This window comes from Pezoporus occidentalis, unplaced genomic scaffold, assembly GCF_034315485.1.
Source record: "Pezoporus occidentalis ecotype Australia unplaced genomic scaffold, CSIRO_AGI_Poc_V1 ctg4, whole genome shotgun sequence".
NCBI classification, from domain to species: domain Eukaryota; kingdom Metazoa; phylum Chordata; class Aves; order Psittaciformes; family Psittacidae; genus Pezoporus; species Pezoporus occidentalis.
The window spans coordinates 22,335,739-22,479,917 of record NW_026915724.1 but is presented as its reverse complement, the minus strand read 5'-3'; the positions used below and the strand labels follow the sequence as shown (position 1 = coordinate 22,479,917).

Genomic DNA, 144,179 nt, shown 5'->3' with positions numbered 1-144,179 from the left:
CAATTTTTACACCAGAAAAGGTTTTTAGTGAACAAGTACTGCATATAAATTACTTCCCAACTTGTGAGTGGTAGTACCTAGCTTCAGTGTTTTTCATGGAAGAACACAGCATTGTTACAAATCACCAGATACAATAGAGATCGTTTTACTAAGAAACAAACAAAAAAAGGTATTGAGTTTAATAGCACGGTAGTACCTTCAATGCAGAACAATGAATATTTCCCATCTCTGCAAGCTTATGGTGTAGATGAGAGCAGAGGCAAGTAAAAACCAAGAATACCTTAAAGTGGGAAAAGGAAACAGTTAAATTCACTGAATTTAGAATGAGAAATTATATTTAGATTAAGGCATCTAATGAAAAGCTAATTGGATTATGGGGAATAATTGGATTTAAGATGACATATAAACCTGTCATATATACCAGCCTGGAAATGGGAATTTTTCGTTGTGCTGAGCTTAAAAATAAGCATTAAAAAACTAAGAGGAGACATTTTAAGAGGTTTTTACTTTTAAACTGAGCATGAGGCATTAGCAGATTAGTTTCATATTCAAGAAGGATTTCAATTATTGGTTCCCTTCCCTTAAGTTCACTTAAATATTCAAGTATTTGCATGAAGGGTAATGTTTTTATTCAGTACACTGCAATGGGGCTGGTGACATGTGTATCTACTTAGGCCAAGATGACATTTTGTATTGTTACAGGATGAGAAAAACTAAACAGGCACCCCTTAGATCTTTGTCCCTTACTGCGAGAGAAAAATCCCATAAGAGCCATCAAAGCACAATGCGGACTTAAAATAGCAAATTAGTAATCAAAACTGTCCAACACATTCATCTTCAAAATGATTGCTGAATGTATGCCCTGCCTCTCCCTCAGAGGCAAAGGACTGGGGGGGTTGATGACGATGGAGGGTTTAAGAACATGAATTGAATGCAAATCTGTCAAGGAAGCGAGCGAGGAAGGGTAGGCTCCTCAGTCACAGAGGCGAGCTCTTCTTTCTCTATATAAGTGCTTATAGGAGACCATTTCTGAGGAAATCCTACTTATAGAATTAGGATCATGAAAAGAAACATTTGTGGTATGAATAACAAAAGGCAGTTTTGCTATTTCAAATACAGGATTGCTTAAATGAGTCTTCACCTGCCAAATGTCAAACACATAGGAAACACCATTTCACTTGTCAGCCACGTTTTGCAATGCAGTCTCTAATCAGCACGAGATTTTTCAAGAACATTTATGACTCAGCTGCTCCCACTGTGACACTGGAAATATATTAAAGTCCTGATTTCTTACATATTGACAGTTCAGTTCCTATCAGAGAGAGGGGATTTCAAACATCTTCACAATTGCATCAGGAAATAAGCAGATATCTAAGCATCACAACAGCAGACTTGAAATAAATAATCTTGGTCCACCTTCTTCTTGACTGATAGCAAATATTCCTCTGTTTAAGCAGTGCTGCCACAGTATCACTTTTATACAAAAAAAAAAGACAATCATGCACCCCATTGAAGAGCAAACTGAGCAGGAAAATGCATCTCCAATCACAGCTGAAGAGTGTATTTCCTAGACTAAATTTCTCATGACCCAGGTTTATAACAAAACAACCAATAACGCAGAAGAAATTCAGTGGAGTGGGAGGCAGAAGGGGTTTCAAAACACAGTGAGATTTCCATTTTACCTAGACCCTTCCAGATGATGCCACTCTAGGATGTGGCAGCTGTGTGTAACATGCAGGGCATAGTACTGCTGCCTGACATAGAATCATAGAATAGTTAGGGTTGGAAAGGACCTTAAGATCATCTAGTTCCAACCCCCCTGCCATGGGGAGGGACACCTTACGCTAAATCATATCACCCAAGGCCTCGTCCAACCTGGCCTTGAACACTGCCAGGGATGGAGCATTCATGCGAAACCATGGCAGACTGCAAGGGAAGGATAACACCGCGGGTCCCATAGTGGCCTGTCTGAGAAATAGCTGCAGAGGAGAATGGCAACATGAAACATGTTCAAAGCAAAGGATAGAGATCCACTTCAAGCACCACTGAGCCTTGTTCCAAGGTAATGTAAGAGCTGCAGACTAATAGATTCTATCCTCTTGCGAAGCATAATGAGCAAAGTACACTCGAAGTGTAAGGAAATGCAGAAAATGGAACCTGACCCTTTGGCAGAGCTAAAATGGCTTTTTAGTTCTTTCTGGTTTTTGGACTGTGGGAGAGCTAAACACATGGCAGTGACAGGCAGAGCACTGCTAAGTCACAAGGAGCTTTGAGCTAATGGCCAGGAACACATGCTTACTGTGTGGAGGTCATTCAGTGATTCTCACAAGCAAGATCAGAGTGAAAGGCAAGGGTGCAGTAGTATATTTCAAAAGAATAAGGGAAAAGCAACATGATCTTTTTCCTTAAAAACAGTGCTGCAGTAACAAGCAACCCGCACAATTCTATGGACAGATAAGCACCCTTTTCACAGACCTGCCAGACTCTGCCTTCTCTACATCTCCAAGCCTGTGTCTAAAGCCCAAGCCAGCTTTAGGCTTCTTTGCATCGCATCTCAAAATCACATTGTGCTTCCTTCAGAAAAAAATATTAAACCTCACAACAACAACCCACCCACCCTGTGACCCATCACATCTTCCCTAAGGCCTCAGAGTTACTTTCCATCTTACTAAAACCTAGTGGTGTGCACAAATTCACTCCACCCTTTAGCTCGAGGGTTCCTTCTCTAATCACAAACATCTGGTTAGAAGGCATTTCAGCTGCTACTTTGTTAACAGGTTTGGTAAAGCTGTAAGTACTATTAAAAACATCCGTACCAGCTTACATGCATTTCTTTTTAAAGCCTTTAACTCAAGGCCTTTAGCATAACTTTGCTGTTTGTTTTACATGCTTTTGTCTAGAGACCACTCTTCTTGCTCTCCCGCAACCCTCATCTCCACTCTGCTCCTACCTGCTTCCCTAACTCCCAGCTCAGAACATCACCAATCCTTTCCCACTAGTACCCACTTTTTAGGACTTCACAATAAAGCTAATCCACCCTCAACCACTTCCAACTTGCAGGTAACTCACTTAATTAACAGTGGGTTTAACACGTCTCCAGCCCCTTGAGACAGAGAACAGAGAGCATCCCCACCTAAACCCACCCGAGAGCTTGCCAAATATACCATAAGGCAGTGTGTTATGCTAAATGCATGTCAGACCTTTCTCCCATTGTGGAGCCCACCAGCCCAAGTGTCTGGACTCCCACCTGACTGTTTTAGGTAGTTCCCAGCATGTCCTTTCAGACGTGCCAGCTCTTGTTTCAGCCTTAGGAAATAAAACTGCTGACTTCAGTAGAAGAGGGCTTGTGGTCTTTTTTACTAGAGAAAAAAGGGTCTTAGGAAGTCTTAGTAAATGTATCACTATAAAGACAGGGTGAAAGGGGATCAAAGGATTTACTGAATGAATGTGTCATGAGATGTTAAGAAGAGAGCACAACAGGAAGCAAATAACTCACAGAGATACTGGCAGTGCCTGCAATGTCCCTCAGCACAGAAATAACCCAGAAAGAGTGAAAAAAAACAACTATATAAGGCTAGAAGAGAAATACCATGTACCAGTGCATGGGTGGGAAACAGGAAGATGGAAGGGACCGTTCTTCTACTAGTCAGCTTTGTGAAATTGTTCCACCGCAGCCTGGCAACTCGCTGTTGGATCTGGCTGATTGCTACAGCCAAGGTTCCCCCAGAGTTTACTGTGAGGCTGCTGTAAACAAATGCTTTTCCTCTAAAACCCATTTAAACAAGCCATTCGCTAACACACTCTCCAACAGTTGTACACTGTCAAATGGCATGTGAGCTCCAACAAGTTACTCATACTCAGAAGCAAGCAGCGGTTGTTTTGCCTATCCCCTCTCAACTTCATTTTGTGAACCAAAATCAGTTATGCATACCCCAGGGCAAATCAGAGTTGACTCAAGCCCAGAGACTTTTGTTCACACACAGGACAATAACAATTCTCACAACAGGGGGGAAACAGCTACAGCCACTGGAAATCTAACACAGCAAGAGCAACACTTTTTAAGCTACTAAAAGCTGATCTTTCTGCCATGTAGTAATAATACTACATTTCTGCAGCTCTTCTACAGTATTTATTGATTCTGTTAATAAGTGTAGATTTGGAGCCACAGCATCATCAGGCATAAGCAATAAAAGCAATTATGCCTGATGACTTAAAATAAAGAAGACAAATATAGTCTAATTTTCTGAACACAAATCTAATTGGAATAGTATAAAATTATATTGGAGAGAGAAATTTCATCTGGATCTCAAGATCAAAGCTAGAGTCTGCTTTTTCCTTCTGCAGTATCTCTACATCTAGAGAAGAAACAAAATATTTTCCTGTGTGTTGATACTAAATGTTGAGCTAATTGGAAGTCCCTGAATAAAAGGCAAGTGTTAGAGGATTCTCCTGTCAATTCTCTTGTTTAACACATCAGTCAGCAATCAAAGTATTGCCAGTCCTCAAACCCTACTTGAGGTCTCAGGGGAGCTTTTACAAATACTGTATGTCATGTGTGGATCAGTCAGAAGATGCCACACAACTGTTATGTACACTTCAACATTGAAATGCATTATGCATTTCATATTTGGCTCATATCATGCTTTTCAAGATTATACTTTTTCTCTGAACTCCAACTTTTAAGCTGAGTATATAATTTAAATTTACTATATAATTATATATTAAATTTATAATAATATATAATAATAAATTTAAAGCTGTGTATAATTGCTGTGTAATTAACCAAACCAGCTGCGATCCACCAATAGGTATTTCAGTGCAGTAATAGAGGGCTATGTTGAAAACTGGTTATGATGTATAAGGCAGCAGAGCCACAATAACTGAGAAAACAGTCCCAAAAGAGACCTCAGGAGATAACTGGATTTACCTTCTGTCCTTGAGACCCTCTTGGTGTTACTCCTTACTGATGTTTGACTGAGCTATTCTTGCTCAGACTTCATTCTAATGCTCCCCAGCCACTTCACTAGTCTAGTTCTTCACCATCCCTTCTGTTAGAAAGTTTTTCTAATATCTAGCCTGCACCTTTATTGCTGCAGTTTTAAACCCCTTGTAGGTCAGCCCTATTCACCAGAGACCTGGAGAAAAAGTTACTCCTTTCTCTTTTGTGCTAGTCACTTGAACACTTGCAAACTGTAATCTTATTTCCTCTCAATCTGCATTTCTGTAAACCCAGTAACCCCGGTGTTTGAACTTTTTTTGTAGCTCCTATATCATAGTCTTTTATTTTTTATTATTCAGTTATTGTTTTCCCTTTTTTCTGAACCCCTGTCATTTTTGCACAGGGAAAATGCCCAAAACCAGACACAGTACTCCAGATGAGTCGTAACCATTCTGCAACAGAGCAGGAATTTTCTTCACGCATCTTGCAGGTAAAAACTAGTTTACAAATCAGAGCACAAAGTCCACCTCTAAAAAAAAACAAACAAAAAAAACAAACAAACAAAAACCAAACAAACAACAAAGCAATCATGACTTTCTGTTCAAATTGTGACACAAAACAACCCTTGGATATTTTTCTGCAAGAGCTGCTACGTAACCAGTTCTTTCCCTGTTTGTGTAGTTCTTGCTTAACTATACTAATCCAGATTTTTAATAGCAACTACTACTACACCACTAAATTCAAGGCTAGTGAACTCAATCCCATTTTCTCAGATCATTTCTCTAAGTCCATTCTCCAAGCATTCCCTTGGTTAACCCAATTGCTCCTTTATGTTCCTACCTCTAATCAGAGAACAGTTCTACAGGCTTATTCATTCAAAAGCAATGGCAGAGATCTCTGTCACAAATCACAGCTATTATGGAGTTTTTTACTACAATAAGGAAAAATTTAAGGCAAACACAAATGAAGAAAAATGAATGAGAAGGAAGAAAAACTTATGGATAGCTGGCCTTTTTCACAGACCCACACTCCTGCCAAATGTCTGATATAATGAAATGTGGTATGCTAGGTAAGCAAAGAAAATACTAAATGACCAAGAATAAGTGCCATAGGCACAGACATCAGGGTTGGAATCTATCCCTCTCTAGAAAGCATAAGAAGAGAAAAATTCCATCTCCAGATTAGAACCAAGAAAAAGGGTTTTTTTGTAAATGTCTTGGATATTCTAACCATGAAGTAATAAAAATCAGACAATTTAAGCCCATAATCTGTTGTCAGCATGACCACTCAAGCATGGAGGAATAAACTGGCAGCTGATAAAGACAAAGACATTCATGATTTTGTTTAGTCCTGAGACAACTGTTCCACTGCATAGCTGTGCATTGAGGAACAGCAGAATTAAATTTTCCAGATGAATGTTCTGTACAGTGTCAAACAAAGACAGAGGAACCTGAGTTCTGAAGCCATAAGAGGTTTTTAATCATAGCCCAGCTACCATCTGGAAAACTCTGGTACTATCAGTCGTGGCAGAAAACCTTGAGGCATTTACTGCATAAAAGCCTGCAATCCCATGACACTGAATGGGGCATTTTTCAAACATGGTCACTTGACAGGAGTGGATAGGGAATGCCCAAAGCTAAAAATAAATATCAGGGCCCATCAGCAGTTTTAAACTAGTTTTTCATGGTTAGAAAAACTAGCAAATCATTATCTCATCTTTTGATCCCTCATTGTCCAATACAGATGCAAGGTCCACTTGAAACTCTTGCCATCATTGCGAATTTCCAGACATCTTTACCTATGGTACCAGTGTTTATACTCTGGCCCCTCCTTAAGCGTCAACGTTAACATTTCTTCCTCTTCCATCTGTCTAAACTTTTGAGATGTAAAAGCTTTCTAATTATTACTGACTTTTCAAGTTTGGTTGAAACTGGTCAATGGGTTCAAAAGACGGTGTGAATATTAAGGGAATACACAAGAGGACATACTGGTAACAATTACTCAGGTCTGATGAGTGCTTTCTGACTTGTGGCAAAGTAAACTTCATTGATATCAGCAAGAAGTTTGCTGAAGGATGTCATCTCCTAGGCTTCACAATAATTAATATAAAAATTCATATATAGGCTCCACAATAATCTTCCTACTCAGTCTTTCTTTTCTTCATCATATGAGGTTTGCACAGATTTAGATAGTTTTTGGGCCTTAATTTAATATATGTATATGACTGCATACTTATTATTATAGGCATATTTGAAGATGTGAGCCTCTCTAAGTCCTCTCCTGGTTTTCTGGAATGGGGCATTATTCTGCTCTGTGATTTTGTGATTATTTTGCTTTTTTGTTCTATTTGCCATCTAATTCAAAATGAAACACACTAAGTCTACTTTTTTGGAAGATACTGGACAGAAAACCTTGTCTGTGAGAAAAGAGGAAAAATTATTTAGACCATTAAAGGCTTTGAACTGCAAAACCTCTTCCACAGTTTTAGTACACACTTTGATGGAATGAAAGAAATAAGAGACGTGAAAGAAAGTGGAAAATTTGGGGTATAAACTAAAATGGGTTTACCAAAGGTTGAACTTTTCAGAATAATAGATTTTCATACAAGAGAAACAAACCATTTTTTGTATATCTGGACTTCATTACAGTTCTTTCTACAGTGTCATATGGGAAAAGACTATGCTTTAGAAAATGGGAACTGAATTCAACAATTGTAAGAGGGTAAAAAACTAACTAGAAGGAAGGACGTGCTGACAGTAAAACAATTGGTGGAGGGGGGAGGTTGTCTTGGACTCCTTCTAGAAACTATATAATTTTATTCATGCCTCTGGCTTAAAAAACAATGTCAGAAGGATGGAGTTATTAATCAAGAGGACAGCCAGAGTGTCAAAGAATGGGGTACCTAAAAATTGTCACTTGTGCACCACCTGCGATACGCATATTTCATCAGATAATGTGTATTGTGACTGTAACAGTACGTACACTGGATAGCTACCACTACTCGTGAAGCTGCTGGAGTTTTCTGGTGGCAGGGGACAGAGGGAAGGCAATTCCTACTTACTCTGTCTGGACATTGAGAAGAACCAGATGACCCTGAGGCATGGTGCTCTGGAAATCAGTCAGCATTCAGCAGTGCCAAGAATAAGGTCAGACAGTTAGAAATCCCTAAGATATTTTTGTCATAGGCTGGGATTTCATTAGTTTGATGAGGAGCAGAAAAATGAATGAGTCAGTAACAGGAGGAGGATGAACCACACCTATGATGTCACTGAGAAAGAAAAACATGGTCCTGATATATATGGAGGCAAAATTACCTCCCTATCCAGCAAGAATACAGATTTCATTATACAACACTTTTATGAAACCACTTCTGTAACATCATACAGTCCCAGGCATACATGAAAAGGTATGCTAGAACAGGTGTTGATTTTTAGGCTGTATGAAGCTAAACCAATTTGATTTATACACACTATAAAAAGGACATTGAAAGAAGATGTAAATACTATCTGCAAAAAACAGCACTGACCATCAGATGCAGATACTGATAAAAGTTACTTAAGCTGCAAGACAAGATCAGCATAAGAGCGAAAGGTATAAAATAATCATGAATACATCTAAGCTGTAGATTAAACGTATTTTTCTAAAAATATGCAGAACCAATATACTGACCCTAACCCCAAGCCTGTAACAACTCATTGCAAGATACACTCAGCAGCTCAGAAACTTCATTCTAGTCCAGTACTTTCATATTTCTCCTAATAAATAGGTATCCTAGCCTTCTACACACTGAGAAAAAGATAACTAACCCCAGCATGTTACAAAGCTGGCAAATTAGATCAAGTAAGCCGTCAAACTGAGGCCTACCTCAGGCCAAATTAATATGGACAGAATTGATTTTTTCTTATGCGGTACAGTATATGTTAGGGAGACTTGTAATTTATAAAGCTGGCTTTCTGCATTTCATGCCAAGATTTTTTCTTAAGACTTGCAGGCTCAACTGTGCAATCATTAATCTTCCAAAGTGACTAACTTCAGTCAGAATTACATGCATACTGGGTCAGCCACCTGAATTCATTGAAAGAAATCCGCAAGACATTGATTCAACATGCTTGAGACTCTCTCTGTGAAGCCCCAGTGCGAAGCAGTGCTAAGAGGAATTTTCCACTTTTTAATTTCAGTTTGAACACATAAATTTAAAATGCATTTCTATAATGTCTACATGGCAGTAAATTACAATTTGCAAAAAGAAAAATCCTGAAGCAATCAAATTCCACAGCACTTTTGACAAAGTCACATGAGTTCATGCTGTATTCTGAACTAAAATTTGTGTTAAAGGACAATTGTACCCAGAAGTTGAAATGTGGAAAAAGTTAAGAGTTTTGTAATAGGGGATTATTCCCGGAAACAATTATGCTACTTTGGTGTCCTACTCACTTAAAAAGCTTCACTCTTCTTTCAGCAGTCTCCATTTGTTTATTTATAGATCATTCATGTATTAATATTCTTTTTCACCAACCCAAAAGACATCTTCCCTATAGAGTCAGAGGGGTATACAATGCAAGAATAGGACAGACTAAAAATGGCAAAGTAAATATTTTCCAAGAATAAAAGTTCATTTGTGGCAAATGTTTTCCTATCCAACAAAGACCAAAAGGAATTACTAGTAAGCTCCTTAGGAGGCCCCACTCCTACAAATAAACACATGGGCTGAAAATGAACCCATATACATACAAGGGTTCATTTGAGAACTTGGAAAGTGCTGTCATGTTATGTGAATACACTGGCATCCGGGAAGAGATGACAATTAGTGGAGGGCAACATACCTTATTGCTTTTGCAGTGTTTATGGAGCACATGGCACCATACCTCATTGTTTATACAGCATTTTTGACAGCAGTGTCTGCAGCAGGGAAAACAGCTACTCCCACAGAAGCAAGGACTGTAAAAGCTTGTGTGGGAAGTTCAGATACAGAGGAACCAGCTATTGCAGCCTTTCAATACTTACAGAGGCTCATAAGAAAGGTGGAGAAGGACTTTTTATCAGGGCCTGTAATGACAGGAAAAGAGGTAACAGTTTTAAACTAGAAGAAGTAGTTTTCTATTAGATACAAGGAAGAAGTTCTTCCCTATGAGAGTGCTGAGGTGCTGGCACAGGTTGCCCAGAGAAGCCGTGGCTGTCCCATCCCTGGCAGCATTCAAGACCAGGTTGGATGGGGCTTTGTGCAACCTGGTCTAGTGAAACATGTTTATGCCCACAGCAGGGAGGGTGGACAAGATGATTTCTAAAGGTGTCTTCCAACCCCAACCATTCTGTGTTTCTACTTAAACATTCAGGTTTCAAAACTAAGAAGTCGTGTGCACTTCCACAGATTATATCAGAAAGTTTAATTTTGACTACTAAAAAGGATGCTTTAAAAAATGACTCTACAAGCCTACAAAGGTTAATCCAGAAAGTGACTCTTACCCTGAGTAGTTTTCAAGTCTTTGTTTTCTACAGTTAGAGGGATTTTTTCCCAATTTTTCTACATTTAAATGAAAAAAAAAAAAAACCACCCAAAACCCCCCAACCGAAACAGCAGAATCCTACCGGTTTAACTGCTATGTAGTTCTGTAGATCTTTCCTACTGAATAAAGAGTTCCATGTTTGCCATGTAAAGAAATACCATCCTTATCATAGTGGAACACCCCATCAACAAACTTGAAGATCTTGTAGTGTCTACAAAGAGTTAATACAACCTATTAACCCTGTATATTAGGCAAGCAGGTGAGAACATTTCTGTGGAAAGAATTGCTTTCTGAGGTCTCTGCCAAGAAGCCCTGAGAAAAAACAAGCTGAAGTTTACCTTTACTTTTTCCCATGGGTGTTTTGGTTGTAAAGTCACACACACTGCTTGCAGGAGCAGCATATTTGGATGAGATTCAGATAAATCACCCCCATTCGAAACAAGGAGCAAAATCTAACCGTCTTAGAGACAGTCACAGAGATCTAATCCAAGTCACCCAGACCTATATTCAAACCTGTATTTCAGACACCATTCAGTTTGAAAGGGGTATTGAAAGATACATCTTGCCAACTGAGACTTAAACAAAGGATCCAGGGTCAAAACAGTCACACATTTAACCTTCCTTGAGCCTCTGACCCATTGTATGATTTTGAGCCCAACTTTTAAATTTCTTACACCTAGGTCAGCTCAGCTGGAAAACTAGGTAGGAAAAAGGCTTCACTGAAAACCAGATGCTCCATCTAAGCCAAATTCCACTGAAAAATAAGGGAACATACGCTTCCTTTAAAGCAATCACTGCAGTCAATAAAATGTGCTGTGTGGGAATGCAAATATAGTCTCTCACAGAATATAAATCATAGATTATGATTTGTTAAAAAAAAAGAAACAACACAAACAGGACACATACAAAAATATTAGGTTCCACAGAATAAAGTCAGGACTTCAGTCTGGATTCTGCAAATGCACATACATACACATATAGTTTTACTCACATGAGGTATTTTGGAATCATTTGGATTAATTGTATGCATAAAGACTTGACGTATATTTCGATAGAATAGGAAAGCAAAATGTTTTACTTGTATTGCAAATTTAATATCAGATTTATTCCATCTTTCCTAGCTGACAGATTCACCAAACAATGAAGGACCAATAGCAGAAAGTAAATTGCATTGCATCAATCTGTAATGTTCAGAGCACAAGTCAGTATGTAGTACTAATGTTCCTATGCACCTCATCCTTTCTCCCTAGTTTAAAACACTCAGCTTACTTTTTTTTTTTTCTCCTGCTTATTTCATCTCCACATAGGCTTGTGTATCCTTGGCACAGAGACCATCTTCACACACGTCAAGGAAGTCTCTGAGGTATCAAATAAACAGTCTCCTCTTAGTGTAGTCTACGTATTACCCAGGTCCACAGAAAAACCAAAGTCAAATAAAATTATGTTCTAAGGGAGTCCGTAAGTCTGAGGAAATTCTATTTACTTTGGTCAAGCTTTTTGTTCCTTCCCAAAAAAAAATGATGATCAATCAAGGCAACATTACACTCATCTACATTATCATCATCACAGGGTATGGAAATAGTGAAACAAGAAACAGTAACCATTTTTAATTTTGTAGAGTTTTCTATTTTTTTAGGAAGTCTCTGCAGAAAACAACCCAGTGAACATTAGAAATTGCAAGTTTATTCTGCAAGACATATATCTCCCCTCAAGTTTTGCATTTCTCAGCTTATATTTCAGTGCTGGCCTCATTACCAATCTTTACTTCCATTAAACTCGAAAGACTTTTTACACGTTTCACAACAGGATGTATTCAAAAACAACACAGGACTCTAGTCTTCAGTGCTTTAGTTCTTAACTCCAGCAAGGCTGCCAAAGAACCAGTACAACAAAACCAGAAATACCATAGTATTGTTCACCTATACCCCATCTAATACATATGATGAGTAAAGTCTAAAAAGTGAAAAAATGTGATTTTACACACGCAGAAATACACCGGCTTCCTTTGCATAATAATGTGATTTCCCCAATGTCATACATAAAGCTTCTTGTTACCAGTGCTCAAAAGGAAAGCCACTAAATTTTAGTGCTGTGGGACTTCCTTTGCACAGCTGCACATGCAGACTGGTAAAAGTTACTCTAAATAATAGAATTAGGGGCATACAGAAATAAATGCAATATGCTAAGAAGAATCCACGCATCTTTTGTAGAAGGAAGTCACATCACTATGCTGATATAGCTCCTGGAAGGACTCAACAACCGTGGGCCACGGGAATTCCAGTGGGTCTGATTGTTTTGGATTTCCAAGCAGTCTTTCACCAAAGGCCTTTTCAAAAATTAATTATCTGAACTGGATAAATAAGGTAAGAAAAGACATACTCCCAAGGAGAACTAATTGATTCAAAGGCAGGAAGCACAAGGTAGGAATAAACTACCAGTTTCTAACAGGTTTTCCAGAGGCTCTGTCTATGCTGTTCGGCACATTCCCCAACATATTCTTGCCCCTGTAAAAGGGGATGAGACTACTGCAGTTTCAAAGATATTCAGAGCAAAGATGAGGCTGACAGTGAGAAGCTGCACATGTGTTTCATAAAACTGGCTGAGTGATAAAACAGTAAATGAAATTCAGTGTAAACAAATGCACATGGGCAAAACAAATCCTAATTTATTCTTTACTATTGCCACTTAGGGGCAAGACTTTAGGATCATACTTGACAATTCCACTCACCTGACTGTCCCATAGCAATCAAAAATATAAATCAAATGCCATGATTTGTTAGGTAAGGAGTAGATACAAAAGCAAAAAGTATTGTTATACAATTGCCTGAGTCTATGTGCATCTGCATTGTGAATAGTGAATGTAGTTTTCATTCCTCCATCACAAAATGGACATATCAAAGCTAGAAAAGGCCCATAAAATGGCAATAAGGATGACAAAAAGCATGAAGCAATGTCTGTACAAATAGTGACTTAAAAGACTAGGACTGTTCATCTTGGAAAAGAGGCAAATGATGACATTTCAAGAGGAAAGGAGGATATGAGCAAAGACTTCATTATATCCAGTAGCACAGGAAGTAAAGGCTTCATAAGAAGCTATCAGACAGTAGTTTCAAAGTAGAGAAAGGGAGGTTATCTTTTAAAGCATTATACACTTAAACTGGAGAGCCATTGTGAGACAGTATTATGGACGTAAAGTTCACATTGTTAGACATAATTAGACCAATTCATGTAAGAAAAAGCTTTCGTGATGTCAGATGTCAAGACACCCATTGCTGGCTCAAGAAACCCCTGAACTACATCTCATCGATCTTGAACAGTGCACCAGGGAAGTATCATTACAAGCTGTCCGGTGGGTAGCAGCTAGCACTGAAGTCAGACCATTGAGCTATGCGTGCAAGGGGAACAGCTCCTGCTCATGGTCTCCCATGGGTCTGCTTCAACAGCCAATCCAAAAATGTTGGATGGCAACATTCCGCAACACAGGCAAATATGGTGTCAGGGTATAGGGGAGGTTTGGAACCCTGTTATGTCACCAGGTAGAATCTGCAATGCCAACAACTTATTCGGTGGAAACTGCAGAAGTTCTTTTCTGCTTTGGTAAGGCACGGCTCTCCCACCTTTGATGATTTGTTTTATTGTTCTGTGCATCTCTCCATGGACTTTTTTCCATGGGAGAGTGCTGACAGGAGCAAAAACACATTCATTTTGCAGACACTTCCCAAGGGAAAACATGTCCTAAACAAAACCATTTTCATCAGCTTTCTGTGTGAAGGGGTGATAAGATGGCTCCCCAGAGGAGGCGTGCATGTGTCCCCTCAGTAGCTGTCTTCCCTCCTGCCGAGCACAACTTGTTGGAATTGCACACACAACTCCAAGGACTGTTTTTACTCCACCCACATGGTGCCAGGAGGTTTTTCAGACTTTCATCATGCTGTTTCCAGGGCAACCATTGATCTCAGACTTCAGACATTGCCAGAGATGCATATCCTATCGCTATTCTCTCTTCCTTATGGAAAAAGATATCTGTGAGCCAAATTTGCCATAAGGAGACTCCATACTACACACACTCATGGGGCTCTATTACCTAATTCCTGGGGTTCTTCTTGATTTCATAACTTATATTGCATGCATGCACCAGAGAGCTAGAAAACACTGCCAATCAACGTGCCTTGAGGTAATTGAGCCCTCGATTATTTAATTTCTTCCTCTCAAAAAAAAAACAGACAAATACAGGGTTAGGTCACATTCAGGGTATCTAGGCTTTTTGGGGAGGGTCCTTCCAGTGTAAGGAAATGTATATGGTTATTAAACCTCCTTCTGCCACTTCCCACATCATTACTATTCAGGAAAGATAAAGAGACTGCAAAGAACAGCAAGGGAAAACCTAAATTCATCGTATAAGCATTTGAAAGACAAAGAGAAGGGGACAATGTTTCCAGGGGCTCCAGAGGAGAATAAGGAAGCAAGCAGGACAAACAGATGCAATCATACCACGTGAAAAGACATCCACACTTGCTCAGCTGCCTCTTCGGACATGGAGCCTACAGCCCAAGCACAGTATTTCCAGGAAGAGCAAGCCTGTTGTGAATCAGCCCTTTGACCTACTGCGAGCATCCCAGTGGCTGTGCAGCCTCCAGCTCCTGCTCCCCATCAAGAATGGAGCAGGACTAGCCATCCTGGAAAGCAGGGGCAAAATCCAGCCCCAAATGGGGTTCTTTTATGAGGCCAGTAAACATGAATTCTCATGGCTCATTTAGCCCTAAAAGTCATCGTGCTGAAAAGTTCCCCAGAACCACACAGTTAAGCACACAAACTCAAGAAGTCCTGCTAATGAAAGAACCTTGCTGAATCTCATCCTAAGGGACTCTGGAGAGAAGAGACAAAAAGGCAGCCTTCTTTATGATTCCCTTTTGAACTAGCTGCATTATTTCTGGGCTGTACATTAAAACAGATGTCTCATTGATTTCCCTGTCACAAAGAAATCATTCTTTTCATGTCTTGTGATGGATGTTTCTTCAGACGAACAGCTTCAACTTCAAACAGGATCTTTACCTCATGGAATAACTTTTCCCAAACTGATTTAAAAATATCTATTAGCAAACCAAAACCAGCCTCATTGTGTTTCTTAAGCAAAGGGTAAAAAGAAATAATCTCTTTTCAAAACTATGAAAAATATCACTGTCATTTGGCATTTTTGTCCTGTACGGCACTGATCACAATGGGACATAACAAATGCCTAATTAAGGAGCATTTACTTCTTTTTTTTTAATCTCATTATCAGCCCTGAAAGAGTAAGCCCCAGACACATCTATGTTTCATTTCAATCACATCTCCTTCATTAACAAGGAAAAATTTAATGTACTTAAAACTTCACAAGCTACTTCTGTAGGGTTTGCTTCTTCTGTAATCCCTGGAAAAACCTTAAAGGAAAGGAAGGGAAAATATAGAAGGATCTAAATAATGTTTTCTACTGTGAAAGTAAAATGCCTTATGCTGAGCTAAAAGAAAACTGGGGAAATAACTCTATGATTTACTGAAATGCAAGAAGGGAAGTATTTATATACAGTTTGGGGTTTCAGTTTAGAGAGGCACACAATGCTAGAAAGACTACCTTGGTCATTGCCTCTTAATCCTTGGCAACACAAATCCCTTGGCCCACTTGAACTCACTATAAATGGGGAATAAACCTCTCCCATGAGCTACTTAGTTAAACAGAGTCTGGTGGGGGGCAAATGCTTGATTACAACTTTAACACAGCTCTTGATATAGCTGGGAGAATTTGTAGTGCCATTCCCTCCAGCAGATCTTTTTTCCCAAGGGATTACATCAATAGTAAAAAAAAGAGACCATCTTACAGTAAATATGTTATGAATAGCTACAAGTACCAGTCAACTTCACAGGTTGCTCCTATCTCACCAGGGCACACCTGAGCACCTGCTTCTTCAGAATATGGTTGCAGTAGCTGCTGGTTGCCTGCCAAACAGTACTTTAAAAGGTCTCATACAAGGGACCAAAATATACTCTCAAAATCAATTTGTTAAATCACCATCAAGCTTGTGAACACCCTTCACATTAAAAATATAATTTATGAGAAGATCCAGATTTATGAGTTTAGGTTAAGTGCAAATATAAGAATTCAAAATGCCAAAGCTTAGTCTGCACAAGGCTCTCTGGCATGGACTGCTCATCTTCATCACAGCTATATCTAATGATATGGCTGCTTCTATTTCTTAGATAATACAGTAGAAAATAAAATGAAGAGTGGTCTTGAAGACTGTAATTTCACATTAGGAACTCTGCGGTTTCTGTTCATCTGTGCTGTTCTGTGTGTGCACTGGTGACTGCTCTGTTTACATACCTGTGCGTACAAAGCTGCAAAATAAGGGCGGTACCAAACAAAATAAAAGCATAATTCAAAGGTCAGAGCTGCAGATTTCCCCATCCCAGAAATCTGAAATACTACAACATATCCAAGAATGCCTCCAGTGGGAAAGGGAAAAAAAAAAACACAAAAAACAACATAGGAAATAAGTAATAATCTCACAAGCATTTTTAAAAAATAGTCACATAGAAAAAGAGATGTTATATTCCATATTCCATGACCAATCCTTTGGCAGCAAGAGCAGCACATACCTTCTTCTGTTTTGCCGTTTCTTATCAAAAGGCCTCGTGGCTTTTGGTAGAGTAATATAGCCCTGTGCTTGCTTTTTATAAGCACAAGTATGGCACTCCAGTTCATATGTGGATGTAGCTACAGAATACTTACAGCCACACATCACAAAAACAGGGCCGCACATACATATGGTGGGTAACATATGCATACGTCCATGATGGCTTATGTGCAAAGGCATGAATGCAAACACCAGCAGATGTGGAGCTCCAGCAACATGGGCTGCGTTATCCCTCAATCCATCCCAGCAAACCAGCTATTTTAGGCACTGCAGGAGCACGGGTTACACTCAATACAAAAACAAACATGTGGGGTGACATCCTCTCCACATGAAAAGACGAGCCTGTAAGCTCCGTGGGTGTCAATTTAGCATAATCCCCACAGAAAGGTTTAGCTTACTTTAGAATACACAGACGTCGCGTTTAAGAAGGGCCCATTCATTTCAGGCCCAAAATACATAAACATGCCTTGAGTAATAAAGCAAAAAAAGGTACTTTTTGCTGATGTGTTGTGGTTTAGAATTTCTGAGGAGGTGAAGTATGGAGCTCAGTTGTTGTTTTCATTTTCTGTGGGGTTTTTATTGTTATTAAGTTTTAATTTAGTTTGGCTCAATCTTTATTTTGTAGGTATGTAAATACAAGAAATCCAGTGCCAATAGCTAGAGCAATAATTCTGGTCAAAATGAAACACAGAGCTTTAGGCTATAAATGTAAGAACAAAAATCAAAGGATTTTAATGAAATCTGACAGGGCAACTCATTAAATTCAAGACTATCCATGATATTTTATTAAACATCAGTTAAGTGCATCTTTAAACAAGACGAATGCAAGTCCAGGAAATGAAACAGTCATTGCCTAAACATTTAACATGCTAGAGACAAAGAAAACACACCACTGTTGAACCAAATCAGAGGAATTGCCCCAGCTAGTCCATGACCTTATCTTCAAGACCTGTCCATATTAGCATCTCCAGAGGCATTTATTTTCCTTCTAAAATAAACTCTAAAACTGCTCTTAAGATTGGATTACTGAAGTGAGCACAGTATTTCTGATGAGACCACATCACCATGAACATATCAGAGCTTTTAGTTGTTTGACATCCTATCTCTTAGGCATTTCACCCAGCAAGTTTGAGATCTTTTTCTTACATATATATATGCTGAATGCAAAGCTTTCATAATTAGCACACAAATACTGATTTTCAACAGCCATAGTGGGTCAGAGTCAAAGTCTCAGCCTGCAGTCCTTTTTTCCAACAGTGTTTAGGTGATTCAGTGGAAGACACACAAGACCTACAGCAAGTTACTGAGATGATCTTCCCTCCTCCCATGTTAGAGATCTGGCTTTAGTTTAAGAACTTTTTCTGTGGTGATGGTGTTAATTCTGAGTTCCAAATGTTTCTTCCAAAAGCACATTGTTTTATAGCTTTCCTTGAATTTTATGTGTCATTCACTTAAGTCAGTTAAGCCCCTCTCACATTTATTGAAATAATTTGGTGCTATTATATGTTGGTTTTTTTTTAATCTCTTTTTGTATATCATTAGCAAATAAGGTAACTTCTCTCTTAGGTTATGAATTCAGCTCCCTGTTTGTAAATATTTTGCTATAATATTATTGGGCTTTTGTGGAGTGGGTAGGGGTGTTGACTTTCCTATTTTCTCAAAACACTTTGTTTCTCACACCATGACTGTCTAAACCTTTTGTGGAGGTTTTTTACCAAGATGGACAATTAAATTAAAAGTACAAACTTACTTTCCTTATCTGTTATTTTATTATGATCCAATTTAAGATCATTAACAGACTGCAAAAGCTGTGCCAGATACATTCAAGTATATCATGATAGTCTTTCATTCCACTTTCAGTGTTCTTTTTAAGCATGAAGAATTACTCAACGCAGATGCTCCCGCTCTATAATTACTCATGTCACCTTTCACTCTTTTATAGATCCAACACAATAAATAAATTAAAGCAGGTAAATAAAAACAATGAAAATTTTAAGGTAGTGAGAACTTTAGATACTTGGCTACTGCCTTAAGCATATAATCTTCCTCACTTTGTCTAGACGTATGAATGTCACCAGCATTTTCATAAAGCCTCCCAAAGCTGGTAGACCTAAGACAAGGTTACTGGTGAGGCAAGTCAGAGCACAGATCAGCAGCCAGCTCTGTAAAACTAAAGGCAAGAAACACAGCCTCACTTTGGGGGGAAAAATTCCTTCTTCAAGTTCAAGGTCAAGTTTCTGACAGTCCCCCACTCCTATTGTGACCCAGCACCCTCCCTAGTGAAACAGAGGATTTCAGCATCACCCAGGAAAAGTAAAACTTCTGTTCATCTAGAGAGAATGGTGTGAATGGTCAGAGCATAAGTAATGAGAAACGTAACCCGGGGGACAGGAGAGGGAAATGGAGCAAAGGGAGCTTCTGAGCCTCAGGACTTTGTCAGAAGGCAGTGGCAAAGCAATCATGCGACAGTGCGAGTTTCTTCCAAAGGACACATCGTTCACAGACCGAGTCCAATGCCCATGAACTCTTTGATCTGAGCTGTGAAAATAAATTATCTACAGAGCTAGATGATATCTTCAGGAGTTGTAATAGTATTGTCTTTTAATTTCCTTTAGCTGTGTATAACAGTTGGGCAACATGTTAGTTCAGTCCTCATTTCTCAGAACAACAGAGGTGGAAGGGGAACAGCCTGTTTAGTTTTGACATGAAGGACTTCTCTTGGAAAAAGGCTTGCTGAGAGGTTTAGGGAGACCTTTTTGTTGTTGTTTTGCATTATCAGTTCAAACTTCAACATCTATCCAACAGCTCTATTGTCATCCCCTGGAAACTCTTAATCAAAGTTTAAATATTAATCAAAAAGGAAATAAAACTAAAATTACTGCTAAATTACAGTGAGTTATGTCTTGGCAACTCAACCCTTTTGACCCTGCTATCACTTTGATGAATCTAGCCTATTGTGTTTTGTATTAAAGTGTTGGCTTGCGTGACCTATAACCATGTTGGCTTGCGTGACCTATAACCACAGGCTGCCAAGTAGTATACAACTGGTTCGTAAATGCTTCTTCTACCAAAGCCTCTGAGTGTGTACAGACAATGTCATAAATTGATTTAAATCAAAGTACTGAATAAACCTAATGTTCAGACAACAAATCTCATTCATCAGAAAGAAGTCTGGGATTGACTTGAGCTTTGTACCACATGTACGTCATGAAGATCAGTAGCCTCAAATTCTCCTAGATCAACAGTGATGAAAAGCTGCAGAGGTAGTAGTTTTCCTTAAGAATTGCTTAGGACCTACAATTACCTGACTGTGATCAATTAATATTAACAATCCGTTATTTATACTAACAATCCACTCATCTCACTTGCCTTGGCAAGACAAGTAGCAGTTCAAAAAGTCTTCCTCCAACCTGTGTAAAGGATCAAAAATCCTTGCATCCAATAGCCTTTGAGTCAGGTTGTCGCACAGAAATCTGTATCAACATCTTCAGCTGCACCCACAAGCAAAGAGTTTGCACTGGAGAGCAACTGATATTCTGCAAGCCACTGGACCTGTATGCTGTAATCATGGCTTCATGTACAAAGGAGACCTCGGGTGCTGTGACTTAGGAAACATAGAACAACACCCAGCTCTGCTGTTGGACCTTACCCATGTCATGTCAATGCTCTGCCATTCTCATCGTTTCTGCTTTAGCTTGACATTTTGCACTACACCCACATCGGGTCATATAGGCAGTAAAACAAATAAAATTTGGTCAAGATCCAGATCTAGCAGTAGGCTGAAATTACCATCAGAAAAATGCTTTTCTAGTGATATCATTTCAGTGTCATCAAAGCTGCCTGAAACAAATACTTCATTGTTTTATTGCATAAACATCCTTCTAGGTCATGCCTGCATTGATGAACTTTGTCTATGCCATCAGACGATGAAAGATGGCAGAGGTAGCCAAAGTGCGTCAGCTCTGCAAACCCACTGTTTCCTGGTTCTGCAGCTAACCAAACTGTGTCCACACATCATTGCTGGGGAGCCGGCTCTTTCCCAGAAAGAAAATAGAAAACATACTGTGTCATTGTGGGGCAGCTCCAGCACACTAAGTAGAGTCATATACTATCACTTCATAAGCAAAACCTGCTGCTGAGGGGAAAGAAAGGTTATGTTTGGTTTTGAGGTTTTAAAAGCATTTTTTTTCTTTTTCTTTCTTTTTTTCCTCTTTTACTCTTAACCCAAAGGGATCCAAACCAGAAGTTCCTTCCTGTCTGAAAGAGTTAGGCATAGGACATTTGTGGCCTGATTCTCCTCTCTACTTAAGTCAGATATACCTCCAGTGAGCTGACAGAGCTACTTCAGAGTAAAACCAGCACAAAGGGAAAAAGAATCCACACCACACTAATGAAGTTATAATGGCAGCAGCCATCCAGAGCAGTGTCAGCATTTTCAAACCAAAATGATGTTGATCTTTCAGCTGGAACACACAAGATTTTGAAGCTCATTCAAGATCTCTGCACCAAAATACTCAATTCCTTTCCAGCATTGTTTTATTGCAGTTGATAATGAGTCTGTAGTCTGCTGAGGCCAAGAAAAATGGCAATGACTACCCTCTTTTCTCTGCTTGTTGGTTTTTAACCCAGATGAAAGAGAAGGCTAATTAAAATCAGCAAAAGCAATGGGCCAGGAAATTTCTGGATGCCACAAGGTGTGACATTCTCCAAAGCATCCTGACAGTTGGGGACATGAAGGGTTGTTGTGATATAGCCTATGGCCTGCAGACCACAGAAGTCATCCAGCAATTCCTGCAGTCAGACTACAACTCTTGGGTGACTTGGAAGGTTTAGATTAGAAGGCTTTGGACACTGGAAATTATTTTGAATATTTGAATATCTCAAGCAAGGAGAAAGACATACCGTTACGTCCCTCACATCTTTTCCTTTTTAAAGTTGGTTATCTTCATAGAATCTACAAAAAGAAGAGTCTCAGAGGATTCTGTCTTGGATAAACAAATCTCCTTTCTTTGAAGAAAGTCAAGTGCAACTCTCAAAAGTAAGAATTTGAGATCCAGCAAAAAAATCAGAGTTTCTGGTCCTTGTTAATCCAATACAGGTAAGACTCTGCCATGTGGCCTATGTATGTTTTCAGCATATAGTGTTCCTTGTCTGCTCAGTCTTTACTTTGGCCTTTGAACCTTACTTGTAATTCCCCACTTAGCTCTTGATCCTTCTTCACAGGCTTCTGATTTGACCTTTGCTAATTTTCTTCCTCATAATCCTGACCTTCTTGTCTTACATTGCATAAAACTTATCTCATCTGCTATCTCAGAATCTGCTCTGCAGTTTATGGTCCCTGATCCTGTGGTTAAGCCCCTGAGGACCTTCTTGACCAGACCTTCTGGCTAAGTGCAACCTATTTCCCAGATTCTAATTGACTGCAGAACCTTCGTCCGAGCTCCAGAACTGATTTGTCATTTGAGTCTTGTCAGGGGGGTTAATAACACAGTGTGTGTGTTTTACATCTCACAGCAAACATGTTGGCAAAATAGCTCCTCAGTCATCTGTGATGACCATCAATACCCAGCCTACATTAATTTCTAAGCAGCCTCATCTCTTCCACAAGAAAACTTTTTCTCCTTTTGGGGAGATTTTCTGGGCTGAAATTATTCTGAAATTGCTTGCATTTCTTCTTACATTCCTGTACTTAAGCATTTGAATCCAGTAGAGACCCTGAACTATCAATAGATATCCTGGACCCACCTTGCAGACTCCCAAGGCATGTTGTTTTTTTACATTTTCTATGTGTTGTTGTTTTGTTACAAAACAACATTTCCCACTCTGGCAATGAACAGCATCAACCCGAGGCAGTGTTAACCATTCAAATGTCCAAGACTCGTGTTACCCTTCCAGTTTCATCACACCTTTTGTGATACTCCCCTGTTACCTTATCTTACCTTTCCTTCCCACTTCCATCCTGATCTTCACAGTTCAAAAGCTATGCTGACCAAGAGAGGATTCTTATCGGGTTATTGGTCACATCTCATACAGCACATGGTCCCTGTCACACAGCTGAATATTTGGCAATATCAGAGCAGCTGGACATCAAACAGCCACGGCATTGCCCTTCCTAACGGCTGCCTTTCCTGAACTGAAGATCCCTATTCTCCATCTCAACTACTTCTTGAGCAAGAGAAGCCCAACCCCACTGATGAATGTAGCTCCCCTGTACACACCCTGGCTGGATCAGACGGTTCTGTAGGTGGGGAAGGCGGGATGCTTTCTATCCGCATGCCCAAGTTCTTTGAAAGTATGGGTGCTACAAACAGCTTCAATTAGACAGCACCATAAACTTAGGATGGGACTGGTAAAAAAGAATTGTCCTCTTCCATACCACCAAACTCAGAATCAGCTCAAAGTTACTCAAGCAAAATTAGTTTTAGGTGCTATTGGCAAAGTCCTGACTATTAAGTTTCCTGTACACAGAGTATTCAAAAACAGGTGTAATATTAGAAAACCCAGTAAGAACAAGCACATACTATGCAAAGATTCTTTGTAAGGCTATACAAAGATATGTCTTCTTAAAGTCACAGGCAACTTTTAATAAGTTTTAGAGCGTGTACTAGATCTTTCCTTCAATCACCTCCTAATACCTGTAAAGCCGCATGATCCAGAAAGTTGTTGGCCTCTCCAGTAAAAGAAGCAGGGCTGGGTGGATGGTTAGGAATCTAACAGCAAGAAATTATGCGTTTATCCTCCTTACCTGTAAAAGATACTCACAGGCTAACTTTTTTTTTCCTTTCTGGGAAAATAATCCAATTTGCGTGCACTGGCCCACTGATGATTCTTTGACTTTCTACCTCACTTATCTCCTGACAGAGTGCACAAGAAACTAAATAGGTGCAGGTTTAATATTTTATTACTCCTATAGCCTTATTCTGAGATGTTTATAAAGAAGGAAATCGACCTCTTCCTGGATACCAATGAACTGTCAACTTCCTCCAGCCAGCTTCTTTGTAACACATGAAAAGCCTTTCTCAGGCAGGATTATTAGCTTTGCTCCAGCTATAAAAGAGAAGTGAAAAGAAAGCAAAGGGGCTGGAGGAGAAGTGTGCCTCAAATTCTTCCTTTGAACTCATCCTCATACTCACCAGAAACAGGTAGGAACTCAGTATGTGACACGCATCTCAGGCTGCGTTCATGCTTCTTGAATTTGGAAAGGATTTGAGCAAGGAGAAGGCAGTGTGTCAGAGCTTCCACCAAAGCCAGCCGGCTTAGACAGGACCTTTTCCGCACACTGAAGTACACAGAATAAGCTGTGCATTGTTCTCAAAGATATAAACAAGAGGCTGTTTAACTTTCACGCAAGCCTTTACAACGCGATTTCAATTCTTTCCTTCACATATGTATCTGGAAATGCTCTTTGCTAAAATATAAATGCCCCGATTCTCTGTGTCCCAGCAGGAAACCTGGGATGTCCATTAATAACACTGGAGCTTGCCAACACCCTAAAACCCTTAGCACTGGGTAAAGCACCTGGTCTGATGGTTCCTAAGTTAATTTTTATGCTTTCTTTTTTTTTACTCAATAAACCTGCAGGCAACTGCATACTTTTCTCAACAAGTCTCTGGAGGAGAGTTCTGTCCTTTCTGCCTTAAGGGAGGGTTTGATTTCAATGGTTTTCCAAGCTGGGCTGGGATCACAAATCAGGTTTGAACTGCTGACCCACCTCTCTCAAATTCTGGGAGGCAAGCTAGAGAAATTCATGCCCAATATCAGATGTCTGAGCCAGGTGGGTATTTGTAATGCTGGTACATTCCCCCCTAGTGGGATTAGGACACCAAGCCACTCATGGCTTGGACAAAGAAATAGCTGTTGACCAAGAAGGATAAATACACACCTCCTGTGATGCAATTTCAAACCCTCATATATGAGAAAAAGACTGGGAAAAGCCCCCTCCTGTACAGTCAGTTGGTACAGTGGCAAAAACATAACAAAGATGTAGATAAAAGTCAGGTTTAGTGCAGAAGGTAGGAGCTGAAAACAGATCACATCCCGGGGGGGGGGGGGGGGCTCAGAAAGAGGCCTGAACTCTTTCAGGACAAAAGTAGCTGAAGCTTCAGAAGAAAGGAGAGAAATATATCACCCAGAGGCACAGTGCTGCACCCTTGCAAGGACCTAGGGGAAGAGCCCTTTGAGATTAGTTGAACTGGTGGGTGGTAGGGGGGAATTTTTAAGGTTTGATACTGGGATAAGAGAACAGGCAGTTGCCAAAGGAAGGAGGCTGGAACTCACCTCACTAACAGGGAAAAAAGGGCTAACAGGAGGAAAGGGAACCATGCACCCGTCACTAACAGCTCAAGAAAGCTGCCATGCTGCAAGGGTGGCAGTGCCAAAGGACTGCAAAGTGTGTGACAGGGCTGTGGACTGATGGTCTGAGACAAATTTAATGGCAGGATCGCATGTTAAGAAACAGGAGAATTTCACAGTCATGTAACTCTCTCACAGGTACAAGAATATTTCCTCTTATTCTCTGTCCAGTCCTCTGGCTTACATCATGCTTTCCCCTGGCATGAGCAGCCCAAAGGCTCATCAGTTCATGCTATCAGCCAAGATAATATTTTGTCTATAGTCCACCTTTGCCCTTCTGGCATCAAACCATTATTTTGATTCATTTTCAGTTTACAGAAGTTACTGATGTGGCCGCTAACCTTGCTTCCTGCCAAGGGGAAGAAAGAAGGAAAGATAAAAATACTAGGGAACTGCCAGAAACAGCCTTTCTGCAGCCAGCAGGAGCCAATAATCATTGAGAGGCATTTTGCCTCCACCTCTGGAGAAACACAGCACATGAAAAATGAACATTTTTTCCCTGGATTTTTTCTTTTTTTGTCTATTTTGAGTGGTCCTTCTCCAAATATTTAAAGGGATTAGTAAGCACTTTATGTTCCGGTTGGAATAATGCCAGGAAGGCTGAAGGAAGCTGAGAACACCCATGTCAGATACCCAAATTTCAGGGCAGTGCTGTTGACCCCGTATGTGCCCAGAATTAGTTTCCAGCCCTACAGAAGCAGGGACAGGAAAAGGTGAAGAGGTCTAGACACATCAACATAACCTCACTGGCACATTGACACAGCAGTTGGTTGCTACCTATATTCTTATATAACTTATATGCAAGGCTGTTTATACACACAAGAATAAAATCAATGCAAAAAGTAGAATACATCACCTTGGCGGTTTTTCACCGGCTGTGGCACTTTGATGCAGTTCTGCAGCCTACAGCTTTCCTTTAAACCACCTCATCCAGAAAAGCTTCTGCACGCTCCTTTTCCAAGCATCTCATTGCAAGCATGCTCCAAATATACAATCAAACATACTAGTCCCAACACTGCTCATGAAACTAGACTTAAAAACTTTTCTGACAATCCACCTGCAAGCAATCCTACTGAAAGGAAAAAAGGCAAAAAAAAGAAAACCCGAATACCAATGCACAGGTGGTTCAGTTCAAAAAAGGCATCTCCAAGATCATCAAGCTTGGGAAGCTGGGAAAACTTAAGTCAGGCTCAAGACAACTGCTACACATGCTCCCTTTTCAACTTCTCATCAGCTTCCTTGGTGCAGCTTGTTTCACCACCTGCTGTGAATTTAGGGCCTGATGCAGCAGTCTTTAACAAGCGTGATTGCTGCCCATTGGCATCAATACATTTTGAGCTGCTTGTTGCAGGCAGAGCTATTCTGGTTTAGCTCTCCAGCATGAAGCTGTGACTGCCTGAAAGGTTCAGTTCTGTCTTTGCCCCTACTCTCCTGCTGCCAGTGTTGTTTCAGTCTTGTACTTGTGTTTTCTGTGTCGATCTTGCCCTGACCTTTGACAGGCTCCACACAGTTAACTAAGTTTGGCTGCAAGTTGCTTTGTTTCTAGCTGGGTTTCATTTGCCTGTTCCCTTTCCCTGCCGGACAGAGCTCTTCAAGGGAGATGAATTCTGCCTTCAGCTGGGAGTCCAGGGAATTTTTTTATTGACCTAAATTGAACTCCAGATTTGCATTGACATCAGAATTTAATGCTAGGACTTTCAAGTCCTGCCAAATTCATGGAAATGGAGAGCAGCATGCTTAAAAATCTGCATCTACTCATCAAGGTATTTTAATTAAACATTATTTATAGTGCAATTGGGCATAGATACGTGCCTTTTGAGTGAATGTTAATATTTTAAATTATGCAATTAAGTGAATCATGAAAGTAAATTAGGTGCCTGTACTCAGGGAGTCAGCAAAAGTGGAGACTTTCTGTAAGAGGATTTCTCCTCTTGTACCTCTTTAAGAGTTGAAATTATATATGTTAACGCTAGAAGGTAGTTCTTGAATTAAAACATCACAGGGCCCTCAAAAGAGAATAAAGGGCTAGGTAAGAATGATTAATGTGCCTTTACACAAAGAATGATACTTTTTATATATCTTTGACCTTCTAAAGTCAAAGGGATTATAGGACTGTTTGAAGTTCAGGAGGAGCTGAGCAAGGAAACAAGAGGGCTTTTCATGGGGTGATGAGAAGCTGTGGCTGACATTTCAAGAGCAGAAAGCCTATTTTTATTAACTCCTTCTTCCTCAGGTAAAAAGTATTTTTGACAGAAGAAAACAAAACAAGCACACAAATGTGCAAAAAATAATCCAATTTCCACCGCGATCACGCAGACCCAAGCTTGAAATTCATCAGAAGTAGCTTGGTCATCCATGAGGAGGCAGAAAAGAAAGATTCATCAGAGGCAGGTCACTGAAGGCAGGACAGCATGGCATTATCAGCAGTTAAATCACTATTGCTCACTGCACTTTCTGAAATATATTAATTCTGAATATGTTCTGTCCAAATTCTGAAGCAGTCATAGTACGTTGTTGTCTTAGATCTTTCTGTTTAAACTTGCGAAAGGTATATCTTGTACATTTCTGCGCACAACTCAATGGGTAAATGAATATCAGGGCAGTGATCTGAGCATGTATGCAAATGACAGAAAACACACGCGTGAGCTAGAGAAAGGAGTACAGCATCAGGTCTCTAGGGTCGATTAGGTTATTTATTCTCACTGAGTATTTTACCTGTAGAAAAACCCTTTTTGCAAGAGGTCAGGGGAAGGATGGGTTACATTTAATTAATATTTTCGGCAGTGAGATCTTACAAGGATGAACAACAGGGAAAATGTTTCATTTAATATATTCAGTATTCTTTTCCATTCTTGTTTTAAAATGGTATTTTTTACTTTAAAATTGCCCAATTATTACATAAAAGACTTTTTAGAAGAGCTTAAAATCCCACAAAGGAAACTGAATATTTGACTTTGAGTCAAATGAATGGTTTTGATCAATCTTAAATTTGTTTTTGTACTATAATTACATGGATGTGGCTTTTAGCATGAATATTAATATTTTGTAAATAAATATAGTTGTATCAAACATAAAGTAAATTATCTACTTACTCAGCCATAGTGGTAAAGTGTAGAAAAGAGCATTTTCTTCTCTACCTGTTCTGAAATATACTGAAACTTTGTATTTTAACACCACAGGAAAGTCCTGATGTTGAGTCCTTGCAAAACTTAGGGTCACCAATATAAGAACAGTCTATTCCAGTGTCCTCAATTCACCTACCAAACTGAAAATTCAGTGGGGATCTTGTATGGAACACTTGGGTAAGAGCTTGCTTCTCCTTTTTCACTTTTGTCTAAATTTTCTGAGTTTTTATGGGCAAAATTAAACTTTCTCACTTTTCCAAAATTACTTTCAATCTTCTAGCTCTAGCACAAAGTTGGAATAAAAATATCTCATTTCTTGCTCTCTGCTTACCCTCAAGCTATGAATGCTAGTACTTCACTGTCATTAATGCAGCTTGCTCAACTTACATTAGACTTTCTGAACATAAACTGGGGTTGCCAATAAAAGTTTTCCATCTGCATATAGAAGAAGACATATACGGGTACTGTTTTCTACAAAAATACAGTAAGAGTTCTCAAGAACGAACTCTTGAAACTGAACTGGAAATAGCCTGCAACCTTAAGGAATGAGTAACTTACTTCCATGCAGAAGAATTGGCTTGGTATCAGCCTTTTTTCTTGTCCATATCAGGAAAACACAGGAAGTTTCCATGTTCATGAAGATGCCACCACAGAAATGTGCAGTTCTGGAAAATCTATTCAACCCTAAACCAGGCCTCTGTCAGCTCATCCTCTTCAGTGAAGTATTTTCAAGTAGCTGTTTCCTCTTCTTCTTTACTATTCTCTCCATAGATACCCAAACGCCGAAAGCAACTTCAAGACAGCTTATTCAGTCAAGGGCTTAGACTAAGTACAAAACTATACCTAAAGGATATGGTATCTGTCCTATAAGATCTACAATTCCCTTCACTGCATATAGACCACTCTTACACCTCTAGTTGTGTTGAGAGAAATGCCACTTATAGCCTTGATTTCTAGATCTTCCTGAAAGAAAAGGTGAATTTCACCTTAAAGGCTTCATTCAGCCCACTGTTTGCTCTGGACTCACACAGTAAATTCACACATGTTCAAGAACGTTTTTTGTTTGGTGGAATATCTGCCATGTAATACATGTAGCAAAGGGCAGACTGGTCAAACTCACCAAATTGTTTTGGCTTGAAAAAAGTTAAAAAAGCCAGACTCAAGAAAGCATTAGTTGTGGTATCCTTTTGACTAGTATTATATCAGTTGGAGAACACAAGTGGATGTGAGAAAACACTGATTTCCTTCCCCTGTCAGAGGAGATGTAACCAGTAGCCCACACCTCCCAGAAGTTCACCAATAATATCAACGCTTTTTGTATTCAGGGCAGGGTATCTCTCTCCATCTGCCCTGTTAACTAGTTTCAATAGTAATTAAAGAACTTAAGGTATTTCTAAACTGCAGATTTCCCACCTTTCAGTTGAGCATTCTACCCACTGGGGTAGGGAGAGACATTCACTTGCTCTACTTGTCTCAATTCCTAAACATCCCATAGAGGGTGAAAGAGTTTCAGCACAAGAGACTGAGGGAGCTGCACTAAAGCCTGAAGGTTTGGATGTTCACTGCAGAGACCTGACTTAAAATTCACTGATTTCTGATTCATGGGCTTGGTATCACAGGAAAAGTGAGCTTTACATGTCAGATGTGGTGAAAGGCTACACCATGCAAAGAAGGCATGTGTAAACTCAGCCTTCAACTTTACCACGGCTGTGCCTCAGAACAGGGATTGGAAGGAAAGTATTGCCTTCTGGTCTGCTTTTTCTTCAAATGGAAGCAGTTGGAACACTCCTCTGTGCTAGTTTCTGTGTTCCAATCGATATTTATACACAGTTGAAAAGTGACAAAACAGGAGTCCCTGGCAATAGGTTAAAAGTGTCTGACTCTTCATTTTCCAGTTTTGTGAATCTATCCCTTCACTTCCTTTGCTTTTCTTGCAAATGCTTGGAAAACTAAATGTTTCATTTTGGGTTGAACAGAATGTTTCCTTCAATATAAAATGTAATTTGGAGACTTTTCATTCTTCCTTGGGGAGAAAAAGAAAATGGAAAAGAAGTCTAGATTCACTTTAATCCAAACCAAAATCTTGATTTTTTTTTATTTTTTTTTTTACACAGTCCCCAGGGGAAAAAAAGATCAGTTCTTCACATGGACTTGATGTATTCAATCAACTGCAATTGCCACGTCTCGCTTGCTCAGCTGCTCTAAGAACTCCAGGTTAAAAAACAAATTGCTGCAACAGGAAAAACTGTGCCAAATACCTCTGAGTAGAAGACAATATGATTATTGTAAGACAGGTGAAAAAGGGAAAGGGGAAATGGGGGAGGAGAAAAGAAAATTGTCTGATGCTCTCTGCAGCAAGGTAAGTTCCATTGACAGCCACAGTTAATCTGACTTAGAGAAATGTGAAAAGCAAGCAGATAATGGAAAATTTGGATTTGCCGTGCTGCAGCATTAATAAAAGAATTTAAAAGAAAAAACACTCCAAACTCCTACACTTCTAGACTCCCCTGCACGCAAAACCAGGTGAGCCTACGCCAATTCCTTCCAGCATGTGTGTTGAGACTTGGCTGATGCCGCATTCCACAAATAATTTCTCTTCTCTGTGCCTGCAAGACATTTCTGTGTAGGTACCGGAACACAACGCAACACTTTCAATTAATATAATTATTCAAACCTGGTGAGATACTTCTGTTGTTTCTTGCTTAAGCAGTGGCACTTAAACTTTCAGAGATACAGAGAGGAACTTTGTTTATAGATCAAATGCAGTTCTAAGGAAATCCTGCATCTCATTTGCCTCTCCTGAAGATCACGAAACCCCCTCTATGGCCTCCTTTTAAAAGGATATTGTTAACATGTACAGATAAGGATCTTATTGCACATTCAGGAAAGTGTTCCTAATGAAACAGAAATTATATGGCTATAAATTCTGTGCAGTAAAAAGACTATCAATTAAATTATTATATTGCTTGCATAGAACAATGCACCATCTCACTTTCTGATGCTTTAATGTTAAATAAAACATCTCACAACCTTTTTTACATGTTTTACATTAGTTTCTCTATTAACATAGTTCCAAACAAAATATGAGATATTATTTTACTTCTTATTTAGATGGAGAAAATCTAGCTGCCTTCTGGATTCATGAGAACAGCACATATAAACAAATAGCCTTTTTTAAATTACAAATAGCTATTAAGTCTCATTTCTTATGCAGGATCATTCTCTCAGAGAAGCTGTTCTGGTGCTACAGGGCTTGTCTAAGATTTCTAAGCTCCTCTGGTTGGTGTGTGTACATGCGTTATAGCTTTGCTGAGGCAAGTTCTATTCTTTGACTCTAAATGTCTCCCCTGTGGCTCAACTCTTTCCTGTTGCTTTCATGAAAATGAGAAATAGTCCTTGATCACAAAGTTCCCAGGTTTTTCCTCACGTTGACAAAGGAGATTGTTGTTAGCGGGCTGGCAAGTGTTTTGAACTGTACCAAAGAAATGGGATTCCAGTGAATATTCTCATGGTCCAGGAAGGGGTTTTACAATCCTCTGTAGAAGCATTAATGACACAGCGATGGGAGCACGTAAGAGAGGCCAAGGGCAACTCTCCACTAAACACAGCTCTTAGAGCAAATTCTCAAATTTTTCCACTCATGACCTCACTTCCCAGTGCACTTCCAAGCTCATGACCCCACTTCTGATTGCAAGCCCTACTCCTGCAATCAAGTTCCCATCAAGCCACCTCTTAAGTATCGTGACCTCTTGTTTGTAAAGCAGTGTCCTAAGGGTCTCGTGATCCCACAACACAGCTGCTGCCAGCAAACAGTACAGATGTCAGGCTGCCTGCCTATATACTGTGCTTCACACCAGAGACAAAGGTATTTCCACCCGAGATTTTGTCTTGGAGAATAATGGTTATGACATTATGCATCCCTGTCCTGAAAGTATAGAAATAAGGTGTTTAAACCCCGAAAATACATGTAGGCCAAGATGCTCACAGTGTCTCCCCCGGCCAGCCTGCACTTCTGCCCACAATTGCTCAGTATCAAAGGGACATTTCCACTTACCACCCAGACCTCCACGCAGGATGCTGCAGTGGTTGCAGTGTGGCCACAAAGAGGATGTGAAACCATACCTTGCCATGACTCTTTTGCAATCACTTCACCCACAATTTGCAATGTTCCTTGTGTCACTGATAGAGGGAAGGGGAAACTAAACCACCCTGGTAAAATTCACTTCATTTTTAATCCTTTTTAATAAAACAGCTCCTCTGTTTCTTACTCTGTGGCCATTCATCTCTGGTTTTCCTCCATTTTACCACTGAAGTTGGAGAGTTTTCAATCTTATGATCTTTCTCAGAGGCAGTCTTTGAAAAAGAAGAACTACAGACTTGGGTCGTGATTTAGGACTCACAGATATCCTCCTCTTCTTGGTATCTCCTCTTCTGAGCTGCCTAAAATCCAGCTATGTTTCATTGTCAGACTTCAGATGCCACTGCAGGTTGGTAGACCCCCACAAGGATTCACGTTCAGTTCTGCATGGAACATGTGCAGGTCAGCACATCCACTAAAGCAACAGATGGAAAAATGCATCCTACAAGAAGTTTTTGTGTTGTAATAACAAATAATTCCCGACAGGGTGTTGGATCATCTGCCGTACATGAAAAGTGCTACCTCTGACTGCAATAAACATGTAGGGAATCTTGAATCTAACTGAAACTTTCAGATGCATGTTAGTATTGACACCACATGACTCCTTCTCTGTGACACTGCCTTTCTGAAGACAGGGGAGATCTTCACACCTATGCCCAAAACCACACAAATGTGGATAGATTTTATTTTTTTTTTTTCCCTTTAATGAACATGCCTGCCAGAATGCAAGCCAGGAAATATCAACTTCCATAGGCACTGCCACCGTGGGTGGTTTGAGGCTGGTGCACCCATCCCTCTGGGGAAACAGATGTTGCCACTGATTCACCTTGCAAGCATGTGAGTCGAAGTCTACATCTGTGACAATTTACAGTAAAGAATTGTGAGCAGCTGCAGAGGAAAAAGCACAGAGTGAAAAGTCAATCAAGATGTAAGGAAAGATACTGCATCAACCCTGAAAACTGACAAATGGAATCCTTTCAATTCAAGCTGCGGCAAATCTACCTGAGCAGAAGAAAGAGAGAGTCAGACAACAGTCCACTGAGTGCCCCATGCATGCTCCACGGTGACTGTTCTCTGATGCCTTACATACCTCCTTTCACATTAAAAAAGGCTGGAAGAGGTCTGTTTGATACTGTAGGACCCCTGACAACCTTCTGATCCAAGTGCTGCAGCCCTCTGCACCTTCTCTCCACCCCCTAGTTGACGCAGTGAATCACCGAGCCTCTGGCTGAAATGCTGAGCCTCAATGCTGTATTTATTCAAGTCTGCTGGTCACATTCCATTTCTACTATTTATTTTACCTGTTTGATATAATAATGGCACACCATCAAAACTAAGGGAGGTTGCTTTGAATGTGGGTATGCCAAAACCCACTTCACACCACAGGCAAGTCGCAGTTCAGACAACAGCAATGTGATCCAAATTTATGTATTGCTCGTTGTTTGTAAAAGGGGTTGGAATTCTCTAGGTGAAAAGTATTGCCTACATAAAGAAGTAAACTACCTCAGTGCCTAAGTAGGAGAGTGAAAACTGGGAGGAAAGAGCAGTCTGCAAATATTTGATCAACTTTCTAAGCAAATGTCTCCCAGCTGTTTTTTGCTCTTTTATGTTTGCTTTTTCTGGATATTTATGATATCTGGTTTTACTGGATCAAATGTTTGTAGAAGGCAGAAAAACACAAGGTTGCATATTGAGGAAAAACAAATTTTAAATGTGCTTTATCCCCTAACTTGACAAGAAGCAGCATTATATTACTACGTTGGTCAGTCACAAAATAGAAACAGTTTCATGAATCTTAAGTAAATTAAGCCTGTGATGTGAGAACTTTCTCAAACATACTGCTATTGGTAGACCAAAAGACAGTTATCTTCATAATCTTCAAACAAGTTACGACAATTAAGCTAATTTAGTCAAAGCCAGGGTTTTGCCCCATCAGACATTTTTCTAGCAGTTACTAAGACCATAGTTTTGCAAAAGGAAGCAACATCAAAATTATGTTCTTTATGAATGTTTTGTCTTTCAAACCTGTGTGGTTCATGGATTTCTTAAATTTAAAACAAGTGATTTGCCTACCTGAATAGTTTCTATTTCTTATCTGGTTAAGACTTTCCCTACTGCACATGCTATTTGTAGCAGCTTCATAGCTACATGCTGGGCAGAGATTTTTCATTTTTTTCTTGAAATCCTTGAAATCTTGAAATCAATAATAGACCGACTACAGTACACAGAACACTTATGCACATTTGCACTGCATTTCTCCATTTATTTTTGTAGCTCTTGCTGCATTTATAAATTACATTTAACCATAATGAACTTCACTTGCTAGGAGTAGTTCATTTATCTGGATTTCTTAAAGTTCACCAGATTTTCCCCAGTTTTTGTCTTCCTATCTACTTCTTTCACCTTGACTAACCTAAATTATTTCGGGGCCATCTGCTGACATACTGACTCCTGGCTCACCATCATTTACAAGTTATTACTATGTACACTAAACATTGGCCTTAATATGGAAACTTGTCAGACCCTGCTCCTAGGGTTTTGCAATAATGAAAACGGATCACTGATGGAAATTGATTCCTTCCTGCTTTTTCTGTAGTAACAATTCTTTGACTTTTAGCCAGTGTCTACTTAACTTTTTAATAGCTTTGGTCAAAGGTCTTTCAAAGTCTAAATAAATTCTATCAGCTCATTTTTTTATCCACTGACCACTTCGTTGATATACTGCACCTTGAATACCATGTATAGTTTTGCTCCTCCCACCCCAAAAAGGATATATTTGAACAGGGAAAAGTTCAGGGAAAGATCACAAGGGTGATCAAAGTTGTGGAACAGCTTCCCTACCAGGAATCACTAAACACAATAGGCTGGAAATGAAATGACCAAGCACAGGTACAACAGAGGTCCATAAACCAGACACGTGTGCCATGGGGAGACCAAGCTGGGCACAGTGGGAGTACTGTCTCCTCTGGCAGGAACCAGGGGCATAGCATGAAAAGAGAAGGTGGCAGGTGGAAAACAAGGCTAAAACAGAGCCTCTGCATGCAACATGTTGTTAAGCAATGGAGTACTTTGCCTCGAGTTGCTGTGGATACCAGGGCTTTCAAAAAGCAACCAATTTCATGAAACAAAGGTTTGCATGGTACTGCTGCATTTTACAGGTGCAACTTCCAGCTCCGGGGGGAGGTTGAGCCCCAGGTTGCTGGCTGGTAGGAGAGCATACCAGGCCAGTACCACTCACTAAGCACTAAGCCCTGTTCTTATTTTACCTAGGCATCCATGGCTCGCCAACATTAGAGAGAGGACCCCAGGTTAGATGGGTGCCTGGTCCAACCAGCACTGCCATTTCTACATTCCTATTTTCCATCTCTGATCATAAAAACTAGTTTTAGTGCCAAATTTTTGCTAGCATCTCAATCACCTCATATCCAAGTTACCTGCCAACCTTCTTGTGAGAACAACAGCTGGCTTTAGAAACTCATCTTCCAACATTTCTGTCCTTCACCTTTAACACAGAAGGTGACCCTTCTGGAGACAGGTCATCCGTGGCATCATCTGAGGAATGTCAGTCATTAATAAAGAACTTCACCTGTACTGGCGTCAAGGGGAACATGCCTGATGACAGACTTTGGTACTGACACTGCAGTGTATGGAAGGTGTATAAAAAATGGATAAATTAATCCACAGAATACCTGAATCCCCATGCTTTGGGGACTTCATCAGCATGACATGTCAGAGCAGAATGACCAAAGGACAGGTTGGGCCTGTAAGCTTAAAGCTAAGGAGAAGAATTTCAGATAAAACAAAAACAAAACCAGAAAATAATCCTGCTTTCCTGATGTCCTGCCTAAATGCTTGTATGGTATTTCAGAGCTATATTGCGTTATCATGTCCTCCATGGTGGAGGAAAGTAATTAATAAAAAAACACAACAACAAACTTTTTGTAGACAAAACTCCTGTTCCAGAGGAAATGAGTAAACATATTTGATTGTCAAGATGAACTATTACATTTTCAAGATTGTCTAACTGTAATTAAAAATTCAGGGCCTGTCCACTTTTTTGTCTTGTTTACTTACACTCAAACATTCCCCCATCTGTTCAAAAAAGATACTTTTAGATTTACTTATACCCACTGAAAGCGTAAACACCAATGCAGCAACAACAGAGCATCCAACAACAATATTGGTTGCTAAATTTGACAGGGTGGAGCTAAAAAATCCTGTAGGTTGTTTAATAAATGTTCAGTCTAAAAAAGGTCTTATTCTGGATTCATCCCAAACTTCAGCTTTTCAGAAGACTCTCAAAATAGGCCTTCCATGCCACTGAGACATCCTGCACTGAGAACTAGCTCTGCTTGGAAAAGAACAGGGCAATATGGACTGCTTGACATGAACTAAATATTCTGGATTTTATTTCTGGAACTGTCACCAAACCATTGTATAATTCAGTCATCAGGATTGCATGCATTTTTTCAATTAAAGAGGGTTTTCTTCTATCAAAAAATGTGATTTTTTTTAGGCATAGACTTTTGATCTTTGTGTTTTTTAAGGAATCCCAACTGATTTTTTATTATTATTTAAAAGCTTTGACATTTGCTACTTTAAAAGCACAAGAAAACTCTCAATCCTCTCTCTGTTATCTTTGTTTAAGTTTTTCTTTGCATTGGAAAGAAAAAGGTCATAAAAAGAGACAAAAAGAACAATCAATACTTTTATCTTTCTATACTCAATTCTGGAAAAATAATGAAAGACCAAAGATGTCAATCAAAAATTGTTTAAAATGCAGCTTAAATGATGCAATTTTTTTTTTTTCCCGTTTAAATAGTCAAAGTACTAAACAAATCTGGTTGTAAGTCTGGGAACATGGGGACTTACACAGTCCTGGACTCATTGTGCTCTGCATCCCTCAGAGTATACCCCTTGGGATACCACCTGATCCTTGGTCAGTCCTTCCTAATGCTGCTGGCGATGGCATAGACATGATCTCCTCATGCTACAGAGTGACTGGGCTGAGCTGTAGTCATTTTGGGGGCAGATGAGTTCCCTGCTCAGGGTCACCAGGTGACCAGAGAGCGGCTCGTGCTGGCCAAAAGCTGCTTTCCCAGACAGGAATAAACATCCAAAGGCAGAAAATCCAGCTCAGTTTTTTCAGTGCCTGCCTGTTACAGACCCTATCTCTGGGAAGGTTGAACTGAACTTCCCATTTTCCACCATGAGGGCAGGTTGGTCCTGGCCCCAGGGATGCCAGTGGCCATATAATGGGGAACAGACAGCTCCTGGAAGGATTTCCCAGGAGGATAGCTTGGGAGAACTGCCTGTCCTCCATGCTCTCACCATCGCATGGTGTGCTGGTCTCCCATAGCCCAAAACCCTAGTAAAGGCAAATCCATTCTTCCGTGAGAACGCAGCTGATGCTGGCCTCTGTAAATGCTCCATGTGAGTGTGCTGCATGCCTGAGTACATAGAACCATAGAATTAGCTAGGCTGGAAAAGACCTTTAAGATCATCAAGTCCAAGAAATGTCAAAACTGATTATGCTAGAAACTGATGAAATTATGCACAATCTTAGGAGCTTCCAGAAAAGAAATAGGAATGTTTACAAACATATAATATTTCATCAGAAATAAACTACGCAGATATGGGATCTTGCTTCATTCTGTATAAAAGTACATATATTACACTGTTGATCCAATGCACTTAAGAAAGACAGGAAATAGACCTTAGTCAAAATTTAGCTGCGTGACCTACGGAGTACATGCATGAAAATATATAGTATGCCTCATCTTTTCCTATATGTCTGTGACAATGCCTACCTACTCCTTAAGGTTATTACGAGAACATTTTAATCTGATTGAATTTAATTCAGTGCTTTAGTGCTACTTACCTACAGCTGTAACTGTGAAATAGATGCATCATTCATACACATAGCAGGGCTGCTCATACAGAGCCATGTCCTCCAGACACAGGTATAGATACTCCCCATATATGTAAGATTATTCAAGAACTTGCACATTCAAGAATGGAACCTAAACTTTGTCTGTGGTGCCTAGCCAGTGCATTAGTATGTGCTGGACAATGATACTTGTTATTATTTATTGGTTCTCCTTTTTAATTCTTATTCCTTACTAGCCTGATTTATTTTTCGCAGTGGTCAATCATTTCATAGAATAATGTGTCTTTTCTGAAAGGAATCACACATTAATTTTTTTCGTTTCTTTTTCGTATTGTACCACTATCTTCTAAGTTTCCAAAGAAAAGCATGACTAGAATAAAAGACAGTTAAATTACATCCACATGGGTACTAATAATCAGTCTCTAAAGTCTCAGACAGTTGCCTAATCAAAACATGAAGCATATGGGAAAGAAGGGAGCCGAACATTGAAAAAACAGCAATTCCGTACTTCAGTTGTTTAGTCTGCACTGTTGAGGGGACATGAGCGTAGGGATAGGAGGGCAAGAACTGGAAGCCTAGTGCAATTATTTGGATGCATAATGATGTTAAAGGACTCACTGGCACATGCAAACCAATATGGTATACATTTAGGTCTCTACTCTTCTAAAAACTTCTATTAATTTTTGTTTCCTCTACATCTGTACATGCCAAAGGTCCAGGACCTAATCTACTGTCATTGCACCCACAGCCTTGTGTAGAAGGCTGAACAGTCTTACTCCTAGAAGCTTCATTAAGAGCTCATAGTGCTTATAAATCATCATCTTTCCAAGGCCCAAAGGTAGGGTGTAATACACCGTCAAAAATGAGTCTTACTCCTAGAAGCTTCATTAAGAGCTCATAGTGCTTATAAATCATCATCTTCCCAAGGCCCAAAGGTAGGGTGTAATACACCATCAAAAATGAGTCACATGGAGCGGGAATGGCTGCAAGAGTCCTTCAGCCTGACTGAGACTATTGAAAAAGGCAAAAGGTACGCTGCATCACTACTCAACCTGCTCCACTCTGAAATAGCCACAGAACAGGATCCCTCATGATTCCCAGCTTGTGCATTTTACTAAGGGACAATTTTAGCTGGGGAAAAGCAAAATTTTTATTTCCACAACTGCAATTTACCTTTTTCCTGCTTTCATTTCTACTCAGGCAGAGACAGTGAAAAAAGTTGCTTTTTTCAAAGCCCACATTTGTTTGCTCTGACATAGATTTTGGTATGTTGATGAAAAAACAATGATTTTCTCTGTCCCCACCTTGCTTCCAGAACAAGCTTTCAAATCTGAGCTATCTTATTTGAGTGCAATCCAGAAAGGGCTGAGAAATTATGGTGTAACACAAAGTGATCTGATTTCCAGAGGAGAATCAGACCTCCACTCGCTGCACTATTCCGCTAGTGCTGATTAGTACATCAGGAAGCCAATCTCTACCATCAGCAGTAAGAAAGTATGGCAATTACAAAGTGATTTTCCCTGGTAGATCATAAAGTGATTGTCCCAGATGGGTAAGTACATCCTCTGCTCACCAGGAAGAATCTGGAATTGTTCCCATCTCAGAAGCAATGACAACCTGTAGACAGTGCCGTGCATCTCAAAAAGCTTGGTATTAAGACCTAACTGCAAGACCAGGGATAAATCATGTAGACTGTTTTTTAAATACTCACTAATCTGGGATGCCTCAGATGGAGTCATGTTTTTCTGTATGTTTAATACATGTGTTTTAAAGATGCATGGTCCCCTTGATCAAGAAGGACTCTGATCCTCAGACTCGCTCTTTTAGCCCCAAGCCTCTTCACTAGGTTCACAGAGGACATTTTCTGATAAGTAAGGTGAACTTCTGTGGCCTTTCGCAGAAGTGGTGAAAAGTTAATAATTTCTTGCTAAATTCTTTGAAAAACACATTTCACCTTAAAGGGTGCCAGCTAAGGGACCCAGCTAAGACAGCTCAGAAAATTACAAGCCAGTGAAAAAAAAAACAGATTACAATGGAGAACTTAATGACTTAGTTCAGGAGTAGCAGTTGCTGAAGTTCAACAGAACCTTTATCTTTAGTTTCTGAAAGTATGTGATGAGGTTGTTCAGTTGAAATAATTATGAAAACTTATATGAGTTAATGTTCATTGAATGCAGATACAGCCTGCAAAAATTTCTTACAATGCCAGCGCCTTTCCAAACAGATGTTTTATTTTAGTTTTACAAACCCAAGCTGTTTAATCTTGTGACACGACCTACAGTTTGGACATAAAAGGATTTGGCACAGATACATATAAATATATTTACGTATATGTGTGTGTATGTATATATATATGTACAAACACAAACACATATATGAACATACACATACTTAAGATATAGCCTAAGTGTTTTAACACTAATATTAATATGCAGAATAGAAATATTGGCAGGAGAATATAATGTAGTTGGTATGATAAATTGTACCCCATTCTGCTTAGTGCTTCTTCAACCACAAATGTTTACCAAGAGTCCTTCATCAGCAGATAAGTATTTCTTCACAAAAAGCTTATAAAAATGTTGTTCGCACATTGAAGTGTGAACTGTGACCACATCTCTGAGGTGTTACCTCCCTATATCATTATAATAAAGTATTTTTTGCCTATAAGTGTTTTGAACTGTCTCTGCTCTGTAAAAGTGTCTGAGACTATTTAGCTAAATCATGTTTTCTTCAACTTCAGCAAGTGACTATGCTATTATTTAAAAGCCTTCTGTTACACAAGAGGTCAGGCTAGACCAGGGGTCCCTTGGTGTTGCCATCACAGAGAGAAAAAGGGCCAAGCTCTTATAACATAAAGTCAAGGTATGAAAAAAGAGTGGAGATACAAAAGCACAGGACCAGTGAGGGCTCCATCCACTCTTAAAGTCTGTCTTGCATTGCTGCAATACAGGTAAATTTCCTTGAAACTTTGACTGTGGAAATGGGCCTCCATTCCCACCATTATCATTCATACCTTCTTGAAGGCAAGATGCAAAGCATGCATTAAAACTTAGGACTTCTTTGAAAATGAACACTTACAGCCATTTCAGACCCAAACCAGCTCCTAGCTAGCATCAAGGAGGCGTAAAAGTGGGTTAAAGAAACCCAACTGTTCACTTAACAGGGAGGATTAAAATGTTGGCACTGTTTTCTAACACTATTGTACAATTTTTCATTCTGTTTCAGATGTGACCAATTTTAAATGCAGCCCATCACAACTCATGCTCAAGCCTGAACCTTTGCCACTTCTCCTACTTTAACTTTTGAATATACAGACAAACACCAATACAATGACCAAGAAAACTGAGGGCAGGGCCTGTTTCGTGTTGCAGGCAAACACCCCAATAATATTTCTTTGCTATTCCATCATATTGGATGCGATCAAAAATTTCTACAGCAGCCTCAGGGAACATCTCCTCCTTCTTTTCTTTTCAGTGGGAATGAATCTCCTTCTCTACTCGCAAATTATTTTAGAAGCATTTAATTTGTGAGAATTTAAATTTTTCATGAGTACACCTTTCAAAGTCAGATTCTGAAAAGTTTTGCAAGAAATAAGTATGTCTGTGAGATTCAGCCCACAGAAATTGAGATAACCAGCAGAGTGCTAGTTCACGGCTGAGCTAGTACTGGAACTTGAGAGTCCTGCTTCTAAGTTCTCTGATGTGAGATTGTATGAATTTGAAAAGATAGGCATCTTGGACTCCCAGAGGAAAGTGCTCCAGAGGAAATAAATCACTGTCAGAAGTGGGTGAATTTCCACTGAAGTCATGCCAGGGGTGAGTTGAGCAATTCATCTTCAAAGTAGTTCATTGCATCTTATCTCCAGGAAGATATTAATGATATTAATGGCACATTTATGCAATGTAAGTTTCAACATGCAAATTATCTTTATTAAGACATTTCTTTCAGTTGTTTGCACTTGCTTTCAGCCTGAACTACAAAAGATTCGTCACTGGCCCTACAACCTACCCCACTTTGTTTGAAACCAAAGGTGAAATTCCCAGACTGCAGTAGGAAACTACTGAGCTGTATAAACCTGGACAGAATCTGGAACAACATACTTGGCAGGAGAGGTACCCTTGAAAACTGGAAAAGCAAGTAAAGGGATAAATACTTTCATTATCATCAATGCTGGTAAAAGGTAGGCTAATTGCTAGCTATCCTTTATTTAAGGACCGCTGTGCATCTCTATTCCTGGGATACAAGTTATCATGCCTATCATGCTATAAAGCATTCCCAGTGCTTACATCTAGGAAACTGCACCAATGAATAAGGAATACACAGCTCTTCAGAGCGAACTTCTGTGTTGTCAAGATGCTCAAAACCAAATATAAGCAAGTAAAAGAAAGTTCGGGGAGCTCACGAATGAGCTACAGGCTCATGTCAGACAGGAATGAGATGAGTAATAACAGTTTGGTAATGCCTGATCATGAAAGCATGTGAGCAATTAAATTACACTTCTCTTGAGCTCTTGATTTCCCAGTCTTGATGTTCAAGGGAGGACAGAAACTATTAGTGGTGGAGTGTATTGAAGAGGGCTCTTTACACCCAGCTGTCTCTACTCCTCTTCCCCTTCCTGTGTATTCCTTGGAGGTGTTAGCCCGTAGGAATGTGGGCCCTGTTGTAGTAGCATCGTCAGAAAATACTATAATACAACGATAAAAGCAGACGGTAGCTAAAGAAAGGCACTCTGTTTCGCACTCTGTGAGTGAAATGTTAGCTCGTATCCACTGCCTGGGTCTCTCTGTGCTCCCTGTCTCCCCCCAGGAAAACAAAAATCCACAAGGCGTATCTGATACGACCTGAGGAATTTGTATGAACTTCACCTCTCCCTTTTCTTTCAAAACAGCTCTACTCGTCACAGGCAGCTTGCTCCCATTCACACCCAACAAGGCTCAGAAGAAAATTCTGCTCCCCGCACGTGTGTCAATGTAGGGCCACCGACTGACTGCTCACTCTGACCACATTATCTTCCTCCAGATCTGGAAGAGACCACAGTGACAGCAACAGCAGCAGCTGTCTGCCCCTTGATTCACAATGGAGGCAACCTCTGCAAAATGCTCCTTTAGAAGTATCTCAGGGAGTTTACCACACTCACATGATGAGCAGGGAGTGCTGTGTGCAAACTCTTTCACGTCAGGCAATTGCTACCAAATGGTATTTTTCTTTCTGTAACATGATGGAGAACAGTTCAGTAATTAAAGAATGGGCTGCAGGGGACATTTTTTTGTAACTTGATAGCTTTAAGATCGCTGAATCATCTGCCAGAAGTAAGTCACACACACGTGTAGTTATAGTTGGAGTAGCCACAATTATTCCAGTGGGAAAACGAGTTCCACGAGTCACCTGCGCATTAGGTGTTTATTTGTGTGTACATGTGTCCAACAGAGTGGTGTGAGGGTCAGCATGCTTGGCTGCCTGCTGCGTGGTCCACATCTCTGCTCTCTGCTTCTGTCCAAGAGCATCCCATGTGCACAGCCCCTTTCTGCAAAAGGCAGTGCAGGTGTGAGTATGTCCCTTTTGTGGTCTTTACAACCCTCCACATGTACATGTTCCTTGCTGGTGCAAGGCTAGACAGCAGTGTGAAGGGAAGGAGCTGAGAGGGGGGCTGTGGAAGGGACTGCTGGGGTTCCCAGGGGTGCAGCCAGTGGGTGGGATAAGGATAAAGGGCTTCTGTGCTGCTGTTAATTCCTCCCATGGCAGGAAGAGAAGGTACTTCTTTCTATGTGCTGTTTGACACAAGTCAATTGTAACTTTGTCCAGATCAAACATAAAAGGCAGGAGAGGAGGTATGACATCCTCTCTGAACACAGAGACCATGTGATCATCAGCGCAGGTGTCTATAGTAGGCAAAGATGCAAAAAGGGACAGAGCATCTCCCTGCTATCCTGGGCAGTTACTCACTAGCTATTTTCTAGAGCCAAAATAGCACCAGCCCTAGAAAACACAGAGGTGACTTGCATCACCCTGGCTGTTACATTCCTGCTTCTTGTACCAAGTACGGAAACAGGAGAGGAAAGAAACATGCCAGAATTCAGATGGCTGTTGTCTTTCCCTTACTTCTTCTCTTTTTATCATCTACAACTGTAATCTAGCAACTGCTCTGAGAAACTTGGCCCTTCTCTCCAAGAAGGTGCTGGTAATATTTTCTCAAGCAGATAAGCAGTTTTCCTACAGGACCTGGCAGCTTTTAAGTAGCCTAGAGAACACCTTACAGCTGCGGACAGAACTGCCTGGGAAGATTGCAGTTTAACTCAGGCAATCAGCAAGCTGGCTGGCTGCACAGGGATTTGAAGAGCATATGCTCAGATAATGCACTATCCAGATGTTTCAAAGACTTTATGCACATAGAAAATAGACATATTTTATACATATATACATACTGTATATGTACATACATCACCTATACAAACATATGTATATAACATATATTTTACATTGGTAAATAGATGGAAATAAAGGAAAGAATTAAAAACTTATTGCATTTGGTTTGGAATACTCTGAGATGATGCATGTACAGGCTGCCCTGTATAGGTTGTAGAGTCTCCCAACTTCGAGATATTCAAAAGCCATCTGGACATGATCTCAGGCAATTGGCTCTAGGTGGCCCTTCTTGAGCAGGGGAGTTGGACCAGATGACCTCCAAAGGTCCCTTCTGACATCAACTGCCCCATAATATTTCTTACCTAAACCCATATAAATGCTGTTCTATCGGTAGGTGAAATCCCACCTGAAGTTAAAGTTCACATTGTACATGCATTGCTTTTTGTTCATGAAGTTATCCACAGATTTGTATTTTTTCCCCACTGCTGGAGAAACTGAGGCCCCGAAAAAACAATCAAGTTGCACTGGCCTTGCGTACCAAGCCAGAGAAGAAGCTTTTCCCTGGCCTCTCTTCCACCTTGGCTTCCAAGACTAGAAATGGTAACTCTCCAAGACTTCTTGCTGCTTATTCTTTTTCCACCTCATTTTCAAACTACTTGGGAAAAAATATGCTTCTATGTTTCTTGGAGCCAACTGTGCCCTCAGTGGCCATGCTGACACCTGATTATGTTTGAAAGTGCATGGAAGTGGTATTCTTTTGCTGAAAGATGCTGGTTAGCCCCCTTTGGGAAGAAGCTTTGGTAAAATACACTTAAACATACAAGCAGTTTTGAGAGCCAGGACCCCGAGACTAAAACTCAGTGAATGTTCTGAACAAGAATCAGCCTTGTAATGAATGAAGAAAAAATATCTGCACGACGGTATGTTTGAGACATCTGTAGAACTCCAAAACTGTCACACCTGCGATTCCAGATCAAGATTGAAAGTGGCTGCTGTAATCTCACACTGAGAAATAACCAACCTTAGCATGAGAATGAGATTGCATACAAGCCAACCAAATTGCCTCTACAAAACCCAGGGGCACTGTGAGACACAGTCATACTTTCAACTTGCATTTGGCCATTTGTGTATCTAAGACACATTACAAGAGACCCCTCACCAAATACAAAACCTCAACAAAACCATGACAGAAGATTTCCCACCCACTCCCTCAAGGTAACACTCAGGATACACTGATTCTAGCTGGCCACTTGGGTCAGCCACAAGCAGAAGGGCTTCCTCCTCTCCTCGCTGAGGAATGGCGCTATCTGTAACAGCGCTGTGTGAAATACGTTCAATTGTCCAACCTTAGTCCCCCCCAGCTTCAGAAGTTTGCCAAGTGGAAGGAAGACCATGGCCAGTGCTATGTGACGGATGAAAATCCTGTCTCCCCAAGGATGTTATTAACTTGGAGAAGCATTGGCCCCAAAAGGACTGCAAGAAGAATGTAAACTAAGAAAGTAGCTCCCAGGTGCATTAGCTGCTACTTGATACTATTACACAAGCTTGGCAGGTCATGTTAATCCCTTTTTCAGTTTGGAAACGAAACCTGCTTCTTCGGATGGTTTATGAAAAATTGCCAGAACTTCCATTTTCTCTGAGAAATTAATCAAAACCAATTTTAACTTCATCTGAGACAATATAAGCAGTAATGAACAACACCATATATGTGTTTAAATTTTTCCAGAAGTTTTCTTTTGTCTTCAGCAATGGAAACCGTCATTACCCCAATCGGTTCCACAGCGCCGCACAGCAAGAAGATACATGGAGGGCATTTTCGCCCAGACTCCAACAGATTTTCAGTCTGCTGTTTTGGCCCTGTGGCATGGTTTGTTGTGTTGTTGGGGTTTTTAAAGTTACAACATCAGAAAGCCACTGTACAAACAATAGAAGGCACAAACAACATTTATGAAGACATTATTACCACCCTCATTTTCATGGTATTTGAGTGCCAAGGATGAATGAAATGAACAGCACTGGAGAGGGTTAGGATGGCTGCTCATACATACCCTGGATGAAGAAATACCTTTTGCCCCCATCTGCTGTGCTTCCAGATGAATGCCATCAGTGTACAACAAGCACTAGTTGTTCCAGCTGGCATTTCCAACAGCGTTGTCCAGGTCCTGATCCAGCCCTTGCTATAGTCAATGGCAAGACCCCCGGCAAGCTTGCTGGGAGCTGGACCCAGCCCTAAAGCTCTGGTTGCAACAACAGCACCATGAAATTGTCTGTGCTCATAGAAAAGTAATTCTACACAGAGAAGTTCCTCTTTGGCTCTGAACAATCAAATCACAAGCACACTTTAAATGCCAGAAACAAGTGGAGAAACAAGGAGAGATTTTATGGAAAGCCATTTGCTTTGCTTGAATTCTTCACATCTTTCTTTGATTTCTTTGGGATGGCCTGAGCTCTGCAGGGTCTACTCTTCACGTTGTTTTATACCTTTATTCCCACCTATTTTTCAAACCAGTGTAGAAAAACTAAAGGAAAAAATAAATAAATGCTTCAGATAGCTATATTTTTGTGAAACCAGCAAGTCTGTTCTAGCAGATAGGTCTGTGTGTGTATACATGTCTCCACATGTAACTGAAAAACAGAGAGAAAAGAGCCTATCTTTCCCACAAGATCTACATTTTTACTATGTTTGGTCTGTATTTTCTATGCCTGCTACCAGCCAGCAGAGCTTCAACATATGCTTTGTGTCTTAGATGAATAAAATAAATTAATTTCCAAAATATACTTCTCACACTCGTTATCTACCTAAACAAGGGAAAGCAACAAAGGATAGACCTCTGTGGTAACTGGTGGCATCTCAGAGTCACAGTTTGCAGGTCAGCATTACCACAGGTACATGCTTGAGAAAACTAAACCCAGACTGAGCATTCCTTAAAGTAATAGTGAAATTCCAGTGGCTGCATTGAAGATCAAATCTCTGGTAGAGGAAGGTAAAATATTCTGAGCAATTTGGGAGCTGAACACCTAGAAAATAATGTCAAAGGTTCTTTAAGTTGCTTTTTTTTTAATAAAGAATAAAAAAAAGATCAGCAGCTTAAACAGCTAAAGTCTAAAAGTATAAAAATGGTAGACGCAGTAACTGAGAAACCCTGCTATACTCCATAAACTGTAACATTTTCAGTACAAATCAAAAGGAAAAACAAACCAATTGCCATTTGTTTTACATCATAAAGCAGTTTAACTTCTCCCTCAAACAGCTGCAGCCAAAATAAGAGTCACATAGTGCATATTTCTATGTATCGGACAGGCTCCAGGCTCATCTTGTGGATTCTGCCTCAAGCTGGACATGTAGGAAAACTTCTCTCCAAATCTTCCCTAATTTTGATGAATTTGTCAAGGACAATTCACAAATAGAAATCTGTCAGACACTTGTTTCTTTTCAAATTAGTCACTCCACTCCTTTCCAATAAATCCTTATGGCCCACTCCTTTAAGAACATATTGTGGTTTTTAAAACATAGCCATCAGCAAATCGTAGTTGTGGCACCATCAAAGCATTACCAAGTCCAAGAGTGCTGCCCCATCCCATTCTTCTCCATGAAGAATAAAGCATCCTCATGCTTGATGCCTCTGTTCTTTCCCATCCTCTCTCTCTTTAAAGTTTCTTTCACCACCAGATTGGCATTGGCAGACAGCCAAGCAGCCAGCACTTTAGCTAGAGAACTGCTATGCTGATATGACTGTATCTTAGAAGTGTCACACAACAAGTCCAACAAGTTATTTTTCTTCCTATTTTAATACCTTTTGCAGAGGGCCCCAGCCACAAAGTACATCTCCCATTATTTTTGGTAGTGTTTTGGTTTCTTTTCAACACAGCTCTTTTCTGTGCAAACTTCTGCTGACAACTTCCTGTTTGAAATGCTTTAACCCTGATGATATTTTTGAGGCTGAGAGATGCCTTTATAAATGGTTTTACATTATACCTGCTTTAGGTATATAGGCTGCCCCAGGAGCCCAAGTTCAGAAAGTCACGGTTGGATTGGTTAATACAATTTTTAATGAGCACTGATGTGACATGCTACTCAGATCAAAGTGCAAAGAGCCATTATTTGTCACTGCTTCCCATTACAGCATATTCTGAACAGGGGCACAGTAATGAAACAAGTGGGACTGGCTGAATTAAAAAAATAAAAAATCTGTGCATCACTCTGAAAAAGACCCATATCCTTAAAACAACAGAAAATTAAAAAGACAAGTAAATGACAAAATACAGACTGTTGTTTTTGGCAAGCTGTCCTGTGTCTGAACCCATTGGGTATTGATTTCATTTTATTTCATTACCACATCTGAAGCTGCACTGATAGTAAATCACACGTGACGCCTAATTTACCAAGTTGGCCAATGGAGCAGTAAAGTCACTGCTCTTTCCTCTTATGAAAAGCTGTTAGTGATGCTGCCAGTGGAGGCTGTCACTTCTCAAGGGAGAAACCATGAGCTTTTGGGATAATTGATTTTGGGGATAAACTACTTTTTGCAAGCAATTCTGAGCATCACCTTTCTGTGCTGCTCAATCTGGGGATGGTAAAGCAGCTTGTGTCTCCTTTCAGATGTTGCTGCTTTCATACAATTACACTTCAAAACTGCTAGTCCCTCATTACCGCTCATGGCAATGCTGGCCTACCTTTTACATTCAGGTAAATAGCAGGTGACTTACATTAGGAGCCTCCCCACGTGCCATATTACCTATATCCCTGCCAAACATGTGAGACTCCTCAAGCTGGCTTCTTCGACCAGGCAGGACCCCTTCATTATGATCTAGTGCACATGACAAACATGTCAACCCCCTTTCCCACATACGCTGCCTTTCACTTCTCCTTTTATCACCTATGTGCACACCCAGCATTATCTCACTGAGCACCCTGGCAGGAAAAGTCTCTTAGGAGAGGCAAGCATCACACACAGATCTGAAGTACATCACAGGTACTACAAGCATTGGAAATACAGGTGCTTGCACTGTATTCAGGCAAACACTTTTACCTGCTCACTGGATGTGCTTCTCTTACTGAACCTACAGGTGAAGAAAAATTACCTGGGTGTCTCTGCTGCTGTAGGATTGTTACAAGTGGTAAAATCAGAATTTTCTCCTGGATTAGTCCTGAAAGTGGCTTTTTCCAAATGCACTGCATCTAACAGCGTGAATCACCACCCTTCACATGCATGCATGACAAACACCTCTGTGGCAACTACAGGAATGGGTTGAAGATGAGCAAGCAATATTGGGTAAGGGTATTTTTACAGCCTTACCCAGTGCTACTTGCTCATGTTCATATACACCTGTTTCTTGGTTTTCTCTGTGCACCTCTCACCAGGTCACTGCGAGGATATCTGACCACTACAGGCTTGTGCAGATCGCCACCAAGTGCTCTGGAAACCACCCTTTCAGGATTGAAAAACATTTGTGTGAAGGCGCAAGCATAATCCTGAGAATCCAAGACACTGGAGCTCTAATTCTGACTCACCACTTACTTGTTTCTGTCTCTGTTTCCTCCCTATGTATGTGAGGAAGGTTAAATTTATTCTTCCTTCTCAAGGGAGTTGGAAGGAATCATCATTGTGTGTATTTCTTTTTAACCATGCAGCGATTCAACACTTCAGCTTTGTTAAGCTGTTCAAAGCTCAGCTATGTTGATTTTCTCAACACTTCCTCCAATTTGTACACATTTTTAGTCATGAGGCCTTCCACCTGAGCCCAGGAGTCCAAGCACACACTAGAAAACATGATGTCCAGAGGACACCACAGGCGAAAGCCTCGTGCTTAAATTGAGGCATGAGTCACTCACATGTACAACGTGAAGTCCACGCGTGTTTGCATGATCAGGTCCTAAGACAAGACTAAAAAGCAAAACTAATCAATACCAGACACGCGAAGAAGCGTTCAGGAGGGTGCAGCACCGAAGAGGGAACCTTGGCGTTTACTTTTATCTTCTAAAACGCCTGACTGAGGTGGAAACCATAACCACACCGAGGTTTCTTTTCGAGGCAAGGACGCACTCCAGCTTTCCTCCTCCCCAGCTCACGGCCTCAGCGGCGAGCACCTGCCCGCAGGGCAGCGCGATTCGGGCACCCGCATTTCCAGCCCTGCTCGGGCGCTGTCCCCGCACCTGAGGACGGCTCCATGGCCCCGCACGCCCTCAAACACCTCCTCCAGCCCCCTCTGGCACATCCTCCCCGCCGCCCCATCTCACCACACGGCCTTCCCCCACTATCAAGCCCCCGCGGGGTCCCATTCCTCCGCCGTGGGAGCGGTGTCCGGCGGGACCGCCCCCCTCCCCGCCCCGGGAGGAGTCCCAACCTCCCGACCCCTCCTCCTCCTCCTGCTGGAAGGGGAAATATGAAGCGGAGCTGCCGCTGCGCTGCGTGGAGACGGCGAGGGAGGCAGGGGCGGTGGTGGGGTATCCTCGGCACCGAGCGGCGGCTGAGCCGGAGCGCTGTTGGAGCGGTGCGCAGGGCGGGAGCCTTAAGGAGCGGGAGCGGCGGTCCCCGGCCCCGGAGGGTGCCCGGCGGTGCGGGCCCCGCCAGCCGCCTGCCCCCCAGCGCCGGGCCGTGGGCTGCCCGCGGCGGCGCTGAGGCGCGGGCGGCGCGGCGGGAAGCGGCATCTGGGGCGAAGGAGCTGGGAAGGGTCGCGGCGCGGCGGGGAGATGTCCGCCCTGTACAGGAGCCTGATGAGATACCTGTTCCCAGCCCTGCTGCTGCACGGTGAGTGCGGGCCGGAGCCCGGGGACTACGCGCTGTGCGCCCGGAGAACCGGCCGAGTTGCGGGAGGCAGAGGGTCGCGGATGTGTGCTCTCGCCCGACGTGGCTGCGGGAGCTGGGTCCCGTTTGCTCGGGAGGAGGAAAGGTCTCTATGGATGCCGAAGCGGCCAGAGACCGGTTCGTTCTCCCTGATCCACTTCGTTGTCGGTACCTCTTCGCACATCGTGGGGGTGCGGCGCGGAGCGACACCCAGCCGGGGTGGGGGAAATCACGCAGGAAGCGCCCCGCTCCGCAGTTTGGGTCGGCGGAGTTACGTTGCACTCTTGCAGCTGCTTGGACGGAGCAGCTGGTCCGGGCACCGCACACAGAGATGTTTTACCCACCTCCGGCGAGGGGCTGCTCTGACGAAGGCCGGGGAGCCTGGGCGAGACATCCCGCGGGACCGCGTTTCACCTGCGGGAGGGGAAGAGGGGTTTGCCATGGAGGTGTTAGCTGGGAAGCCTTTGGCGCAGGGTATGCCGGCACCGGGTCGTGTCCCCAACTACACACGTTTTGCTGAAGAGCACAGAGATTCTGGGTGTCATTATGCCCAGTCCTGCTGTGACTTTCAGCTTAGCCCTAGACTGACATTTCACTGAAACTCCACAGTAGGCAAAATTTTAGTGAGAAAAGCCAGCGTGTTTGAACTTAAACTTACAAGTTCTGCTTGTAAATCCGTATTTAGGCACTCTACACAGATAACCCATCTTTCCAGAAAGCCAGTGCCCGTCGAGAACTTCTGAAAAGGAGGCTATTTAATGAGCTGCTTACATATGCCTAACATTTGGCAGCCAGATTTGAAAACTCTGGGCACGACATTGTTCTGAAAGTGTGTCAGTCTACTCAGTTACAGCATCATTTCGAAGAGTGTTCCTAATTCTGAAGCACTTTGTAGCATCCAGCCTTCTTCAGTTATAATTTCTTAGGACCTCAAGCTAACTCATAAACCTCTTTTTTTAATAACTGTTACAATGCAAGTGATCTACATGGATTCAGTGTGAGATCTGTGAGCTGGGGAAAGGATTTCAGAGCAATTCCTGGGGTTGGTTTTGTGAAGCAGGGATTGTCTCTCCCTGTGTTTGTACAAGTGCTAAGCATACAGATGGTATTTAATAAATAATAAAGAGCATGGGCTTCTGATTGTGTATTTTGTTTTGAGAAAGAAAGAGCAGGAGACCCTGTGTCCCCAGGAGGTGGTTTTATACTGGTCTCACAGCTCAGCCGTGAAATCCGGAGAGCACAGAAACGTGTGTAGCTGAGCCAGACCTGCCAGGACGCCAGAGGTGTTCTTTAAAACTCTGTGATCTGAGATGTAAAAGTCGAAATGGGAGGTTTGAAGTTAGAGGGTAAGGAGAGGAGGTGTAATTACAGGGTTGGACTCCCCAGCTCATCTGCTTGGAATTACAGAGCAGAGCTGAACCCTGGCTGGAGCAGGAAACAAATCAGGGCCAGTGATCAGATCAAAACAGCAGCTGCCAAAAGAGGATGAAGGAGGAAAATCATCTATTTCTTCCATCTGCAGTTGCATTTCACCAAATAACATAAACTTAAGTTTATGTAGAAAGAACTCAGCACCTTGTGTATAAAGACAAGCACCTCAGTAGTGCAGTTTGGATCCGAGCTTCCGACGGCGGGAAACTACTGCCCTCTTACAAACTTGAAAATGACATCAGTGGCATATAATGCATTGAAATCTAGCTTGTCTAAATGTATTTACCCCATTAGCTTTAACTTGGCCTAGAGCTTTTCCCTTTGTGCTATGGAGTCACTAGGAACATACTTCTATTCATACTTCTAGTCAGTGGCTAGCCTGAATATGTAAGAATAACCAGCAGTCCCAGGGGATCGCAGTGTTAAGCCTCTTTACAGCACACAATGTTTTCTTTTGCATTTCTATTGCACATGGCAATTTAAGGGTTAAAAGTGAGCGAGTGTGTGTGGGTGGTTGAGGATTTTTACGGCTTAAAGCTTTATAACACAAGTTAAAATGTCCTGTAAGGCTAAAGCTTCAGCTTTTATTATGTGGAGAAATGCCTACTTTAGCATCACTGAATTGAAATTTGGAAAAACTTGTCTTCAGTAATCAAAATAAAACCTGTACAGTGTCAAAAAAAGAAAAAAAAGGGTTTGCAGCTGGAAGTTGTCCATTATCACTGTTTTCTTTGCTTAAACAAAAAGCCACAGAAGTTTCAGATGTCAAATGCTAAGATCATTCAGCTCCAGAAAAAGTGATTAATAGAGGCTATGGTCAAGTGGATTCAAAACAAATTTGGCTAATTTCACTTGCAAATGTAAGTTTTTTACAAATACAGATGCTCAGAAGAAACTTTAGGGTATTTCTGATTACATTACTGTTAGAGTAATGAATTGGAAACTTTAAAACAGTTTGTTGATAATGGAAATAGTACGAATAAAGATAATAAAGACAGGACTGCTAGGCTTTTCAGAGAAAAACTGTTTATGCTTTAAAAGTTCTCTGGCAATATTGCTTAAATTAGTTACATGAGTGCTTTATTTCAAAATCCGTTCAGGACAATAGTAAGTAAAAGTATTGGAAGATATAAATATCTGTTAACCATAAAATGGGCAAATATTCTGCTTCATGCTAGAGGCATATGTGGTCTGTTCCCTTAGAAAATACTGCATTTGGAAATTTGGAAGACAATAAAAAGAGGGGAGGACACATTGCTTAGTGTAAGTCTTGTGGAGTTTGCAGGGAGAGTTAGAAGATGGGCTCAATCTTATTCACAATTGTGTCAGTGTACGTTTAATTTCACTCATCTCTGTCGTTCGACTGTGGGCTAAGTGTGGTACGATATAGGTTTCATGGATAGTGAGGGCGATTTTTGCTCTCTATGTGACATCCGTATGAGGTAGGCTGACAAGCAATGAGGCCCAAAACTAGCCTCAACCATGCTGAAGGCAAATATTTTCAGCTATTCAAGGCAAGGCTAGTACTTTATTACTGATGGGATTATATGCAGGAAGATCGTTTACAATTGTCTTTATGCAGACACAAATCCCATCTGTGCTGGGGGCTATTCCACCTGAATAAATGCCAGTGCCAAGGTGTGGGTGGAGGACAGGGCAGAGGTCTTCAGGCTGTGCAGCAGATGTCTCTGACAGAGAGCAGATGTTTCCTCCAAAGAGGGCAAGACCAAACTACCGCCAATATTGAACTGTGCTTAGAGCCCAGTGCTGCACCCGTTCGTGCCAGTGGCAGAGTTCCTAGCGCCCTGAAGGGAGGTGGGTTTTAACCCTTTGGGGTGTCATAAGGAAGCCCACGCTCCAGGCAATGGCGTTTCACCCTCCACACGTAGCAGTAGTCATCCCAATTAGGAGACAAACTTCAATTTAGCAGAGGTTATGGCTGTGTAGCTGCTTGGCTTTTAGTTCTTTGACCTCTTCCAAGATGGGTCACTAAGTAAAGACTGAGCTGTAAGATAGCAGAGAACCTCAATGGTGGGCCTGTCAGCCTTGGAGGAGATGCTTTTTAGCTGTTCCATCTAAATATACTTTAGATCTCTCTTCAGGATCTTCAACACTCTGAAACATTGGAGTCTCCTTGAAAGCTGTACCTGTAAACTCTGTATGCCCAAGAAAAGCAACAGGTACATGTGAAAGGAAATCATTGTCCCGTCTGCTTCCATGGCCATAAAACTTAGCTTTCCTTTCCCGACCCTTTTGTTTGCAATAGCTAATTTAGGTTCCAGTCCTGCGAGAACTCTTTGAAGTTTCAAGTGCAGGGAAAACACTGGTAAACACAGACTGAGGCTTGGAAACAGGACATGATATTCTCCATAGCAATTATGTAAATTTGTGCTGAAGCTAAAAGTCTGTCACAGGCATTATCTAACGCTGTCCCACATCAGGACAGAGAGTAATCCAAATATCTATTTATTTAATTGTGCAGGGCAGCTGCCCAGATAAGGAAAACTATAAACTTAATCCAGCCAGTTATTCATTATCTGTTGCAAGGTTTTTTAAGTTTCAAACAAGTTCTAACTTGAAGAGTTTGCTGCAGAAATAAAGCACGAATGTTAAAATGTTTCTATCAGAGATGAAGCCATCACATAGTTTGAACTTGTACTATCACTCGAGCTTGTTTTAATTTGTAATAAAATTGTGTGCTTCTGGATTTACATTGCCACAAGTGAAAGAAAACATGAAGTGGTTTCTGCTGAGCAATCCTAATCTAAATAAAAGGTTTGAACCCCATTTTCAGGTAACATTTATTCTCCCATTTAGCAAAGGGTGAACCTGCTGATCACGTAACAGCTTGGAGTCTGGTTTGAAGCACTACACTTGGACATGGTGGAAGTCATGGTTTACATTCTGGTAGAGCTGTTCATTAAACTGATTAAACAGTTTATTTGCATTATACTTTTGCAATCTGTCACAAAACAGAATTTGGCCAGGAAGTTTAGGCAGGAACTAAAAGAATTTGTGTTCAAGCACAACTCTACTTATCATTATCCGTGTTGCAATTGTACATTATTTGCATACTATTTTTCAGAAAACCAAAACATTTATTCCAACATCTTGCAGTTTTTCGCAGAAATGTTGGCAGAGATCTTTGTCATAGCCGGTTTTGAAACATGTTTTAGGTAACGGGCTGCCAACAGATTGCCCTTTCAAGATTGTAATTTCACTCCCAGCTATGTGCAGAAATCTTTGACGAATTTGAAAGTAACCTATCTTCCCTTAACAATTATTTTTATCTCGAATGGTTGTTCCCACATCAGATACAGGTTTATAGGTGAATTCCCACATCAGATACAGGTTTATAGGTGAATTCCCACATCAGATACAGGTTTATAGGTGAACCTGAGAGCCTGAATATCTTATCTGATGTAGTGCATGCTCCTATCCATGTCTTACTGGAGTGGCAGCTGTGGAGACCGCCACTTTCCCACTCAGATGGATGTTGCATCTGCCCCTGTAAAGTGTGATCTGTGAGGTTCTGGGCTGGGATCCCCTGCTAGCCATAGCACCCCTTTTACTGTTTTCAATTCGTTTGGTTCTAAAGCTGTGATCTACACTGCTAGGGCTTGATTATGAAAGAGAAGCTGGATATCAACTCATCAGAAAAAGCATTTCTTTTGCTTTGTTTTTCTAGCGGGCATTTCTGATGGATTCTGGAGTTTTCCTTTGGGGCTTGCTTCTTTACGTAAACTGCCAACATGTGGTGGGTGATACAATCTTATGACCTCTGGTTGTGGTGTAGCTAAAGTGAAAGCCAACCAGAGGCTTCACAGAGTTTGAGCCTTGTACAAAGGTTGTTTTTTGTTTGAAGTCTGCCACACTTTTCAGTAGTAACGTGGTGGATTTTTTATTTTTTTTTTTTCTTAACAAGTGGGTAAGATTCCTTAATAACACAAAAATTTGAAAGGCAGTCAGCTGGAGAGACCCGAGTTACTCCGCTGAGCCTGAGATACTTACATGGCGTGTTATGGAGGTACTGAAACCTACCATCTGTCTGTGCTGTAGAGAATAGAAGACTTGGAACTCTTTGAATGAAAGTAGTGGCTCCAACTATGTTGTAACTGCATCTAGGCTCCAAAGCGGGTTTTAAAAGAGCCATGAAATTCTTTTCCCAGTTTCGTGAAAGCACATTTTAACCTTGAGCCTTCCGAATTTAACATGGCCAAATGGATCTTTTAGAATTAGAGGCATCATCCCTGCAAGACCTCAGTTTTGCAGAACACCTCACTGTGCACTGCCAAGGATGGAGCGGGGGGACACTGCACTGTCCTTGAGCACCCACTGCTAGGAAAAGCACAGGAAGACAGTGTTCAATTTACTGACGTGTGTGGGAAATGTATCAACAGTCTTGGTATTTGATCTTCAGATGGTATAAGAGGAAGTTATGGCTCCTTTGTATGGTAGTCATATGTACATTAATACATCAGTAAATTCAAAAGCATTGAAATGATTACTTGGTAAGAAAGAAGTCTGAGCTAAATTATTTCTTTGCCCCAGCAACACAAATGTAGGTAAAGGTCCCATTGCTGTCTTTTAATTTTATGCCATAATTCATATTCTGATATTCATGTCCTATTTGTTCATGTTGCCTAGTAGGTATATATTTTCTACATCCCTTTTTCTGTCAGCAGCCTTCCTTATGTTCTCATGCCTGTCTTGATTACCTAAACTTGTTCTTGTCTTCATTTGTCTCAGTTGGACGGATAGAGTCCCAAACAAATACTGTCTTCACAGGTACTGATCTCTGGGGCTGTCAAGGCAAATCTCCCTTCTGCCCTTCTGCCCACTTTCATTTGCAAGTTGCAGACAGAATTACACACATGTGACAGGGAGAGCTGGGACCCAATTGCTTTAGAGCTATATCAAAGAAAAGACACTGTATAATACCACATAAAGTTTGAATCCTTTTCAAAAAACCCTTCTTTTCATTACTTCCCCCAGGGAATAATTGGGAATGTATAATGTGGTTACTGCATTTTCTCCTTTGATATGTGCATATCCAAGATGGTATCCTCCCACAGAAGGATTTTTGCTTGGAGAAATGAAATGCCCAAGTACATTCAAATAAATAAATCATGCATTTTTAAGTGTGTCTGCATTCATGAATCATATGACATGAGCTAAGCAAAATACAACTGCTTAAAAGCAAGTGGTATAATAAATATGCCTTGAAAATAGCCACTTGAACCATTTCAAAGCCTCTTCTTAATGGCAGATTTCAAATGCTTAACAACTTCAACTGGAAATGTAAATTTTCAAAGATTTTTTCATTGTGAGATAATTTGTCTGCAAGAGACATCCTGTCAGCTGTATTTAAAATTAGTAGCTCTGGGGAGTAGTGGAGTCACCATCCCTGGAAGTATTTAAAAGATATGTAGATGTGGCACTTAGGGACATCATTTAGTAGTTGGACTTGATGATCTTAAAGGTCTTTTCCAACCTAACCCATTCTATAATGGCTACAGCCTCTGCCAGGTACCTTGCAGGAGGTGTCTCTTCTGACCTAAAAGATGCTCTACCCCATGGACAGGAGTGCTAACTCCGTTTCAGAATGAGGTGCTGAAGTAGTGTGGGCTTTTTGAGTGTGTGAAGAAAAGCTCTCAGTCACTAGCTGTGATTCGTAACTACAAAAATACGTACACTGGTAAGCTCACCAGTACCTGGCTGAACTGGTTCTCCTGGTGGTGTGAAGACTTGTGATACCCACCCCATACCCACAACGCTTCAGATAAACCAAATAAGCCCAAGTTTTTGAGAGTGTCGAGTACTCCAGGAAAGACACAGCATGGCACAGCGCTGCTGTGCAGGGATGCTGCCTTCAGCACAGGAGGTTGTACCTCTGCGTACATGAAGCACTGACCCTATCTAGTAAAATCCTGCTTCTCCAAAGACATAGCTCAGTCTGAGAAATGGTATCACCACAACAGCTTCACCCTGCCATGGCCATACCATTTCCCAAGCAATAATGTTTCTGGCTGCGGAACAGAACTTGTTTGGCTGTAACATGAGTGACTCTGCTCAGCAATGTAGAAGTAGCTGAGAAGCCTTGACTTCCAGAAATGGAGAAGTACTGACCTCCTGAAAATCAGGCTCTTTTAACGGCATCTCAGATGGCATGCTCAAATATCAAAGCATCTCTAGTATTTATTACCCTTTAGAAAGTAAAGCTGTAAATTCTCATTCACATGCAAGAATTGTATGTACCATGCAACAAAGCTACCAGATTTTCCAGTAAAGACTTTGTGAGGTTGTATTCACTGATCTCATTAAATCTTGAGATCATTCAATAGTAAGCACTGCTTACATTTAGGTATTTATTGTATTCTTTCTGATCATTCTTTATCCTGCCTAACAGATAAGCCCTTGCCTTTGTTTAGCTTAGGAATTGATATTTTTAAATGGTTGACATGTATTTATATTTTTAGCAATGCCATTTTCCCAGGTGTTACCCAAGTTTCTTCCGGAAGATCTAGCCAACATAATGAATCACCAATGCCATTCTCTTTTTTGCAATAGGAAATGGCAAATGTTTGAAACAGTGTCTACTAAAAATAAATAATACTGACTTTCTTGTAGTTTCTGTAGCGATGCTGTGTGCTGCCCAAGCATGTGCCTAAGTATTAGATGGGGACTGGGGAATAAAGCGTAGGATCCTGTGTTAAGCAGCTCAGCACAGTGTAGGGTTGTGTCATGCATGGTGATTCCCAACAGACCAGTTCCTAAGCTGCTTCAGCCAAGAAGGAACCAGAAAAGACGGGGTGAATCCCAGACCCTGCCCCTGGGAGCATGTGTTAGGAATACTTCCCTCTCCCAGGACGGCTGCCCTGACTTCCCCGGCACACAACCAGCCCCTTCACTTCACCCTGTATTCATTTTCTATCCTGCTGGTTCTTAAATTCCTTCTGGCAATGTAATACAGTTTTCAACCCATTATGTAAGGTTCATGTTTGTCACCTTTTAACCTCTGGACGTGTGTTTTTCTTTTGATCCGTGTTTTCCAACATATCTAAGAGAAGGCTGTGCCTAAAAGAGTAAAGACTCATTCCTTCTGAGGCTAGATATTCATTTTGTTCAATTAATACTGTGAAGAGAGAGCGCTGGTGAGTTTTGTATGTATACATTACTAGAAACCAAAATGACTGTGTGCTGGAGATATAATCAGCTTTTGAAATTCCTTTTCGCCTTTAAAACAAAAAATAGCAGAATCTGGTCATCAGCAGATGACTGACCACCTCAGTCATTACAGAGGCTTCCTGCGTGCAGAGGCTTTGCTTTTAGTGTCTGGCCTTGGCTTTAAAGAGTAGTCTTTATTTGCAAGTTTATTATAGACACGTTCAAATTAGAGGTGGGCTGAAACTGCAAAGTGTATGTCTGGATCTGGATGAAACTTTCTGAAAGTTTCAAGGTCCAGGTTTTTGATTGTCCCAACCAGAGGTTACAGAGGTGTCTGTACAATTCAGGCTCAAAGCCACGTCTCCTGGGTGTGGAAACGCAACACTTCTGTTAAAGCTCTTTTCCCCTGTGTTTCTCTTAAAGCAAATTTCTTTAGTGGATTTTTAGTGGGCTGACAGAGAGGGAGAGCTTCCCAAGGAATTTTTTTTTTTTTAGATGATAAAAGAAATGCAAACAGTACTTTCCAAGACACAGAATGCAAACAAGCGTCACTCAACACATGATGTTCACAACCTGCTTTATCATGTTGAAGGCCTTCTCAGCAGTGTCTCATGATAATTTATACTTTCTTTCACAGGGCTGGGAGAAGGTTCTGCTCTTCTTCATGCAGACAGCAGGTCCCACCCTCGGTCCTTGGAGAAGAGTGCGTGGAGGGCTTTCAAGGAGTCACAGTGTCATCATATGCTGAAACACCTTCACAATGGAGCCCGGATCACTGTGCAGATGCCTCCCAATATTGAGGGACACTGGGTCTCTACTGGGTAAGGAAAGCTAAAACAAGACACTTGCTTGATATAAGTGGAAGAGAAGAGGGGAAGGAAGCAGAGAAGGAAGGATGAATATTACCACTTTAAGCATTAGGGGGAGTATTTTCTTTAACATGTTGATGCTCTGAATTCCAGAGGCTTTCTATATATTTATGCATGAAAGGAGGAGTGGCATTATGTACACTAGCCTAGGATGCTATAAAACTGTCTTGATGAACCAATTTATAGTCTGGCATTTGAAGAGCATGCTGTGAAATATCTTTAAATCTCTCTTTGAATAGGAAGGAGCCCAACAAGTTGCCAGAATGGATGCTTATTAAAACATAACATTGTATTATCTTTGACTACGTGCATTAGGTCCATTGAATGGGTCCTTGTTTTCAGAGCATGTGTCTAGCACAGGTTTTACTAGCAAAAGAAAATAAGCTGTATTTCACCTGTTCTGTTACTCCCTATACATGATGACTTATAATTCAGAGAGCTGTTTTGCTTCCTGTATCTCAGCAGGCAATATTCACATGCTTACTTGAAGTGGCTTGTAGTAGGAAAGACTGGGGTTTTTAACAGAAAACAGTGTATTTATGCTAACCTGTGTGGATGTGAAAAGGGGGAAAAGTTTGAAGGCACAGAAGGGCTTTCTACAGGAAGTGGAATTTAACGGCCATTTACACCTTCAGGGGAAAAAAAAAAATGGAGAGGGTAGAAACAGCCCACCACAAAACCTGAATAATGCGTGGTCCAAATTCAAGCCAAATAGAAGTTCTGCATTAACAGTCAGAAGATTGTATTAGCTGCCACCCCTGTCGAAATTTTGAGTGGAAAAGCTGAGGGCACAATTCAGCAAGTCCTGTGTAGACCAGAGCTGGAGGAACTTCGCTAGTAGAGCTTCTACAGCAGCAACAAGCCAGCTCTTTGTACTTGTTCTGTGGATGTTTGGCATTTCACTTTCTGATGTTATCAGCCCTTTTGCCAACCTACTGTGCAAAAGAGAAGAATGGATGTTTAATAAGCTGCTACTTTTTTTCAGGGAAGAATTGAGTCACATGGTGGTCCCAGACAAAAATAAAAGCAAAACATTACTCAAGGTATTTAAACCTACAAAGATGAAACCCCTAGCTATGATCACCGTAAAGCAGTATATTAATAACAGTGTTACAGCAGATGAAATCATTGGCAGCCCACAGATGCCTAGTTCCTACTTAATCCCCATTCCTGCCAGAGGGACATTAGTCCCAGGTGTCTCTGTGGACCTATACAGGTTTGCTCAGTCTTGTAATCTGTAGTGCACATGATGTGCCACCTTGCTAAAATTTTGTTTTCACCATTTTGTGTCTTCCCACAGCTGCGAAGTTAGAGCAGGCCCAGAGTTCATCACAAGATCTTACAGGTTCTACCACAATAATACATTTAAGGCCTACCAGTTTTATTACGGTGGCAATCGCTGCACAAACCCTATCTACACATTAGTTATACGTGGCAAAATACGTCTCCGACAAGCATCCTGGATCATCCGAGGGGGTACGGAAGCTGATTATCAGCTACGCAGCATACAGATCATATGCCACAACGAAGCAGTAGCCAAAAAATTAAGTGAGTTGGTGAACCATACGTGTCCTGGATTTATACCAGAAGATAGTCCCTGGGAGCAGGATGTGAGCTATGATTTGCTGAGAGAAGAGAATGGCTGTGAATGCACCAAAGCTCTGAATTTTGCCATGCATGAACTCCAGCTGATCCGCGTGGAGAAGCAGTACCTGCACCACAATTTAGACCACCTTGTGGAGGAGCTATTTCTTGGAGATGTTCATACTGATGCTACTCAGAGGAGGTACTATCGGCCCTCTAGTTACCAACCTCCTCTTCAAAATGCCAAGGTACGTGTGTGTATATGTGCCCTCTTTTTAGGATACTAGTGACAAAGCCCATGTTATTCAGCTCCTCTGAGTCAGTGCATTAGCGTAACCTAAAATGTAGATGTGCTTCTCATACAAGCCTATATATAACTGCAGTCTTACAGATGATGCAGCCAATTAACAAAAAAATCACAGAATGTATTTTATGGGGGACCATTTAGCTGTGGTTTATGTGACTGCATCAGATACACAAAAAAAGTAGCCTGATGAACTAAAGTCAGTAGAGGCCACTCTGAAGATGGAATCAAAGGCTCGTATGCAGAGGTGGGAGTGGTTGGCTGAGACCATGGCTGTAAGCTAGCAGCTGAGAAGAAATCTTCATACAGGACTTGAGAAAGGAGAAGAGAAACAAGCATCAGTGGATGCTTGTATAGCTGCAGGAGTGTCAGGAAGTGAGGCAATCAAACTGTATCAGCATATTGAAGTTGTGTGATCCATAACCTGAAGAGAAAAAGAGGAAATTAGAAGGTAGGCACATGAAAGGAGCAGCATAAAGGGGAAAAACTGATGGGCTGTACAGGTCATGGATCCAGATGCAGGCACACACATTAATAAAATGAAAAACAGGTGAATTTCAAATGGGTCTCTAATTCCATTTGATAATTCGGTTGTTAAAGGGGCCTCAAAGTGCCCCCACCTTCACTGGGAGCTGATCGACCCATAGTAAGCTAAATAAAAATCAAACAGGAAGAGCAGACACTGTTGGCCTCTAGCAGGAGGGCTGTCTATAGATCTTTCCTGGTGACATTTCAAAGGCAGACGGCGATTGGAACCACATTGCTGGGTGCCGCTGCCATTGGTGTGCTCCAGCTGGGTGCTGCCGCAGCATCACTTCCAGCTAATGGGTTATCACCATTTTTAATCACCTCATCACAAACGATTCAAAAATCAGCTACAGCTTATCAGCAATAGCAGGAAACACAACAGGGGAGGGGAGAGTTTTGATGAGAAAGCCTTGGCTTTCCTTTCCATTCAAAGCCGTCTGCCCTGGGTTGTGTCTGCCTCCTTTGAACATCAGATTTCAATAGTTCTGGACTTGATGTGATCTGCTTTTAATCATTTTAATAGCCTCGCCTAGGGATAATTTTAATCCATGGTCACCTCTGTGTCTGCATGAAAGCTGTTGTCATTTCTGTTGTTCTTATGCTCTCTTCAAGTGATCAAGGACAAATTTGAGTTTTCTTTTTAAACACATTTCCCAAAATGGAGTTGCAGCAGCAGCACATGAACCACAGCGTGTTCCTCGTCAAAATTTTTCTTTTCTTCAATTAATTCAGGCAAGCACTTTGACTATGTCTTTGCTTATTTGGGAGTGAGAGTTCTTTCCTAAATCTCTTCCTTGCAGGTATCTGTAGGTACAGACTACCTGGCACTAGACATATGTCGTACCTGTAGAAAATATTGTAGATCTTTTTCTGACCACATGAAACAGAGACAAAATCTTGATTTAATTCACCCTAGCTGATTATTTTTTCTGGTCAAATCTAGTTGTCTTATCTAGTTGTCTTACTATGAACTGATAGATAACATCAGAAATGTTTACACTTCCACTTTGTAGTAAGTTTATTACAGTCAGAATGATCAAGGGTACTATCAGCCGGTTTTATGAAAGTAAGAGATTTGTCCAGGTATGCTGTAATTTTTAGGACACATTGATAACAACTTTCCTGCCTGTTTTCTTCTGCTACTGTAGCACCAGTTTTGCCCTCTAAACTATAATGCATCTAAAATATAGTGCTGAAATTTAAGGGATTGAGTCTTTTAAAAGAGGTCTGTTTCTTGAGCCAGGTTAGCTAGATAAACTGTGAGAGCACGGAACCTCTCAGTTACGTTCACAAAGCTCATTATTTCAGGCATAATTTGATCCATTCTGACCTGAGTGGGTGACATCTCTATGTGGAAAATAAGAGCAGCCTCAGCCTGCCTGCCTGAGTCACTCTGCATGCCATTATCCCTCAGTCCCACATGTCCAGACAGGCAGTTCCTGCCCAGCGGTACCCATGTGCTCCAATAGTAAAAAGCCTGCTGTGTGGATCTCAAGGGAAGTTTCCCCATCATATATTTACAAGAAGTGGTGGAGAACAAGCCGATCAGCTATCCGTTTGTATTCATGAATACCAAATGAATACCAATGAATACCAAAGACGATTCTTGGTAGCCAGGTCTTGTCAAAGGCTGAATCTTGAGGCTGAATTTATGACTCTGGAAGCCCATTCGTAACAGTACTAATGGCTACAGAAAGCGCTGTTAGTATAGAAAGCAAAGGTTAACTTTGAGTACATGAAAATATGTACACATTCCAGCTCTTTGTGATGAAACCACTGCAGTTTGATAAATGGGGGCCCCAGGTCCTGACTTGCAGGCCACTGCTCAACTCTCAGTTTGGCCAGTTACGACTTCTGACAAGTTACATTACCTCTGTTCCTCCTCCAACCATTGCCTGCATGGTCTGCTTGGCTCCCTCAATGCATATATACAGCGTCTGGATTTCCGGGACACCAGTCTCAGCTAGAGCCTTCAACAGGAAAAGATGCATAGGTTTAACGCAAGTTTTAAGTGTGCAACAGCGCAGCTTCTTTTTGTGGTTTTTGGTAGGTTCCTCTTGCTCAGATTTGATGTGAGATTTCTTTTTTATCAAGAGGAGGTAGGCCTGCTGATACTAGGCTTTCAGCACAGCATAAAGAAACTTACCCCTGAAAAATGAACCTTTGCCTCAGCTGCCATGAAAGACTCCTGGGTGTTGGTTTGTATCCGACCATGAAGGTCTCTACATCAACAGGTTCTCAACCCGGCTGTCTGACCTCATGTTTGCCAAATGTAGGAAGAATAGTAACAGAGATGGGTTTTTTTTAAAGGTCCAGGCAAACATACCGTTGAAAGGTTATAACCCTTCTTCTTTGAACTCTTTTCCTTTTCTAATTGTTGCTCCACTGGGACCCAGCTGAAAATGAGTTTAAATGCTAAACTGAGTTTAAAACTACAAGTCACAGACTCCTCTGGAAACTGGACACCATGAATAAATAGAAATGTTAAATCAACTTGTTTTTTTAAGGTTTCTACAGTCATACCAAGAGGTTAGGGAGGCCAGGAAATTGCTTCTGAAGTGAATCAGGTGTATTGTGTGCAATCTTTCATTTAAGGCTTTTTCATTTCCTTTTTATTTATTTTTATTTTAAACTTATAAAGGCCTGCCTAAAATAAGTTAAGAGGATTCACATTTTGAGTTAAATTTATGGTTAAGCCTCTATATAGAAGAAAGTTCCACCCAGCTCAAGAGTTTATACAACCTGCAAGTTGGATGTGGTAGCCACATTCATTACTTATGTGGTTGAAATGAACGGTAATTAAAAGCAAATGATTGCTGGATACGTTAGGAACGCCAAAGCCACATGATCGGGACTTTAAACAAATAGAATTGGATCTTTTCCAAATTCCTGCAGTGATTTCACCACAGGATGGTAAATCAAAAGGGCTGTCCAGAAACCAGACAGCTTTATGCTGAGCTACAAATCTGAATAAATTCACAGATTACCGTATCTCAAGGGTTCATATAATATCAGGGATCTTTTAAAAATATATCATATGTCATCTCTTAAGGCTCTACAAATACCCTTAGATAAGAGCATACCTTAAACAAATTCCTCCTGCAAAATACATGTAAGTTCCTAACTGCAGCTGAATAGGCCACTGTACGGATTTATTTTAGCAGTCCTCTAGCCTTGCTCAATATACTTAGTTAGGACTTGCTGATGAACAGGGGTGAGCATTTTGATGTCTCTTGACATTGAGAGTTTACCAAGGGATTCAAGCTATTGCCCATACAACTTTTTCAGTCAGCATGACAGACCACATGGGTAAAAAGGGCAGGACAGGGGAACTGCTTGGACATCATCACACATACTATGCAAAATATTCCCAATTAGGACAACACCAGGGAGTCTGGCTGATGGGTTGTAAAATCACATCTTATTTATGCATACATCCATGGACTTGTAGCGTGAAGGAAGGCTCGAATGCAGTATTCATCTGCTATGCAGAGGGACAGAAGATGTTTTCAGAGATAACTGCTCTAAAACTACAGGAAATGTGTGCAACAGCAATACTGGAACACTTACTCCACATGTAATTGCCTCAGCAATAGTGCTTTGTAAACAAAGAACTCCTTGTCCTATTTTATCATCTGACAGAGTAAAGGGAAAGATCACAGCAGAGCTCTGATGACCGGTCATTCTAGTTAGATCATTATTTGGGAAAAAGCTTGGAATGGTCTGGAACATCACAATCAACCCAGGATAACCTTCCTTCTGCCTCCGCCATGCTCAAGCATTTGCTGGCCACGCACTTTCAGTAGGACATTTCCCCTTGAAAACACAATTCCAATGGATCGATTCTCTATTACAAGTTTATTTGCCACTGGGAGCTGACTTCCAGCAGCACCTGGCATTTGCAGCTAATGCAGATTCATCGCATGGAGGCTGGTGTCCATGCTTTCATGTATCAGGTGGTGAAAGAACAAAGTGCTCAACATTTTTCGTGCTTTTCAAAATCTGAGTCTTCATCTCTTTGAAACTCAGTGACTTCATCTATAGGAGAATGGTATGTCCTTGAGGAGCTCCCAGGGAAACGTGAGCATAAGTCAATAAATAGATGTTAAACATATGAAGTGCCTCAGAGAAACGTGCAAAACATTATCTCAAACGAAAAGTGTAATCTTGGAGGACAAAACTCCTTTGTCTGTCAGAGTAGTGTAACTAGACTTCTAGATTAACCAACACTTGAAGGGATTCTTTTGTTCATTATTACTTGCAGAAGGCTCTTGGTTAGGGCAAGCAAAGAAAGAATATTCAGAAGAATGTTCAAATAGGTAAATTCCGGGTTTATGAGCAATAACAGCACGTGTGATGCCCTGCAGAGATAAGAGTAGCAAACAACTTTTAGCGGAGACTGGTCCCTGTGGCACTCGGCAGCGCTGTTGGCTGTGGCCTTGCAGAAGAGTGCTCCTCTGAAGGTGCCACTCTGCATCTACTGCCTACTCTGGCATTAGAGCTAGGTGAGGTCTAGAGCAAAAGACTGCTTTTCACTCTCTGTGTGAACCCTTGAAAGCTGTGTTGCTTTTAAAACTCTATTTGCCTTTGTTGATTTAACTACCACTGCTTGTTCTGCAACTGCAGTAAAAACCTGCCCCAACACAAATACGGTACCAGGGATCGAAATTAACTATTTAGCCTAGCAAAATAAAACACGGGCCTTTATATAAACTCAGCATATGTATCTAACCTACTAACACCCTCCTTATTGCTGGCATCTAACCACAGTTGCTTCACCTTTTGTAAGAGGGGAGGGAGGACTCACTGGTAGTATTGCTACATGGTTCAGAGGTTGATTTTAAAGACATAATGAACACATATAGCAGCTTTAGTTTGGAATACTCTGCTCCTGAAAATGGACATTCAAACTGTCCCTTCATGTTTTCCAAGATTTTTTTCGTTTGATACTTCCCGCAGTATTCATATCATCATAAATTACTATCAGTTTAGTGGGGTAGATGACATGCAAGCACATTCATCTGAGAAAAAGGCCGTTTTTTCTCTTTGTTCTTATCTTTTGCCCAGCCTAAAGCAGTTTATATCAGAAAAGAACAACCAGAAGACGGGCATTTCATGTTGGTTGTGTTTATTTCTGATTTATGCAGGCTTGTGCAACAGAATTGACATCATAGATCAGTTGTGTAATGGTGGTGCCTTCAGATTCCTTCACTATCTTGCCCTTCATGATAGCAGTTAATAAAAACCATTCCTCAATATCTTAAAGTATATGGTACACACTTGCAGATAAATCTGAGCATATCTCCATCCCCCTTCCTGCTCGCAGCACCTCTGTTCCCCACCAAAAGAAATCCCAAACTGACAGTCCTGCAAAGGAGTTACCGCTGTCTCCAGCAGTTCACTTGCTTCAAGATTTTTAATTAAAGTTTTAAATCTTTGTTAGCCTTCATTCCATTTGGCAGGCTGAATTACAACTGTGTCAAGCCGTGCTTGTCAACTCCCCAGAGCCAGCCTAATGCACATTAGCCAGCTCAGCTTCATATGAGGTCATGGAAAGCCTGCAAATTATCACTTTTGTGGTGGAGGGATATTGTAGCCATTTGTTAAACTGTTGTCTTGGTGTGCAGTTATCTAGAGCAGTGGAGGAGCAGAGCTTGATACTGAGCGATAAAAGTGTCCTTTCTGTGGACTCTGCTCCTTGGCACTGTGAGGCAAAGGTATCCAGCTTGTTTTGATGAGTTGGAAGCATTTCCTTGAATTGAATTGGTTCTCCCAAGGGTTTCCATCTGTACTCATCCTGGGAACACTCAATTTCTAGCAGTAAAGCCTGGTACCTGTTTTTCTCGGGTGGTGAGGTTTGAAGCATCCTGACCAGGCATGTCTCCTTCTAGTCCCATCTAGCCCTGCCCGTGACACATGGTATTTGGGTGGGTGTGAGAGAGCATTACTAAGCGTGGCTTTTCTTTCCCCTGTTCTTCAGTGCTTTCCCTCATGGTAATACGTGCATTCACATAGCAGGGTTTTCCTACCCCAGCTTTTGTGACTGTTGGACCCTACAAGATCCCAAACCACCAGGTAGGTCTACACTGCACACACAGTTCAGTCCTGAGCCCACACTTGAGGAAAACCAGTGCCTGTACCTCCCCACGCATCTCCCTGCAACAAGGATATGCTGCATGCAACATACTGGACCCAGTTGCTGCTACATGGCCCATCCAGTAACACTGCATAGACAATGTCAGATCCATCCTAAAAGGGAAGCCTCCGATGCAAGAGCAACCTGACCTTGTGAACAACTAGAGCCTAGGCTGCCTTGTGCAGGCTTCACAGCTGATCAGGAGCATTTTCTCTGGTGATGGGAGGGTGCAGAAGGGCACTGGGGTGTCTGCTGGGGCTTTTTCTAGACCTTGCTTCTCATGATACCATATAGATGCAAGCTGTCCTCTTTTTTTAACCATGAATGAGACCTGCTTCTTGTCATGCACTGGCAACCAGTGCAAATCAGGCTGGCCAAAGGTGGGTTTATATCAGCTGAGAACTTGGATCTTCCAATAAAGCTTCCCATGCTACAGCCATCAGCATAGACATGGGGGCTCAGACAGCACAAGTAGTGTTCTGGAAATATTAATGTCAATACATGACTTGATAAAGCAGGATATCGCTACAGAAGTTTGAAGTAAGTGACTTCAGTATGGTCTTACTGTAAGTGAGCAGGAGAGTGGTGGCAGCAGATCTTAAGGAGAGACGAGGGAGGGAAGGATGTACTTAGAGTAGCCACGTTGAATATCTGGGTTTGAGTAAAAGGTGAAAGCTGGAAGGCCTGAGCCGCAGGGGGGGGCATTACAAAAAAGAAGCCACTGCTCTGCCCAGGGATTTGGGTTGGGTTTGGGTTTGATACTGGCATTGCTGAGAGGGAAGAGGCTAGCAAGGAGGAGTCCAAAGGCAGCCCATCTCATTTTGAAGAGTGTGCTTTTCCATCTTGCCGAGGCAGAGCTGTTACCTGAATCTTTTAGCTGTGTTATGGTATGGGAAGGATGTGTCCACCATGCAGTGGCTCCAGACAGAAAAAGAAGAAGAACTGATTTCCCAAATTAATTTGGGAAACAGCTGTTTAATTCCATGCAGGTTTAAAGACCTTGCAGGTGTGAAACAGCTACTGAGAAAGCTAATTGGGTTCACTGCTGCTCAGAATTGTCCACTGCTTCTCTGAACAGCAGCAGTCCCACATCTGCCCCAACACCAGGGCTCCTATCACAGGAGCTGCCCTATCTTTGGATGGTTTAGGACCTTACTGCACATCTCTGCCTTCTATGATTTTGTCATCTTAATGTGTCCAGTCTGGTAAAATACCACGTATTTGCAACTATGAAAAAAAAAAAAGAGGAAGTCTGTCAGAAAATGGTCAAAATTCTCCATTAAAATGTCCTTTTAAGAATAAGAATCTCATGAAAAATATCACATTAACTTTTCATGTTATTCTGCTAAGAACACACTGCATCTCTCATAAGTAGTCTGAGCAATGAATCTTCCATTAAAAACCAGTAAGTTCTAGTTGAGATTACGTTAATTTTCCATTATGTATCCAGATATCAGAAAAGTCATCTGGTGTAATTCTACACGAGAAAGGTTGAGTCACAATTTGAGCTGTTTCAGACAAATGGTGCTTTAAAATTTTCAGATTGAAATACAGACACATTTTCAAGATATAAAGAATAAATAGAGAAGAAATATGTTTTGAACAAGGTGTTCAGTTGAAAAATAACCATATTACTCCTTACTATTAGTGATTGTTTGTTTCGTCCCTAAATACAGCTTGCAGTACACCCTGCAGGTCCTCTCCTCAATACTAAGCATCTATTTCAGCTTCTGCTTTAACTATAAGGAAAAGATAGATTTTCTGTACATTTTGAAAAAGATTAGGTTCATAGATGTCTCATACAGATACATATAGATGTCAACAGCATTGAAATATAAAGGTGTTCAAAGAAAACTAGAACACCTTCCAAAAATATCCTTTTAGGTGTTACTTAAAGCTTATTTCACCATTGCTCAGAGAGCAATTGTGTGATAGTTTTTTTGGCCTGGGCCATAAAAAAACACTATGAAATTATTAGAAGCAAATTAGCCTTAGGCAGCCATAGAATCCCATGGAATTCAAGAGAAAATTAAACGATGCTGAGAGGGTTTATGTTTCTGACTATCCACAGCAACTGGGAAAAAGATCAAGGAACCTCATCCTTCTTTGCCTTTTTCTATTAGAAACCTCCCTGCTTGGCTTCCAGAGTTCTCTGGCCCTGTTACCACTTCAGCTGAGGCAGCAGGAGAGAGGGATGAGGAAAAATGTTGGTGGAAATTTTCAGATCACAGATTATTTTGTCCCCAGTACAAGAACTGTGTTTCCAGCCAGGTTCAGGCTTGTTTCAGGCCACATGGCCTCATGGATTAATTGATAATTTGCTTTAAAGAAACACCTGTGAGAGCAAGGAGTTGCGGCACGATGGGCTTGGCACTGCAGAGCTACAAGGAGGCACTCGGTATGGGAAGGGACCTTCCAGTCATTAGGAAGCAGCCATTTCAGGAACTGGTCATTTTAGTCAGACCCCACGATTAAAAGTACTGCATTGTACACCTAAGATAATAAGAACATAAAACAGATGTTCATCCTGTCCACTGCTCATTTTATTGCTTTTTAGTTTATGTCATGCCCAAATGAGCTTTTTATTAGAGAGTATTTAATCGTGTTTGGACATGAATGTCCTCTGCCTGTGTTCCCTGTTTTCTTTGAACTCTGTTTTTAGAAAATAATCTTTCCGTGAGACACATGGAAAGGGAGTTGATTTGCAAAGCCTCAGCCAGCATAATTAAGAGCCAAGAGCAGCTGACCTGAAATAGCAACAGTGAAAAATACACTCAATTGTTAAATGTAAATTACTCCATAATTAAGTCAAATTGCCTCATAACAAAGCCAGATCTTTCCCTCATCCATTACTTGGACAGAATTGTACTAAGGGAGTTCACACGTGGCATATGCTTCCACTAAGAAGTTCATAACTCTGTGAAAGATACTATCACAGGAAAAAAAAAACCAAACATTTATGTGGGCTTAGATACAAGTGCTTGTCTCAGGGAAGCGATGTGTTCAGGCTGTATGAGGTGCCTAAGCCTGCCTGATGTCTCACTGTTGCAAAAGGGATGCTTCTGCTTCCACCCTCACCACGCCAACCTCTCCCTGTCCCACTCCGTGTTCATTGTAAAATGTGCCCATTCACCTCATCCCTCCATCCAGGCACACCACCAGGTAGGCAGCAGTGCAACTGGCCAGACCTTCTGAGCTGGTGCAAAGCCTTTGGAAGTAGAAGGGCTGCGCAGAGTTACAGCAGCTCAGCACTGCAGAGATCAAAGAGCCAGACAGCTCACAGAAATCAAAGTGAAGTTTAGCACTGAGTTAACCTGGGCCTTCCTTGAGTTGGCCCAGGGAGTCACCTCCACTCCACACAATGGCAGACACTGTACTCACACTGCAACATGAACCCCCCTCTGATAAGAAGAAATGGGCTGCTTGTAGTTACAAATTTTTTTCCACCATGGAGCTCCATGGACCTTCTGCCTACTCGGCTGCTGGCCACAACCAATGGACTAAGCAGCTGCAAGTGTTACCAGTCTACACCTTCTACACTCCCAGTATGACAGAGGAGATGTCAAACTATGATAATACTCCCAACCCAGCATCAGAGCCTTGACTCATAATACCCATTCCTTTTAATGTTGTAGAGGAGTGATGAGACCTAAAATCACCGCTAGAACAGCAAAGAACATTTATGCTTGATTGTCCTTCCTGGTCAAGAAAGTTTAAAAAAACCCCAATGTTGCTGCAAATAGGACTGATTACACATCTCCTCCTTGTCCATTCACTAGACCTGAGAAACAACAGAGGAATCCTGCAAACAGCCAAGGGTGACCAAAAAGACAACAGGCTGGGTTTCCATTTGTTTTTCTTCATATTTTGAACAAGGGCAACAGAAATCAGTGGTTCCCAGGTTGAACTGGTTTTGGCTCACAAACTGATTGTGGAGGACAGGCTCCTGAGAGGGAAATGGGAATATAAACCAAACCACCATATTGCTCAGGCAGGGTCTCCTCTAGAAGCCGATAAGAGCTTTCAACTTCAATAGAGAAGGGACTGTAGCAGACATTGTCTTCTTCTATTAAGCAGTTCAGCTTATATAAGCTATGTTTAGTTTTACAACACTGTCTTTTCCTCACTTTCTTGCTTGACTTTATGTGAGTGGGGCAATCACAGAATAAAGTTACTGTCATCAGTGCAGTTTATTGTGTTAGGAAGCAGTGACACCAGTGTGCCCCATGTCAGAACGGCCATTCTGGAGAAACGAGTGCTTGATAGACACCATCTTCCCCAGAGCAACCCCTCGGCCTGGATCACTGCAGTGTCCATGGAAGGCAGCAGTGGCATCTTTTAGATACTGATCTCCAAGAAGAAAAGGTGTATATTTCTATAACAGTTCAAAGCTGCATGTTTTCTTGGTGCTTTGGTTGGCAGTGAACAGAATCACAAACTCATCCAAAAGTTCCCTTGCAGCACCAGTAAGTGCTCAGCTTCTGGCATCCTCCCTGGAGCTCAGTGGAAATGGGGCAGCTCTGCTGCTGCCCAAGGTGTGCCAAGATAGTCTCCACCTTTCCCAGCTCCAGCCCATTTCCTAGTAATTTATAAGTCATCTGCCCCCCAGCAATCCTGAGCCGCAAACTACTCAGTAAACCAGAGAGCTTTCCAGAGAAAAAGACTAACATCCTCTGAAGAGAGCTAGGGATTCAACAGACTGGTTTTGTAACTCCCAAACAAGCTTGCAGAGGAAACCTGCTGAGACTTTATTGTAGGCAGGAGGAAGGTGGACACTGGCCTTCTGTCAGACTGTATTGGAAGGTTTGTTCCAGGAATAGAGCTACACACTATTAGAATATTTTATTTTATTTTATTTGAATTTCCAGGCCCATGAAATTTCTGTCTGCTTTCTGACAGCTCAGTGTCTTTATTTAGCCTCCTACCAGCCCTGTCCTAAACAGAAGAGCTGCAATTGTCTGTGTTTCTATGAAATGAGGTTAAGTCACACAGGAAGGCCACACAAGAAACCTACAGCAAAATAGGAAACATAACTGGATCTTGGTTCCACTCTTGACCATCAGAAAATCCAACCTGCAATTTGCAATGTCAGGAAATGGCTCAGTTTCACAGTCCTTATTGTTATCTGTGCTTTCAATGTTCAGAACCAGGTGTTTTGCACCAGCCTCTGCTGTCTGTTACTATGGCACAAATCTGCACTAACTTCACCAGCTGCAGTTAAATTACTCAATTGAGTGTTCTTTGTATTTTCACTGAGATACCAGTGGCCCTTGCACCTGCTTGCAGAATTTACCTGAAAAAAAGTACCTTAAAATTGGTTAATAAACTCCACAGTGGGAAAGAACTGCATCCACTTCAGTAGCCTGCTGACGCGTGGTTCACGAGAGACCATGTGTTTTGGGGTGGAAAGACCCTCTGGAGGTCACCAAGTCCAACCTCTTTCCTCCTCAGAGCAGACCTGTTGGCCAGTGCTGGTTCAGGTCAACCCGAGCTACACCATTTATAATCATTTTTCACATAGACCATTATTCTACATCGCAGGAATGCAGAATAGCAAACTTTTCATGGATCTCACTGACTTTTGGTGTCTATCTGGTCTGAGATGGGGGCAAATATAAACCCTGTTTGATATGTGTAAAAGTGATACAGCATGGGAGTTTTATGTTGATCCTCTGAAGATACCTACAGCCACATTACTGGAGAAACTCAGGGCACTAACGAAGGTTGTGTAAATGTCCCCCCTAAAGTGTGCCATGATCTGAAGGCAGTGAGTGGAGAAATGCTGACTCCGCAGCAGCTCACATGGACTTGAAAGTATGAGTGATGAATATGAGCATTTACATGATGGAGGGAGCCTGGAGAAATATCAGAAAAGAGGAATGGAAATGGGTGCAAAGAAAAAGCATTTGCGTAAATCTCCCACCCCAGTGGCCGCGTAGGGAGCTTCTGCTCTTAACTCAGTGTACCCCACAGCTTGAACAAAGTGGATGTGAGGAAAAATGTCCTTAGGACACTGCTGTCTATCTACAAAAGGAGCTAAAAGGAAAACAGATGCAAAGTAAGAGCTCAGCAAAAGCCAGTGTTGCCAAGTCCCTACCATAGTAAATTAACATCTGCCAGCTTCTCATACTATTTGAAGGATAAAGTCAGCCTTTTCTAGATTCTATAAAAAGCTGAACTAAAATGTTCAGATAAATGCAGATGAGGGAATTAATCTCTTAACTGCTTTCCTATTGTGCAGCCTTATGTATACAAAACCAAATGGTGCCATGTTTCAGGTGCTTTGAAGGGTGAAATTAACAGGAGAACACTAACACGACAAGGAATGACAGTGTATCCCTTAAAATGCCGAGTTGGTGTTGCTTCGGCATGAAAGGGATGGCCTGAGTCATTGCCCTGTATTGTTGATAATGCCTAATGAGGGTTTCTCTCTGCCTCATTTCAGAACCATGACCGCACATGCATTGCGTGCAGAATCATCTACCGTTCAGATGAGCACCATCCTCCCATCTTACCCCCCAAGGCAGATCTGACCATAGGGCTACACGGAGAGTGGGTGAGCCAGCGTTGCGAGGTGAGACCAGAGGTCCTCTTCCTCACTCGGCACTTCATCTTCCACGACAACAACAACACCTGGGAAGGTCACTACTATCACTACTCCGACCCCATCTGCAAGCACCCCACCTTCACCATCTACGCCAAAGGACGCTACAGCCGGGGAGTGCACTCGTCCAAAGTCATGGGTGGCACAGAGTTTGTGTTTAAAGGTAGTGTGTCTTGTTAAATGGGGGCAGAGCTGGTCACGTAGCTATGGACCAGAGCAGAGTTCACTTGTAATGGTTTGGTTGCTGATTATGTCATTCTGTTGTTTCCAGTAGTTAGTCATTTCTTGGGAAGCTCACAGGTGGTGTGTGAATGCCAGCCAAACTATACAGCTGCACAGCATTTCACACCACTGAAGCAAGTCTCATCCCAGGCAGAGATCTTTAAGTACAGCTCAAGAAAGTGAGATTTTGCATCACTAAGTCCTGGCGTCCAGTGGCCAGGCTTCAAGCATGTAAGCAAGTGTCTAAGGTTAGATCTGCGTCCTAAGGCTCCCTTCAGTAGAGAGAGGAAAGCACCTTCAGAAGGCATTTCAGGTCTGAGGTGCTATAAACAATTTTCTGTTGAAGACATGTAACAGCATGTGTCTTCATCAGCTTCCAAGGAGCCCTAGAGCAAGTGAGGATGTCCCTAAAGACCGCTGATTAATCCCACCACGGTGAAGACGAGATGCATCTAACAGAAACCCCTGAAGTATTTTGAGAAGCAGCACGCAGCGGTGACACTGTCTGGGTCCCTGCATCTTCCTGTGCAAACAGCCCCATAGCACCCTGTGTACAAAGAGCTCAGTGGCTTCAACCACTCACAGAAACAAACATCTCCAAAACACGATGTTCTGCCATGGCACCAGCCCCAGCGGAGCTTCTGAAAGCCCCAAGCACTCTGTGGTCTCTTTCCTCCTTCTTTCACTTACCATGTGAGAAGCTTAAAGCTTCTTGCATGGCTCCAATTTAGGAAAGCATCTAACTGTAAAAAACAATTTACTAATCAGGGATTTTCATAGGAGTCAGGAGATGCCCTTGCCTGTCAGAACATTTGCTCTTTAGAGCTGCATGCAGCGTGTCCCAGCTTACCTCCTGGAGAGAAGTCCAGTTTTTGCTTGGATTTCTAGTTTATGGCATGCTAATTTACATCATGGGTCAAGGTCACTAACTTGGTTTTGTTAAAACTCTTAGGTTCAGTTTCTGTAAATTACCTTTTACACCAGTTAGGTCAAATAATGTGAACTGTAGAGTCACCGGGTCAAATGTCTGTTAGAAAACCTCAAAATAAAACTCCCAACAAGTCTTACTATAAAACGATAGCAAGAGAATTGGGATTCTGGTGTGCTGGGGGGCATGATGGCTCGTTATTTCCTTCTGTTCTGGTCAGCACTGACCCATTCTGATCCCCTTTTTTTGATGCAGTGTCAGACGCACACCAGGAAAAATCTCTATTCAGCTTCTATAGGCTCATTCGGTTTGATTTTTCCCAACCTTTTAAACTTGGCTGAAAAATACAACTTCGTGTCATAAATTCTTTTGAAATACAGGCAGGTTAGAACTGAAGAAGCTGCAGTCACTGCTGAGACATGAGAAAACGCATCTCTCTGTAGTTCAGCTATATTCTGGCATGTAGTTCATGCCAAAAAGGACAAGTAATACAGGAAGATAGTGCAGCTGTGGAACCTTCCAAATCTTCCAACTGGAGCCAATTATTTCATTAGCTTTATGGAGTAATATATGTTAGAAAATGATGAAAAATACATGATAAACAGCCCTACTTACGGGCTAAAGGAGATGGTAATAAAACATGATTATAGTTTTATTGTTTCCTCTTTTACCTATCTCCTAATACAACAAACCAGGCTTTTATCCATAAAGGATTGTATGGAATTTATGAAAAGCTCTGCTTAATCTCTGACTGAGATATGCAGCCATCAGGTTTTCTTCAGCTGAGTTGGGGGTGGTGTATGTGTTCTATGCAAGAAGCAATTGCATCGAAGACATACAATGCAAACAGATCTGCTGGCAACACCTGCAATATGAAAATTTGATTTAAGAATGAACAGGGAGAGACAGTTCTGATTTCACAGGTACACTGCAACCCGCCTGCTGCCTTTGCTTTTGTTTTCATCCCTCTGCTAATAGCTCCTTTCGTCCTCTCTTGCAGTGAATCACATGAAGGTCACTCCCATGGATGTATCCACAGCTTCACTGCTCAATGTCTTCAATGGGAATGAATGTGGAGCACAGGGGTCCTGGCAAGTTGGGGTTCAGCAGGATGTCACCCACACAAATGGCTGCATTGCACTCGGCATCCGCCTACCTCACACCGAGTACGAGATCTTCAAAATGGAGCAGGATGCCCGGGGCAGGTACTTGCTGTACAATGGCCAGAGACCAAGCGATGGGTCCAGTCCGGACCGACCGGAGAAGAGAGCCACTTCCTATCAGATGCCTTTAATTCAGTGTGCTTCTTCTGTACCCAGATCTGAAGAGTCACCAGAGGAGAATAAAATAAGGCTGTATAGCAGCAGGGCACCAGGAAAATATCCCAGCACCTCAGCTCTTGCTTTGGTGTTTATTTGTACTGTGTCATATTGGGACATTCTCAGCTAGAAGTGGAAAAAAAACCTTTATTTTTCATGACTACAAAGCCAGGATTCCACCAGACTGGGGGTTGTTTTTCTTCTGAAAGAAAGGAACATTTATTTTCTTGATGCACTTGAATGCCTGAGAACTGTTGTTCTTTTCCTTACTTCCCCCCTCCTCCTCGAATCCCGAACGGCACCCGTTTGATGTTTGTGCTTTGAACTTCATCCAGTCTGATCCCTGGCCTGACATGACTGCACAAAAGTAATTGCACTTTAGGACTGCAGAATTCTGGGGGGAGGGAGGGGGTCTCCTTTTATTATTATTGTTTTTAACTGCTGGGGTGAATGTTACGATCCTGCTTCAGCCATCTCTGCCATCTTACCGCTGTGGGACTCTTCTCCCCAGCACCCCATTTCTCATCAGAATATAGCTCTGGGGAAGGGCTCGGTATTGTGCCAGTACTGTGATAGCAGCTTCCCCCTCTGACTTCACAGCTCTGATGTAGATATGTATATAAGGAGGAAACCCACAAAGGTCTATCTTGTCATTATCTCACAGCTCGTAACATACAAAGAAACAGCGAAGCGACAGCCCTCTGTTCAGATAGTGCTGAACGGCTGATACCTCTAATGAGAAAAATATTCCAAGTAATTTAAGCTATTTTTACAATCATTAAGTTGTAAAAATAACCAGCGGTTTAGATGTTTTCTTGTTTTATTTCCTTAGCCGTGTAATTGCTTCAAGGCCTCCCTTTGTTTCTAGCGAGTAGTTACAACCAAGCCGCCTTAAAGCCAGACACAAGCATTCCTGTCGGATGCACACAGTGCAGGTAAGCTGCGATACGAGGCTGCAGGGACGACTTACATTTTCATAGCGCTGAGACTTTACATGCTCTGCCCATAGTATTTGTGCCTTGGATTTGCTGTCAGCCGGGTGGGCAAAGTAAAGAAGTGGAGTCGTAACATGCAACCCTATTTAGACTGGCCCAGCCTTACCAGAGGGAGGAGCAAAAGTGGCACAAATGCAGCCACGTCCTCCCTTTTCTCCTTGCTGGACAGACTAGGGACAACATGGGCCCTCTCCAGAAGCTATTGGAAGAGCTGGCTACCCTGGATTTGGAGAAGGCTGAGTTTCTCAATGACTTCTTTGCCTCAGTCTTCACTGGCAAAGGCTCTGACCACAGCACCCAAGTCTTGGAAGGCAGACACAGGGACTGTGAGAATGAAGACCTTGGGGCCACTGCAGGAGAGGATCTGGTTTGAGACCATCTTAAGAACCTGAACGTACACAAGTCCATGGGACCTGATGAAATCCATCCGCAGGTCCTGAAGGAGCTGGCAAATGAAGTTGCTAAGCCACTGGCCATCATATTTGAGAAATCATGGCAGTCAGGTGAAATTCCTGATGACTGGAAGAAGGGAAATATAACCCCCATTTTCAAGAAGGGGAAAATGGATGACCCGGGGAATTACAGAGAAGTCAGTATCACATCTGTGCCTGGCAAAATCTTGGAGCAGATTCTCCTGGATGGCGTGCTAAGGCACATGAAAAACAACAAGGTGCTTGGTGACAGCCAGCATGGCTTCACTAAGGGGAAATCCTGCCTGACCGATTTGGTGGCCTTCTATGATGGGGCTGCAGAACTGATGGACAGGGGTAGAGGTGTTGATGTCATCTACCTGGACTTTGCAAAGTGTTCGACACTGTCCCACACAACATCCTTGTCTCTAAATTGGAGAGACATCAATTTGATGGATGGACCACTCGGTGGATAAAGAACTGGCTGGATGGCCGCACGCAAAGAGTTGTGGTCAATGGCTCAATGTCCAGCTGGAGACCCATAACGAGTGGTGTCCCTCAGGGTTCAGTGTTGGGACCGGTCTTCTTTAACACCTTTGTCGATGACATGGACAGCGGGATTGAGTGCGCCCTCAGCAAGTTTGCTGATGACACCAAGCTGTGTGGTTCGGTTGATACACTGGAGGGAAGGAATGACATCCAGAGGGACCATCCAGAGGGACCTTGACACACTTGTGAGGTGGGCTGATGCCAGCCTCATGAAGTTTAACCATGCCAAGTGCAAGGTCCTACACCTGGGTTGGAGCAATCCCAGGCACAGCTACAGGTTGGGCAGAGAAGAGATTCAGAGCAGGCCTGCAGAGAAGTACTTGGGGGTGTTGGTCAATGAGAAAATGAACATGAGCCAGCTTCAGTGTGCGCTTGCAGCCCAGAAAGCCAACTGTAACCTGGGCTGCATCAAAAGGAGCATGACCAGCAGGTCGAAGGAGGTGATCCTGCCCCTCTACTCTGCTCTTGTGAGACCTCACCTGGAGTATTGTGTGCAGTTCTGGTGTCCTCAACATAAAAAGGACATGGAACTGTTGGAACAAGTCCAGAGAAGGGCCACGAGGATGATCAGGGGACTGGAGCACCTCCTGTATGAAGACAGGCTGAGGAAGTTGGGGCTGTTCAGCCTGGAAAAGGCTGCGTGGAGACCTCATAGCAGCCTTCCAGTATCTGAAGGGGGCCTATAAGGATGCTGGGGAGGCACATACAACTTCATAGATGAACCACACTCCCCTGCTTTAATGAGGAAGAAGCTGAGGGCATGTCTTAACCTTGAGGCATTTGGGCTGTGGCTTTTACTAACATACATGTGTTTTGGCTCGCAGAACGAAAAGAAACCTGTGTAAGAAATGTAAGGAGTAAGGTCATAATGTTTCTTCATCTGTATGAGCAGCTTCTAACTTTTCATTCAAGTATTATGTGATACAAAAATACGTTACTTCCAACATCACATGAAAAGTATGTCTTGAATGAAGGTCTTTCAGCTTTATACAGGCGAGTCTCCTTACTGTCTGCTATAGCAGAAGCACTCTTTGAAAACACAGTAACAGCAGAGACCTTGCTAGCAAAGCAGCAGGAAAAAGCTATTTGAGCAATAAATAGCTATGCTCAGACACCCCATCTCCTCCAAGCCTGTGCCTTCTTGACAATTTTCCAACCTGGTATCAGCCTTGTAATGTAAATTTCCTCAGAGTTGGAACAAAATCAGTTTGAGACAGCAAGAGGAAGGAGAAAGAACAGTATCATACACTCGCTGCCAGGTCACATCACATCTTTCACGCTGTTTCCTTAGAGAGATGAAAAGTCACAAAAGACTCATTAAAATGAGTCAGGAACGAGGCTCACGGTGGCTCAGCAGTCACCAGAAGAAGTGTTCAGCCATCCATCTGATATCCGACCCTCCTTCAACTTGATGGAAGATGCTGAAAGCCAGTGCAGCATGATGGATCAATCAATCCCCTGTGAACAACAGCTTCTCTGTTCTGCATTTCTCAATGGTTTTCTGCTCCACACAGTCAAACCTACTTGAAGAGTCAGTTCTGGATCAGTAGGCAGGGAGGCATCAGGAGCACAGTTTTAACTGGAGGATCAAGAAGGAGACACACCACCTCTGAAAGAGAAGCTAAGAACCAGGATGGAATTTGGTTTTCTCTAGCTATAGACTTGAGCTGTATACTCAGAAGACTGACACCAGTGTATCTCCAGCTGAGTTACTGAATTATTACAGTCAAACAAATGCTTTATATATGAGCTTTGCTTCTGACTTCTGTTTGAGACTTAGCAGCATAACTGAATTCATATTAGTTTTTATTCGTGAGGATTGGTATGGCATGACGTTCCTTAAATTATACGAGACAAGCTTCTTCCACCACTGTCAACCATTCATCCCCATGTTAGGTGATCCTGTCTCTGGAAAAATATCAATGGCTAAGAGTTGTCACAATAGTTGTCACTGTTCCTTCTCTATGCAAATGCCACACACAACTCAGTCCTCACTGAAATCTGCCCATGCTAGTGATGCAGGATTGAAACAGAGAGCAACAAAACCACTCTGCAGCACAATGTTCTACATTCATCAGTGCAAAGATCCACAGTTTATTACTGCTTGTGCGAATTGCCTCATGTCAGAAATATTACAACAGTTTCAAGAGGAAGACCTGTCTAGTTCTTACCTGACTGAGGACTAGTTTGGTTGATTTGTAGTGTTGACCAGAAACATCATTTTATGATCTGGGTTCACAGCATATGGTGCACCAGCTTTCTTCCGTGTGCATATGTATTTTTTCTTTCTATTAGCCAGTATAAGTCAAGTTGGACAAAGATGGAAATCTTCAGACTATATAGTTTATTTGCCAACCCATACTCTCTGCAAGGCTTCTCCTAGGTTACAGGCACAGAACTAGGAGCGAAGGTTCCTTGATCTTTTGGTTTCATTACACACTAGATTAGCTGCCACACAGCACTGTACTCATCTATGACTCAATATATTCCATTCATTTGATTTCTCCAACCTGACCTCATGTGCTGGCAGCCCTGGCTTTCGAAGAAGTTAAGCTGCAAGTGGTTTAGCAGAAGACCTACAAACCAAGTGATTTCTCCCAGACAGAAATGCAGAAGCTTTTTATTTTAAACAATAATGAAACAATTAATGGTGGTATCTTCAATCACCACCAGTGTTGCCAGGACACACTGAAGTTTTTCCCCCAGTAATATCCTACTCAAGGAGCCCCCTGACAGAAGAAATGCTAACCTGAAGAAGTTCTTGGGCAAATTGTTTTAACAGGTCATATTTAAGAAATAGGACAAAAGGGATCAGGAAAAAAAAACCAAACAATCTAAACAAGTGTTCTTGCTCTGTTCCTATACCTTTTACGTATTGTGCCTGCTGCCCTGGGGTAGAACGTCATTTCTATGAACAGGAGTCCGTATTTTAAGGTATGATGTCTGTCTTGAGTTGGAGTGTGCTTGCCAAAAGTGCAGGATTTAAAAAGAAAAAAATCTTTTTATTTTTGTAAAGTTATAGAAAATATTTTTCCTCTCAACTACGTTCCAGATAAAACTGCTGGGGAAGTTTAAGCACTTGCTAAACTATTGATTGAAATAAAAAAGCCTAACTGAAAACTAAGGATTTCTTTTCCTCCTATACATGTTAATTTTCTGTACTTGTGGACTTGATACCTGTACAAAAAAAAGATAGCTGTCCCAAAAAGTGATAACCAAAAATCCCTCTGTTAAGTAACTTGTGCACAGAAAAGCTCATTTCTTCCTACATGCACAGGAAAACACTTTTGCTTGAGAGCGCATCACTAGAAACAGCTCTGATGGAAACAGCTGGGATGATTTGAGTTTCACAGCACATCTTCATGTTCTCTGAACAAAAAAGGGGGCTGGAATTGCCCAGCGAGCAATGATGGTGTTGGCTTGCAAGGACAGCACAGTCAGAGCAGCTGTGTCATGACAAAGGGTGGGGTTCAACAGAAAACAAGATTTTTCATAAATGAGAGTTAAGCAAATCAGCATTACTGCTCTACTGTTGCATCTCGCTTGCTTTATGGGCTACAACCTGGGAGAGGGACCAGAGAGGGATCAGAAAGGATGTTTTTCTTAAAAGTAAAACCTGAAAGAACAGAGAAGGGAGAACGAGCCACAGGAAAACAAAAGCATCTTTCCTCAGTGCTGTGCAGTTTCACCTTTGCCTCACTCGTACACAGAGAGATGTGAAATGCAGTGAGACTTCCATCACCACCACCACCACAAGCTGTGGAGTTGAGGGACTTCTGAGTGACTTGGGAGATCCCTCACAGATGAGCTTGGTTTGCAGGAAGCATGCCCTAAATTACAAGGTACTCTGAATGCTGTAGCCACAGCCCTTCCACACAGAGCAGTGGCTGCATATGTGTTCAGGCATAAATAGATTCTACATGGTGTAATTTACTCATTGCTGACGCAACAGGGAAGACTAGGCAATAAAAACCAGCACCACTAATTCTGAATTCTGTAGGTTCATTAGTATTCCATAATTTTGCTTTCCTGCTACAAGTATTTGCTAGGAATTTTTTCCTTCTAGTCTTCTCCTCTAGTGCAATCACTGTAGGGTTTGTTTGGTTTTTTTAATTGCTAATTGCTGCCAGCAATAAGGAAAGGAAGAAATAAAATTCCTACTCCACTGCTGAATCAGGAAGGAACAATCATGGCTGCCAGAAACAAAATCACAAGTACCTTCAATAGCAAAGGAAACAGCAATGTTGGCCTGAGCAATTATTTATCAGGCGCCTTTTCCCACCCTTCTTCACAAGTCTGCTCCAGGACATATGACCAGTCCATTGGATGGATTCTAGCTATGGTGCTACCAAGACCCAAGGAAAGTAACTAATTCCTACGTGTCTTCCACTAATAGGAACTGCCTGTGATCATCCTTTTGAAGCAGGAAGACACGATTCCCAACATCCTTTTCCCATGGGAATCACACTGGTTCTTGTCTGCTGCCATTTCCAAGACAGTCCATTGGACAATGAGAAAGCAAGCAGTGCAGGACAGTGCTGTCTTCAAATAAAGAAACAGAAAAAGTCACGGGGAAGTCAGGGAGAGGGGGCAGAAAAGTCAGGGGGAAAAGCCTTACACTTGGAGTTGTTAGGCATTAGATCTCCTGAATTAATTCTGCTGAATTCTGTAATTCCACCCACAGAGAAAGCCCGGGATCTGAACTATCTGTACTCTTATCCAGAGGACAGATGCTTGCTAGACAGAGACATGGCATTATGAATTCTCTCAATAAATACCCAACTACTGGATCACTTTTAGCTCCAAACAGCAGCCTGAAGACCCCCAAAGATAAATCAAATCAATATATAGAAATTAGCTTTATTTAATGACCTAAGGACTCATATACGGCTGTAAACAACCGTATCTTCCAGCAATTGCAATAGTTTCAACACTATAAGCAAGAGACACACAAGGAGCCAAACTCTGCCACAGAACCGACCTGTATATAGGAATCCGAGCAGACATTGCCATCTGGCGGCTAACACCTTCTCAACAAGTCGGTCTCCTAGCTTTCCCCCTTCCTCCCCCAAATTCCAATTGGAATGCAGTCCGGGGAGCCGGAAGGCAGGGGTGACCAAAACCAGCCACGCTTTAAGGGTTTAGTCCCCTTTATCAAGGACAGTAAGCAGCAGCAGAGCTCAATTTAAAGAGAGAAGGAATGCTTTCCTTTAGTCTGCTTATAGTAATTAATTTAGACCACTTGATAAGGTGAAATAGTAACTGGAGCAGAAGAGTGCCAGCAAGGAAAGAGGGTGACACCATCATCTCTTATGAAAGATGAAAGGATCATCAGAGTCTGGGTAACTGGGCAAATTAAGAGGGATGCATACTGGTCCTGAAGCAAGTTCTTCTACTGAGCCCATGGTTTTAGCACACAGAAAACAAAGCATACGCACATCTTTTAAAGACGTTTTACAAGTCTTCTTTCAGGTTCAGACTAACACTAGTTTCATTGCACATCACGCTCTCTCCTTACCACAGGGGCACACCATCCATGGGAGTGGTAGTGATAAGGGAAATCACAGGAACTACACTTGGAAGAAATTTTAAATTACACTTCTAAGAGTTAAGAAATGCCCAAATGAAGCCTTACCCCTACAGCCTTTACCGAAGGCTCTCCTGCATGCCCACTGCCCTACAGGTAGGGCAAAACTTGTTGAACCTATGCAGCATGCACTAAAGGAATCCCTTCTTCACACTCCATAATGGACACTGGGGAAATGATTGTGCGGTCTAAGCTGTACCAACCATTTCTGCATGTTTCGTTTTAAATTAATACTTGAAAAAAACTTGAAAACACTGTTACTAAGCTGCAGACCTTTCATTGCTTCAATGTATTCCCATCTGTCCAAAAATGTATATATAAATGGTAACTGAAAATTGTAATTATATATGTATCACATACATATATATATATATATATATATATATATATATACATACACACACACAGCCCATATGCAAGTACCTTATCCCTGGAATTACTAAAACTTTTAATGAGTAGTATCACACATTCACTAAGCTGTTCTAAGAGCTACACAAACTTAAATACACTATATATGCTAAAAAATATTGCTACATTTTGACAGACACTGTAATTTTGTATCTTAAGATTATTACCAGCACACCCTGCTATAAGAGCAAGCGCTTTAACTTCCATGCCTGAACAAAGCAATAGCTACCAATGTATAGCTACAGGAAAAGAAGACTTAGAAGCCAGCAGGCACAAGACTAGGAAGGATTTCCTGTAAAAAAAAATTAAAGGATTTCCAGTAAAAAAAAATAAAAGAATAAGCAATTTTAAAGTAACTAAAAAATTAGGAACAGTTAAAGGAGGGAAATTAGAGGTAATTGAAGCAATTACAAACATATACCACATTGCAAAGGCTTATAGTAACCCAGTCCACAGTAAACACCAGTTTGCATATTAGCATACAGGCACCCCAGATCAGATGCAAATACGAGTGTACACAGACAGACAAAATGGTTTTGCATAACCGTTATTATGCCTGCCCACAGGGGGATTAATGCTTGTGTGGCTCACCTTATGAGCAGTGCTGCATGCACAGAGCACTGGAGGGCTCAGGTCACTCAATGCTCTCTCTCTGCTGCACTCAGAGCAGTAGTCAAGGAGATCAGGAAACACTGTCTGCATGCTGCTGGTTAGGTTGCTGAAAACGCTTATTTCTGATTAGTGGCTTCACTTCTATGCCTCTAGTTCCACAAACGCAACTTCTACATACCTATAGAAGCGGTCTTACAAAACCATAATTACCTGGTCTAAGGGAAACTTTGAGCTCAGTTACAGCTACTCTGAACACTCCTCTCATTCATCTGCAATCATCAAATCATTAGTATTTTCTCCAGCCTGAGCAGAGCAGGTTGGAGAAGTAGCAATGTATACATGGAGGGCTACACTTTCTTCCAACTCTTAATGTTTCTCACTCTGTTACCTAGCAGCTTTCTTGCATCGCCTCCTTCCTGCCCCCAGGTAGATCAAGCTCCACTCCCACCCTACACACCATCCATTACTGTGGTGATAGATTGAGTTCTCCCCTGACATGCCTGCTAACCTTGCAACATGCCTATCTCCTGCCCACATTGCTACCACCAGCAGCTGCCAGGGTGTTTGATCTATGGCCATGCTGACAGCTTGCAAGCACATCAGCAACAACTGGACGAATGGCAGCAAGCAGAATGAGTATCATTCCAGCTCACTGTGCAGGCTTGCCCTGGATGGAAGCACCAATCTACATGTCTCTCATCTCAGCTCCAATTTTCCTGTAATTGGAAGTAGTTGGTATCTGTGAAACATCAATATCACTATCAAATGTGGCTTGAATTAAGAGTTCAAATTCACACAGGGAGAAGCAGGATGAAGATGCCGCAATCACATAAACCTTGTCTCTTTCAGTTAAGTTTTCCCACAAATCCTGGAAGCAGGATAAAGATACAATTCCACCTCATCAAGAAAATCAGAAGAGATGGCTTCCCTGAAGCTGGGAAATGAAATGAGAGGCCCAAGGGATGAAGTATCGCAAGGTATGAAGCAAAAAAGTGAGGTCTTGCTGAAAGCTGTATTGGAAATCCAAGGTTAAACAATCCTGAGCATGAATACAGTGAGAATCCTTCTCCTGGCATTCTCCTGTCATTCTCCTGTTTAGAAGAGGGGTCACCATGTTTGAGGCTTTACACCCTGAGACTGGAGAGAAATTCCCATTCCTGGAGAAGGCCGCAGCACTTTCCATCATTTATCCAGTGATAAGGAAGCAGCTTTCTAACAGCCCAAATGTCCTGAAAAGACAAAGGCACCAAGAAAGCCACTTCTGAAGCAGTCAGCTTCACTCTTCTCATGGTCTCTTCCTATCATATTCTTTTTTCTTACTCGACACCAGCCACTCCTGAGATGTGGGACAGGTGTCTCATTTATCATTTCAAAATGTCAAACCTGAGGTGATTAAGGTGAACAAGGAAATTAGCCACTGCCTGAGCGCCCATCTCCTATGAACCGCTCCATTCATTACGAAAGCTGCACACATTGGTAACTCCTATAACAGCTCCAGAGTGCTGTCCCTATTTGACTCAGGGTTCAAGTTTTGTCTTCTGTAGACTTTCATCCCAAGCCCTTCCAAAACACAGTTCTATAGACTGTCCTACATAACAATTTAAAGCAATGCCTCTCAACCATTAAGAGAGCTACATCTTTATAACTTAGATTCTCATTAATATTCCTCATACAAGTGCAGAAGTATACTGCAGTCTGAAAAGCAGCAGCAACAGCAAAGCATTTATTCATTTTGACTGGAAACACATAAGTGGTTTTAACCTCTAAGAGTCTACTATTGCTGGAGCACCTTTGCTTGCAGGAGTCAAACATGCTTAGGTTTTAAAGAAAGAAGTGCTTGGCTCTTCTGAAGAAATGCCTCTGAAAATCAGAGTGTAGCTGTCTGTATCATCTGTATCTGGACTATCAAAGCAGCAATGGAAAAATATTTTGCCACTCCTGCGGGTAAAGCTATTATGGTGGGTTAACCCTGGCTGGACACCAGGTGCCCATCAAAGCTGCTCTATCACTCCTCTCCCCAACTGGATGAGAAAACACAATGAAAGACTCATGGGTCGAGATAAGGACAGGGAGAGATCACCCACCAACTACCATCACAGGCAAAACAGACTCGACTTGGGGAAATTAATTACCAATCAGTGCAGGCTACTGAGAAAAAATGAACCTTATAACACCTTCCTCCCACTACCCCCTTCTTCCTGAGCCTAACTTCACTCCCAAATTCTCCACCTCCTCCCCCCAGCAGCACAGGGGAACATGGAATAGGGATTGAAGTCAGTGCATCACACATTTCTTCCGCTCCTTCCTCCCTAGAGGGATAACTACTTACACCCTTCCTCTGCTTCAGTATGAGGTCCCTCCCACGGCAGACAATCCTCCACGAGCTTCTCCAACATGAATCATTCCCACCAGGTACAGTTCTTCACAAACTGCTCCAGTGTGGGTCCCTTCCATGGGGTGCAGCCCTTCATCAGGAACAGACTGCTCCAGTGTGGCTTCCCCCATGGGGTCACAAGTCCTGCCAGCAAACCTGCTCCATTCCAGGCTTCTCACAGCCCGGTCACAGCCTTCTTCAGTCATACCCCTGCTTTGGTTGAGGTCCTCCACAGGCTGCAGGTGGGTATCTGCTCCATCATGGACCATTACAGGCTGCAGGGGAATCTTTGCTCTGACACCTGAAGCACCTCCTCCCCTCCTTCTGGACTGACCTGGGTATCTGCAGAGCTGTTCTCACATATCCTCACTCTTCTCTCTGGCTGCAGTTGTGCAGGCTTTTGATCCTTCTTTAATCTGTTATCCCAGACATGCTACCATCATCACTGATGGGTTTGTCCTTGACCAGTGGCAGGTCCATCTTGAAGCCGGCTGGCATTGGCTCTAATGGACACAGGGGAAGCTTCTGGCACCTTCTCACAGAAGACACCCCTGCAGCCCTCCTGCTACCAAAACCTGGCCACACAAACCCAGTACAGCAATATATACTACCACTAACAGGGTAGCTGCACAGATTTAGGACTATTTGTTTTCTTTTCAAATACAGCACTGTCTCCACTGAAGCTTTTTTTTTGCTACACAGACACACTTTCGTGTTCCAAGACTACAAACACGTTCCCAAATGATTAGTCTTCCCCCTCTTCTCCCCCAGCATCTTTAGCAGCGGTCAGGCATTGCAATCCCAGTGAGCACAATCCCTGTTAGAACACCTCTCCAGCAGCTACATTTTCTGCCTGTTTAACACTCGGCTTCAAGGAACAGAGAAGCCAACAGCTAAATCTTTAGGAAGGTACCTTAAAAGCCTATGAAAGACTTCCAAGCAAGACGAAGCAGCATTTTGGAATCAAAAACAAAATAAAAAGCAAGCAAACAAATAGAAGACTTGGACAAGGCTCGAGGAAGGCTTGCTAAGAAACAGGATGGAGCATGCACTAGAGAACAGGAGTTGTGCCTAACCCTCCCCACCCATTCATTTGTCCCAACACTTACACCTCAGTTTCCCTATCTCTAAAGCAAGGATAAACCCTCCTTACAAGGCAGACTGAGACACTTAAAAGATTGCTATTTAATTACTACCCACTCCAAGAACAGCCTAAACATTGATCACCAATGAGAATCCAAATTCACTTATGCATGTGAACCTACAACAGTATTAGTAAAAACTTCCAACAGCCTGAAATAATTATTCCCAGACTATGGCAACTTTTTGGTTTTTGAACTTGAATGACTAACTTTTAAAAACAAATCAAAACAACTCACAACACTTTTTTCTTATACACAAGTTTTGAAGGTAAGAATTACTTCAGTCACCTTTCAATTAATTTTTCATTTATTTCAAGTGTTAAGAGCTCAGACTGCTTATTTATAATAACAGCAGTCTGCCTCACACCTCTGCGCCTAGATACCGTAACACCCTTGCAATCTTTTCCAAAGAGGAGGGAGTGAAAGAGCAGCTTTTCACCCTGCCAGCAACAGAAGTAGCTACTGTATAAACTGGGATTCAATACCCTGCTAGCAGTGTTATCAACATTACATAAACTGGTACCAAGCTGGCACTGTAATATGGTGGGAGATGCTTATTTCACAATGTAGTTAAAGCATAATTTCTAGGGGATGAAACAATGGATTTCATCTATAACAGTTTTCAGATCTCGGTCACCTGCAAATACATAAACCCTTGTCCCAGTAAATGAGGAACAGGCACTGACCTTATCATCTAGCAGTAATGAGGAAGCCGGATAAGACTCAAGTTTTGCTTTTGCACAAGACCTCATTTCTACATATCCATTTGTCACTTAAAGGGCAAACAAATAAAGACTGACAACACCATCACTACCTCTGCTTATGCAGTCCTGTCAGACTGAGCAATTCTTAAAACACACACAACCTACACTGAAAAACCATACAACAGACAAACTTCGATCATATACTTGGTGTCATGGTTTAAGCCCAGCTGAAAACCAGCCGCTCTCTCGCTCACTCCACCCCCCCCTTCCTCCCTCTGCTCCTTGAGGGATGGGCAAGAGAATCGAAAGAATGTAACTCCCACGGGCTGAGATAAGAACAGTGCAGTAACTAAGGAATAACACAGACCACTGCTGCTGCCACCAATAATGATAATGATAAGGGAAATAGCAAGGGAAGAGAATACAACCGCTCACCACCTGCCAGCCGATACCCACCTCGACCTGAGCAGTGATCTAGCCCTTCCAGGTAACTGCCCCCAGTATATATAGTGGGCATAATGTGCTATGGTATGGAATACCTCTTTGGTTAGTCTGGGTCAGGTGTCCTGTCTCTGCTTCCTCTCGGCTCCCCCTCCTCCCTGGCAGAGCCTGAGACTCAGAAAGTCCTTGGTCAGAGTAAACATTACTGAGCAGCAACTGAAAACATCGGTGTTATCAACGCTGTTCCCAGGCCGAAAGTCAAAAACACAGCACTGCACCAGCTACTAAGAAGGAGAAAAATGACTGCTACAACTGAACCCAGGACCCTTGGTTACATTGAGTGCCCCTGTAAAAGAAATTTAGACAGGAAATAAATTGCTCTCATTAAACTGTCATGAGTTTCAGTCCTTCCTACAGAAGCTAACACCTGTGAAAACTGATTCCTGCATTTAGCTCCCCCTTTTGTCCAACATTTAAGTGTGCCACCAGTCTAAAGCTGCCACAGCAGCTCATGATTAGCAAAGATGAAGCCTCCATGGCAGCAGTGGTTAGTGCTACACATGGATGTGCCTTTCAGGACACACCGACAAAGCTATTCCAACACAAACCAGTGCAGAAAGCAAAGCAGCAAACTTTTCGCAGCAAACTTTTCACAGCAAAGTGGCTGCACAGACAAGCTACAAAATTTCAATCCCACACAGAGCAGGACATTTCAGTGTTACAGTAAATGTTTATTGGGGTTGCTCTGCAACTGTGTACCTCTTGTTCCACTTCTTGGCACAGGCTGAAGCAAGTGTTTGCCCTGGCGAGCCAGTTTAACTATAAATACCTAAGGACTCCACAGGAACAAGAAAATTCTTTGTCATGACAACTACTGTAAATCTAATAAACCATCAGTTTCCTTAGTGTTGCCTGGATTCAGGCATCTGGTCTTCACTCCAACACTGAATCTTCACCCAAGCAGCTTCATGCTATTTACTGGCAGTACCTAGCAGCAGTTGCACCTAGGGCAGTCACACCACCTGCAAGGTGGACTAGAAACACCTATGCAGTATCAGCAGTCTACAGAACATACAGCCAGGGAGAAGTTCCAAAATAAAAAGGACACTTCCACATTTTTAACAGTTTATTAACACTTTTAACTTTTAATATCTTTGAAAAAGGCCTGAAAGATAAATTTTGCATGTTGACTTTGTCTTTTCCCCTTTGGCAAAATGTCACCTTCCACCTCGTCCCTTCACCGTCCCTCCTCCCAAGAGGATAATGAAATTTCAAACTAGTGTTTAGTTGCTTCTTATATGGAAATCAGCTTCAATCACAGCAGCAGCAACATACAAGCCTGGGCAATAGTGTTTATCAACAGCTTTTAGAGAATGCATAGAAATGCATAAGTTACTTATGACTTGTGCATTGATACAAATAACTTTCTCGTAAATGAAGTTCAAATATATATATATATTAAAAAAGAGGGTTAAATTTGGGGTCTCAAACTATTACATAAACTGTATCTTCTATTTAACTATGCTTTCCCCCCTCCCAACCACCATACTACCTTTTCTTTTGTAAAGTATTATAAAAGCTTTAAAACACTACCTTGATATCATGAACTTGTTCTATCTTGCCCTTTTGAGAATAGTGATCTACAATACATACTTAAAGATACGCATTTATCCTCACACAACCTTATGAACATCATCATTTGATCATACCAACAGAAGCAGTGGAGACTATATTCCCCCCATGCTTACATATGCAAGTAAGCAGGTAGACAAAGCAAGAAGTTCTAACCATTTCACGAACAAAGACAAACTATTTAATCCATATTACATACTTCACTGAATACAGTTGATCTCATCCAAAGTGACTCCTGAGACCAAAATAGTTTCAACATTACATTTTATATACAGCTATGAAGGGATTACTGTAGACCAAGACAGTCTCCTTATACCATTAGCAAGTACAATGTTTATGAGACCGATGCACACTTTTCACTTTGAAGAAATTACTTAAACTATGACAAAGTTTTACCACCAGTTGTTTTTTTATGAAAAAAAGTTATTTCAATCTGATTTTATCATTTTTACCTTATTTCTGCTGCCAGATACAAAAATCTGTGACAGCTGCACTGAGCAGTGACTCCTTTTTCCACTCTCAAGTCCTGAAAGCGCTAGCTACCTTTGAAAGCCTCCATACATCATGCAGTAAACATCTTAGTAAGCAACTTAAGTTTTCCAGAGAATTTCTTTTTTTCCCCTCTCTTCCCTTGAAGGCAGGAATGACTGCTCTCTCTGAAGCAAACTACATCCTGCACACCATTGCTTTCGTTATTTTCCATGTAATCAGCTTGGAACAGGCTATAAAGTTTGATGTGGCAACATTCTGTTAGAAAAAAGATCGGGAGAATTACACCATTCTGAACCAGCGGAACCAAAATAATCAAGACCTTAACATAAGTTTTTCCAGTCACTGGGATGGAAGAAGACTTGAATGCAGACACTGGAACAAGTAATTGGAAACATCTGTGCTTGCATGCATAAGTGAAAAAGATAAGCGGTATTTGCATTTTCTTCATCATCTTCCTTGCGTATACGCAAGATTTTATAAAAAAATTTTATCACAGACAGCAATGGCAGAACATGATGTAATTACAGTTTGGGGTTTGTGGGTTTTTTTTTTGTTTGGTTGTTTTATTTAAAAAAAAAAAAGCACTAGAAATCAAAGGCAATCAAGATAACGTACACCTTCTCCAGAACATTTTTTCTCAGCTACATAAGGTGTGCTTATACCAAGGTCTAACACACTTAGCTGCACCACATCAAGTCAAGCTGTCCAAGAGCATACAGTTTTGCTTACAGGAGTATATCCCTTCCACAATTTTTCAAGTTTACAAGTAATTTCCTGTATTGGATTACGCTAAATCAGAAGTACAGGTAATATTTTGTTGCAATACTATTGTTTGGTTTTCTGACATATTCAGAGATGAGACAAGACATAAAATTAAGTGCAGGGAAGCAATTCAGATCCCTCCCCAAATGCATTCTTTAAAACTTAGCTGTACATTGTTAACACAGGCAGATCTGCCAAGAGTTGCATAAAGTGGTTTTAGTTTTCTAAAGGTAAGCAACTGAGGCTCACTCAGCAAGTATCAACTATCCCACAACATGGAATTCACTATGGGTGTCCAAATGATTCAACTTGCATTTTCGAATACCAGGTAAAACAGAACTACAAACTGAGCAAGTTAGTGTATGTCAATTGAGTACCCTTATGAAATCAAAGAATAACTTTGACTCCTGGAAGACACTCAGAAAACCCAAAGATGGAACAGAAGGTTGATTATTACACTCCCACACAATCCAAGCAAATTGTTGCTATATTGAAAACATTCATGTCTGATATTTGTACCTGCTTGATACGCAAATTATTCTGTCTCAGAGCAAGTCTGATAACCATCCTCTCTGTAGCTGAAACCAGCCAGAAAAGTTTATTTTTTTTGAAACAAATAGAATGGAAACATTTTTCCCCACCCACCAAGCTTCAATTACAACAGTCTAAGCCAGAGACTTAAGCAAATAAACTCCAAAATATCCATTTGTTACAAGCAGCAAATTACCATAAACAATGAATTGTTAGGAATCCCTTCTAAAAGTATGACACACACAAACAGGCTACCCAGAAGAAAAATCTGTTAACAATTTTATTTCTTTTGTAATGTTAAATATTATGGGACAAGATTGTAACGGTGAAGAACTCTCAACAATGCCTCACAAGGAATAAGAAAGAAATTCTGCCATGATATTAGCAAAGTAAGGTAAGGAGAAAATTTACACAGTAAGAGGCACCATTTTCCCCAGAATACCTCTTGTCATATTCCTGAATGAGTGGGATTAGCAATTTAATAAATCATTTTTCAAGAGGTAACAGCAACAGATAAAATTTTAAAGTATTATTAAAATAACATTTACAAGACTCTGAACAATTTTTGAATTCTTATTAAAACCACAGAAAGAAAGAACAATTCTTTATTTATGAATTTTCATAAAGGACTGACTGTGCAACTGACACCTGCTATTGATGACATAATGTACAATTTTGTCCAGTAGCCGAACAGTTTGTCTTTTCAAGATTGTGTTTTCTAACCGTGCGAGATCATTAAAGGCGAAGCCTGTTATGATGCTGTACACAAAAATGGCCACTTGGGCCATACTACCAATGAAGTGGTAGGTAAACAAATCTTTACCTGGCCAAGGAAAAAAAAAAAAAATGGAGAGAAACGAAAAAAAAAAGGAAGCTGCATTTTGCATGCTTCTCACTCATTCTTTCTACAAGATGAACTTCCCTAGAAAGAATCCAATGAAAATGGCTGCAATTACGACAAGAAGTGAAGGAAGAGAATTAGAGCCATTATCTCTGAGGGCCAAAGCTGTGGGTGATCCAGATTTATCCGAGTGCGCTACCTTTCTGAGCCTCAAGCCTTCATCCTGGGGGGGGAGTGGGGGAACAACAAAGACGGAAAAAAGTTTATGAACATATCTTCTTTACAATAGTAAAAACTGAACTGAAAGGCTAAATTTACTGGTTAATATTTAAATGAAGTCAAAACAAAACAATCAAAAAAAACCCCAAAATCAAACACAAACCTCTCTCCCCGCCCCCGCAACCTTAGACCACATCAAAATCCAAAATATGAACACAGCAAACCATAACATTTCAGATAAGGACAGGTAATACACTAGTCTCCCTCCCTGCTCGTTGATTCTGAAATTCTTGGTATACACAATGAAGAATCCCGCTTTACTTACTATGCATTAGAATTAAATAGCAATAATTCCTTACTGTGAATTAAAACACCTGCTTTGTGTAATGCTTCTCCAAATGTTCCAATGTCATCAGAATTAATGATTTGGAGACATCAGCATTTCATGGCTCTTTAAAAGTCTACTATGGCCAATGACATTGTTAGATACCCAAAAGCAAATATACAGGAAGTCACACAAAGTCATGTACTGAGAAGTTACAGGTTACTGAACAGAACTTTTACATAAAAGTAGTGGAAAGTTGTTTTAGGTTACTTCCTCTGGCCAAACCATTGTTCTTGTTCACTAACAATTTATGATACAGAATGTTACCACTTTGTATCTCATTTACTCATTCTTAATGAAGAATCATGCACTTTAATAAAAGCTACTAATTTGGTATCTCAGACTTCAAGTAACCAAACCCACCTTAAATAGAAGAAAATTATGTATCTCAGTATCTCATCCAGGACAACCACAAAGTGTCAATCACTGAGAAATTCAAGATACACAGTACATACAGGACAGGAAAACTGTATTACAAATCAATCTTGACATTCTAACAGTTGCATCTACTTTCTGAATACACATCTATTGGCCTAACTGAAAACTAGACCTTTCAATGAAGAGTGAAACTACTATAACGTAAACATGCAAGCAGAACTTACTCTCAGGTGCTGATTTTCATCCGTCAGCTTCATAACCTCTGCTTGAAGTCTTTTGCACTCCTCCACTAGCTTCCTTGTTTCAGTATCATTAAGTGAAACACTATGGGGTTTTGGCATCGGTCCATCCTGCTTAGATGTATTCAGTACTGGGGCAGGTTTGCTTGCATCTATATCATTCTACAAATATTAAGAATGACTTGAGAATTTTACTTACCTAGAAAAATCACCCCCATTTTAAAACTGAAACAATCTAGCTACTAATATAGTTTGAAGAAGTTTGTATTTACAGTAATCTGAACAAAGACTTCTGTTAACAGTTCAACTCTGATTAGCTCAGCTATTAAAAAGCAAGACAAGATTGTACTGTTGGCACTACATGCTACTGAGACAAAAATTAATACTTTAGCTGCTTAAAACTGACCCAGCAGGCAACCAAAAGATGGTATAAAAAAGAAAAAAAATGGAACAAACATGGGATTTAAGTTTCACAGCAGTTCTAAGATAACACACTACTAATTTTCAATACAAGTGAAAAGTCACATAAAAGCTGTGAAAAAAACATAAATAAAATGAAAAAACTGGTTACTACAGCTCTGCTCAAAATCTACAATAATCTTCAGCAGACATTAGTAATACAACAGATCCAACTGTATAGCCAGCTTATTATTTGTAAAAACACAACATTCATATAGCAATACACTCAGAAACAGCTCGTATACACATTCAGGCGTCTCTATTCCTAGTTGCTTGGCTGCACACCTATGTCATTTAGACAACTAATTGCATCTCTCATAATCAAAGCAGTCTAAAGTAAGCACTAAATGTACTAGAAAACCTCTTAGAAGGTCAACACATCTATGTAACAGTAAAGCAACTGAAAAATAAAAGATGCAAGAATTTATTTAGTTCCTATGCAAGTAGAAGTCATTTGGTCTACAGCATCTACTTGCACTTTACTTTTTTTTTTCAATGCAGCCATACACAGCCTAATAGCCAGATCCTCCTACTGCACACAGGTACTCCTAACTGGATTTGAAAAGACCAACATATTTGTATCACGAGGAAGCAGATCAGGATCTGTTGCTTTTTTAACTGGTTTGCTAGCTGAACTGAATTCCTTTAGTAGCACTGAAACTTCTCTACAGACCTAAGACTTATCTCCCTGGAACAAACATCCCTCCTTCTGCTGTTTGACCTCACTGACTGGTTTCTTCATGACAATCTTCTGGCTATGATTGGTGGGCATCTGAAGAAAGTTGTTGCTGACTGGAGTGAAATACTTGTGTCCTCATGTAGGTATATCCTGAGGTGACAGGTAAGGCTTACCCTCAGGACTTGGCAGATTTCTCACTGCCAGATTTAAGATACTAAATCAACTGCTGAAGCAGGATTTTGCAACCCTATGCTGCTACTCAGAAAAATATAAATGCTATGCACAGTCAACACTGAAAATATAACATTGAAGGAAGTACAAAAGGAGGTTGTTCTGTATAATCCATTACATTTCTCTCACTACATTATACATTTTATAAAATTAAAAACAAGTGTAATTTTTCTAATATCCAAATATAATTTACTAAGAAGGTTAAAAAAATACAGAAAGTAGATAATTAATTGCCTTAATAATAAATGCTTAACCTTTACAGTTTTAGCATTTAACACAGGTTTAGGCAGCTTACACCTAAATAAAAGCGTACATCTCATAAATTATCCTTCACCAAAAAAGGGGGGGGAAAAGTACACCAAAAAACATTATGCTGACATTGCCTCTGAAAAACTTCTTTACATTACAGTCCAAAAACTGTATTAAAAGAAATGTTGCAAACACAGCTACTGGTCAGCCAGCAGCCTTCACCAAGACGCTTTATGTATGTAAATAATGAGATGGTTTTTACATGTATGGATTCATACTACTTTCCAACATGCCTTACAGACTAGTGTAAAAGCTGGACAGCACTAAAAGTCAAGGTAATAAAATGAATAAGGCTGTTTACAGAAACAGCACTTTAGCGCTCTCACAATGCTACATTAATAAATAATTTAATAAAGTAAAACATAAAAAAAAAAACACCACCCCAAACAATCCAGAATATACAGTACTAGATTATATAAATTAGAATTTCAAGTATAAGGGTAAATAAAAAGTTCGTGTGTAAGAATGCAGTCATATTCTACAATATTTCTAGGTAACTGACAGCTAACTATTACTCCAAATATCAGGCAACACAGACATCTTCAGTCTGTATACAATGAAACTGACCTCCTACACAACTGGAATAGATTTTGTCTGAAAGCAAGAGCATGAAAGAGGCAATGTGATTACTTTTTTTGTCTGATTATCTCTCTTTACCATTACCTTAAAAAAAATGCATTTAGGATTCCTAAAGCAATTTCTAATTAATACTTCCTTTTCTGATCTAGCTGAATTAGAAACAGGATTTTTTAAATTGAAAAGGATGCAATACTTTAAAATGAAATGATGCAATTCACTTTTCACTGTATGCAGTACTGTATATTTTTTTTAATCTGATAGCAATAAAATCCTAAGAAAATCAATAATAACAAAAAAAATATCATTTTTGGCACTAGTGTCCATTGCTGGAGGCTTTTAAGATGCAGTTGGATAGGGTGCTCCCTTTCCAACAAAGGATGGCTGGAACAGATGATGTTTCACGGTACCTTTCAAACTGGATTGTTTTAAGATCCTATGAATACCTTAAGTTATACACTGAATACCCCTTCTGTCTCATTTAGTACAAATTCCTACAATCCATTTAATCAACAAATCAAATAGGTTTAAAAAATTTCAAAACAGATTTCCCCAAATTCCTACCAGTCACTGTAGGACAGTTTCTTACTTACCAGTTTATCATTTTCATTGGGCATTTCAAACACACATCTTAATTTGGAGTCCATTAACTCATCAGGCTTTGCTTCTTTCCACTAAGATAATAATTAATATAGATTGTTACTTAACATGCTGCACTCATGCAAACACCTAAACAGTTCATAAGCTTGCTCTTAGTACTCAGTACAGGTGAACACTGCCCTTACCCTAGCTGCAATTTTCAGATTTGCTTCTGAACTATGTTTTTTTGTTCACTTTGACTACTGTGAAGTAATGAAAGCTAGAAATGGCTAATTAAGTCTGGAAATGAAAATAAGTAAATTGAATGCCAGGATGGATCCAGAGGTTTTTCAGGGTCAGGGAGGCAACCATACAGCATCTCTTTTAGCACATAACAAGGAACAAGTACCATATGAGTCAGTTTAAAAACAAAGTTACCGTTCCTTGGTAAATGTACTCCTTATGTCCCATCTTGGAAGCACCAATTTTAAACAAAGGACTGAAAGGTATCTTTTAGTGACTGTATTCAGTTTCAGAGTAGATTTCTTTACCTCTTCCTATTTTATATTTTTAACCACTCCCTCCTTTTACTGCATTACAACTTGGGCCCAGAGAATTTTTCACAGCTGTTTATAAAAAACATTTTAAATTCCAATGGTTATCAATATATTCAAATTGTGAAATATGCTGGAATTTCTCTCTCAGACGATTAGCTTTCAAAGCATACACTTCACATAGTTGCCTTAAATCTTTAGGCCCAGAGACTGATCAAGTCTGTGGCAATTTTTTCTACATTAGGTCCTATGAAGTTACCTTAGAATCTTACAGATTAGAATAGCCAGGCTTTTCATAACATCCTTTCCCCACACAAACACCTTTTCCGTTGCTGTTGTTTTTTTTCAGTGGCATTAGTTGTACAGTAACTTCTAACTACAATTACCGATTTTCCGCAAGATCTGTTTCTCAATATTCTATACTTGGGCACACTGTGCTACTTCAAAGGTATTTCTGAAGTGGATTTTATATCCTTACCAAATAGTTACGCTTCACTTACCACACACAAACAAGAGCTATCCAAGCATACTAATAAAAAGTAAACCAGCCCAACGATGAAGAGAGATGTTAGCTTTCTACTTACGTGTCTCAAAAGTTTAACAAAATCTAACAGGTTTTCCACTGTTTCCACCAAAGATGCCACAGTAATTTTTGTCTTCGCACAGAGACTAAACCTGCAGGTCTAGTGGATTTCAGTGATTTATAAAATATCATCTTTATCATTTACTTCCCCTCTCCTCCTCTGCCTTGAATGAACATTGAACATTTCTATGTAAATTCAGGCATCCCTTAAAACAGGCTCTAGAGACAGATGCCTGTGCACCATTCCCCTCCACCTTAATATACATGCTTATGAGAGTCCACGTTCTCTCTACAGGGTATGCTCTGGTATCTGAAGGCTTCTTTCCCATTACTGTGAGGTTGTAACATCAGAAACAGGTGTCCTTTCTTCTGAACTAACAAGTACAAACCTAGATAACTTCTTTCTGGATCTTTCATCAGACCAATCCTGCCTAAGAACTGAATCTACAACATATTCTATTAAAACATAAACCTATTGTTTGTGCTGTGTTCAGCCACTTGGTATCTTGCAGGGAGATTTACCTTAGTCTTCCAAATGTTTTAATTCATTATAATCTCATTGAACATTTCTCCTAAACACTCTTTAGACCTAATACACCCATTTCATACACCTTCAGGCTTGTTTAAATATACTCAAATCCTTCAAATACAACATTTATCCCTTCAGATTAGCTGCACAGAAGGTACAACATGCCAAAATTTTACCACTGAACTGACCTTACCTTAGATGCACTACTATTTCCATTCAATCAGTTCACTAGGCAGTTCTAAGAACCAAACTTGTATTTAATACTAAAAAAACTGAATCACATATGGAAGTCATACTTGTTCAGAGAAAAACCAATTCTTCTCCAAAAGAAAACTGCAAAAAACACAATTCATTTACACTTAAGCCTGAATTTTTAGGGGGAATAAAAAAAAATCATATAGATATATATATATACACAAGTCATTTTACTTTTACTTACCACTGCCTCCAAATCTGAAATATTTGGTGGTGCATAGGTTGTTTGTACCATAAACTTGTGTTTACTCTTCTCATTTGGGTCATAGTCGAAAGGCTGCAGCATTACTGTTCAAAAGAAAATACAAAGCATAAAACTGTAATTCTTCAGCTAATCACTGTGACAGGCAATTCACCATATTCACAGCATGCTGTCCACTGTAGACTTGATTTTCCCTGAGCAAATACTGAAAGTTAAAATGGAATACAGAGCAGATATATACTGTAGCAACAGGTACTGAAAGGAAAAATCTTAAAAGTTCTTCAGAGTCTGGTGCAGCTGATATCATTATTTCTGTAATTACTATAGCTAAACAACATTTCATATATGAGTACGAATAAACCAATCCCCTAAGGCAGACCAGAAACAAACAAACAAAACACAAGCCAAGCAAACACCACAGGACATTTCTTCGGAATAAACACATTTTATGATTAAGTGAATGCAAAGTTAAAAGAATTGTAGAACATGTTATGACAGGTACACATTATGAACCTACATTAGGTAGGCCACCAGGGTCTTGCAGGGCAAGTGCAACTGACATTAGGTAGACCACCAGGGTCTTGCAGGGCAAGTGCAACTGACTTCCAACTGTATATGAATCTAAACAGTGAGCAAAACCACTAAAATACTTAATTCAAACTACAGCTAGAGGATGTAAAGCTACCTGGGGCTTTAATAACACATCTTTAAAACACTTTCAAATTGAGTTCTTTAAAAATATATATAACTACACATTTTACTCAGGTTTTAACATTCTTAACTGTAAGTCCAGTCTAACAGCTAACAAAAGCATACCAAAATTCACATACACACTTTAATTCTATGGCAAGTTTTGAGCCTCCACCGCATTTTACCAGTGAAGAAAGAGGGATGGGATTCAAAACCAAATTCCCTGTACAGGCGGCTCTAAGTGAAACATTAAAACTCGTAAGACCTGCTCCTAGTATTTTATCTTTTTTTTCTCACTGCATTTTCAGCTTTCAGCACATTGTAATGCAGATATTAACAAAAAAAGTCTTTTGGATGAAACCAGACATTTTTTACACAGCACTGTTTGCACTGTAAGTCCCAGAGGTAGAGTCTGAAAGCAGTCCAGACTTTCTGCATGACAGCCTTTTTACTGTAATTTCAGCTTTCCAAAGCTGAAAAGTCTCATTAGTCAAAATCAGAAACTTAAGTTTCTAAAGTTATTATGGTGAAGTGTGCGCAAGCTCTGCAAAAAAAAGCTACATCGCTGACACTATTTATAGATTCCCTCATACCAACAGCATCACAACACTTTTAAATGAAAACTTTAATTACAGAAACATAGTAATTTCATCCAAGTTATAAAACTATACAGTCTGCTGGATGGATACATCATAAGGGTTGTCCAGGTCATCCTGGCATCACTATTTTGTGTGTCATTTCTTCAGTTCAAATGACTGAAATAACATGATGTCTATACACAGACCAGGAGATTAGAGTTTTTATAGGATACAGTTGCATATCCAGGTGCATAATGTAAGGGCTTGCAGAAACACCTGAATACACAAGGTTTGTCATGGTAGTGTTGGGGGACTACTGAAGCAGAGGGATGGATACATAACCAGTAGTTAACTGCCAACCATACTGTTTGTCTGGAACAGACCCTGTCTGAAACAAACTACCATGTTAGCCTCCTTGTCTCCTTTCAGACACAGTAAGTTGCCTTACTCCTGATGGAAGCACAGGACCACACAAATTTTATATACAGTTATGAAAAAGCTCTAGCAGAAATACTGATTCACACAGTATGCTCTGAACATTATTACCATATATTCTAAGCCAATTCAGTCTGCAGACTTCGATACTGCTACAGTTTTCACCAATTCAACTGCACAATTCTGAATCTTCATTTGATGTATGGTTCAAGACGCTTCCCTTCACACAGAGTAAATTCTTCATGGCAGGATTGAACTACATTAGTTTATAAAATATTAAGTACGGTATCAAAATTACTAACTTGGCCTTTCCAAATTCACTAGTACCTATGAAAAAAAAAGGTATTTCTAAATTTAATTATACTGCCACCTAACTTTAGGCATTAAATAGTATTTACAAGTTGGTAGTGTTTACTACAGGGTGGATATCTTTTTTCCCCTTAAATGTTACATACAGCATAATCAAAGGATAAGTAACTAATATGAATCAGATATATTTCACAAATAAACACAAAATAACTGCAGTATTTGAAATGCTTTCAAATAAACCTATTTGGAAAGGTTTGAAGTCAGGTTTCCTTAATCACTGGTCTCACTGCAGTCCAAAACATAACTGATCAAACTAAATTCTTCTTCCAGGTATGGATGCTATAGCCATTTATCTCTAAGAATTGTTAAATCAACAGACTAATGAGTAGCTTGTAGTATTTCAGTTTCCAAAAGCCAAGTAACCTAAAAGATTATTCTCCATCATCACAGAACTTCTTCAAACGCTGGCAGAATCCTTGGATAACTAGTTAAACAACTTTATGTTCCCTGACCATTTGGTAACAGCTGAAAATCTGATTGAACAAGAAGCAGAAAGAGACAGCCCACAAGTTCAAAAAGCTCTTCAAGCTCTTCACAGTTTTAAGTAATCATGGAAAATCTCATGAATATACAAATCCAGTTTTCAATACGTTCTTGGAATCCCCAAATAATCCAGAGATCACTTCAAGGAGAACTGCAATAAATAGCAAACCTCTTGTTAACAGACCTAGCTTTTCTACACAGGAGAGCTTTATCTCCACTGAGGTCTGAAACCAGAAGGAAGAACAATACCAAGTAACAGTTACAAGTTGTGAAAGAAGCAACAAGCTATATTCTGAAAAGAAAAATCAACACTTGTTAACAACAAGCAGTACATATGGTAACAGTTAATCTAGGGCACCAAGGCAAAGAAAAACAGGTCTTACAAAATTAGTATTTTTGGAAAAAAACTTACAAACATGATTCACAATTGAACAATAAACAAAGTACCCATGCACTTCCCTAAAATGGCTATTAAATCACATCTCCAACAATGAATTTAAAAACTGGCTTGAATCAACATCAGCACAACGTATTATGGAGGCTGAAGACAGCTAACACTACCTCAGTATTTACTTTCGAACGCAGAGCTTCAGCCCATGGTATCCTACAGTGATTTCTGTCTGCACAACAATGTGAGAGAAATCTATTTTTAATTATACGAAAGATGAGTCGGTACTGAAAACATTCAGTTGAGAGATTGATAACAAACTGGATCAGAAGAAAAATGATGTGCGCACTTAGCTTACCAAGTGAAGCAAAAGGAACTATGCCTAAAAACTCAAAAGATGAAGGTGATACTTTGGGGAAGAGAATTTTGAAAAGCACTGTGGAATCACTATGACTAAACAACTGCACATGAAATTCGTATCTTGGGTTCACTGTAGCTGAATAACTGCCTGAGAATTCAGTAATTAAAAAAAAAAAAAAATATCAAAGATTCCCTGCTATGCAAACTGCAGTCAAGCAGTGTAATACTGTTTCCCTTTACTGGTGAACCTGAAGCTGAAATCTTGCTTACAGCTCCAATACTGTCTCATTTGAAAAATTGAAATATTCAAAGCATTAAAAGGATTTTGTAACTGTAAAAACACTCTTTGCAACAGGCAAATGGAATCCTTCAATCTATTCAATTCCCTGAAGAAACTGAATACAGAAAAGATCCCCAATACCAGATCAAATGCACAGTTAAGACAAAATGGCTTTAAGCTGAAGACAGAAATAAAGTAGGCTTTTGACTACTTGAATCTTCAACCAATTCTCAGAAAAATGCTCTTTCATACACAAGATGCTGGACTGTCCACAGTAAGCAATACTGAAATTTTAAAGGGTCATATTCTACTGATTATGTAAGATTAGAAAATCACTCTCTCCTACAAAGAAAGTTACTCTAAGGTTTTAATCGATCCCCAAGTTTTCCCAAGTTATTCCTTGCAACTTCTGAAAATATCACCTGAAGCTAGTTCTCCAGCTTCTTTCAAACTTGCCAAAGGGTACAAGGATATAAATCTAAAAAGCTCTGAGGATTGCTCCATGTTTCCCTTTCACTTTGCTACATCTCTAGAAGGGTTCTATAAAAATAATCTTGCTTGACTTAGGAGATCTAGGAGCTCACACCAGTACTGCTTGTGATCTCTACAGCCTATAAAACGACAGCCTATAAAGAGGCTCTTCAAGTTGGGAAATAGGGTAAGTCCAGAGAAATAAAAGATGTTCTTTTTTTTAATCCCCTTACCCAAAAACAAAATAAGAACAGAGTGTCTCTGTAGTGAAACATACTATATTTTTCAAATTTAAGGGCTACAAACTGCTCCAGCTACCTAAAATAACAGCAAATAATTTTTTTTGAAAGCTATTTAATGATTAGCAGTTAATATATACTACTGTAAATACTACAAATTACATAGTTCAGGGACCAATACTATGGTCAAAACAACTCGTCTACAGTTATGAATTTTTTTTTTTTAACATGAGCTGTCCAATGCTAAACTTTAAACACATCAAAGCAGCCAAACAATGTGCCCTACTTCAAGATACAAGCACAAATGTAGTAGTCTGAAGCAAAAGTACTGTTAATGTCATTGCTCGTTTCAGAGAGCTGCAGATAAATGTGCCAAATGGAAGCATTTCTGTATGGAGGATTTTTCATGTATTATTGCAGCTCTACATCAAGTTGACATTGCACTAATGAAATGGAACAGTTATATTAAAAAAAAATACTTAAAAAGCTCTCATATTTCAAACAGTCCCAGAAAATCTCATGAAAGGCCTATACCCACCTAACCTATAAGTGCATGTATTTGTTTTTACCTGAAACAATTACAGATGATCCAGGGTCAATAATTCCACTGTTCGGCCTCACACAGTATCGACGAGGCGCTGTGGTCTTCACTTTGAAGCATACTTTTCTCTCTGATGGATTTCGTAGTTTAAGATTTGTAGTTACTACATCTGTAAAGGGACCTGAAAAAGGGATTTTTTTTTCTTTTAAATATGAATGTATATCTGGAAAAGAAATCTGTCTGTACAGTATGAATTACTCTTAAAATACAACAATGTCATTAAACTTCTAAAAGCAGACTAAATCATACATGTTGCACGCAAAATATACTGTTGCACGCAAAGCACATTATCACCTTAGTTATAATAATATACATTACAGCAATGAACCAGTAACTCTTAAATAGTATGAAAGACTCACGCTGGTGCAAAAATTCATATATACATATGTTAATTTTACCAAATTATTCTTAATATTTTGAATACCTAGAAGGTAATGGTCATACAGAAAAGGAAATTTTGCTGGATATTTTTCTTAGGAATAGAAGCAATACTCTACTGGAATTCTTTCAAATGTTTAAAGAAAGAAAATGCTGTGATACTGAAACATACTGCTTTCTGTCCTGCTTCTGAGCTCCTACAGACTTATAGAAACAGACATCAACCTCATCTTTTAAATCTGAAGTAGGCAAGAGAGATGATACTGTTTATGCATATACTCTGATCCACAGAAAAGAAGCTGCAGTTGCCATACTTCAATGCAGTGTATTCTCTGAACTGTGTTTATGTTAAATCACCAAATAGGAATTGCTTTTAAGACTGGATCAGACAAGAGGCATAAATTTCAATGTCATATCTTCCAACAGAGATAAACTTCCGTGTAATGCCATACAATAACAGCACAAAAAGCAACTAAAGTTTAGTGTTCTGAGCTGCGTTAATCTCTCTTACGCTATTTCATCTGAAAGCAAGACTGCACAGGCACTAAAAGACTGTAACTCAGAAACTGGAATTTCATATGAACATGATATTTATGCAATAGTATTTCACATGTACATTAACTTCTAAGAATCTTCTTTATTGTTCTTTAAATATTACACATTAAATTACTACAAAATAATTTTCATTGGTACTGAAAACATGACAATTGTCGATTATAAAAAAGGCACAAAGAAAGCAAGCTTTAGGTCAAATTGGATTAAAATTATATGTGATATGAACAAGTGGTAAGGTACAACAACACCACTAATTGCATGAGACAAAGGAATTCAACTCTTTTCCGGACACCTTATTCCACAGAAGTGTCTGGACTACACTGAAGGAAAAGGTACTGGCCGCTATCAAAAATGCTACTGAGCTAGAGGGCTCACTATCTGTCCCAAGTCATTGTTTCTATAACTCACTCTCATTCTGAATCTTTGATTTTGAGAGAGTGTACATGAGTCTTGACGCAAAACACCAAGATACAAACTAATACAGGACCAAAAGGGGAACTACTGAGAATACGAAGATGAAGATACACATGAGATAGTTTCACATTCATTGACGCTCTTTTGAGAAAACAGGACCTGGTATTACTTGTCTGAAGCTTCATGTTTGATCTGGCTTTATCCAGCGGATGAAACAGTCACCCTCTCAATCCAAGCAAATTTGACACAGCCTCAAAGAGGAAAATTCACAAAACTACTTTGAAAGTTTCCTTCCACTTGCCTCTTGATGGCTCTTGCAGGATCCAGTTGCATTTACTTATAGAGTGTGATCCAAAAATAACTCTCATCACCCATACCACACGCTGCACTAAACGAGGCAGCTGAACACTCTGTTAAATCTTAGACTGGTGATACACTCAGAAGAGACCAAACATTTATTTTTTTTTGAACTACACAAACATTTTTGAGGAAGTTACTCTGGGAGTTCTACTAACAGCCACCTAGGCATTGCCTCTGCAGTGCTCATTGGCATCTACCTTGAATCTAGCTTTCAAAGGTGTGGATTGCTTTATTTTTAATTTCAGCCCTAAGCAACTTAAAGAGCTCTGCTTCTCAATCTTCTCAACTACTTCTACTAAGGGAATTATGGTCAAAGGAAAAAAAAGGCAAAGTTCAGAGGCTCACTTTGAAAGGCAGTCATCTAGAAAAGGAGCTGTACTATTCAAAAACAGCTTCTTTCAAAACGAAGTAGCAGTGAATTTATAAACTGATGATAAACCAGGGTTTAAACTCAGGGAAAAAAAGAGATGTTCTGTTTCTTTTGAGACATGAAAGGTCCCTTCGTGCCTCCCTTCACAAAGCGCATAATAATGAGACAGGATTCAAAATACTCCTCCAATTATTCTGATATTTACAGTCAGTTCTAACACCGCAGATAATTAATTTGAAAAAATAATAATAATCTGCTTTTGTTCCCCAGCTACATGACCTCCTTTGCATTTCCTGGATACTTCCTAAAGAAGTGCCTTTAGCTCAGGGACAGTTTTTAGTATCAGACATTTCTTTCAGAGTAGACTGAAATATTTTCCAAGGTCTAGAGTACCCTTCTGTAAGCTTTACCTTTCACCTTCTTTCTAAAAGCTTTAAAGACAAAAAAGCTGCATAAAGCCTCTCATGACTCACAACTATCAGACTTAAAGAGTTGGTAACCGGTGCTCAAAAGGATAACGTGACCAAATTTCAGTGCTCCTGCAGAGCCCAGCTTTTTTGGTAGTTTAGTGACGTACTGACAGACATGGACAGGCAGGAACACACCCAAGGACAGCAAACCTGAAAAACAAATGTCTATTACCATTCAGAGGAGTCTCACGATCTAAGTTAGCATGTCATATCCTTCAAAAAAAGAAATCATGCAACAGCCTAAGAGGATTCTGGAGTTCACATTCGCACAAACATAAATACCCCTACCCCTGGGGGAATGGGGAAATAAAATACAAGCTGGCACTAAGAGGCTCAGTGCAAAAGCCTAAATCACGACGGTTCCTTGAGAAAACAAGATGGGGGAGAGAAAGAACCAGGAAAGAAGAGACATTTTAAGCCATACCACACAGACCACATCTAAACAAGAACAGGCAAAGACGGATACAGGCATTCCGCACACACGAAGATAGACAAATACATGCCAACTTCATCTCAGAAGACATACAGCTACACTAGCACAGTATTTATTCTCAAAAAGAGCACCTTACTCCCTGCTTACATGACACCCAGGCCAAAACTGCTTTTTTTAGCACTTAAACCTTAAGACAGGCTCATGTCTAACTATACCCACCACACAAAATATCTCATGAGTACTCATCTACTGTTGTTTGCCCAGTACTTTCATTGTAAACTGCTTAAGACTATCTTTTTTCTTGCATTTGTACAACTTAAGACAATGGACTTCTGGATCTGCAACTAGGGATTTTAGAAGCTGTGGTAATTTAAATAATAAAGCCCTCAAACTATACTGATGCAACTAGAGATCATTACTATATAAACCTGTAATTTCAATTCAACAACCTCTGGGAGTCAGAGCTACTTCAAAGGGGACAGGGAGTTCAGCAACTCCCTTAGCAGTGTAAATTCAAGGCACCAATTACCACATCTTCCTCGAATAAAAGTTGTGAGAGTGCCAGGTTATTCTAACTGTTTTGGACAGAGCAGTGACAACCCATGCAGAGATTTTTTTTTCCCTTCTTTTTGACTTAAGAAGGCCTTATGAAGAAATGACAGACACCGGCCTAATCACACTCAAGAGTACCAGAGATCTCCAAAAACACTGTGTACTGAATTTCTATTCCGCAATCTTACAGTGCAGCCACTGCAACATTAATACCGGGGTTGCCTCTGGCAACTACACATCTTGGACTACAGCAACTAGTGGGCAAGAAGAATGACACTGATTCTGTAGAGGCAGTTTCCACAGCTGAAACACAGCACCAAATTTCTCAGCTTGCCACAAGTTTGCAAGTTATAGTGCAGTAAAACCAAGACTATTTATTACTGGACACGTAGGACCTATACAGACATCTTTTTATCAGCAGTGTCATTTTCTTTTCAAAATCAGGTCTCTTTTAGCTCCTCAGCCTTCTACTGCCTGGGATGGTCAAAACATAACAGAAAAAATTATTACGTGAATATGACTTTCTGAAAGGGTCAGACAAAACTGCACAGTCTGCGGTACCCCTGGGAAAGGTGAGATCACTGTCAGTATCTCTAGTTGTTGGTAGCACAAAGCAAATATAAAAAGCTACTGAGAAGCAGGTTTGGTTATCAAGCAGCTCCACTCAAAACTAGTAGGGCTGTCATTACGTACACACAGAGCTTGTCATAGAATATTGCCTCCACCTAAAATTGGTAAGAAATTGTAATTTTATTAAATAAAATATTTGATAATTAGAAGGCAGATAACTGGCAGAGTTGTAAAAAAATGAGCATGCATTATGAAACAAGTTCAACAGCATTTTATATGAAACCGCTTAAGTGTTAAGTATATTGTCCTCTTTGATTGAACTGTAGCTGTTGTAAAAGCTAATACCTAGGCTGACTCTGCCAGAAAGCACTCTATTCCATAAACAGAACTAAAGTTTATTTAAGCTGTAAATTGGCTCAGTCAAGTGATACATTCAGTCACATGTAAAATAAGTACACACTGAAAAGTACACAGACTGGCAAAAGGAACCCCAACGCCTTAAAATGTGTAAGTTAACACTAACTTCAAAAACTATTGGGATGCTGTTTTTTCACAACTGCTTCATCACCTCTGAAATTCCAAGAGCACTTTAACATACACAAAACAAACATACAGAACACTTCAAGGCACCTTTACCAAAGCAAACTTAGCCAGAGTATTTTTCTTTCAGTGCAAAATAAAGTCAGGTTGGGCTGCCAGAGAAAAATAATCTACTGTCACTGGAATTGTGGAATGGGACCTCTGGAGGTCCCCTCGCTCTGAAAGTCACCTGGGCCAAACCTCTGCTCAAACAGGGACACCCAGAGCCAGTCAACCAGGACTGTGCCCAGACAGCATCTGAGTATCTCCAAGGACAGAGACTCCACAGCTTCCCTGGCTAACCTGTGCCCATGCTTGGGCTTGGTCACTCCCACAGGAAAAGAAAATAAAAATAAAAATTACAAATTGTTTCCTGATATTCAGAGGGAACCTCCTGTGTTTCAGGTTGTGATCACTGCACTGTGCTGGCACCTGGCACCACTGAAAAGAGCCTGGCTCCATCCTCTTTGATATTGATAAGATTACCACCCTGAACCTTCTCTTCTCCAGGCTCAACAGTCTCAGCTCACTCAGCCTTTCCTCACAGGAGAGATACTACAGTCCCTTCATAACCTTCCTGGTTCTTCAGAGAGAAGGTTCTTCAGAACTCTCTCCAGTATGTCCATGTGTCTCTTACAATGAGCTCAGAACTAGACCCAGCATTCCAACTGTGGTCCCACCAGTGCTAAGCAGAGGTGAAAGATCTCCTTTGACCTGCTGGCAACACTCCTCATTCAACCTAGGATACCATTGGCCTTCTCTGAAGCAAGGGCACATTGCTGGTCTCACAGTCAGCCTGGTGTCCACCAGGACCCCCTAGGGCCTGTTCTGCAAATCTGCTTTCCAGCTGGGCAGCCCCCAGCCTGTACTGGTGCATGGGGCTGTTCTTCCCCCAGTGCAGGGCTAGTTGAACTTCACAAGGCTCCTGTCAGCCCATTTCTGCATCTGCCAGCCCTCTCAGTGCTCACGGGTGCATTCCATGAGGGCCCCAAGACTTAAGTATGTCCAATTTACTTAAATATTCCCTGACCTGATCATCTTCCACCAAGGGTATTGAAGGAAATATGTCTAAAAATGAAAGACCAGTGCTCTGTAGTGAGTCAAAACTACCCTGTCAGATAAAAAAATCCTGATCTTAAAATATACACAAAGCACTCCACTGTTCCAAATCAATTTTATAGTGCTTTCTTAAAAAAGCATAATAACACAACTGACACAAAAAAAAAGTGAAAGGAATGGGGTTTATTTCCATAAATTAATTAATATTCAGACCTCTGTGAAAGTAATCTGAAGAGAATCCGTAACATGCATTGCCAATGGACATAATTCCTTCATTTTGAAATACCAAACCCATGAGCATTCAAATACCTTCTTGAAAAATTCAGACTCTAACAAATCACCTATATTAAAATTATTCATGGTCTATGAAACATAACAGTTTAAGTTTCATGGATTGATACTTCACTATTACAAATCTGAATGATCAGGAATGAAGGTGCGAAATTAGTATTACTACAAATAACCATGGCTTTTAGGTAGACACACACGTATTAGAGCAACAATAATAGCATCTTTTGCTTCTTATTCTACCCTGGCACTTGAGAAAGAGTTTTTAGTTTTATCATCAACCTGCATGTAAATGTCAGAATGCAAAAAATGCTTTATAAGGAAGCTGACACACCTCAATGTCTACAGCTTCTGAAGCCTAATTCTAGGCTAGCACTGTTTACCATGGGTAACGTCAGATTTTATCTGAGCTCCCCACAATGACATGCTGTCAGCATCCATGCTGATATGTTTCTGTCAAAGATTTTTTCCTTTAAAAAGTGCTGAGACAATGCTCGGGTTTTAATCCTAGAAGAGCTCATCTTCCTCTGTCAAAGGAGCAGGCATGTATGTATGGCTATACAGCTTACTAGAGGCGCTTATGCGGACGTTGGCATGCTTCACTGGAAGCTGATATAAAAGAAATGGGAACTGAAAACTTTTGCCAGTCATTCTGAAAAAAAAAAAACAAAACCCACAAACAAAAAAAAACAACAACCAGGAATACAACGCAGTGGCATTTCAACGCAGACAAAACAATTTTTTTTATATACGTTTTTGGATCAAAATTTCCTATTCACCCCAGTCTGTTACTGACAAGTTGTTAGTAGCCAAAAAATACAGTAAAAATGCAATAAGCATCTATCTCAATGGTAAAGTACAGCCATAGATCATTACCATGAATTCTGGTAGAAAACATTATGTATTTTATATATTAGATAAAATACAGACTAAAAAGAGATTGTCCTGCATTTAATGTTAAATACAGAACATATTTTCTTTAGCCTCAACAACAAACACTGCTAATAGAATGGTATAATATTGAATAACTTCATCTAAAGATAAAGCATTTAGCAAAAACTTTAAAATCTAGCAGTCTGAGTCATATGTCTATTCTTGTTATTTTTCCGATTGAATGAGTGCCATTACTAAAGAACTGTCATGTTACTAACATCAAAGGCATGCCTGTTACTTAAACTTAACCTCCACATCTCTGTGAATTCCTTACTTGCAATTTAGCTTTATTTAGTTACATTGTTATTCTTGCCAACATGTTAAAAGCTAAAAATTGGCAGCTTATAATACTACTAGGATAAAGTCTTATGAATCTAATGATAAAGTATTAGTCATCCCAAAATGCTCTCACCACTGAAATAACAAGAGCAGTGGAAATATTCTACTATTGCTGAACATGAACATCTAAACCAGCAAATTAATCCCAAAGTCCTGAAACAACTAAGTAATATGTACAAGCAATCTTTCGGTACGGATGCAGTATTAACAATTTTGGTCAGTACAGAGAATGTTACAAACCCTTCCTGCTGGAGTAACTATTCTCTTTATTTGCATACAGTAGGGTAACTAATGCATTTGAGAATTACAGAGGCTATTAGGTATCAAGAACACCAGCAAATTTGTACAGAACCAAATAAATAAGTAACTTCTCCCTTTCTTTTTCCTTTGAAAGGTGCTCGGTATTTTAAACTGCTATATAGCTTACAAAAAGCTTCAGAGATACAGACCTGCCATTTAAAATATTCAAATATTCAGCATCCTAAAATATGTATGCATCCTCAAATACAAAACTTCCAACTGGATACACCTTTCTGATCTGAATTGTAACATAGAAGATACCCTTCAAACTCTACAGCAGTAATCAGAATCCTTGTAATCATCTCAGATGACAGCTGCAGTGGCACATAGAAAATCAGTCTTTCCACAGAAGACCTGACCAAAACCTGTTACCTAGCACTTTTTCCAGTGTGCTCCAAGAACTGGGTTTCAGAGGCCAGACTCAAACATCAAACAGAACACCACAGCTCTTGTGGTTTTCATCAGTTTCAAGTAGTATCCCAACAGTGTAACTAACTTTAAAAATAAATCCATTTCATATTTCTCCCAGTGCAGACAAAGGCCCAGAATTTCTTAAAAACAACAACAAAACCAAACAGGCACCAAAACAAGAGTTTCAGGTGTCTGACTGTTAGACCATGTTAGACACTTAACACAGAGCCTGGTCTAAACATTAACATTTCCTGCAGACAGGTCTAGCTAATAGTGGACTACCACCTAAGGAAAGGAACAACTCACTTCAGTTGCAGGGTGACCTTTCGTTCTCTGGAAGCACAAACTACAGGTCTCCATCTCCCAGATCTCTGAAAGCCAAGTACAGAATACTCTACAGTCACTCGGGAACACAAACAACAAGCTTTAAATGCAAGCTGCAGTCACAGTCTTGTCCCTCCTTACATTCGCATCACAGTACCGAGCTGAGCTAATACAGCCATGCTTCCCAGGACCAGTCAGCTCCCTTCTACAGAAGCACCTGGAATTCTAACTTGGGCTGTAAACATGGAACACGTCTACTAGATGTCTAGTAGACACCCAAATTAAAAACAGAATAGTTTATACTTTCATTTGATTTACCAGACTAAGTGGCCATATTAACATCATACTGTTAACATGTTAAACATGTTAAATCAACATCATACTCCTATGAATTATAATTACTAAGTTTGCTTCACACATAGAGCAGTTACTCCTAGGTATACAATCTTCAATTAATGAACACCGCTTCTTACAAAGAAAAAAAAAAATATTAAATACCTACCTCAGTCATGCTATTCTAATGTCTTGGAACCCAATAGGACATACCAACTTCTAGCTTCAGTACATAATCAGGTACCACCGTCCTACCAAACTTTTAAGAACATCATAACCTCATGACCTACAAAAAGCCTTCTAAAGGCCACATGAAACAAAAAGTTTTGTAAGATGGTATCTGATGAATTTAAAACTACTTTTGCCCACACAGTTTTTAAAAGGTTGGTTCAGACTGACATGATTTAGATTTGAAATTTAACTAATTTTTAAGTATCTAAATACATTCATATTGGTGTCAATTCATTTTTGTACCAATCCTACCCTTTAGCCTACATAGCTTTTCTTTTCCCTAGTGCTTACCTCTTCTAATATATTTATAGATAGCAATTAGATCCCCTTTCAGTCTTCATTTTGCTCAGATAAACAATCCAATCTAGTCTCCTTCACTTATGTTACTAACTTTATATTTGCACCATTCCCACTTGGGTTCATTTTCCCCTGACTAGGTGTTGCCAGGGATGCAGTCAGATAAAGCTTCATCAATGCCATAAATCCTGACATTAATGCTTCCCTCATTACAAAATTAGAGTCTCATCTTTGCCCCATTTCATGACCCATCACACTCACAGTAAACCTGTGATGAAGTACTGGTCTCTAGTTTTACTCCTTCACAACTTCCAACTGAGAAAATAGCAGTCCTATTACTAGCACACATCAAATGCACAATTTTCAGGGAAGTCCCTCGGGGATCCATATTGCGACCAATACTATTCCACACCTTCATCAATGACATAGCGGGATTGAGCGCAACCTCAGCAAGTTCGCAGATAACTGCAAGATCAGTCTTGATGTTGATTTGCTTGAGGGAAGGAATGCCATCCAGACGGACCTTGATAGACTTGAGAGGTGGGTCCATGTGAACCAACCTCATGAAGTTCAACAAGGCCAAGTGCAAGGTCCTGCACCTGGTCTGGGGCAATCCACAACATAAATACAGACTGGGGGATGGACAGATTAAGAGTAGCCCTCTGGAGATGGACTGGGGGATACCAGAGGATGAAAAATTGAGTAAGACCTGGCAATGTGCATTTGCAGCCCAGAAAGCCAATCCTACTCTGGGCTGCATAAACAGAATCAGGGCCAGCAGATCAAGGGAGGTGACTGTATCCCTTTCTACTCTGCTCTCTCCTACTCTCCTACCCCTGGAGTACCGCATCCAGTCCAAGACAGACCTGGAACTGTTAGACTAGGGTACAGAGGAGCGCTACAAAAACAATCAGGGCTGGAGCACCTCTTCTGTAAAGACAGTCTGGGGTTGTTCAGCCCTGAGAAGTCTCCTGGGAGACCTTATTGTGGCCTTTCAATACATAAAGTGGGCTTCAGAGAATGATGGAAAAAGACTCTTTATCAGGGTTTGCAGTGACAGGAGAAGGGACAACACAATTTAAACTGAAAAAAGGCTAGGTTTGGACTGGACATAAGGAAAAAAAAAAAATTACAGTAAGGATGCCAAGGCACTGGAACAGGCTGTCCAGAGAAGCTGTGGACGCCCCATCTCTGAAAGCAGGTTGGACAGGGCTTTGAGAACCTCATTTAGTGAAACACGTCCCTGCCAATAGGAAGGGATTTGGATGATATAAAGGTCCTTTCCAACCCAAACCAATCAATGATTTGATGAAATAATATAATAAAATCCAGTGGTAAGATCCATTTTTGTTTGAGGGAGATATACACATAAGAGAGGAAAAAAGGAGACAAAGAGAAGGAGGACTCAGATCAGACTGGCACATAGTACCCACGACACTCACGCTGCATTTTATTCCACTTTCCATTTATCTCCATGTCTTTAATTGTTCTTTCCTCTAAGGCTTTGCATACTGTCAAGGTCAGACCTATTCAAGCACTGAAGTATCAAATTAAGAATTACTCCAAGCGAGATCTCATTTTTAGAAACACAGGAGGGAAAAATTCTGATGTGACTATCTTTTTTAAATTCAGGCAAACAACTATTTTTCTTTTCTTATTCATGTTATCAAGAACAAAACACCTGAAGTCCTACATCAGGATAATATATTCCAACCTATCTTAACTCTCAAGATCTTGTTCATATAGAAATAAATTCAAAATATTTTATTTACATAACCATGTAAATCAAAATGTATACTTTCAAACCATAAAATGAAATACAACATCTACACTGCCAAATAATTTACAGTGCAATGAAATTAACTGTATGCAATAAAATAAACAAACCGCTAAAAGGCAAGAGAAGCTAAAGAGGCCAGTATCACTATGCACCAGATAAAGTCTTAACTACCTGAAGGAAAACAAAGTTTCTAAAATTCTAACTTGTGTTTCTGCATTTTTATTTTCAACAATTCAAAGCCAGAAATTATCTTGGTCATTTTGGTTTTTTGGGGTTTTGGTTTGTTTTTTGTTTTGTTTTGTTTTGTTTTAAAGAAATTAGCTTATACACACTTACCTGGCTCATCTAGCAATAAAAGCCTTGACATTTGACCATCTTCACACTGAAAAATGTAATACTTATCTAATTAGTTAGTGATTATTTGTTTGTTATTTTTTCCATTTTACATAGAGCATGTTCTCTCCAGCAGCCCTTTCCAACTTGAATTTATGCCTTTTAAGCTGAGCATGTAATGACCCTTTAATGACTGATGGTCACAAAGACCTGGTTAACAAACATCTCCTAATGACAAAGTTGGCCAGAAAGTAAAACACACTCACAAACCACAGTGAAGCCAAAACAGGAACAATTTATAACGCCACAAAGGCCAGTTAGTACACTAAATGTTCAGACCTATTAGCTAAAGCATAAAACAGCACCTGTGGTAAGTTTCTACTTTTTAACTTGGCCTTGAACAATGGCACAATGTTCATGTATAGTACAGGGTTTTTTACAATATTAACACTGATGTATTACAGTGATCTAGAACTCTTGCTTATACTATCAACCAGCACAACAAGTAGGCACTATGCTACTTACAATGTAAAAGTGAAACTTTTATAATAAATGACTACACTATGAGTACAAGACAGCGAGGTTTTCTCTGTTTACTGAAGATGCAATATTAGTAGAACAGAGTCCTGCAAGTTGCAGGTAAAGGGAAAAACTTCCAAATCTCCACTGCTGTATACCTGTCATCACAGGAAGACCTTCCATTACTGAATCTTAAAACAAACGGCAAATCAGCTCTCCAGAAATACAATTTAACACCTAGAACATGCCTGACTTCACAAACAAACGGAACTGCCATTTATTTGTCAGTTTTAAATGCTGTCTAACACCATGGTAGAGACATACGTATTAACATACCACCTCATAAACAACACATGGTAAAAAACATCCTCTTCCTTTCATTTCCTCAACACATTCCCAGTAATAATTGTACTAATTTTCATTAACAACTATCATAAAAAATAGTAATATTACATTTGAGCAAGAAAACAGCGGACAGAAGTACAGATATATTCAGCAAGAATAAACAATTCCAGAAATTCCTCTTGGATCAAAAAAAGTCAATGACTACTTGTTGAATACTGAGTCACTGTATGGGATTGTCAATCTTTGTCATTACACAATATTCAGCCAGCAAAAACATTAACTTCAATGGAATTACTTCTAAGTATCAAGAAGCCACAACTGTGTTAGTAATCACAACCAGTTTTCTCCTCTGCATCCCATTGTTTAGTTTCAAAAATGTTCTTGAACGAAGATACCAGAAAACTGACATCCCAATTGCCTTTTTATTTTTTTTTAACCATAGAAATGTGGGACATCAAAAATTTGCTGGTACTTTGAATAAAGTGAAAACAGGCATAAAATTTGAAATAAGCAAAACTTACAAATAAGGCATCAAACTTCAAATCCTTCCTACACTAAAAGATATTATTTGCCAACTCTGGCAACAGACCTTGAGGGCAGGGGATGCATTTAACACTGAGCTATTTTTACCTTTAAATTCCACCTTCTCGACTTGCAGCAATACATAGCCTGTGGCTTTCAATGTTACCAACAGCAATGTAGTGATTACAAAATCTATAGCAATATTTTTGTATTATTTAATAGGTCATCAAAAACTGGATTTCAGAATGAGCCATACTTAAGTGAAGTGCTCTCTACCTCACCTGGAAAGAGTCATTTGAACATATACCATCTGATAGCTGGTTTTACACTAAAAATCCTATATTATGAATCAGATTAATAATCAGAAATTGAACATCATCTGTTATACTGATCTCTCCCAGTAACTCAAATCATCAAAGGGAAAATTTATTGCACACAGACATGCTCAAAAGTGGTCTGCTTGCTTGCTGACTTATTTCAAGCCTTGAGGTAATAACACCAAAAAAAAAAAGTGTGTCTCATTATTTTGTGATGTTTACAAAGGTAACAGAACTGGATTTCACAAACTTGTAAGTAAGAACTTCAATAACGGATATCAATTTAGGATATTCATACATTTTTATATTGCTAGTCAGACACCTGCGAATCACATGAAATTCAAATTCTGAACACTGTCTACTAATCCTCCAAGGCTCATCAAATCAACTAGAGTAGATTTTCAATTAGGTGTTGCAGAACCATGTTTGATTGAAAGATTTGGTGAAGGTTTTTTTTTTAAAAAGGACCATCATCCAAGACCAACTTAAACTGCTGCTGTTACTTAGAATTGCAAAACTGGCTTCTTAAGGGAGACTGAGTTTCCATACAAACGCTAGAAATCTCTGAACTGAAAACTTCAAGTGTTGCTATTAAACTACAAACTGCATAAAAAAATAAAAAAAAACACGTTTACTCCCAAGCCACCAATTCCAGATTACCATAATCTTCACTAAACTAGAGCTACAGCCAATGATGACATGCATGAGTCATACGAAAAAGACCCCAGTAAGAAGCAGATGTTAGTTGAAGCGTCTCATGTTTCCATTCTTCCTATCCAGTCCTAAACAAACCCAAACTTCAGATTCTTGAAGCTCAACAAAATAGATTAGACTAAAATACAGAAGACAGCTAATCTAAACAGGAGTAATATGGCTGAAGACCTGGATGCAAGTACCATGAGGCAAATTCTCAATGCTCCATACTGAGTGTCTGTTTCAGTGTTACAGTATTACACAGCTTCTCAACTGCCTCTCAGTTGCGTCACTTTTAAGTATGATTTTCCCCCTCGTATTTACACAATACTCTGAAAAGTACTTATTTGTTTTGTCATTTTCCTTAGGCATTCCTGATAGTTCCAGAATCCAAAGAAATCTAGTTATCATGAAAGCAGAGGGAATTAACCATGACCCAAAATATCATTAATGACCAAAGTTTCAAGGAATACAAAGTACTATATAAACAGGATTCTAATCTTTTGGTCACCAAGGGAAATGCATAATGTGTTAGCCACCATGGGACATGTTCTTTAGACTTCGCCCTGAAACTGAATAAAATTCAGAATAAACGTATTATAGACCTTGCTTTTGATAATCAAATGAAGTAGATTAAAAAAAATAATAAATGAAAAAGTTACACCAGGCAATGATGAATTTAAAGCCCTGTTAATGACTCCTTAAGGTAAGTCCTATATACTTTTTAACTTAAATAATTCTTTACATGGGGTCATACCAATACATTTTACTGTCACTTTTATCCTCAAGGTCAGCAAATCCTGAGGCAAGAAAACCAACAAAACTATTTGTCCAATTTAGATAATTAGACTCAAAACTGGATCTCTGTTATATGCATATCAGCAGTATGACACTGTCCCAATTAAAAAAAAACTCTGAACAATCAGCTGCACTGAAAAAAAAAAACACTTTTTCCCACACTAGGTTACACTTATTCTGAGTAATACATTCTCTTGCTAACCAATTACTTTCTAAAAGATAACACTCAGAATCCCCCCTGCCAATACTGTATTCTTCAATGCAGTATTTTAGAACTGAATTAGCCTGTGGCCCACAAACCTCCTTAAATACCTCAGAATAATAAGCAGTTAAAAAATATTTATTGAGAGTGCACTCTGTGCTCTCCCAATACATAGCTCTTTCTATAGTATATTACTGTAATAATATAGTAATGGAGAATGCTTTCTATGGAATATTAAAGACTGCAGCCTCATTATGTTTCAGATTTTTGCTCAGTCTGATCTATAGCAATTTTGCTAATACATGCATTAGCCCGAAACCAAAATTTATGGCTAAAGAATACACATTTCATTATTTAAGTACATAAACACTCAGCACAATAAAGATCACTGGCTGACAACGGCTTCATACTGAATTTCTAATCTAGCATTTATTCTATATTCCCTGTATCATCACTTTGTTTCACATCACGTAAGTATGGCTTCCAGTTTAAGACAGTTCAACATTTGAAAGCTTTGAATTAGACATAGTAGCTGTTATTTAAAATTTCCATTTTCCTCCAACCTGCCCTTGCATTAAGAACACAGTGTATTGCAATCAGAGTGCAGCCAGACCTGGCAGCATTTTAAAACACAAAACAGAAGTGGAAAAGATAAATTCCTCTATGAATGTGCAATTTAAAAATTTTAAAACTGAAGCTATCAAGAAATTTGTATGTGTGAACAGACAGATTTCAGGCTTTATCTGATTTGATAGATTAATGAAGCAAGTACAGTTTGTTAAAAGACTGTCTAAGAATCAGACAAGACAAATGCATTTTGGGAGAACAGTGTTCTTCTCTAACATAAACATTAATTTGTTCTAGTTGTCCATCTAAAGATTTTTTTTACACCATCATAAATTCCACTCTGTCCCTCTAAAACAATGAAAGATAAATCTAATAAAAATGAAACAGAATAAAATAGGAACATTTATCAGATTAGGTGCAAGTACATATGCTGGTAAATTCAGATAACATTAACACCTTAAAAAAATAATCTAATACTGCAGATTCTAAATCTGAAACGTTATGAGATTTTTATTAATGCCCCTAAGGGTATAAAATATAATCACAGCATAGTATTGAAAGCTACTTATTCTAGAATGCTTTTTTTTATGTCCTTACCTTTCCAGAATCACTCATCTTTGGAAGAACCTTCCTTTTCAGAACTGTTTTATTAGCAGAGAAAAAGCCCCACATGATAACCGCACTAACTGGGACCTATGTTTACAGAAACATGCTATGCCAGTCACAGTTCTGCGCTCACCACGCCATACTAAACACAAAGAAACTTCCGAAACGCACACATTCCTTTCCCTCATTCCAAAGAAAGGAGTGAGCTGGCTGTTTAAGTACCGAGAACCTGTCTGAAACATGACAACTTGGGGAAAAGGGCGGGGAGCCATTTACTAGGCCAGCGGGCCACGCTGCAGCGGGAGAGGGTGCGAGCGCCTGCACATCGGCTACTCGCACACCCCACAGTGATGGTGCAAAACCGCAGCAGCACCGTCGGGGACACTGGCAGGGCAGGGCAGGGCCGGGCTCTGACCAGCGCCAGCAGCCGGCCCGCAGGGCGCGGAGGGGGAAACACCAGGCGCGCGGGTCGTCCCGTGAATCGTGTTTCACCCACACACACCCCGCTCCCCGGCACGGCGGCAATCCTTCAGCCGCCCGCCTAGGGGCCTCTCCGATCCACTACAGCCGCAGGGACACCTCACGGAGAGAGGCCGGCGGCCACGCAGACCCCCGCGGACACAGAAATGACATGAGAGTAATTAGCCCTCCCCGGACCCCGCTACTCCACGGCCAGGCCCCCCGAGCGGAGCGCTGCCCAGCACGCGGGGGAACACACCGAGTCAGGGGGCGGACTGGCGCAGCGCCTGGGGCCGGAAGGGGGCGGCCGGACCCCGAGCGCCGCGCCCGGCAAAGCGGGCGGGCACCCGCCGGGGCCGCACACACGCTCTCGAGTCCCCACGGGATTGCAAGATGGCGACGGCCGAGCCCGTTCACCGGCTCGGCGGCGCCCCCTTCCCCCCCAGCCCCCACGACGGACCCGAGCAGGCAGGGCCCGGCATCGCTGCCCCGGGGAGGGAACGCGGCGCCTGGAGGCGGCCCAGCGCCGAGGCGAAAGGGGACACCCCGCCGGGCTGGGTTGGGCCGGGCCGTCCCGCTGCCCCCTCCCCGCGCCGAGCTCCCCCTCACCTTTGAATTTGAGGTCGGTGGGCGGATCGAGCACCAGGATCTGCTCGTGCTTCGCCAGCGACCCGGCGGCCGCCATCTCGCTCGCTCGCTCCGGCGGGAGGAGGAGTGGGGGGAGGGATGAAGGGGAGGAGGAGGAAGATGAGAAGGAGGGGCGGGAGGGGGAGGCCGGCCGGCGGCGGCACCGCTCCCTGGCGGCGGGCAGTATCCCGGCGGGCTGAGGGCGGGTGCTGCCGCTGTGCGCGCTCCTGCCGCCGGGAGCCCCGCTCGCCGCCCTACCCGCGTGACTGGCTCAACGGCCGGCCGGCAACACCACCCCTCCGCGGGCACGAGGGCGGCGGGGCACCCTTGTGCGCATGCGCCCAGCGGCTCCCTCTGTTCTCACCCCCACCCCCTTCCGTTCCGTTCCGTTCCGTTCCCGCGCCGGCGGTCGGAACGAGACCCTCCGGCGTGAGGGTCAGAGCGAGCCGCTGGGGAGAAGCGGCACCCTGCCCACTTCTCGCATGCACAGAGTCCGCGCAGGGGCGGCGGGAGCAGCACGCCTGCGCTGAGAACAGCCGAAAGGGGAAACGCGCCACCAGCCCTGCGCGCTGAGGGCCTACAGCGCTGCTGGGGGAACTACCGCTCCTGGCGTGCTGCGCGGCAGGACGCGGGGCCTGCTGGGAGCTGTAGTCGTTGTGCGGAGCCAAGGCGGACGCTCTTCCGTCGGGCCTCATGGGGGTGGCGGGGTGTTCTTCCCTCGAAGCGGCAGGAGGGAGGGCGAGCTCAGGTGATGGGTCCCTGAGGGACACTTGGGAAAGGGACAGATTGGGCAAATAGTCTTAAACTCACCATGGCCAGTGGTTGCTCTGCCTTAGGTTCAGGCTTGAGGTGTTGAGTCAGCTCTCGGCTGCACCTGGATGGCTGTGGCCTTGCCTAAAGGCACCTCTATTGCCCTGCCAGGCAGCACCCAGGCACTGAGGTGGATGGGCCTGTCTCTCAGACAGGCCTAGAAAATGGCCAAAACTCAAACGGGAGAGTTTTTGTTTGGTGAAGGGTTAGGAATGTTGAGAGAGTCGATGCTGAGAGAGATTGAGCTCTTGCAAAACTTGAATGAGAAGTTAGAGTCATTATTTGTTAATAGGCAGAAAGATGGGGTATTTGCTGGCTTTCTCACTTGCCCATTTTCTCAGACTCATGTTTTCACCATAGGCCTTTTCATTAAAGCCATCCTTTCAAGCAGATGGTGCATCTTAGGATATTCAAATACAGCAGTAACAAACAAGAAGAAACAGTCAGACAGCCAAACCATCTGAACCTTGATGACTCCTATGTCCTAAATCTACTCTGAAGACTCTGACTAACATATATAAGTTTGTACTCATCCAAGGTTGGAGTACAGATGATGGAAATGAAGTCAGAAGGATTAACACACTTATTTTTTCTCTCTTGCAATCTGGTGTAGGTATGCCAAGAAAATGTATATATGGGTATACAATAACCCATTTGAAAAATACCACCTGATAATAAATACATTGACATTACTGAAGTGCTTTACTTTCAAAATCGGCTCATTATGTGTGGATCACATACTTTGGTGAATGCCTCTGTCTCAACCCCCACCATGAAGGAAGGGTTTTGAAGCCATTAGGCAGGGGAGACCCTCTGGGTAATTTGTATTCAGGCTCTGCCTTGGCTCCAGCAGTGCCTTCACTCTCTCTTTCAGCTGCCTGCTTTTCCAGGTCTGCCACCATCACACCTGCCTACTTCAGCACTTTTCTCCGTGCTTCTCTTGCCAACAGCAAATGACCATGTGACTTTTAATACCAGTGCTGACTGAAGAAATAAGTAAGAAGTGCTGTAGAAAAGTACTTCAGAGCAGTTTTACTTGATTGAAATTGGCTTCAGTAGGTGGAGTTTTATGGTGTATATATACAAATGTCACTAGAGGTCTGCAACTACTCTGGCTGCAGTTTGCCTCTACAGACTTATTTTATGAAGTGCATAAAACAGCATCTCAAATTACATCCTTTATTTACAGTGCAATATTTTAAGTTATTGTCTAGTGGTCTGCTGGGCTTCATTAGCAAAACCTATGTTCCACTCTTTATGCATTCTTGCCCTTCAGATGTGGAAGATAATCTAGAAGATAGAGGGGTTTCTCCTGCCCTAGTGTATATTTTTTTCTTCTGTTAACATGGACCCTTACTCTGTTACCTCCATTCTCCATCTCTCTTCATGAATCTGCTGAAGATCAAGCTGTGGTGTACACTTCTCACATATGGTAATTCAGCTCCAGAATTACCTGGTGATTATGTACCAGAAGAACTGCGTCTTGGCTTGCAAATAATCAAGACATGAGGAAGTGGTGCAAAATACTAAATGCCACAAAAAGTTTTTTTTTCTTTTAATAGGGTTAAAAAGTAACAGTAAAGAGTACTAAAGTTTAAAGAGAAGCTTCCTCTATGCAGATTTAGAAGACAGAAATACCTTTGATTTCTAATTCTTGTATCATCTTGTATAAGAAAATCTGAGGGGAACCAGAAATTAAGATCTCTCCTTAATGTGACAACAGGTCTTACAGGTCTTGTTTGACACAATTGTGCAGTAGACATAACTGACATAAGGGGATGTGCACTGGCTGGGGAAGGACCAGGTTAATCCTTATCACCAGCATATGGAGAGGCAGTAAATGAAGGGTAGGGCACAGCCTCAAGCTGCAGCTCACAGAGTATCACAGCATCACAGAGGCTGGAGGGCACCCCAGGAGAGCCATAGTTCAATTTCCAACTCAAAGCAGGGCCGAAGCTGAATTCAGGCCACATCACTCAGGGCTTTGGCCTGTGGGGTTATGAAAACTTCCAAGGACAGATTTCACAGCCTCTCTCCACAGCCTAGCTCAGTTCTTGCCAGTGCAGCTTCAATCTGCTCATTTTGTATTATAATAATGGCAAAAAACATAAAACACTGAGTGGGTGGCTTAATGGTAATTATGTACGAACGTGGGGTTTTTTAATGTAGGCTTTGTTGTTGTTTGAACACACAGAGAACCTTAATAATGCATTCATCTGTTTTGTTGTGTTTAGTATCATTTCTGATCTAATACTTTTATTTAATCCAGATTGATGGCATTTTTTATATTAAACAACACCTGTGCTGTTGATCAGCGGTATCTGGCAGACTTCTCCAACATCTGATTCATTTTATTTTAACACCTCATAGCACAGTTCAGGAATGAAATCTTGGATCTGTTGCAGTCAGTAGAACTCATCTGACTGATTTTGGTGAGACCATGATGTCATTCCAGAAGTGTCTTTAGTGTATTCATCACTACTTGCAAAAGGATAATATTTACTTTATCTGAGGTCAACTTTTGTCTAGTGTGTTTGTAGATCTTCATGTTTTTCACATTGTGAATTCAATATCATGTTACAGTATCTCAGTTGGAGGTGGTTTGATGTTTTTCAAAACTGTTTGCTATTATATATTAAATAACTTCCCTCTATATCTGATAAGTAACAGAATAGATTCAGTTTCATAATAGTGTTTTCCACAGTATATTTTGCAGGTAGTTTATTCAGTCCCACCAATTCTGAACTTAAAAGTGTTTTGCAGTGAAACAATATCATGACCTTCTTTGCAATTTCTTGCTATTATTAAGACTGTCAGAAAAAGCAACCAAGTGCTGCATTACTTGTCATGTTAATGCAAAAATTCTAGATCTCATGCAGTGAAGTATCTCATGCATTCTGCACTGCTAAGTCGGTGAATATTGTAAAATGCAAAGTTATAAAGGTAAGAGTATGTTTTAATTTCTCTTTAAAGAAATGCCTGCCTTTTTGGTGCTTATTCTGAAATACAGAATTGTTCATACAGCAGGCTCTAGTCATCATTTACTTGACTGCTAATGAGTTATATATATCATTTCAGGCCCACTTGTTATATTGTAAATCAAAGGTAAAATTGCAGTCCGCACTATTATTGAATATTTATGGCATTATTCAAATGTTGCCACAGATTGGAAAAGTAGATCTGAGTTGAAAATCTTCAGGTTTCTTCAGCTACGCTATATTTCTTTGCCCACTGACATTATTATAAAAACATACAATGCATGTTGAATATTCAAGTAGAAAGAAGCCAATAACACATAATGGATTGTCATAGATAGCTATAGCATAAAATTTGATGTGCTTTTCCTGTTTTGGACCCAGTTTTGTTCTGAACACAGAAATGCCCTAGACCATTAACTTTTGTAGGAACAAGAAAAAATTTTCATCTTTTTGACATCTAATGAGATCAAAAATGTCAGCTTTTTTTTTAAAGGAGCATTTTAAGAACTGAATGATTCCTTGGCCAATTTCATATGTGCTAAGCCATTTATCCTTTGATAAAGGGCAAAATTATTAAGGAAATGGATTTTTGAATACTGTTTTCAAGAATTGATTTTTACAGTTCATATACATTTGTGAGGGATGTAATGAGGCAGTTCAATATACAAAATATGAAATGTGTGTATATTGGTTATTGTTTCCTGATGTTGCATTTGTAAAAATGCATGCACTCCTAAAAAGTAGCCCAAAATCAAATATGCATGAGCAAGTGTACAAACATAAGTACGTAGTTGAAGCTTACCTCCAGAATTAAGTAACAGTCTTAGCCTGAGAAGTAATTCTGCAGAACCAATATGATGGTGCCCTGTGGTCATTGCATCTCTTTCCCAGTCTGATATTCTGGCAAGCAACATCATGGTCTTTCTCAATCTCAGTTTGGAGAACTTCTCTGGCAACAGGTATTCAAATCTCCCCTTTCATTTGTTTTGTTAATACACATGGCAGCTCTGAAATACTAATTTTGCCCTCAGCATCTCCTGAGCAGTCCCAGGAAGCCCTCCAATTGTATTGTTAAATTATGCCTAGATTCATTTCTAAGGGGTCACAAGGTAAATAGGAGCAAATAATGTAATGTCGATGTGTGAAAGACAAGCATTGTACTGAGACTGTGCATGACACATGAAGTGCTTTCCCTCTACTAAGCAATGAGAAGACCCACACTGAAATGCTGCATCCAGTTTTGGGCACTATCCTTCAGGAAAGATGTCCAGTAATTGAAGGGAGTCCAAAAGAGAGGACCTGTAATGAGTAAGATCCAGAAAACAGACTGAAATATGAGAACAGATTGAAAAACCAAGGTTGTTTAGCCTAAGGAAGACAAGATTGACTCACGTGTTCAGTCTTCAAATACATTAAAAGCTATTGCAAAGAGAAAGAAAATAGTCTGCTCTCATTTACTTGGAATAGGACAGGAAGTGATGGGTGTAGATCAAAGCAAGAACTGATTTAGAGCAGATATGAAGAACTTTTTAAGAGTAAGGATAATTAACAAAAGAGATGGCCTGAAAGTACAATCCAGGGAGTCCCAGTCACTGACCTTTAAGAACAGGTTAGACATCTGTTGGGGCATATAAATTTAGCTGATCCTGCCTTGAGATGTGACCTCTGAAGTCCTTTCCAACCCTATGAGTCTATCACTGTGTAAATTCCACCACGCTCAAACTTACCATCCGCATTGGAAATGTCCATTCCCCAAGGTCTGAGCTAGAGTCCATTAAAATCGGGGAATTTTTCCAGTTACTTGAATAAGCATTGGATCAGGCCCTAATTGAGTGTGTAATTTGGAGCTGTGCATGGAATTTGGTCCACAATTCTGTTAATGGTATTTGCAAATGAGAAGAATCCAACTCCTTTTCCCAGGGTACATTAGTTTGCAATGGCTCCAGGAGAAAGTAAACATACACTGAAGAAGCAGTGCTAGATTTTTCTTGAGTAGAATTGACTGAATACAAACACAAGGAAAAGATCTCGGAGGGAAAATTAGCAACTTTTCTCAAGGAAGAACATTTCAGACAGCTATTTTTTACATCAATTAAACAGGGCAAGACAGAAAGAGACAGTGAAAACTATGTTAACAACACTTTAAAAATAAATAGGTATCGCGGACGTGAGAAAGAAATGTTTGTCTCTGCTGAAAGACCAAATTAGCCGAGAGTCTGAAAATGGGCAAAGCAGAAGAAGGGGAGACATGGAGAAATTCAAACTGGCAGTGCATTCAGTTGGTTGCATAGTGACTGATGAAATATCCATTCCCCCATAGTGTATTACCAAATAACATAAAGCTTTTCTTCCACTCTGAAAGATCAATTAGATCACAAGCACTTACTCCAGCTGAAGCTCTGCCTCTGCAATTCCACGTTTATGCAATCCAGAGGAATACCAATATGCATAAAGTTAAGATTTTGCAGATTTGCAGAATAACACCTCCTGTGGGCATCCACAGCCGCTCTGCTTTTGTGAGTTGTTTGCATCTCCTGGAAATTCTTTGTTACCCTTGTCTTGTGGTAGGAAACAGGCAAGAGCTCAAAACCTCCTCTAACAGACACAGGAAGCTAAGGTTACTAATGTGGGGCCAATTCATGAAAGATCTTTGCTCTTATTTCATTATCTCTAGGAGTAGAGACATGAGGTTTCTAGAATCATCTCCCCACTCCAGTCTGCTTGTTGCAGATACGTTCTGTGTCTGCACACAAGCTTAAACATTCTACCTGAGAGATCAGTTATGAAATGTTTATTTACTCTGCATTTGGGTAAGAAAAAAAGAAAAAAGTCTGCATAATATTATTGATGGAATCTTTGACTGCCAAATACTGAATTATTTATAGTTCATTGTAGAAATGATACCCACGAGGACCTGTAAGATTGCGATACGCAGTTGATACACTGCACAAAAACAAGAAGCCTGTCTTTCAGACTTTGTTCTGGTATTTTGGTGGGTCATCTTAAAACAGGTATGAACACTTTGCAGAGGCAAACCTGGAAAACCTGACAGCATTTTTGAAGCTGCAGAAAACCCTACGTAGCAAAAGATGCTCTGACATGGGTTACCCCACATGGGATTATTCCACTCCCAACCGATGTGCACCCATTGGCCAGTTATCTTTCAAGTTGTGCACAATTCCCTGGTGCTCCCCCTCCCTGTGGGTAACCCAGACCCTTCTGCCCTTCAGCAGGTCCTACCTACAGTATGGGCACTGCAACCCTTTGCATGGCTCTCTGCCTACAACTGTGAATATTCATCATTTTCCTCCCCCGAGCACCAAGCACTAACAGGGAAGTTTAGGAAATCATACCTATTCACCCACTACTTTGGTCCTGTGCCTACCTACATGTTGCAGACAAAAACTTAAATAAATGTTTCACTGTTAAATTCATAAATAGTTAAATAGTTAAAGGCTTGTAAATATTTTTTGAGCAGGGTTTTTAATAGAGACTTTAATTGTGCAGTCACTGGTTTTATTCCACAGGATTCCTTGCTTCAATTCTGCTTTGCAGTGGAAAACACTCTCAGTGCATTGAGGCCATTCTGCTCCTACTCCATCACCCCCAAACTACTTACGTCTTATTTTGCTGTTTGGTTGGGAGTATTTTGCCTTCCTTTCTCCTAATCCACATTGTTCCTGCCTCTGTCTTCCTGCTGGCTAGCATACAGATAGGCTACCAAACTTCCTCTCCTTTCACCTTCAAATCATAGAATAGTTATGGTTGGAAAGGACCTTAAGATCACCTAGTTCCACCCCTCCCAGCCATGGGCAGGGACACCTCACACTAAACCATGCCACTCAAGACTCCAACCTGGCCTTGAACACCGCCAGGGATGAAACATTCACAACTTCCGTGGGCAACCCATTCCAGTGCCTCACCGCCCGCATGGTAAACAACTTCCTCTGAGCACTGGGCATGACCACTTGTCAGGGCTCCTCTGGTCCTGGTGCTCTGGGTTATCGCCTGGTGCTCATGCACCACGAAGGTGACCCCTCGTGTCCTGCAGCTGGGAGGGGAAGGGCTTTTTTGCCCCCAGGGTAGACCGGCAAGAGTCTGGGGTTTTTTGCCTCCTTCACAGCCGAGTACAGCCCCTTGATGGGGCTCCTTTGGGCTCTTGTGGCCCAAAGGCAGCTGCTTGTGCTCCACACAGGTGGCCCTTGTGCCCCACATCCTGGGGGGGAGGCAGTGTCCAGCACTTCCAGGGTGGCCCAGGGACTTGCTGCTGTCCTGTGTAGCATTGAGCACCACCCCTTGTCAGGCCCATTCTGGCTGGGTTCTTGCACTGCTCTCGCACCACCTCAGCGCCGCTCCTGTCCCAGCTTTCCTTTGTTAGACTGCAAAGGATGTTTTTTCAAGCTAAACTGAAGGATGTGTCAGCCTGCTGCTGGCTATGTATGTGCATCGTGTTCATTCTTGTGAGCATCAGCTCTGAAACAGATTGAGGAAAAGAAAACAATCTAACCTAAACTATACGTAAATGAGCTAAACTAACTAAACTAAGATAAAATAACTTTATTTATAAATAAATAAAATACTCTTTCCACCTATAACCTTTCTGATTTGTGTCTTTGAAGGTGCTTTTGGTGCTGAAAATCCCTTGGCATTTCAGGTAAATAATGGTCTCATCATTATACAACTCATTGTGAGTGCAGGGAATGGAGTGGAATCAAATAGAATGGAATAGAACAGAAGAGAATGGAATGACACAGAATAGAACAGCTATGATATGTTATGCATAAAGAAATGAGGCAGGTGTTTTTTCTCCTTCTTTGTCCCTAGTATGAGAAAAAGCAATTTAGTAGAAATAAGCAGCAATTTAACAGAAAACAAGAGCCAGTCACTGCAAACATGGAATGTGATTTTTTTTTCCTATGCCTGGCCAATCCTTGCATGTTTTCATTCCCTGAGTAAGGCAAATAATAGAAATGAGGAAAATAGGAATATGTAGTAGAACACAGAGTAGTTTCTATTCATTCACCACCCTCCCTCTTTGGGCCAGCACCACAGGCTTCAGAGAGTCCCAACATGGGCATTTAGTGGGTAGTATCCCTTCCACATTGAGACTCATCCTGGTTTTAAAACCTGGCTTAATGTTTAAGATCTGAAGCACCATGTTAAATACTCTTAGGTCATTCTGTTCTCTTTGTTCCTTGCAGCAATTTTGTTGTCATTTGCAAAGTTGTCAGCAAGGAGTTTATGTTTTTTCCAAATCACTGATAAAGACATCAGTGATCTGGAAGCCTTTAAAACCGTTAAATAAGCCATTGGAAGAGAGTAGACACATGCTGATGTAGCTGCTAATTGGTTCACACAGCACTTGATACAGGTAAATGGATTTTGTATAGTACTGGGGCTTTTTTTACAGGACTGTCATGCAGGGCTACACCAAATGACTTAAAGTAATCCATATGTATTAAGTCAATATTTAAGCAACTGCATTTTAGTCTCACTTTGTTGCTTGACTACACCCATTTTCCATAAAAAAAAATATTGATTAACATTACATAAGCTACTACCTATTTGTTTCCTATATTTGCCTTTATTAGTATTTTGTCCAAGGTCTGTGTAATGCTTGTGATTATCTGAACCCATTACGTTTATTCTTTACAGTGTGCCACATTCACTTTTTGCCAGTCATCTGAAATTTCTCCTGTGCACCAATATTTGTTCAGAATCAATACGAATGACTCCAAAAGTATCTCTACCAATATTTGTCATACTCTTGGGAGTATTCACCACTAAAGATTTCAATGTGTTTTGCTTTCACTGATGAACATTCTCACAGAGACACAACGAAAGGGAAAGAATTTCATACCACTTCAGTATTATACCAGAAAAAAAGCCAGCTTTTCAAAGTAGCTTAGTAAAAACTGTTCTTTCTTATCCAGCAGATAGTCCCCGGGTGAATTCAGTTTCACTTATGTCAAAGGCAAAAAATACATCATTGCAGTTTGCTCTAGTTAGCTATTCAGAGGCAATACAATTGCAACAGAAACAGTTGAGCCGGATTTTGGCTTATACATCAGTAACAAAACTTTCAATTAAGTTAAATTATTGGATGTTCAATCTTAGGGACGGATACGCTAAAAAGATCACTCTTTAGGCAACTGTCACATTCTAAGTTCATTTTCCAAGTCTGGCACGTTATCTTCAGCAAATCTTGGGAGGCTTAATCTGGATAACTTTGATGGACGGCAATACAAGGAACTGCATCATTACATTATTAGTAAGTCACATTTTAAATCTGAGAATTATCTTCCTTAAATACAGTCATGCATTTGGGAAAGCTTACGTATTCCAGTGACATCACACCTGGTATTTATTCACATTTTTATCCCCTTTATTGAAAAGTGAAGTGAGGTTTTAAATCTTATGTTTGTCTCTTAGAGAGTGAACTGGATAGAGGTTTCCGAATGACTCATTTGGGCCACTGACTCAATTTTAACAAACTTCAGTAACAGCTCATTACAAAAGACTTCGACAGGATGGGAGGGCTTCTGACCACATTATGATTGACCCAACTTCCAATTGTTTCAGCCTGAATATGCTGGATGAATTCATCCTTACATGCAAGCAGAAGATATTCACTGATGGGATGACCATAGCAATGTCTATCGATTACCTGACTACTTTTCTAGAAACTAGAACTGCAGAGTTTGCCCAAGATGAGCTCAAACAGGCTTGCACATTTACAGGTTTTACTGTTACAGTCTCCTTTGTGTGAGTTGAGTAGCTAATTAAATGCAATGCTTCCCTTCATTGTGTCATCAGCACATACCAGATGACATCACAGGGGAATGAAATATTTGTAGTTGTCTCCCAGGAAAACTTAGAAACGCACAAAGCCACCCATGAAGTCTCTGTATGAGACAATACAGAGGCCAGTCCTGATGGAAGCGATGGAGTTGCCATGGAGGCCCACCAGAGGAGGTAATTCAACGTACACCAAGGCAAGCTCAGGCCTCAAGGTCTCAAAGGCCTGACTGAAAATTGCCAGTATTAAGTAGTCTCAAAGAAGGATGGTGTAGAAGAATACGTCTTCTCCGGCCTCTGTCCAGAGAGGATGGATACATAAATTGGAGGCATTTACCTTGGTGTGAGAAGGATAACAATTTACAGTCAGTCGCAATCAGTAAAAATCTCACTCTCCACAGACCAGCTCTGAGTACAAAGGGCGTATGTAAATGACAACTATGATGTTAATGGCTCTGTTTAAGATTGCAGATGACTGCAAAATTTGATAAGAGAATTTTTCCAGCATGTCATCATGCACTTTTTATGACATGGTTGTGTATAAAATCAGATAGACCATCTAGGTTGAAACACAGCTTGCCTATATTTCCAGCATGATCTGAAGATACCAAAAGAAAATCACAGGTTCCTGAACTCTAATTTCCTGCCTTGGCTGCCTGGCTTAAAATATACATTGGAATTACCTAGCACTCAGATTTTGTTATGGCTTGGAGCTCCCACTAAATGGAAGGAAAAATTCCAATGCTGGTTGAAAATGACAGGGATTATGTCTTTCCTCAATCATCTTAGGGGAATGAGGCCTTCTTATGGGAATTCTGGCACCATGTCACAAGAAAAAGCTAGCTTTTTTCAGAAGCAGACCTGTCAGAAGGCAGCCTCAATAACTTCAGTCTCTCCTGCACTACCAGAGACATGGACTGAGTCATCTTGCCAAATAACTATGTAACTGCTTTCTCAGAGCTTTGAAACCCATAGCCCCCAGACATCCTCACCTTGCTGTCACTGATGTGATGTGAAACAGGCTTCTCAGGCGAAGGCTCTCCTTCTAATCTGGTAGTTGCTTCAGGCCCTGTAATTTTTTTAACTGTGTCCGTCACACAAGGAAGGGTGCAGTTTTCTGCCATGGTATGCATCTTTCACTGGTGCGTGATTCGCACCGAAATGAGGTGAGGTGTCCGACACTGATGACTTGGTGACTCAGGTCTTGTGGATTTTTTAAGACATCAGTTTCCTCCTGGGAAAAATAAAATGAAAATCCCTCCATTTTATGTTTCAGTGATGGATGTTGTGTTATTGTAAAGCCTTTATACTCCCAGCAGCAAGTACTTAAGTACATACTACACACTGCGGTAAAATCAGTCAATGCAAAGCTACTTGGATACATTTATCTCTACCTCATCCTTTCTTCCGTAGGCTTCTCAGGAACAATTTGCCCCTTTTGTGCACAATCATTCCAAGACATCATTCAGCCAGAATCAAGCTTCATGAAAAGCTAAACCATGCAGGCAGGGTGGTTGTGTATGTGCACTGTAATGTATTAGCGAGAGCCCTTTGTCCAGGGCTCCAAATCAGTAACTGGTGTGTCATAGACTACATCAATGGCCATCATATTTTATTCAGTGGACTTTGTACTATGTAAATTCAGGCATACCCACAGATAAAAATACGGTATCCTTTTTTACAGGTGGAGTTTAGGCACCTGATGCACTCTTAATCTTGTGTTTGTTTATGCTTACTTATTACCTAGGGTTTTCAAGTAACTATGGTGTTGACGTGCTGTGCTATGAAATGCATGTATGTGCACTCTTTGACCATTTGTAATGTGATGTCCTTTTTACACCACATTCAAATTTCCTATTTCACGCATCACTTTTGTTCCTTCTCTATCACCTTGATGGGGCTGTAACCCACCATGAAGAGTACCTGCCAGGGTAGGACATCATCATTTTGTTTGTCCCAAACCTTATTTTCCTTTTTCAGAATTTTGGAATCAATGTATCATTCTGGCTTTTTTTCTCATTTCAAGAAACCTATTTCCCCTCTAGAAATACACCTCCTAAAACCATGAAAAATAAACAAACAAACCAGGCTGTGGTGAAAATAAAAAGGGCAAAAAGCATTTTCTTTTCTGGTAGCTCAGTCATGAAAAGAGTTTTATCTGTTGAGAGCCCTTTCCTAGATCATTATGAGCTCGTATTTCCAGCATATCTCAAAAGCCTCCTTTGTAGTCAAAACTGCCAAGAAACTGAGTCACCTCCATTAGAAAATAAGACTTCCGTCCCTCCTTACTGAGACTATGGGAAAACCATTTAAGTGCTAAAGGCTGCCGTGGGAGGAGAGCTGGTTAGGTGCCAGCAGGCGGTTCAGGTTGCCACCTTGAAAGCAAATTTTCCCTGAGAACGAGGAATGACCTACAGAGTGAGGTATAACTTGGAGGACAAGTGGTACTTCTAAAGGGAATGGTGCCAGGAAAGCTGTTTAATTCTCATTTGGCTTCCTGATGGTCTCAAGAAATAGCACAGAAAATTTAAGTCTTTATTCTGAACATCATTTCTAAGGACTCTTTATTAGATTCCTACTGCACATTTTATGCTTTTCTGGTAAATATCTACAGTGCAAAATTGTCCCATGTGATGAGTGATGAACACTGACAATAACTCGGATATTGGTAGTGATCCTAGGTTTGCTGATGACTTGAGTTTTTGCAGAGCTAGAATATTGGCAGTGTTTTGAAATGCACTTATGTCATCCAGGTTGCATCCACTCTTTCTTGCTAAACCTCTGTGAAAACTCCTGATATAAACTTGTCAGCAAAGCAGCCAGATTCTTTTGAAGATGACAAGAAGCAGGGATTTCTTTCATAAGGTGCTTAACCTACATTTCAACCCTATTAAACAAGCAAAGAAAATCTGTTACTATCCTCTTACTCATTTTTTATTTATTTTAAGTCAGTAACAGCAGTGCTATCGCTTGTGCCCCGAGTCATGTTATATTGACAAAGAGGAAGGAACGCTATGTTCATTTTCCTCAGGGGCATCTCTTAGACATGTATGCTGACTTCCTTATTGATTGGTACTGGTCAATATGTAATCAGAAGCATAGGGATTGTCTCTCTCTTAGTCTGTAACAGATCATTTCCCCAGAGTACTCTACTTGCTATAGGAGAACAGGGATTTAGTTGTTAGGTATTTATTTTTGGTTTTAAACATGCATTTTACTGTCATGGAGGGAGAGGGAATGGCTCTGACTTAGTAAAATAAATGTCCATTAAATGGACTTCAGGAGAAATGCATCTTTGTTTTCTAAAATTCCCAGAGTGTGACAATCAGAAAGGCTGAGTGTTTCATCACGAGTAAGGTGTGTCTCAAACTCCTTTTGATAGATGACGGGAAAAATAAAGCTCGGGCTCTCAGGGAGGTTTTGAGAAAACAAGGTAAATACTGTTCAAAGAAAGCTGCCTTTTTTTTCTTTTTTTTTTCTCTTTAAGAAAAAAAATAAAAAAAATCACCAAACTTCTGGGAGTTTCAGGGATAAAAATTATTTCCGGCTGGAGTAATTTAATAGCCAGAAAAAAGAAATCCTTTCCAAGCTGATAAATGTTTAATACTTAACCAGAAACCTCTAAATTCTCTTCCTTGCACTAGGCTTTTCTGCACTGAATAAGAACATCTTATTAAAAACTTGTTAATTGGTGTGATACTAAATGCAAGTTAGTACAGGTCTCTTACACTTCAAGTTCTGACAGTGTCCTATCTTCAAGTTTTCACAACTGTGTTGCTAAACAACTCCAGTAACAGTTCTACACCGTGTCTATTCAAAACACAGTGGTTATGAACACTAGTGTCATGAGCCTGTCCTCATATTCCTACAGAATACACAGCAGTGGTAAGTGATAATGCAAACTAATGTGCATCAAGTCCCATTTGGTAGTATCAGAAATAGTCATTTTGCAGTAAGGACTCTTCTTAATTGAAAGAGAAGAAACCCGTCTGAAATGCATTTTTCATAGATAAAAAAATCTCCATTGTGCTATTACTTATTCCTTCTCATCTTAACCTGCTAAATGCAGTCAAGCATTGATTTTACAGTTTCTAGTGAAAAGTCTTACTTTTGGACAGTGAGAGAGCATTTCTAGCAAACAAAAAATAGATGCAATCAAAAGTGAGCCTTCGTTTTGATCAAGAATCCCATTGTACATGAATGTATCCTATCACTGACGCCAAGTCCTCAGGGAGTAACCAATTAACGGAGGCATTTGTACAAATACTTCTAGCCAATCTGTCCTCCCATGAGTGTTTTAATGCTTTTAAGAAAATTGCTCTGTAGCCTTGCATGAAACAACATCGAGAAGAAAAAAAATAATAATCCTTCATCTTACTGTTTTCCTTTCAGGCAAGGGAGGGATTTCACAAACCTGGTAGTAGCCTGAACACTTTTGCAGATTAGCTGAGGGGGTGGAGGTATGAAGCGGATAGATGATTTCATCAACCTTGCTGTCCTGATTTCAGAATGGTGCTCTGGCAATCACAGCAGGATCTGCTCTTTGCAGAAAGGCTGAAGCCACAGTCGTGATGGTTTTGAAGGCCAAAATGTCAAATACCTTTCCATAAGTAGCCTGAGACACAAACCTCTATCTTTAGAAGGAAAGCAGAGGAGGTTTATTTTCCAGCCAATTGTACAGCTCCCCTCTCATTGCTAAATTAACTCTGAACTAACCTAAAGCACTACAAGAACATGCTTCCAAGCCATGTAAAACATCCCATTGACAATGCAAGGACTGATCCATCAAGGGGCACAAATCTTACCACACTGAAGGGAAAAACAGTACTCACTTCTGATTTTCCAACGCACTGGTCATAGTTAAAGGGGCTTACTTACGCTTTCCTTAAATTAAGTACATCACCTTTTACAGTTTACAGTTATGTACCTGGGATCATTGTTGTTTATGCATAGCTGGAGATATGATACGTAATTTTTTCAATGTCATTATGAATACTTTAAAGCAGGGAACAGTATCTTCAGGGAGTTACTAAACTCACAACCTATGTAATCCCTTTTAAAATGATGGTTTCTCCTTACATAGAGCAATGATGTTCTGTTATTTGAGTTACTGTGCTTCTTGTGTACTGGTGTGCGTTGAATTTATCACAGTGGTAGAAAAGCTTTGCTCCAAAAACCTGGTTTTCCTTAAAAAAACAAACCAAACCAAATAAAACAACACACCCCCCCCAAAAAAAAAAACAACAAAAAAACAAGCCAAACAAAAACCAAGCCCCAACCCTTTATTCATAGTTCTCGTAGCTGTGATAACTACTTTGAAAATATGAGCCTGACAGTCAAAAAACTGGTGAGTGAAAAGACCTCTTGAAACAATAGCACTAAGAGGTATGAAATACTGCATAGTTCTTAAGGGAGTGTTAATTCTTAATTCGTAACTCCTAAACACAAGTTTAAGGGACATAAAGTAGGGGAAAAAAATTAAATGTACCACCAAAATAAAAGCATACTGTCATGGCTTAGCCCCAGCTGCCAGCTAAACCCCACACAGCCACATTTTGCCCCAGTGGAATAAGGGCGAGAATCAGAAAGGAGAAAGTGAGAAAAAGATCAAGATAAAGACAGTTTAACAGGTAAAGCAAAAGCCATGTATGCAAGCAAAGCAAACCGAGGAATTCATTCACTACTTCCCATGGTCAGGCAGGTCTTCAGCCATCGCCCGGAAAGCAAGGCTCCATCGCACATAACATTACAACATCACTTTGACCGTCCCCCTGCTTCCTTCTTCCCCCGGCTCTACATGCTGAGCACGGCATCATAAAGTGTGGAACATCCCTTTGGTCATTTGGGCTCAGCTGTCCCGTCTGTGTCACCTCCCAGCTTCTTGTGCACCCCCAGCCTACTCTCTGCTGGGGTGGTGTGAGCAGCAGAAAAGGCCTTGGCTCTGTGTAAGCACTGCTCAGCAACAACAAAAACATCCCTGTGTTATCATCACTGTTTCCAGCACAAACCCAAAACATAGCCCTATACTAGCTACTATGAAGAAATTTAACCCTATCCCAGCCAAAACCAGCACACATACAGAAGAGTGTATACAAGCCGTACTAGTCATGGTTGCTATTCAAAGCAAGCGGTAACAGTAAACTCACTTTCTACTGACAGCTGCTATTTTAACTTCCCAAGCTGATACTGCCACTCAGGCACCTCTCTTCTAATGGATAAATCAAACAACTTAGCAAAGGGATTTTCAGATAATCTCTTTCTGGTTTATGAAAGTTCACCTGCACTGCAAGATCCCCCAGGAATGCGCTGAGTTTCTGCTAAAAAGCCAGCCACACACACTTCAGGTAGCATTTAAATCCCACAGACTGCAGACAGCCATTTTCCAAAAACAAATTATATGAAAAATGGGACCTATTTTGTTCTGCTTTATTGAAACCAGAGCCATCCCAGAATCAGAGGTATTTAAAACATTTATTAGCATTAATCATTGGAGGTTAAATAAAACACAAAGCCCCTGTATTTTAGGGCAAAAAAATATTATTAGGTATGATACAATTCATATGTAAAACGGAAGGTAAAATATTAACAGATTGCAGCATCCCATACATGAAGCGATTGGGTCCAGCCCAGTCAAAGCCCTTATATAAACAAAACAGAGGAAGAGTACTTAGCAGGTGATTTTAAACTGACTCTGGCTTAAAAAATTAATGGTAGCATAGTAAAACATATCATCACTGTACTGAAAAAGTCTGATTATAGTCAGAATGCTTGCGTATCTACTACACACTTATTACCACATGCCGTGAAGCATTAGTGAAGACGAGGGGTGACAGGAAACTTTTCTAGGTATAGATACAGCCCCATGTTACATTATAGCACTTTAGAGAGACCTGCTGTACCATGAACAAAAATAATCAATTCTTTTTCCCTTTTGATTTTTCTTAATGGGGTGTCACTTTATTACTTGACTCCCAATTCTTGAAAAATAATGGCTTTTTTTGGATGTCTCAGTCTGCAAGACAAAGTTTTTCTGTAATATGCCATTTTCGTGCATAAGAATGGCAAGTCAACAACTCTACCTACGTGCATCTCCATCTTCTTGCTACCTTCGATCTGCCACTTTAAGTTCATAAAAGTGAAATGATCATTAACAAAAAAATGTACTTACAGAATACAATGTGCAGTATATGACAACCAGACATAGTGAAAAAAACACTACATGTCAGCATAACAATATAAACCTGTACTTATATACAGACACGTATATGCAGAGCATATATGAAAACTAGTTCCTTCGTAATCTTGTTTTTAAACTAGTTCACGACGAGCCAGAAAAGCAAGTCACCCACAACTGGACAGTCACAGTCTTGAGTCATGGTGCAAACAGGCTCCACCAAACACCCTTGGTGCTGCAGCCTGTGCCTCAGTCCTGCTGCCAGTTCTCTAAAGAAAACCAATCTTGGACAAATCCAGCACCAGCTGGCCAACCTAGAACTGCAGTGTTATTATTATTATTAGTGCTCCTGTACAGTAATATAGGTTTTTTTTCACAAGACATTAACTACCAAAAGGAATTCCAGTTGCTGCTGCAAGTTTTGACTCCAAGTCTAGGGTTTTCTTGTATGTCATTCTGGCCATTTATGAAGAGTGCTGGTACTTTCCAAACAACACAGGCAACAAAAGGAAGTAAAAATCATCAATTTGACATTTGAAAATCATGATTTTTTAAACAAATTGTCCCCCCATTTGAAGAAGCATGTTAAAGCTGCAGAGGCAACATCATCGTCAAAGCTGAGCCCTGTCTTCAAAGAAAATATGAGCTGTTCTGCACAGCTCAATGGCCTATTATTTTTTCACTTGTGACTTCAGAGTTCTCTGCTGAAGCTCACCATAATCCAGATCTCAAGAATTTACACAATCAGAACCCTTACCCATTTAAGTCTTTTCCTTGACTAAAAGCAGAGTAAGGCGATTTAGATTTGGCCAACCACATTCAGAAATATCTTTGTGCCTACTTAGCCAGCATTTGAATTTTAAAACCTGCCAGAGATCCATTGCAAGAACCTTCAATTTTAACCTGTCTTAAAATGTAACTCATAAACCTGTTTGGATTCACACACATCTCAACGGCAGCTGTGATAGCTGGTTGTTCAGCACAATATCCCATACAGATCAGCATCAGTTGCCAGTCCCAGCATAAGTTAAGAGTACACAAGGTACTTGCAGAATTGTCTTACAAAGCTTTCAGACATCTCAAGCAGGGTTTAATGAGTTTTGAGATGTCACATTAAAAAGAAAAGAAAGACTAAGCCACGAAGATTTATGAAAGCTTAAAAATGAGTTATGCAGAACTACTATAGGCTGAACTCAAATTTATGACACCTTTAAAAATGGGATTTGAGCTCACCTTGTCTTCTCAGTAACAGGTCTAGCCTTTTACTGGGTTTTATTTAGGAAGAACCAGATCTCTTGCAGCATTGGGTCACAGATCCCATAAACTGTATGATTCTGTGATGTTGATAAGCTTGATATTTCTTTAGGGCTGAAGCCAGGTTAAATTCTTCCTCCACATCCAGGTGAAAGTCCAGGCACCCCTGGGAGACCTGCTTATACTAGGATGGGATAAAATGTTCCCTAAAGGAGCTGTCTCCTTCCGCAGCTACCAACAGTGATGATTGGTGAATTTTCACTTGCATAACTCCGGATTATCTGTGAAATAGTTGCTGCAATGAAGCAGCGCCATGGGTCATTTATCATCACAGGTGACAGCTGAAAGCTTACCTGAAATACCCTTTCTCATGGTAGCTGAGTCTGTGTGTTATCCTATTTTCAAGTACAAGTGCTTTCAGGAGTCCAAAACATAGAAGAAATGGATTATATGTAAGAAAACCATGCAGTTTATATTCTTAGATAAAATCAAGTTGGACATTTCCCACCTAGAACTGCTTCAAGCCCTCTAAAGACAAAGAAACATTCCCGCTGATTTCATCTGGCTCTCCTTCAAGCCCTAATAATTAGTGCCATTTTATCAAAGCAATCTCACAACCAAGCAATAAGCTCTGGTTTTATGTATAAACACAGAAAACCAGCTCTAGCCTGCCTGTTCATGATTTATTGTGGAAAGTTGTTTTTCCCTTTTGTTTGCTTTTTGTAAGCTCCCCAACAGAAGTACAGGGAGGTTAATTTTCCTCCTGAGAGAACAAATGAATGTTGTGGAAT

At 40.7% G+C, this 144,179-nt stretch overlaps 2 protein-coding genes and 1 long non-coding RNA gene across 3 annotated transcripts; 2 read left to right on the top strand and 1 right to left on the bottom strand.

Moving 5' to 3' along the window:
* Positions 1-51,564: 51,564 nt before the first annotated feature.
* On the top strand, positions 51,565-79,654 carry APCDD1 (APC down-regulated 1). The gene is made up of 5 exons (XM_062633003.1): positions 51,565-51,731; positions 61,003-61,186; positions 62,535-63,066; positions 76,232-76,553; positions 78,541-79,654. Exons 1-5 carry the CDS (start codon positions 51,674-51,676, stop codon positions 78,987-78,989), a joined length of 1,545 nt encoding a protein of 514 aa, XP_062488987.1. The 5' UTR covers positions 51,565-51,673; the 3' UTR covers positions 78,990-79,654.
* Positions 79,655-94,780: 15,126 nt separating this feature from the next.
* Positions 94,781-124,511, bottom strand: VAPA (VAMP associated protein A). Its single transcript, XM_062632999.1, has 6 exons — positions 124,357-124,511; positions 107,379-107,531; positions 102,499-102,602; positions 100,408-100,488; positions 97,546-97,722; positions 94,781-96,562 (listed from the first exon to the last, which is right to left on the bottom strand). Exons 1-6 carry the CDS (start codon positions 124,430-124,432, stop codon positions 96,404-96,406), a joined length of 750 nt encoding a protein of 249 aa, XP_062488983.1. The 5' UTR covers positions 124,433-124,511; the 3' UTR covers positions 94,781-96,403.
* On the top strand, positions 123,801-134,865 carry LOC134171055 (uncharacterized). Its single transcript, XR_009967463.1, has 4 exons — positions 123,801-123,925; positions 133,364-133,533; positions 134,280-134,433; positions 134,745-134,865. It is a non-coding gene; the product is annotated as an uncharacterized LOC134171055 (long non-coding RNA).
* Positions 134,866-144,179: the final 9,314 nt, after the last annotated feature.

Bases quoted from the DNA above. Each gene is read 5' to 3' on its own strand.
- APCDD1 (XM_062633003.1), top strand. From the start codon at position 51,674: ATGTCCGCCCTGTACAGGAGCCTGATGAGATACCTGTTCCCAGCCCTG. The intron at 61,187-62,534 runs GTAAGGAAAGCT...GTCTTCCCACAG, and splicing joins GGACACTGGGTCTCTACTGG to CTGCGAAGTTAGAGCAGGCC. The intron at 76,554-78,540 runs GTAGTGTGTCTT...CCTCTCTTGCAG, and splicing joins CACAGAGTTTGTGTTTAAAG to TGAATCACATGAAGGTCACT.
- VAPA (XM_062632999.1), bottom strand. From the start codon at position 124,432: ATGGCGGCCGCCGGGTCGCTGGCGAAGCACGAGCAGATCCTGGTGCTC. The intron at 100,489-102,498 runs GTAAGTAAAAGT...TTATTATCTTAG, and splicing joins TTTCAGATTTGGAGGCAGTG to TGGAAAGAAGCAAAGCCTGA. The intron at 96,563-97,545 runs GTAAGTTCTGCT...CTCCCCCCCCAG, and splicing joins ATGAAAATCAGCACCTGAGA to GATGAAGGCTTGAGGCTCAG.